Consider the following 113,096-nt stretch of genomic DNA (forward strand, 5'->3'; position numbering starts at 1 on the left):
CAACCATTTTCCTTAATGATTTCTAACAAGGATAAAAGGGCAGAAAGAATCGGGGACAGGCGCAGGGCACCTGCCCCTGTGGAAGCCCTGCTCCCCAGGGGGATGCTCACAAGTGTCTCCCTGCTCTGCACCATGGGCATGGCCAGCACCAGACTGCAGCTCCATGGCTCACATCAACTTATTTCCTGCAGCTTCCTGCCCTCCCCAGGCTCCCTCCCCATCACCCCACCTGAGGGCAAACCATGAGCCACTCCAACCATGGGGACATGCTGGCTGTATGGGGGGCCACAGGTGCCTCCAGAAGCAAAAAAAGCAGGAGAAAATGTACAATAACAACAGCTAAAAACATGTAAAGGATTAAACCAAGACAGGGCTCTTCCTGGGGCGAGGGGGGAGACCAGAGCAGGCCAGCCAGCAGTGAGGGATGGCAGGGAGGGGAGGTGCTGCCCCAAGTGCCCACACGGCAGGGACCGGCAGGGAGCAGCTGACACAGCGGGGCCAGCGTCGGCAAAAATAATTTATTCCACTAAGACAAGCATTGAGTGAGCAACAGCGCAGCGAGGGGGCGAGGAACGGTGGGGGCCCCATCCGTGTCTCAGAGGGGGACACACACATAATGTTGCTGAAACCCCATAATGGAGTCTGCCAGCCCCCACCCACCAGTGCCTACTTTTTGAGGGGCTAAACCCCCAGCCTCCTGGCCCCACTAGTGGTTTGACCCCAAAGGGCTGCTCCCCAGCATGGGACTGGGTTTCCCCGTTTGAAACCAGTCCAGGGAGCTCCAAGGGCAGCTGGTGCCGAGACATGAACCAGTGTCCCTGCTCCCGCACACCCGAAATGTGGCACTACAACCTGAGGGGGGATGCTCTGACACCTCCTTCCCCCTCAAAAAGAGCTCTCCCCCCTCCACCCCCACCTCGGGTGAACTGACTGCTGCAAGTGGGCAGCTCCTGGGCAGGATGCGCCAAACCATTTCCCACTGGGGACAAAATGCTGTCCCAGGGGTGCCTTGGATCAGCAGCCCACCCACCCCACCCTGGGGGCAGCCCCTGGCCCCCTGTAACTGCTCTCAGGCCACAGGGAAGCTAGGGCGGCCTTTCCGGGCACGGGTGCGGAGACGGAAGAAAGTGTACATGCCCAGGAGGCACATGGAGGAGAGGAAGTAGAGGGCCACGCACAGGCTGATGTCCAGACGGGAGAAGCCCAAGCCAAGCACACGCAGCCAGGGGCTCCTCCTCACGCCCTCCCCAGCCTCCTCCTGCTGGACCTGGACGCCAGGAGCCCACCGATGCTCGCGGCCCACCCTGGCATCCCGGAGGAGGGCGATGGTGTCCCGCTTGCTGAGCCGCCGGTGCCGGCTGGCTGCCGCTCGCAGCGCCTGGCTCTTGAAGTGCTGCTCGCTGAAGGAGTCCAGGTCCACAATATCCTCACCCACCTCCCGCAGCTTGGGGCTCAGCCGCACAATGCTGGGGCGCCTTGGTTCAGCGGAGCCTGGTCGCCCCGGAGCTCTCATGTCACCCCCCCGCTCCTTTTCTTCCTCTTCCTCCTTCTCCCTCACCTCTCGTGGGCCCTCAGTGCCCAGCCTGGCACCAGTCCCCTCTCCAGCCATGAGGATGGGGTCAACCTCAGCATAGTCCATGTAGATGTTGGTTGGGGAGAAGTGCGCCTTGAGGAAGGTGAACACAGCCAGCTCATCCCAGGCGTGCACACCGTGCTCTTCCTTGTGGCACTGGGGACACATGTCCGGCGGAGGCCACTGCAGCTTGGGGAACTTGGGGTCCTCTGTGTCACCTCCTGCAAGGACCGGTTAGAGGAGACATGTGACAGTCCTCCCCCTGTACTGGTATAAGCGCCCTGGAGCATCCAGCAGCTGGGGACAGTGATGGAGATGGGACATTTGGAGGAGCCATCAAAGGAGGGGGTCCTCCAAGGGTACCTGTCAGCTTTGTGAAGCTCCCTGCAGGGAGCATGTAAGACCCAACTGCATCTCTGGGGTGGTCTGATGCTGTGTGACCAGCTGCTGTCCCCTGTGGTGGGGGACGCCGACAACAAGACAGCACCCTAACGCACCCTAATGCAGCCATTCGCCAGCTCCATCCAGGAGGAGAGATGCTCCTCCACCTCACCTCCCTCTTCCCTTTGGAAGCTGCACTGGCTCCAGTCCCTGTGGCCCCCCTTACCCGCCAGGCGAGCGTTGACCTCGTTGTGGTGGGACCAGAGCCAGAGGACAGCCTCTTTCCGGCTCACCACCCGGTCCATGGACTCAGCCGCCATGGCCTCAAAGTGCTGGGCACACTCTTGGCAGCCAAAGAAGTACCGGACATAGCAACGCATGGTGCTCAGCACCTCCAGTGGTAGCTCTGTAAGGAGGCAGAGGATAGGAAGGCAAGTCCTGATGGTCCCACAGCTGAAGTGGCAACCCCACACCCTGACTCTGTGGCTCTTGTCCCCCCTGCAAATCTGCCCTGGGGCAAGATTAAGGGAAACAAGCCTTTGCCTGCATGCAACATCCCTGTCTGTGCCGCAGCCCACCGAGACACCTCCTCCCCAAACCCCCCTGGGACCTGGTACCTTTGTCAGGGCCGCTCTGGGCAGCCTGGACAGTCAGCAGGTGGAAGATGGTCCAGAGCCCACAGGGGTAGCCACGGAACTGGCGTTCACTGCCCTGGCAGCCCACCCAGGTCACATTGGTGGGGAGCATGGCAGGGTGGGATGCCTGGTGGGCAAACAGACATGGTGTGAGGGAGCTGTCAGGTAATGTGGGCTGGGGAAGGGGTGAGGGCTGGGGCAGGGACCAGGGTCCCCACGGGTATCTTACATCTCTGTTATTCTTCATGGCCTCCTTCAAGACGTTGCGGGGCAGTTCAGGCTCTGTCCAGTTCTTCAGCCATACATCCAGGGACTGCAGGTAGGTCTGCACACAGGGGCGCCCCGGGAAGTACTGCAGAGCAGGGAGAGGGGTGAGGAAACCCAGGCCTTGTCCTGGGAGCAGCAAGGCAACCTACCAGCACCCCCAGCTCACTGCGACAGGCACTGGGCAGCACCAGCATCCCCTCTGGCAGCATGTGCTGGAAGGCAGTGCTGTCCCAGCAAGGCTTTGGTGCCGAGGGGCTGGGGGTCACAGCATATCCCCCCCATGGTGGCAAGGCTGTACTCTCCTGTGTGCATGTTCAGGCTCCAAACCTCAGCCCGTCTGAGGGAGGCAAAAACCACTCTGACCATAAACCAGCACAAAGCTGATTAGCAGCAGTACTTTAAAACCGCAGGAGCTCTGGGGAGAGGGGGCAGACCACCAGTATGTACTACTGCTGGACAGAGAGACAGAGGAACCAACCTATGCGGAGGATGAGACCAGGAGCACACAGGAAAAGTGACGGGGAAGCAAAAGGATGGGGCATTTTGCTAACTCTGAGCTGTTCTCTCCAGATCTGTGGAGAATCATATTGAAAGTCCCAAATTCACAGGGGAATTAATCTGCAACCTGATTTCTGCTGCAAAACGCAGTCCCCCCTGCTCCTTCGACTGGAGGCTTTGCCACACAATTCCATGCTTTCCAGGCACCACTTCTTTCCACGTTAGGATTTTTCCTCCCTCCTTGCCTTAAATACTTCTTGGGAACGCAACAGTTAAGTCCGGGACCTGCTGGCTGAGATCCCCAGCCTAAGCCCTGCCCAGCTGGCAGCAACAGCTGCAATCCTGGGGATGCTGCTCCGTCCTGTGGATAAGCATGGAAACGGCAGCACCATCTCAGCATCCTCTGGAAGTACCAGCACCCACCACCCATGCCCCTGTGCCTCCTGCCCACAGTGGGGATGCCACCGTCTCCTTGCCAGAGCCCACGGCTCATCCTTGGCAACTGAGGGGAAGGTTTGCAGAAAGAATCAAAAGCAGATCAAATAAACCCGCTGCTGCTGCTCACCATGCTGGCAAGCTTGTGCCCTTGGCCAGGAAACTGGTGTGATGGGAGATTTATTTCCCTAGCCCTGTGGTTCTCATTCAAGAGAGAAACAGCAAGAGTGACAGATGGGCGCAAATAGAGTAAGAGCCACATGAATTGCTGAGCTGAGGACCTAAGACTCATTGCACTGGTGTCTCCCATTTGGAGCTCTTTGCTGGGGGAGAGCAGGCAAGGGTGGGAGCAGGGGCTATCTCACACATCAGCAAGGGCTACGCAAGCTGTAAACTGAGTGTGAAATCCTATGTAACAAAGGAGAGAGCAAAGGTGGCAGGCATGGCTGGGTGAAGGTATGCCAAGGAGCTTGAGCTGTGACAGGGATGAGGACAGGGCTCCTGCAACACCAGTAGTGGAAACCTCAGCCAAACAGCACTTCATCGCACCAGGGAATTAAAGCGCCCCACTTTTACTGGCTCAAAGCTCCTTCAATTCACATACTTCAATTTCACCAACAAAAGAAAAACCGAGACCTTACATGAGGCTCTTCCAGAGCTTGACTTGGAGCAGGAATCCCTTTCCTGGACTATCAAAGGAGTCTGCAGTGATCACCTCCCCAGACCAAGCACCCAAGTCAGACAACAAGAATTACAAACCCCTCTGACCATCTCTGACACCCAGTGGTCTCTTTTGAAAAGACCTGCTGCCTCAACACCTCCTGCAAGTGCCAATCCTGCTCTGCCCTCCAAAACTAGCACCTCACATCTCATCAGAAACTCTCTGGCACCTGTCTGTTGCAACCCAGGTCTGAGGCTGGAGATCCACAGGGACAGAGACAGCCCCACAGTGACACAGGGCTCACATCTGAGACCACCATGCTCTGCTACCTGTGAGCGCTGCAATGTGGTGGCCTGAAGCCTGCATTTGCATTTCACCCTATGAATAGCTGCATGGAGGCATTGGTCATTCCTCTCCCAGCACCAAAAGCTCCTCACCTTCACCAGCATGGATACGTAGCACTTGAAGGCGGCCAGCTGGGCTCCTGACAGTGCGGCGGCACGGGTGGCTTCCACCCGCAGTGAGTAGTGCAGCGTGGACTCCAAGTCAGCCATGTACACCTTGGAGCTGAGGAGGGCAGCACAACATGATGCTCCACCAGCCCATTAATCTGTACCCCAGGAACCCAGCCACGATTTCTTCTCTTTTTCCCCAGGTGAAAGGCGTAGTCCCACCCACCACCCTACTGCCCACCCATGACCATGACACCTCCTCTTTGCATGAGCCCTGGCCTCCCATTGCCCCAGAATGATGAAGGGAGCGGTCTGACCGGTCAGCATGCTTTGGCTGGGATATGTTGGTCTCGTTGGAAACTGTGCCGGTTGTGTTCAGCTTGTAGGAGCCACGAGTGATGCCTGAGAGTGTGCGCAGGTAGTAGGTGTAGAAGGAGCGTGCCTCCATGTGCCTGCAAGGAAGGAGAAGCTGTGAGCAAGACCCTCTTCCCTCCCCAACAGCCCCCAGCCCCAACAAGGAAGCAAAGGAGACCCAAGGCTTAGCCAGACTGGCAACTCTGACCGAGGGAATGAGTGCAGGGTGGTCTGCACTCTCCATGTGTTCCGGCAGTGGGTATCCTGACACACAGCCCAGGGCAGAGCCGAGCCCTCGGCAGCTGTGCTGAGCCACCCCAGGCAGATACAGCCATTTGCCCTTCTCCCAGCACCATGCAGGGCTGGCAGCCCTACTCAGTGCCCACCAGCAGCCCCCTGCTCCCCACCAGCCTGCCCGACCCAGCCACTGTCTCCGTTTTAATGAACTTTCCCACAAAGGAGACCCCCCCACCAGGGTCCACAAACCCACCCCGTGTCCTGCACTCACACAGGCAGGCGGGAGAAGGAGCCGTTGCGGAGGAGCAAGTAGGCAGAGGGGAAGGTGGTGACGCCAAACTTCTCCACGAGCTCCTCCTCGCTGCTCAGCACCCTCCTCACTGCCACATTCTCGTACTGCAGCATGTCCAGTGCCACCTGCAAGCAGCAACCCCCGCATCAGAATGGGGAGACAGCAGCATCCACCACCTCACCGGGGATGCAGCAGGGCTATTTAGAACCCTGTATAAGACACTGCACCAGCAAGACAGCATGCGAGGCAACTGGGGAGGCTGCCACATGACGACTTCCCTCTCAAAAGCACCCAGGCTTCAAGAGAAATGGGGAATAAATGCAGCTATACCCACCTCTCTGCCTACGAAGGAGTTGCTCTTCTCAAATATAAGTGCCAAGTACTGGTCTTTGTTCCTCTGGAAGAAGGTGTGCACTTCCTCCATGCTGCAAGAGAGAAGAGGATGGCAGCAGGTCCTCGGCATCAGCCAGATGTTCTGCCCTCCCACCCAAAAGGAGCTAGGCTTTGGCAGGGGATGCTGGTGGAGGTTCAGCCTCACCAGGCATGCAATTCTTTGCCACTAAAGTTCCAGCCCAGTTTTCTGCTCTGGTTCACAGACTTTGAGAAAATCCACTGGGGTCAGCCAAACAAAGCCCAGGCAGGGCAGGGCAGGGCAGGGCAGAAGGGATCTGCACAGTCACCCAGGGAAATAAAACAACAATGAACTTGGAAGCAGGACTGTTGTTTTTTTTTTAGCTAGCAGACAGAGGCACCAGAGACTTGAAGCATGTAAAAACCTTGACCGTCACTTTGGGAAAGCCAAATGCTCCCCCAGGGACAGTGGAGCGACTGCCTGCATTCAGTAAAGACTGCAGATCCCAACAAATTTGTACCGAACCAAGAATACCCTTTCTTGGGACAGTAAAAAGCTGCTAACAGCAGCAGTCAGCATTGGAATGTCCCTGGCCCAGGCACTGCTTGCTGTAATTAAGGCCCATCTCATCTGGGCCACATAAATGGCTCTAGCCTGGCCAGGTCATCTACATCTCCCTGGGATGTGGGTGATGCAGTGGCTGCTCTGTGCTCAGTTTTGCCTCAGGATTCTCCCCAAAACCTGCCCTCCATAGGACAGAGGCTGACACAGCCATTCCCCATCATGCCATCCCTACCTCGCTGGCTCCAGTGGAGGACAGGCAGGTGGCCAGGCATCCTGGCTCTGCTCAAGGTTGGTGATGATGGCATGGCGCAGGTCCTCAACGGTGGAACTGGGATCTGCAGGAGGACAGGATGCCAAGGTGTCAGTGGTGGGGAAGCCTGACCATGCGCTGGGCTAAGCTGAGGGAGCTGCTCTCAACTGCCCCCTGGGCTCCCTGAGGTCCCAATGCATGGGGGGTGTGGACAGCAGAGCCATTTGCACCCAGGGGAGAAATGAAACAAAACAAACCCCAAAAGCTTGGTTCTGAACACTCACTGGTAATCCTTATCCCGTCCTCTGCCTTCTTGCTAAAAGCTCTGAAGAACTGAATGAGAAAAAAAACACAAGCGGAAACTGCAGTGAGAGTGTAGAGTGGGACAAGGAGGCAGTGCTGCCCAGCAGGCAGAGGCTCCCCCCACACCACCTCTGCCTCAGTTTCCCTACAACATTACAGCATACCAACCAACATGAGCCACCACAGAGGTGGCACTTAGGCCGAGTCCCTGTCTTGCAGGGCATCCTCGAAGCAGAGGGATGCAGGCATGGGCTGGGAGCCATGTCCAGCCAAAGGCTGAGTGCTGGGAGGCAGCAAGGCAGGTGTCTCTAGGGGTCCCACAGAGGCAGCCTGGTTCTGCAATCCAGTAGCTCCCTGCTCTGGAGCTCTCATAAACCAGGAGAAGGTTCCCCCCCACACCACACTTCTGACCTGCCACAGTGGCTCCAGTGTTTGTGGTACATCCAGAGCAGTGAAACCAGGTTGCATCAGACCGGTGTTTGCTTTGCAGGCTGGGCTAGCAGAGCTGGCTGTTTGCAAAAGGTGTTTGGTGGGGACAGGGGATGCAAAGCAAGTGACTTCTTGGCACTGCCACATCAGCACACCTCCCTGCCCTGGGAGATGTTTTGGTCAATGTCCCACAGGCAGTGGGTGCTCAGGCAGCAGGTGCTTGTTGAGACCATAGGGCAGCGTTAGGCCACAAGCCAATCCACCTGGCAAACCACCAAACCTGACCCCACTTTGGGCTGAGCCTATAAGCTGGGACTGAGGGCATACCTGATGAAACCCATATTCCCCCTGTTCCATACCAAGATGATCCTGGATTTTGCTGCCTGCACCTGGAGCACTTCAGCTTTATCGCTTATGTTGGAACAAGGCTCTGTTTGCAGTGTGAAACACTGTGAAACGGCACCTTGACACAGCTAAGAGGTCAGGCACGGGCTGGCGAGGGATGGCACCTTGCCAGCCACTGCAGGAGGCTCCCAGCAGCCTCCTGCAGCATCCCTGCATCCTTCTTCAAAACCTGGGTCTGCAACTGCTCTCTGCCCCCCAGCAGCCTTTCCCAGGTGGTTCCAATTGAAGTTTCAGACACCACCCTATCCTAGGAGAGATACAGCCTCTACATTTCACCACAAAGCAGCATCTTGGTTTTCCCCCTCCTTGTTGATACATCACCCAGCAGTTGTGCTGCCTGCAGTCTGGCTGCAGCTCTGTTTTGGGGAAGTGTGAAGCAGCTCTGGACTGCAAAGCCCCAAATGGAATATTTTGGTGCAATAATGCTGTCAATCTGATTGAGCAAGACAGAGACAGAGCAAAAGGCAAAGCACAGTGAAACCAGGCAAGTGCCTGGTGCACACAGCCCTCACCTTCAGCGTGGGAAAGCCAGTTATCCCAAAATCAGCGCACACTTGCTGGTTGGCTTCGTCGGCACAGTCAATGGCTGCCAGCATCACTGCAGGCCTCCACTCTGCGGGGACAAAGGATGCGGTCAGCACAGAACAGCCTCTCTAGGTCCCCAAAACTGCCCTGCTCCCCACAGCTGTTGCAGAGACAGCAGGGATCTCCTGCTGCGCCAGCAACATGGCTCCTCTGTGCCCCGAAGTCACTGCTTGTCCCTCACAGGAAACTGATGGTTTCCAAGCCCCAAATACCCAATGCCATGTCCGAGCTAAAGCCTGGCGCCCTACTTTTCAGGCAGAGGAGTGCAGGGAAAGCTGTGCAAGGCGGGACCAGGCTTTGCGTGCCCTGCCCTCACCGAGTTGAGGCAGCTCTGCCCGCGGCTGCCTGCCCGTCTGGTTCTGCTTGCCCAGCCTCTGCCCCAGCGGGAAGAGGCCACTGGGAGAAGAAGGGGAGGGATGGCTAACCACTGCTGCGGGAGAGCAGGGAACACGGGCTTCAGCTCATCTCACCCCAAAGGTACGGTTGATAACCACAAGGGAACAACCCAAGAACAGTTGCCAAGTATCTGCTCCCCCTCTATGGCTCTCCACCACCACCTGCCTGGGGAGGACCAACAGATCACTGGAGTAAAACAGGAAGAAAAGAAGGCATAGAGGCATTTCAAGCAGCAAGCTCTAAAAGCCAGCAGCAAAATGGAGCTAAAAGCTCTGAAATGGCTTCTTTTTAGTGTAAAAGATACAAGCTAGAGAATGCCCAGCCTGTCCTTCGAGCAGGATGGGAAGGGACGTGGCACCAGCACACGGATGGAGCCCACGTCACCCGAGGCAGGAGCCTGCTGAAGGTGAAGACCCTCTGGGACTGTCCTTTATCACAGGTGACAGAGCATGTGAGCTGCTTCCTACTACAACACAGTAGGAGCACCAGCAGCACAGGAAAGCCAGTGCCAAACCGTGCTGCAGGGAGCCAGGCACACTCCTGGACTCATCTGCACATGGTGCCTGTGGGTCACCCTGGCCTCCGCCCTGGCCAGCCCACACCTGCGAAAATCCACCCATGGGAACAGCAGTAAGGATCGCAAGCGGCACAGGGATGGCTTCCCTGTCCTGCCTTCACGAGCACCCCATCTGCAGGAGCCCTGGGGGGACCCCATTTTGGAGAGAGGCCAGAAGAGCCAGCATTCCCCCAGGGGGCCTGGGCACACACCGCATTCCTCACATCCTGCCCCACTGGGAAGTGCTGATGGCATCCCCAAGGAGGGATGGCATCCCCTCGGAGGGACAGGACACCTGCCCTAGCAGGAGCACTGAGTCACCCGGCAGCAACTGCGCTGTATCAATTAGTGCAATAGCAGAGAGCAGCCATGCGTGCCCCAGGAGGCTGGGGGAGGCAGGACAAGCCCTGTCGGGGCCAAGAGCCCTGCATTGGGGTGTGTGGGCTCCCAAGTGGCGCTGGGCATAAGCTAGGCCAGGTATCAAGGTCAAAGCTGGGAACCGACCAGCTGGGATCAAGGCCCGGCCCCAGTGCCCTGCCAGCCTCTCCCTGCAGGCACCAGGGAGGAGCACGGCTGAGGGAGGGTCTGGGCAGGCAGCAGGACCCCCATGCCTGGGGCAGGCTCAGCCTAAGCTTCTCCCAACTAAAGGGGGCTCCAGGGATGCTGCTAAACCAGGACTAGCCATCGCAAGGGAGGCCTGGGCATCATGGGGGACCCTGGGCCTTCCCACTGGGCTGACGCTTCAAGGAGGCTGGGGAAGGGATGCAGTGGGATTTCGGGGTGCTGACAGAAGGGAAGGCAGCGGAGAGAAAGGGGTACTGACAGGGAGAATGCAGAAGGGATGAAGGAGTGCTGACAGGACCGAGTATGCAAACCCAGGGATACAGGCAGGAATGAAGAGTTCTGACGGAGAGCAGCACGATGGACAAGGACACACGAGGGATTTAGGAGTGCTGATGGGGGTGGGCAGAGGGACCGGGAGGATTTACAGATGCTGACAGGAGAACGGACAGGGATGCAGGGAGTACTTAAGAATGCCGATGAGGACACGGGGACAGAGGCATAGAGAATCAAACGGGGTGCTGATGAGAGAAGCCAGAGACAGGGATAAGGTGGGGGGAAACAAGGTCAAGGACACAGCGAGGGTCTGGGGGTGCTGACGGGGTAGGGGGGCAGCAGGCCAGCCGCGCCGGGGACTCACCGCGAAGGTCGTGGGCCAGGGCCTTCCATGTGGGTGCGAAGTGGACGCAGTGCCCGCACCAGGAGGCGAAGAACTCGACCGCCCAGGCGCTGGGGGAGCCGAGCAGCCGCCCCCCCGCCTCCGGCCCCAGCAGCTCCAGAGGGTCGGCGGCCGAGTACAGCTCGCGGGGCCGCGCCGCGGGCACCGACAGCGCCAGCACCAGAACGGCCGCCGGCCACCACCGCCCCCCCGCGCCGCCCCGCGCCCGCCGCCGCCGCCGCCACATCGCCCGCCAGGCCGCGCGCCGCCGCCCGCCGCCTTTAGGGCCGTCGCGCGCCCCGCCCGCTGGGGTGGGGCAGGGGCGGGGCCGAGCGGGCCCGCGGCGCCCCCTGTTGGGCACGCGGCGCTCCTCCGCCCCCAGCGGCACGGGGGGAGCCCCGGACGCGCCCCCGCACCGGGCAGCGCTACCCCCTGCGGGGGCACGGGGAGCGCCACGCTCTGGTACAGCGGGGGGAGGCGGAGGCGGCTGATTCAGGCCCCAAACCCGCCGTCAGAACGCTCCCCGAGGGGAGCCACCAGCCCCAGGGCAGCACCCCGATCCCGCACCCTGACATCAGCCAGCGTCACCGGGCAGCGCCTGCCGGGACACCCCAGAGGACGGGGGAACCCGGAGCCCCGGCTGCCCTCACGCCGACCCTGCGAGGGATGAGCAACAGGGGTACCCCACGAGGCCCCAAAGTCCAGCTCCAAAAAGCAGCCCTACGTGGCGGGCAGTCCCGTGCCTGCCAGCCCTGTGTGTGCCATGGCTCACGCACACACCGCGTCACCGTCTCCCTTACGTAAGGTGTCCGTTGCGCAGTGCCTCAGGGCAGAGCTGGGCGCTGAGGGGTGGACACGGCCCTGGCCTCCATCCCTCCGCTCCCTCCCCACCCTCTGAGGGCACGGGGTCCCGGCCCCACGGGTGCCCATCGCTGCCGAGGGCTGGTTACTGGCTCTGTCCCCAGAAAGGCCATTAGCCGTGCTGGGCCCCACCTAGGTACTTTAGGCGGACTTGCCATGCTAGAAAAACAAGCCTGCCGGAGCCAAGCCTTGCCGTGGCAGCGGGGCGCAGGGGCCTCCACACCGGGCACGGCTCTGGGGAGCTACAGGACTCCTCAAGATGGCCCGGCTATGAGGTCGGAGCCTGTTGGACACAAGCCTCATGGGATCGCTGCCACACATCTTCTGCAGGTCCATGCTGAGGGAAATGGGGCAGAAGATGGTTTGCTCCAGCCCTGCCAACTGTAATTAGATGCTTAAGGGATTATCGCACCTTGCTGTCCAAATGCAAGAGGAGAGGCACAGCCCGGCCCCTGCCGGGCTGCTCTGAAAGATGGTCCCTCACTATTGCCAGAGACCTTGCCACAACTTGTCCTTATCCAGCTGGTGATTAAAAGACAAAAAAATCCCTGTGCTCAGGGATGTCATCACCGTTATTTTACCCTGAGCTGAAGTCCTTATTGTAAGGGCTCATCAACTTGATTAGGTTATCAAGGTGGAGGTACGCAGCACCAGTGTAATTGCCAGCCATCCTCCCCATCCAGCTCACCCCTGTCTCCCAGGGAGCCCAAATTCCTTAAATCCTTTTGTTGATGCAAAAGCAGCATCTAACCTGAGGGCAGAAGGGCAAGAGCACACACCTGGGGGCTCCAGCTCTTTTTGAGGTGAGCAATACCATTGCTCATCTACCAAAGCCCCGGGGTGGGGATGCTCCTGCTTCCTGCTGCCCAGGGAACAGCTGGGGCTGCAGGTACTGCCGACAACCCTTGCTACCAGGCTGGTATGTCTGTCCCCATGACTCCCAGGGAACAGCCTCCTTCAGCAGCAGGGTGTGGGGCTTTCCAGGCAGGGACTTGCCCAGAAAGCCTTTCTTCCTTCTAATCCTGTTGCAAAGCAAGAAACAAGGCTTTCTTTTGGCCTCAAACTGGGAAGAGCAGAATGCCTTGAGAGAGGGGATGGGCATGTAAAACCCAAAGATAAAGATTTTAAAACAACCCAGTTTAAGGTAGATTTGAGAATAACTAAGATTAATTAAAAATAATAAAGTAACGCAGAGCCACAAAGATGATTAAGGGAGTGGAACATCTCCCTTATGAGGAGAGGCTGAGGGAGCTGGGTCTCTTTAGCTTGGAGAAGAGGAGACTGAGGGGTGACCTCATCAATGTTTACAAATATGTAAAGGGTAGGTGTCAGGATGATGGAGCTAGGCTTTTTTCAGTGATATCCAGTGATAGGACAAGGGGCAATGGGTGTAAACTGGAGCATAGGAAGTTCCACGTTAACATCAGGAAGAACTTCTTTACTGTAAGAGTGACAGAGCACTGGAACAGGTTGCCCAGGGGGGTTGTGGAGTCTCCTACACTGGAGATATTCAAGGCCCGCCTGGACAAGTTCCTGTGTGATGTACTGTAGGTTACCCTGCTCTTGCAGGGGGGTTGGACTAGATGATCTTTTTAGGTCCCTTCCAACCCTTGGGATTCTGTGATTCTGTGATTCTGTAAAGTAGCAGAAGTCTGGGGAGGTTTTAAACGCCATCCCAGTGCTGCCCGCCTTTTTGTCCTCTCATGCTCTGCACCTCCCCACTGCTGGCAGAGCCTGTGGGCAGCAGCGCACAGGGAGTAGGTGCTGCATGACCCTAGATGCCCAGCTCAAGAGCCAGCCCCAAACCCCAGATTTAGGCTCTCGTGGCCCCTTGAAAACAAAGCAGGTTCTAAACTGCACTGCACTGCAAAACCTTCAGCACTTGTCTCGGCATCCTTAACTTTGGCAAGAGACGTGCTTCCCCGCTATGTAGCAAGGCCATGGGCTAAAGCCCACTGTGAAAGTTCCTGTGCTGCACACGTCCCTGTGCAGCAGCCAAGCAATGGCTTTAGTTCATTAAGCTCATCAGCTCTCAAGTCTCCTTTCCCAGGCTAATACCCGGTAGGAATCTCATTGAAGTCAATGAGGTGTGGGCAACACAAAACAGGCTGACAGACTCAAAGGCTGCTAAGATCTCACCAAAATCATTTACGCCCTGCAGAACTTGTTTTGTGCACCCAAAATGGATCATTTTCACAGATGCAAAGAGCTACTTTGCTTCTGTGTTGAGTTAGAGAGGAGACAAGGGAAGAGCCGATGGGTTTTTGTGTAATCAGCCCTTAAAGTGCTGGAAATGACTTCAGAAAATGGAGAAAGGCTTTTACTGTCCCTTTTTAAAAGCATGAATCTTGCTACAACACACCCATAGCTCAACATGGCCAGGTAAGCCGACCCAGAATCTTCTCAGTTCCCTTTAGTTGTGAAGGTTCAGGGACAGGGAGATTCCAAAATGGACTTTCCTCCTTGAGAATTAAAGAACACGTTCCTACCTAATTGTGTGATTCCAGGAACTGACTCCAAGAAAAACACACAACCAATGCAAGACTCATGATACAATCACGGCAACCCCGTCACCCGGCCCTGGCATTTTGGAGGCCATTTAGAAAAGTTTGCATCTGACTCTCCTGTGAGCACCTCGGAAATACCAGTTGCAAAGGACGCTTGGCCGTTTTCCTCTCTCTCCGGCCTTCACAAGATGGGGCTGGTGAATTCAGTGAAGCTCTCTTCAATCTGGAGCACAGCACCACAGTGACACCATGCTGGTTAAACAAAGCAGCTTTAGTTTGCTTCTGTCTTAAGCAGTCAAGAGTTTTCTGGTTCAGCATAATGACATTTTATGTGGACATACTAATTACTTGGGGGGAAGTGTGGTCCTCTAAATAGAACAAGAAGCCTCGTTTCCCCAGTTAGCTTCGCCAAACAGCCTGAGAGAGCAACTGAAAATCGTGCCACTGCCACCTCCCAGCCAGGCAAAGTCAGCTGGGACGCAACATCCCAGGTGGCATTTTTCACACTGGTGGCACCAGTCACACCTCCACTGAGACATGACTTCAGACAAGACCTTTGGTAATGCCTGTGCAATAAAGCTGTCAGCTTCCATGGCTCTGCCAAGACAGGGAATAGCACAGAGTGGATGTGAACCCTGACTGCTTCCCATAACCTGCATTGGCTCTGCTGTGCTCACACCTGTGAAGACCAGGAAAGCCCCTAGTGGCAGCTGGCAATTGCCGACTATGTGAGACAGGCTGGGTTGGATACAGCAGATTTCTACCTTTCAAGCCTAACCAACCTATAATAACAACAGGTGTAAAAGAAAATCCGGCTACATTCTCAGGATGTGATGAATATGTTCACGTAGTTTGTGTCTGCAGAGAGACTTCAGCAGTACCAGCCCCTTTCTGCTATTCACCCTCTGCTGATTCATCGCTGCTCAAAAGGATGGTAGCAACATTGCGCTTGCTTTTTACACAGGGACCTGGGGGGACCGGGAGGAACTAGTGCTGTCTTTGGTATGTCTGGGTAGGAAATGTTTTACCTGCAAATTTAAGATCTATTTAAAGTCATAAATCATCACGATGACCCAGGATGCACGGAGCAGATGTCATCCTCTCTAGCTCATCTGCCCAGCTTCCAGGAGCAGATCGGAGGAGGCCACACCGCCCAGATTTGCCACATCATTATTTGGCAGCTAGCTTAATTGCAGCTCATGAAACTGAGAATACCACACAGATGACAATGGAGCACTCCTCTCTTGATGTGGCAGTAGTCCTGCAACGTAAGCAAGGTCTCACCTATCAAGAACTGGTGTACCCAATCAGAGTTTCACTGGGCAGCACTGGCTCCTCCATCGCCTCTGCAGAGCAAGGCGGCAGGACACAGACACTGGACTCCTTGTGTCCTTGCTGAGCATCTCAAGCCAAACACGAAGGGCAGGATCTCTTGCAGCCTCCTTTATTTTGCTGGAAGAAAGGAAGAATCTTTGAGGGACACCCCCGGAACTGGGGTTAATTCCACCTCCAACAAACTCATAGATGAAACCCTGCTTTGAGTCAGCATAGGGCAGTGACAGACAAGCCAGCCTGCAAAAGGAAGCCACCGGAAACCAACACTGTGGAGGGAGCACAGCCCAGGGGACATGGCAGATCTTGCACAGCTGCAGTAAAGGGCTGGAAAACTGGGGCCAAGAGAAACATTCAGAGCAGAAACAAACCAGACCTGCTCCAGGCCATCCTCACACAGCATACTCAGCAGGCAAAAGAAGGCATTTTCACCTCAAGTGTGCCTGCTATGCTCCTGCCCAAACCTCACCCTCCTGATTTGAGGTGCTGCCCCCTGACAGCTCTATTCCCTTTTTTTCCCCGAATTTCCTTAGGATCTTATTTAGGAGAAGGCAGGAAAGCACAGGGTTGGGGCTATAGGTTTTGTTTGCTCCAGTTTCCAGACCTCACAGGGTGTTTTTCCCTCCCCCACAGGACCCACATCCCAGAGTGTCCTAAGCTTTCAAACTCCATTACATCTCATCTGCATTCCTGCCTGCCAATGGCCCGTGCTCTGGGCTGGGTGCCAGCAGTGCAGCAGCCCCCCTCCTGTCCTTCCTGCATGATGAAGAGAGCTGCCGGCCTTCAGCAGCTCCCCACCAGCTCCTTTTCTTCTAAGGGCTGTGTTAATGAGAGCCCAGCCATTGCAAAAGCCCTTGTGCTAGGCAGGGCACAGCGACATCCAGAGCAGAGTCAACATTTCAAGTGCTCCAGCACTCTGCCAGGCGTTTTTAGGACGTGGGATGGCTGCAGCTGGCACCACCTCCCCGGGGAGGCACCTGGGAGGGGTGGCATCTGGAAAGGGAGGCACCAGAACAGTCCCACTCAATCCTGCGTGCCATCAGGACGCGGCTGCCTGCTATTGCCCAACCCAGGAGTTTCACCAGTCCATGGGTGAAATGGCTGTCAAAGGCAGCTGCACTTGAAGGGTTCAGGGAAAAGTTGCACAAACACCACTGTAGAAAGGCAGTGCCCAAGTAAAGCAATGTAGACTTGCAAATGAGGAAGTCAGAGCCTTCATCAAGCTGATTACTGGGCATCCTGAGCAAGGACAGCAGTAGCGGTGCCCTGGCAGCATTCCCACCACTTGAGCCATTTTAAAGGGAAGCCAGTTCTTTAGCCAGAGAGCACAGATCATTTTTTTTTTCTCCTCAATGTGAAATGCACTCTAAGCCACTTCCAGGGATGGATGCTGATGGCTGCAAATAGATCAGTGTCTGAAAATGAGAACTCATGGAGAAAAATCATTACAGGGTGGGAAAAGTAGGGACACGGATGCTCCCCTGCTGCTCAGTAATGAGCACAGAAGCTGCAGCACCACTTTGTTACAGTGCTTTGGCCATCAAACAACCCACCTGCTGGGCCTTGGCTGGTTCAACCCCAGAGCTCAGAGGGCTGTGACGTGTTTCTCTGTATGAAGGTTGTGGATGGTGTTCCCGGCATGCTCTGCTGAGGATTACTGCTACTGGCACTGCAGGACTGAAGCAAAGCTCCTTTCGTGATGGAAGTCTGAGTGCAGCAAGTCCTCCTCCAGGATGAGGTACCTCTCTTAAGGAAAAGGAAAGAGCAAACAACTGCTCAGCACAGAGTAATGCCTTTGCAGAGGCTTTGTTTTCCCCCCATTTAAATGCACACGTCTTGCCCAGGTAGAGAAGAGTGGTGAGGAGAAGACTGCTACACAGCTGGAAAGCAGCGTACTTTTTCTAGCAAAGTGGGAAAGATCAATGTTGGGTTTTGTAGATGTCTGTAGTGAACAGAAAGCAAAGCCTTTTCTGCTGGGCTGTACATTAATAAATGATACCAAAATGCACCTGAAGTACAGGAGCAGTAGCAGCTGTAGGCATGAGGAGACTTAAACACACTTAGTCCTGGCCTTACACATTTCACACCGCCCCTTGCTCACCACCTGCGTGCATGCCTCTGATTTGGCACTGGAAGTGTTAGGCAGTCTTGTTAGAGAGCTCTGTGACCTTTCACATGTTAAAGCATAGTTGTGTGTTTTCTTTTTTTTTTTTTGTTAGTTTGCTTTTTTGGAGAGAAAACAGCAAAGTTTTAGCAAAGTTCCACCAATACATGAAGTTTCCAAGGAGCAACATTTGCCCCCCCAGTGAAGAAGTGATCAGTGCTGGTAACAGCAGCTTTATACAGCTGTAGCAATTTAGGAGCCTGAGGGATCCAAAGTAAGATCGAGACTCTGAAGAATTTAATTCCAAGATGGTTGTTTTGCATAAAAATAGCTAACCCCCCCCCCCAGTGTTTTAAACCTTGAGTTTTAAAAACCTGTTTTAAATAAATATGTCCAAGGAGTAATTTTACTTACAGAGATTATGCAGCACACTCCTGCAATGATTACGCAATAGTATTTTCTGGTTTTACTTCTATCAACACTCAGCTTTAAAAATAAGGAAATATCTAATAATGCTACAAGTTTTAATTAAGGCAACTCTAATGGGATTCTGTGGACTGTGATTGGCATCCCAAGTATGGCATCAGACAGAAAAGGGAATGACAACAGATGATTTCCAGGACACTGTAAGAATTAGCAACCATTTAGGTAATTATAAAGCTCCATTTTATAAAGAACCAGGAAACAAGATTAATTTATAAATCAGTTTATTTACAGATTTTGTTCTCTTAAAGTACATTTCAGTTACCAAAGATATTTACACTGGTGTACACAGGGAGCACCCTGGTTATTTTACAGTTCTTAATTACAAAAAAAGCCCCAACAAACAAAACCCCTCCACATCCTTGGGTCTGTCTACTGTGCAAAGCTGCTCTGGATGTGAACATTAGCTGAAACTGGCCCAAAACCCAAGTTACCAGGTTATTTACACATACACAGTAAACAGGCTTCTTTTCAGCATCTCCACAACACAGTACACAGGGAGATGGAGCCTCCCAAAAGGCAGCTTTGCAAATGTGTATCAAAAGGCTCTGCAAAGTCAGGGGAAAAAAATAGTAAATGCAGGTTAATTACAGTATTCTTCTTTCATCTGTATATAATTTTGCATTTAACATTTAAATTACAAGAAAGTTCAACAGCTTGCTTTTCTCTGTTTTAGTTGATCTGTAAACACTTCAGATGCACTAAATACATTATAAGAGTCAACTGTTGTTCTGCTGAAAAGTACTTTATTTTCTAATATTCTCAAGGTAGCAAAGGGATATGAAAGTTGGAACTGCATGCAGCTCCTTCCAGAATAGTCATTTAAAAGGTCTCTATCACTGTGCTACTGAAGATCTTCTGTAGGTACACACTTATTCAAGTATTGCAAAAAGCTAAGGACACTTTTTCAAGAAAGGAAAGTGAACAAGACGGGATTTTTCAATCCCTCATTCCACCCTGTGAGCAACAAGCCTTTTCTGAAAGGCAGAAGTACTGATACTCCACAGCTGGGCTCAGGGAGCATCCTGCTGTGACAGATACCCACACTCCTTGTCCTCACAAGCCTGGGCTTTCCTACCTGGCACCAAGATCGTTCTGAAGAGGGAACTGCATCTCCCCAGTGACAACGGCCACTGCCCCAGACAGCTTAAGGGTCTCAGAAAAATGTCTCAGCCTTGAATCTTCTAATGTAGTTGCACCAAGATAACCAGGACCCAGAAATATCATCTTGTTCTTTATAATGGGAAGGTTAGGGATTAGAAAGAAACAGAGAATTCAGTCTGTCTGTGAGACTCCAGGCTTCCCCATACCTCCTTGCTACCAGCTGCGACAGAGATAGACCATTTCTTCATCGTGGTAATCATCAGTCTACAGGTACTCAACACACTTGAGTATATACTCAACTCAAAGCAACTCAACACACTTGAGGTATTGAGAAGGTAAATCATGTACGTTCAAGTCTTTTTAGGGTTGCTTCTAGCAAGGATTGCTACCAAAAATAAACAGAGATGTTTGCAAAGGAGTAACGCCATTAATTAGATAGATACAGCTTCCTTCTGCCCAAACAGCTGCAAAAATAGTTACTACTAGTGTTGAGGGTACTAAACTAGTGCTACCCAAGCCAGCAAGACCACAGGCACATGATCTCCAATGGTCTCTGGTACCACAGACCAACTGTACAGCCTTCTCCTTGCTGGTGGGCAGCCCAGAAAAGCTATGCCAGCCCTGCAGGACAGCCAAAATGTTTCAGGGGTGCAGGGCAACCTTCCTGACACCTGCAATGGTATCTACAGAACAGAAACCAGCTTTGTTTCTCTGATACTCCAGCTATAAATCTATGCCGCAGGTTTCTGCCTTCTTTCTGTAACTGCTACCTATAAAAATAGCAATCCCCACTATTGAAAGAGATACACCCAGGAAAGGGAATCTGAGGCGGTGACCCAGTCAGTGACACCATGCTGGTTAAACATAGCAGCTTCAGTTTGCTTCTGTCTTAAGCAGTCAAGAGTTTCTTGGTTCAGCACAATGACATTTTATGTGGACAAAGGAATTACTTGGGGGGGGGGGCAGGGGGAGGCAGGGGGGAAACCTGAACACTGCTCCACCAAGACCACTTATTTCCAGTTAGCCAGAAGGGCCACTACAGTGGAAGAGAGACACACATATGCTTCTCGGAGGTGTTCCTATACACCATTACCTCCTCATTGTTCTTCCACTCATTAAGCTCCCGTCAATATGGCTCTCCATTAACTCTCAAGTGAGGTGCTGGCAATACTACATCTGAGAATCTGCATGGACCTCTGACAAATCCAACATTTCCCAGTGCTGTCCCTGAAGAATTACCAGCTATGTGTCGTTGTGCAAAATGCAAATATTCCAATGATAGCTCCCCTCCCCCCCAAAAAAAAGTGGAAAAGAAAACAAAATCAAGCACCAGCAGAGGTATGCATAGAAGGAAGCCCAAGAACCAAACAGATGAACCAAGTAGTAGAGATTTCCCTGCCACACCTATTGTGGGCTGCAGCATCTTTGGGGCACCTCTGTGGACTTCAAAATGTCTTTCTGCACTTCTGTGTGTGTGGAAAATGTGACACTCCTCTGGGTCTTGTCCCACATTAGCAAACACAGACATGCACTATTAAGGCATCAACATTTGACCCCAGATTCACTGTGTTCCTCCAAGAAAAACACAAGAATGGGAGGAACAGGTTAGGAACAGCACTCAACAGAAGGATGCTGCAGTTGAACCCAGTACCAAATCAACCATGTAACCGCTGCCCATGGCCTAGACGGTCTGGGATAGGAAGGAAACAGAGCTTTTTCAAGCTCAGCCCACTCAACTCTCCACTGTCTCTGAACCAGGTGTGGTGAAGCTTCATTCCTAGTGCTTGCCTTTGCATCCCACCCCTGGTTATTGGGGTTTGGTTCTTCTCACCTTCCCCCTGTATTTGCCTCAAGAAGCTGGAGGTTTTGTGTGAATAGTACAGGGCTCTGGAATTTTCCAGAACAGATGCTTTCTCAAGTTTGGCTGTCTCAAAACTAAGACAGTGCAGCCAACCGCACAGGACACTCTCCTATAATCCACTTAATAAATTATCTGAAAATAAATAAAAACCCCACAAGCACAAAACATGCAGACAGTCAAAGCACCAGACACCACTTTCTTTGGTGAATACACTCTGCTCTCTAAATTGTTCAAGTAACAGCTTCTCCGAGTTATTAGGGTGACAGTAAGGGAGGAAGCTGAGGGATTGAAGGCCAAATTTTTGTGAGGAAAAGTCTCCCACTCCTGCATGTCTCATGCCTGAGAAAATCCTGAGTATCCATTATCTGGGAGCAGCTGATGCTCTAGGAAGAGAAGTGCTACACAGTAGGAGGAAAGCTGTCCATGGGCTCATCTTTAACACTTGACATTAGGCAGCCTTTATCTTGCTCCACCTTGGGACTGAAGCCTAAGTTATGCAGGAAAAGCAGCAAGAATTTTTTACTTGAATGCAGAAAGCAACATCATCACCCTGGACTGGCTGGCACCACACTTGGCACCATGTCACAGAAGAAAGGTGAAGACCAACTTCACAGAAAAGGGAAGTAAACTGGCTCTGGAGCAAAAGAAACTGATGCACATTGGTAAGGTTGGCTGCAGGAGAAGAGGTGTTAGGATTATAACACTGTTCAGTATGATAAGTCTCCATTTAAGACTAAAACATGACCAAACCGTTTCTTCTCCCAACTACTCACATTTCTAAAGACAAGGCGAATACTGATGGCTAACCGCCATTCCAGCAAAATAGCTAGGTATTCCAACTTACCCCAACCTTTTCAGAGAACAAGCTGAATATGTCAAAGCCCCAGTCCAGGGCTCCAGACAGCTGCTGACAGTTATGTGACATAACTGTACTGGCACACAAACAGTACTGAGCATTCCCTGGTGCAGCCTCGAGTGACGAATCAGCTTGTTCCAAATCCAGTGCGAGGTCTCTAGTGGCAGCGGATGCAAATTCAGATTCTTTCAATCACATCTGAACTGCCTTTAAACCCCACACATGGAAGGAAGTCCAGTGGCAGCGCTTGCAGTGTGGAGAGTATGTCAGGAGTCAGAAAGGCTGGCTTCTGATTCAGTGGTTAAGCAGCTGTAAGTTTATTTTCAGCACTGTTAGACAAGCAGCAGTCTCCGCTGTTTCTCATTTATCTGGTTGAGCACATCAACAGTGTCTCTGATTAAGGCCTCAAAGATCCCGTCTGCCAACTGCATCTTTACACACAGTTCGTCCTCGTCATAGTTCACCCATTGCGCTTCTTCCTCATGAAGTTCCTGTACCTTGGAGGGTAGAAAGGCAATACAAATATTACAGTTCTGTTGCTTTAGGACAGTAACCCCCGCAAAGCTCCAAAAAGAGTCCAAAACAGCACACATCTGCCAACAACATATCTGTCTTTGTAAGAGATTACAGGAAATGCTTTGAACAGCAAAATGAACACAGATCTGTTTGAACCAGGCTATTTCACTGTATGAATGCTTTCCACCTTTCACTGTAGTACCCATTTTAAAGGGGTTGTGCACAAGTTTTTCATTTGAAAGAACTCAGCTAATGAGATACTCTTGGCCAGCAGCAGAAGCTCCATTTAAAAAATCCCTAATTGTTTATTTGCAAGAAGCTGATTCCATACAGCTTAAACTGGTAAGAAATTGTGCAGGGGCCTTGAACAGGGTAAGGAGAAAAAGAAAAGACTTTACTGCAGTTCAGTTTATGTGAATAATAATTAGAAAAACTAAAGGAAATAATTTTTCCAGTTCTTCTGTATAGGAAAACAAAAAGCTGGCAGGTGTTGTATGACAGTATTACAACTCCCTTTGCACAGAATATGCCATACGTTGTTGGATTTGACAGCATTATTACAAGTGGAATTTTGTGCCATTACATTTAAAACAGTAACTCAAAAAATATTTCTTTCTTTCTATTCCTAAACTGTTGACAAACAAAATCCTGTTTTACTGGGCATTGGCAAATAGGTGTTTTAGTAACAGACAGAAATAAGCAATTTCATTCAGCAAATCAGTCTTATTAAGACTCTCTCCAAACTGGACATTTCCGATTAAACTTCCTAAAGATTTGTCTTAGTGACCATTTCAGTATTACAGACGCATCCTGACAAAGCTCAAACACTTGAGAAAAGAGTGGGTGCAAACATCACTCATTTAAAATGACAAAAAAAAACCCTGCTGAAAGCTCTTTCCCTGCTCAGCTTCAGCAGAAAGCTCCTCTGACTGTAATTGCTGCACGCTGAACTGAAAATACATTTACATGTCCACGTAAGTGAGCCAGACACCCAGACACTGACAAAACAAGGTTAAAACATACTGAAAACGTTATCGTCTAAAGAGAGTACTAGTGCTATACCCCCAAAACCCTTCCTTTTGCCTGAAGCTAAACCACCCACAAATTTGGCCATTTGGAAGGTGACAGCTGCTGTAGCCTAATGATGATTCAATAACACAAACGCAGTGTGAAGCCCAAGATCATGCTGCTATGGGAACCCCAGGGAACCGGCACTGCTTCAGGGTTTGTAGCCACTCATAAGGTCTTAGTTGTACATGTGGTTTCAGTCTGACAGCTTCTTTCTCCTGCTCTTAAGAGAGCTTGAGGAGAGGAGCTGAGATTTCATCCTACAAAGAGCTTTGTAAGAGTCATGCTATGTGCTCACAAATCTGTGTTACCACAGTGAGCACTCCTCTTTGGCACAGCCCTCATTTCCTATATAGCTGTCAAAGGTGAGGTATTAATGGTTTCATTACACTTCTTACTAACAAGAAAGAAGCAACAATATTGGCAATCAAAGTTTGAATGACTGCTGTAGGTGAAAAATAATTTAAAGTTAATACTAATAAGCAGCAGGCAATTGGGTCTAAGTTTGCATAGACATGGATGTCTGAAACAGACTTCTGAACTCTGCAGCAGAACTGTGCTCCCTGCAAATGCTATGTACTGGCTGTAAATTTTGACAAACACTAGGCTAAAGAATAGCAGCGTGTCCCAGGTCCTTCCATCAATAAAGAAGCATGAGATAAAAGCATTGATTTGGAGACTTATCATGTGCTGTGTGTCTGCATCATGGACTATTTAAATGAGGAAAAGCAAGATATTGGGGTCACAAAAAGAAGTGGTGGTACTAAAAAGAAAGGTTCCCAAAAAGCAGAAGTGGTCTGGGAAAGAAAACAGGGGTCCCAAAGGGTGAAGGGGAAGATCCTGGCTGTAGGGAAGATCCTGGAAATGGGGGAAGATCCTGGAGATGATGGATGTGGGTGGAAATAAGTGCTGGGGCATACCCAGGGACCTTGACCGATGGCACCCAACACTGGTAACTGGGAGCACTGGCACCACACCAGTGGTGAGATTTTCTGCTGGGCCCTACCAGGCCAGCAGTGACCTCACTGCTGGGAAGCAAAGTCAAGACCTTGTGAATATAATGCTGGGGGTGTGTGGAAACGAGTGAGTAAAATAATCAAGCAGGCTAAAAGCTTTGATCACACTGGCCCTTCAGCAAACCCCAATACCAAGATCCACACTAGGGTGCTGTTTATTCTGTTTCACCTGCAACAACATGATGGGACAATTCCTTTACTGTGCTCTAGGAGGAAAAATATAAACAGGAGAGAAGAAGGCAACACGATCCAGGCAGAGAAGGGCTGGCTGTTAAATAGCAGTAATAAGATGAAGAAAGAAAAACAGTATTGGTGATTAATTTTCTCTTGCCTCTGCCACTCCCCTCTCAGATACTCAATTTCCTTTGACATTATGACTTCCTCGATCGTAGTTCTGGAAAACTAAGAATATGCAATTTGTGTGTGTGTGTGTGTGTATATATGTATGTATGTTCTGAATATAGTGTATTCAGAGCTTGTATGGAAACTGATGTGCTGTTTTGCAGCCTTAGCTGCAGACATCTGAGCCAAAGCAGTTGCAATTCCTTGGCCAGGGAAAGGTTTGACCCATTTGCTGTATTACCACAAACAACTTTCTCCATTGCTTAGAAGTTTGCTTGTATTTGGTGACTATTACAGCTTTGATGGAAATGGACTTCGCACTATCTTTAGTAGACGCAGAGCATGTAAGCTCTTGCACATTGTTGTGACAAAAATAAAACTCCACACATTTGATACGGAGAAGTTCTCTATACCAAAGAGAAACTGCATTTGGGCAAAGTCAGGAGAACAAGTTTTAATGCAACTGAATTCCATCCTGCAGGAAAAGACAGTAACACAATGCAGAAGGCCGTTGTATGTCTGTTTTTTTCTAATGTGCACTTTTTTTTGGTACTCCTGTGTTTGGTTTTTTTTTTTTTTAACACAGAAGGAAAGCAAGGGGGCATGCACACAAAAGAAAAATCATGAGATAACAAAATAGTGTGACCCTGATGGCCACTACCTAAATGCTACAGTACCCAAAGACATCACTTAAAATAATATAATCTGGAGGACACTTTAAAGAGTAACTTACTAAGTTTTGATTTCTGGAGGTTCCCATTCAAAACATTAATATCTGAAAACTAAACTACATTTGACGACTGGATCACTTAGGAGAGTAAAATTGCAGATGTAAACTAGTGCCTTGGGAGAACATCAATAGCAGGAAGGCAAGCAGATGCACAGCTTTTTGCTCTCCGAGTGTCTGGCAATCTTAAAACCCTCGAGTGTGCATGCAAGCAGGCTTTGATTCTCATTAACTATTACATTCCCCTTGGGTTTAGACCTCAGGTGCCACAGAAGTGGGCCTTCTCATTAAGCCAGCTTTATAGGAACAGCTTTGCTTTGTTACAGAGTTTCTGCACAGAGAGAAACATCTTAAATGTTAAGTCAAAAGGTCAGAAGATCAAGCACTTTTCAGCACTCTATTGGCAGGCTTCTCAGGTGCAAAAGCTAAACACATAGGCTTGGCAGTATCATGTGAGCTTTGCTTTCTCAAGCTCAGGATAAAAGGGAAGGGAGGGTGGCAGGGAAAGCAATAGCAGAGTTTGTTCTAACCCCATGCAAACTGATCAGCACCAGGAGTTTTTGGCTGAAGACACAAATGGAAAAAATAAAGGAGTGGAAACAGTCTATTGTTAGCACCTGAACTTAAATGAGGAGATATCAGAGCTCTTGCTGTAGCTTAAACAGAGGTTTTGAAAGATGAAGGCAGCCCTGATGAACTGAAATGCAGCACCTCAGCCTATGTGTACATTTGTGATTTTCCCACAAAGCACAGACAGCATACACAGGATAAAGGCAGCAACATGAAGGGACAGAAGAAGAAGAAAGCAAATACCTAAACATTCCTTTAACCTTATTTTAAACAAAGTAGTTTCTCATAAATGAGAACTTCCCCTTACTTATTTACTGAAGATTGGCTCTAAATGTTAGTAACTGGAGCAACTATCCAGCAGATGAGAAAGATCTCTTAAGAAATCCTAATATAAATGCCTTCTAAAGACCAAAATGCCTGATCAAACTTAACAGTGCTGCAAAAAAAGGGTAAGAGGAAGACTTCTGTTGCTTTAAAAAAAAAAAAAAAAAAAAAGGCTAACTATATTGGTGTCAATGCTAGGGAAGCACAGACAAAAGTGCAAATGCAGTCAAGATGCATTCCCAGCATGTGTGATGGCTGACTGCAGTCACTCCCAGGACCCAGATCACAGAAAAGCACCAATGCAGCACAGGCTGCTTCTACTGCCCTGCCCCTTCCCCACAAGGCTGAATCCTTGGTGGAGATGAGAACCACTGGGAGCTGGGTGTAGTATAATAAACCCAGAAAGACACATCCAGGGATAATCGGTGAGAGAGTAAGCTGGGCAGAACAGCCTGGCACTTGCTTCTGTGCCTTCAGAATAAATTAAATCATGCCTAGTTCGTGGGTCAGACAGTACTGGACAGTCAGATGTGTTCAACCCTCTCACTGAAATAACTAATAATGCATAGTTGCCTCAGTAGAAAACTATAAAAGGATGTTTTCATTTGAAAGTCAGTTTTGCTTGGGGAAATGAAGAAACTGGGAAGGACTTGTGCTCAAATTTTACGTGCAAGTAACAGAAGCCTAAGAATGTTTACCTCTGCTTTAAAGAAATCATGTTTTAACAGTCTTTGTCTTTATAGGTGGCAAAAGAATGTGAAGAATCAATCGGCTCATATGTACACACGTGACATCTCCTGCACATTGCAAGAGGTGTATATTGGCTAGATCTTCACAAAAACATTTTTTATTATGATTTCTAAAGAAGCTTCCACAACACCTAAACTTAACAAAAAAAGCCTTGATTTCTCTTTCAGGAAACTGTTGTGTTGCACTACTTGAATATACTTTGAACAAGATTTGTAAAACTCCAAAAGTGACCTCTCTGTTTAGCGCTACGCCGTGAGTGTACCCACTACTAAGGGGTAGGTAGCAGATCTTGCACAGGCCTGTATATCTGCTCACGACCTAGGATTTGTGTTATCACAGAACTCATGACCTTAAGCACAAGTTGGAGGCTCACTAGGAGACAGAGAAAGCTATCCAGATACTTCATGTTTTATAGAATTGTTTTATAAAACAAGGTAAGATAAATTGAACACTCTCTCCTTACATTTTCAGTCAGAAGTTTCTCTTACAGCGTCGCACATTACAGTATGAATTTGCTAGCAATGCCACCAGGACAGCCTTATTCCTAAACCACTGCTGCAACCTTCACAGAGTTATTCCCAGACTTCAGCTAAAATTTTATTACCATATTCTTGTGAGAACAAAATAAAACACATTACTTATTAAGCCAAACTTGTCAGAGCTCCATTAATCCTTGATGTCTGAGTCTGCATCTAAGCTGCAGATCAGATCATCTGAACTTGTTCCACTTGAAGCACTTTGGATGCCTTTAGTTAGAACAATTTTTTCCAGTCAGGAACCTTTCTTTCTAGGTATGGTTCAAAGAAATTAGGAATTGGTAAATAAGTTGTACCATTAGTTTTCTCAGGGATCTAAACATAGGACTCTTTTTGTGCATGCTTTAATAGCCTTTATATCCCCAAGTCAAACGTACTATGATATGCAGGTTCTACACATAGATATTCTATTTACACACAATTAAAACCCTGGGAAAAAGCCTGTGTTGGAAACCTTCCACTGATGGGCAATTAAAAGACCACACGACCCATGACTCGAAGTTACTTATACGTGCACGTGTGTGGAATCCATTTCAGGTATAATTAAGTGAAGCACAGTGTTAATGATGACTCATATTCCCAAGCAGAACCTTCACTATCATTATAGCCAATAAAGATGTTAATCATTCTGCAATACAAGCCAACAAGTAACTTTCAAAAACTAGTACACAGCCAGACACGCTCTCTTATGCAGTTTTAACACTGAACTGTCTCTGCTGCAGTGGCAGCTGCATTCATTAGTTCATGTCAAGTACTAGAGGAAATGCTCAGCTGTGGGTACCATCTGTCAAGACTGGTTACCTTCTACTAGGGACTATCATGTCCCATACTATCTCTTTGAAGTCTTTGCAGTTCCAGCTCAATGACTCTGCAACACTTCAGCTGAATCTGGTTAGCAGTCTGGCCTATCAAATTCTCTGTGTTACTGTCTCCAATGAGTGATATTACTTCAATATTAAAATATTTTAAAATAAAGTAAGAAGAAAAACATGTTCCCTTCCCAAATAAAAGGTTTACTCTCAGTCAAATATTTCAGTGTTTCCTTCTGTGAATTCATGCTTTAACCTTTTGGCAGTAGGCAAATTTATAACCCAGCCAAACTAGCAGGCATGAACAGCTAATTCACTCAAAGTCACTTCACTTCACCTACTGGCACCAGACTTCTGTTTTTTGTCATTAGGGTGCTCTCTAAAATTAAACACCACCTATCACAACCTCATGGACACTTTGGATTCTTTAAGCAGCATGGCTGAATACTGAAAAATGCAACTGTATGTCACACTTCAGTCTGGTGGACAGTATCTGACATAACTGCTTATTTTCATCCACTGACCAGTATATGATCCACTCGGTCTCGTTTCTTCCGCCCAAATTTCATCATCTTCTGCCAGTCTGTTTTGTGATTAGGCTCCTTCCTGAGGCTGAACAACTTCAGTACTTCAGCTGCAATGAAGCTCTACAGAACAGTAAAGGTAAGATTTATCACATTTGACCTAAGAAATTAAATGTATGCACAAAGTACCTTTCTGTTTAGCTAAGAGACACAGGGTGTATGCATGAAGTTAGAGTGAAAGTTTTTGAGGCAGAACAGGTGGAACAATTATTAAATCCAGAAGTGTTTGTGTGTGGAGAATGACACCCACTTCTGTGACAATCTTGATAACAGAAACTTTCAGTTAAACACAACAGCAAACAGATGATGACAATTCATTCTATGGGAGAATACTAAAGAAAAGCAGGGTGGGAGTTTGGTGTCCTTGTCCTGTGCCCCAGCCCCTCTGCTCCATGCTAGAAAGTTTTCTGAACTGAGTGATCTAGACACTATTTCTGTCTTTTCCAGGCAGCATCTTCAGCATCTTAATCAAAATACAGTTACACCTTCCAAAGTGGGGGAGGGGGGGCAAGGAGAGTGGGGGGAGAAGGAAGTCTTCATAGTTTGAAATTTTTGTTTGTGTCTTGATGAGCTGTACAGAAGGTTCTTTGTTGTGCATTTTCAGAGACAGTTTTTTCCAAATGTCTAGCCCTGCAAGTTTAACCTAGGTCCAGTCATGCTCTAGCCTTCTGGAGTTTTGTCCTTTCTTGAGCACTACCACAGATAACAGGAGACCTCCTCCGGCGTACCAAATACATAATGCCCTCACTAGTCAATTTCTGGGTCCCTCCTACAAACTCCCACTGTCCTCAGAGAGGCTGGCACAGGTGTGTCTGAGCAAAAAAAATCCAGCTCATCCCATCTGGCCCAACCCTACTCTTGGACCCATGCCAAAATGCCCATACAGAGTTCCACTGAAATTTGCTACAGCAGCAGACTGTCAGCATACCAATTTTATAAAATCAAGGTCATCCTGGCAGTTCAGCACAGAGGACTAAGGTTTAAAAGCAACCAGTACCAGCCAAAAGGACAGGGAAGCAAGTATGTTGAATAAAAACCTGGACCATTCTGACTAACTCCCTATCAGGTTTGCAATCTCATTTGTTTTCTCAGCTCATATCTTGCTGGATACACCTGGTATGATCTTTTAACACTCAGGCAAGTGCCAGTACAATGATTTTTCATCTCACGTTCCCTGAAATGCAAAGATTTCTTCCTACCTTGATTTCATCCAGATCATTTGGATCTTTCACTCGGCGAAAGTAAGCAGATGCAATCCTACATGGTTTCATCCAAATAGGCTGATTTAGATTAGGATCCTCAGCAAACATTTCCCCAAAGATCTCTCTTGTTAAATCAAATACCACCTTAAGAAAAAAAGAAGTAAAAGCTAAGGCTTCTGTTGTTCATGATAAACTTTAAAAGGGCAGTAATAAACTGTCTGAAGACTGTACCTTCTTATAAACCTGTTTGTTTATAGTGTCTGTGTCCTGCTCTTTGAGAGTACTATCAAGATCTGTATGAAGGCTGAAACTTTGAAGATCATGACCCAGCTCCTTTAGTTTCCAGAGTTCCTCAGCTGCTGCATGCACCATAATTTCCACCTCCACTGCAGTATGCGGGACCGCCAAAGGCTCCTCACATGGCTTTGTTGGCACTTTCTGAGGTTCTACCTTGGGCAGCACTGCTGGTTCCTCAGCTTGCTTCTGCTGGACCTTACGGGAACTCAGGCCATAGTCCTCATCAAACCAGTCTTGATCATCTCCCAGCACACTCAGGAACTCCCGATTGAGCTCCAGCTCTGCCAGTCTCTTGGCAAGCTCTTCCTGACCACTGGCACCAAACACTGGACTCTCCTGTGAATTAGGAGACACGGATTAAATATAAAAGCAGTGTCACACTCCTGTCTAACTCAGCTTACATTTTTAAATACCCTACTTGTGTAACTGGCAATATATGCACAAATAGTTGGGAAAATAATAAATATCCCACTGTAAAATTAAAGATGTTTTGATTAAAATACTTGGGGTTTCTACCACTTTTAAGAAATGCTTTCAGAGTGTTCCTACGGAGCTTAAAAGACTCTGCATCCTGTCCCCTGTCTGTCCTAATGTTTAACACTTTATAAAAGGCTGAGTGGTTTAAAAACTGGCAATGTGACATACAACTTCTTACTTCTCTTACCAGCAGTCTCAGACCTAAATCAACAGCCTAAAAAGCTTTTAGCAGGCAATGGCTGTTTCAGTGACTGAGCAGTGCTCACACTGGTGAAATGGGCCAAAGCTTCCTGTGATGATAATATATTGAGACCAATGGCAAAGCAGACAGATTTACTGGGATCCTCAGCAGAAAGGCCAAGCCCTGTATCTGTATCATTAATGATTGTTCTGAGGAAGCCTGAACTTCCACTACCCATGGTATATTAGTTCAGAGGATAGAGCAGTCTGATATCTTAATGACCTTTAGAGCAACTAATTATGTTTAGAGATCATTATTTTGTATCAAGAATAACCAGAGATAAGTTAACAGTCTATTGCATTTTGCCATTTTTAGAGTAAAAACTGAAGGTAAGGATTAAATACAAACTGAATGTGTAAGCAGAATGCAAGCTAGTAAAGGTATTTTTCACCTTCATGTGCCAAAATGTGTCTTTTGGCCTGTAAGGCTACCAAAACAAGCCATGAACTGGGATACGTAAGAACAAACATGTGAGACAAGACACATACATACAATCTCCACATCATCCAACAGAACTTGGGAGAAAACAAACTGGTGCCACACAGCATTCCTCAGATTCAATCATCATCAGTCAAAGGAATGATTAACTTAAAAACAGTGCAAGACATATGCTACTCACTGGTCTGGGACACATGTCTGGAGAGGAAAGTTCTTCTCTTTCATCTTCAAATTCGGAACTCAGAAGAAAGTTATTCAGTCCATCAGGAACTTGCTTTTCTACCTGCTGGGATGGGGTACTGTATTCCTGTTTTACATCACAGAGCTCCTGGTTGCTGAGCTGGATTTTCTCATTCCTGACCTTCTTTATTTGCTGTAACTGATCAACTGTGTCTTTTACAAAATCTCTAAGTAGACTGTCTGTCAGCAAACTGACTCTTTCCAGTTGGTCTTTTGACTTGTCTTCTTCTCTAAGTGGCAGTCTAAGCTGTGCTTCCAACTGGTTCTTTTCTTTTGTCAGCAAATCCAGAAGTGGAGTTGCAGGCTTCTCCACAAGTCCAGGAAGGAGGTCATCTACCTTTTCAGCACATTCTTCACCCAGTGTCTTCTGCCTCTCCAGTTTTTCAGAAAGGAAATCTGAGATGTCATCCAACTGAACAGTGGAAATCTCATCTGCAACACTAGAAATAAGAGGAGCAAGGCTGCCCTCCTCTTTTACAACATGCTTCAGATAATCCACCACTGACTGTTCTTGGGTAAATGATTCAATAGCTACAGAAATGTTTTTGCTGTTTGCTTTAGAAGACAACTTCTCATCAAGCCTTTCCTCAGCTGAGGCTTCTGAAACAGCTGTGTCTGCAGGACCTTTATCCTGGGAATAGCTCTTTGTTGTATCTCTGCTCTGGCTTTCATCCTCTTTCCCAGGTTTGGAACTTCCTCTGTCTTTCTGGTAGGCTTTGTGTTGCTTCTCCAGCCTATCATCGAAGAATGAATCTTCATCATTGCTTGTGTCTAAATGGCTATTGGTACTTTCTGTAATGTGAGAGATTTTTTGAGGAGGAGCAAAAATACCATGCTTTTCTTTGCAATCGAAATATTTAATACCATCATAAGTTCCACTGTTGTTCCCTTCAGGCTTATCCAACTCCACACCAGCCCAAAAACCTTTGGCAAATTTAGTCAGACCCTTGAATCGCAATGTTCCAGGTTGGACTTTACTCACAAGTACTCTATCACCAATGTTGAAATCTGGCAAACTGTCTGTTTCTTCTATGATCGAAACAGAGGCCCACAGTGGTGATTCAATAGGGGCCTGTTCTTGCTCCACATCTCTACGTTCAGTATTTTTTATAAGTTCTGTTGGGGACTTCAGTTCTAATAACCTCTCTGAATGCACACTGCCAGAGAGAGAGAGAGACCTGTCACTGAGGTATTCACTGATTTCGCCATCACTGCCAAGGCTGGTGGATCTGCTTCTGCTGGTCTGTGTGTGCTGTGACCGCTCTCTCAGTGACTCCCCATTAGGGGAGAGAAGAGATGCTTCAAAGTCATCTTTGTAACGCTCCCCAGGAAGCAGTTCTTCAATTGAAGCTTGTTTTCTGGAGGTGGATCCTTCAAAGTCTTCAAGGTATGATGGCTCTTTTTCACTAAAGTGTTGCTCTGAAAGCAGATAACCTTTTTCCTCTGCAGATTTGCTGAGCTTGCAAGAAGACTCTTCTGTATTTTGGCCAGTTACAGCATGTTTATTTGCCAGCCTCTGTTCCAAGATTTTTTCCGTATTGTGAAGACTTTCCACAGCCAAACTAAACAGTTCCTTCTGAGAGTGTTCATTTTCAGAACAGAGGACTTGCTTTGCAAGGATGTCCTTTGAGCTCTCCTGTTCACTACTTAATGTCAACAAGACATCAGAACTCTCCAAAGGTTTAATATGAGAACCTTCAATCTCATGTTCCTCTGACTTCAAGTATTCCAAGTATTCCTGTATCTCAGATTTATAACTGAAGGCAGACTTATCACTGGATGCATTTACCACGTTGTTCACTGACTCATGGGATATTCTGCTAACGCCTTTCACATCTTTGAGAAAAGATGATAAGGGTACATTTTCTAAGGAATCACCAGATCCTGTTCTGGAATGCCCTGGTGACATTAAAACTGAGGAAGGTATTCCAGAAGGTTCTTCTCCATGAAGATCTGTCATAGCCACCTTCTTGCTGTGTACAGACATAGATCTCTCTGTTTTTGATGACCCAGTATCTTGAAGGAAAATAAAAAGTGAATTACAGTTGCACTGTCTAATGGAAAACTGCAACAACAGGCAACAAAATTAATAGCAAGGTTTCTGTGCTAAAGAAGTTACAAACTGGTGCCTTGGAAACATGTATTTCTAGCTGTCCCATAAACACCAGCAACATTCTTTTACTTCCAGGTTTCTAATACTTTTTCTCTGATCCTGTTCCTGTACCACTGTTTTACAATGCCATACAACACTGACCCTGAGGTAAGGGCTCAGTTATTTATTTGCAAGCTGCAAATACAACCAATATTAGAATGGTAGATTATTATTAGATAATGATCAACAGCAAAACATTGAAGAGTATCTACAAAAACCAAACCTTATTCCTAAATTCTTCATTATTTTTGGTTTCCTTACTCTCCTGAAGTGACAAATAAACAAGAAATTAAAGAAAGGGAAAAGGTTGTCACTTAATTATGGTTTCACATAAACCTCAGCAGAGTAAAACTAAATGCCAAATATACAGGAAACAGTGAAACCAGAAGCCTACTAAATAAATATATAGCTTGATCACTACTGTTTTATGAAGTCTGCATTCTCTTAAAACCTCTTCCTGAATCAACATGGAAAAGCTTAAAGAATTTTAAAAGACAGTCTTCCAAGATCTTCATCTGTAGTACAGATGATTCCAGTTACGTACCTGCATGTTCTGAAATGGATTCCAAAGATGCTTTGCATCGCTCTGATTCAGCCAGTGATTTCCAGTTCTTAGCTGTCTCAGGCCTAAATTTGAAAAATAAAATTGCATGAATCATGGGTACTACCAGAGTGTGTTGCTTTGTCTTTTTTCTTTTTTTGAATAGATAAAAGTGGAAATGCAAGCATTTATGATTATAAGGCCAAACCAATGATAACAAGCAGTTTGCTTTGTCACCATACTGTGACCCTAGAAAACAGGAATGGGGACACAGAGGAGAGCTCAACAAGTCCTGAAAATTAATTTTTTTTAAATATTTTGGGTTTTACTGGAATGCACTAGAATTGCACCATCTGCTGGACAAAATAAAACACTTAAAGATACAGTAGGAAGCACAGAAATCAGTTGAATTCTCTGCCTTTTAACACCCAAGAACGTGCTGGTCGATGAGAAAATGAACATGAGCCAGCAGTGTGCGCTCGCAGCCCAGAAAGCCAACCATATCCTGGGCTGCATCAAAAGGAGCATGACCAGCAGGTCGAAGGAGGTGATCCTGCCCCTCTACTCTGCTCTCGTGAGACCTCACCTGGAGTATTGTGTGCAGTTCTGGTGTCCTCAACATGAAAAGGACATGGAACTGCTGGAACAAGTCCAGAGGAGGGCCACGAGGATGATCAGGGGACTGGAGCACCTCCCGTATGAAGACAGGCTGAGGAAGTTGGGGCTGTTCAGCCTGGAGAAGAGAAGGCTGCGTGGAGACCTCATAGCAGCCTTCCTGTATCCGAAGGGGGCCTATAGGGATGCTGGGGAGGGACTCTTCGTCAGGGACTGTAGTGACAGGACAAGTGGTAACGGGTTAAAACTTAAACAGGGGAAGTTTAGATTGGATATAAGGAGGAAATTCTTTCCTGTTAGGGTGGTGAGACACTGGAATCAGTTGCCCAGGGAGGTTGTGAGTGCTCCATCCCTGGTGGTGTTCAAAGCCAAGTTGGATGAAGCCTTGTGTGGGATGGTTTAGTGTGAGGTGTCCCTGCCCATGGCACGGGGGTTGGAACTAGATGATCTTGAGGTCCTTTCCAACCCTAACTATTCTATGATTCTGTGATTCTAAGTTGCAAAGATGAATGGTTTGCCTCACACAGTGCTGCAAGCAATAATACTGGTCATAAGAAGTGACCAAAATGAGAAAAAAAAAATCTTCTGGTTTGTAATCCACTAAACCATTTGGCTCAATTCTTGCACAACTGAAAAATGTTCAGAAAGAACTTGAAAATAGGACCTGAAAGGCTGGGCAGGACAAAAGGGAAACGCATACAATTCCAAGGACAGTCCATCTTACCTGTTTTGGGTCCAGTAAGACCAGCAAATAGGTCAGCAGGATACTGTTCAGTTTCTAAACTAAAAGCTAAAACTCATGGTTTAAAGCTTCAGTTATCTGTTTGAGTTTAAAGTTTCTGCTGAACTGATGGTTTCTCCTAAAACAGTATTCACCACAGTTTCTCAAAAAGAAGAATAAATCCCAGTTACCTATGGAGTGGTGGTGCCTTGATCTTAGGTTTTTCAGCAGCAGCTGAGGATGGAGTTTTAATCTGAGGTTTGGCTGTTGGTGATGTCTCCAGATCTTGGCTCAGCTCTGCTTCAGTCTTCTTGATAAACTCATCATATGACTGCACACGGAAAAGTTATGGCTGTCAGTCTACAAAACCACAACTACAATTTGGTAATCAAAACCTATTAAGTTAATAAAGAAGACACTTGGTTTCTCTGAATACCATACTTAAAAGAAATAAATAAATTATTTACATGTGAATCACTCTTTAACCTAGGCTCAGATACTAATGCGTATAAACATACATAAGCCTCCTGAGCACTGCTAGTAACCTATTCAAGATAAAAATTTTAGAAGGGAATGGCATTTTTGCCTCAAGGCTGTGGTTCATTATTGAAAATGTTTAAATACTCATAACACAGGCACACTTCTATCACAATAACATGTCTTTCATAGCTGTTGATAGTATAGTCTGCCAACAACATCCATACTGTAATGGTTTATCTAAGGTTAACGATCTTTCATGTCACCCTTCTTCCTACTGTTGCTAACCTCCAGTTGTTTGATCAAACTGGCTTCCTGGGCCTTCAGTCTCTCCTTTTGTCTTTTTTTCTGTTCCTTTTTCAGCTGGTAAACTACAGACTTCCTTTTCCGCAGTTCATCCTTCAGGGCCCTGATCCGTCCTTCGATGTCACTTTGATCAGATGTGGTTTCTGAAAAAGTTTAGTTTTAGTCTTTGCAAACTTCCACCTCACAAAACAGTTTTAACAAAGCAAACAGTTTAGTAAATAGAACATATGGTCCAAGCAAAATCTCAAATAATTTAATGTCAACATGGTAACATAGTAAGTCTCTTAAAGTAGGATCCCAGATTCATAACACTAGTATACAACATATGAGAGTTGCATCTTATTTAAAAGAGAAAGGCTCTGATACAATACTTGTTCCCAAACTTGTTCACATCAACCACCCATGTTTATGCTGCTACCTCATTAACTGCTTATATCAGCTGTTGCCAAATTTTTTTTTTTTCTGACATATTAAAAAAATATGACAACTCAAAGATGCATATCAAAAATATATAAAAGTATTTGTTTACAATCACAGTACAGAGTTTCAAGATGCAGGGCACACTTCAGTGACTGCAAAACAGGTTTCTGGCCCGTTTAGATTTTTTGCCATGTAGACTAAATCCATCTATGAAATTGAGAGCCGACCAACTGCTGGAAGGAAAGTCAGTTTGAACAATGCAGAGATTTTTCACTGTTGTCAGGCTTCAGGATGACAATTTATTCAGGGTGAATGGGAGTAGCACTGAGCTTAGACATGTGATGGACTGCTCAATAATAGCTTATACAAAGCTACTTGGCTTATCTTTGCTCCAAGTTTAATTTTACAGATCCTCCTATGATGCCATTACTGACTGTAGCTGTTTTCCACCTGAAAACTATTTTTCTTTAATGATTATTCTTAGTAATTTTAATACGATCTCCATTCCTTTCCAACCCCAGAACTCCCTGCAACCTGGTTTTCCAGTCCTGGTTATGATAATGTTCTACCTCTTTTCCCTTAGGACACTGTCTCCAGATACTTAGATCCATTCTCTGCACGATAACCCCATTCTACCAGTAACTCTGCTACTTTTGATGTTTTTGCTGTAATAATCTCTCAGTCTCTCAGACTTTACAGAGAGACTGACTTAGTGTCTCTTTACTTATTCTTTTCTGCACACCCGATTATGTTCACTTGTTTCTTGTTTAAAATGTATACCAACAGAGTGCAAAATGAGATCTTTGTCCCAGATTGGTGCTACCACACTTAAGTATTAAAACCTCTCCAAAATACTGATCTGACATAGCCTTACTGAAGCTCCTCCCAGCAGCTGATGTCCCACTCCCACTTGTACAGCAGCAGCTACAGCTCCTCAGAAGGAACTTGTCTGGTTTGCTTTTATAATGCTCAATATTACCTACAATGTTTCTGGACCAAAAAGCTTGGATGTTCATAATCATTAATTGTTTTACTGAACATCCTAGAAATAAAGTCACCAGTATTATCTGGTCAGCAAGCAGGAACAGCTCGACATTTTGCTAATCAAATTTCCCATGACAACAAAGCACCATAATGAAGTATTTCATCACCAACAGCAGCCAGTAAATACAATCAAACTACTGTATTCTTTTTCCATTAACAACTGCTGTTAATAATTTAGAGAACTAAAAAACCCAACAACAACAAAGGAAACAGCACAAAAAGAATGGAATCTCACTAGCTAATCAGGAGTGCTTCATGATGTCCCTGTAATTAACAAACTCCTCCCAGACAGTAAGTGGCCACTATGTAATTATATCTTTTCTTGATCAACTCATAACGGAGAGATCTGCACATGTTTTCATCTTTAATGATCTTGTCTACGCATGGATCAGATTAACATAGCAATGACTTCATTACTACTCAGCAGCTTGGGAGATTTGTCTCTTTACAATGGAATGATTCACTGTGAAACCAGCACCATTCTGATCAGCTTTTCACCTCTTATATCCTTCTTCAGCATTTGAAATGAAAGACTGCAAACACTTTATTTTACAAAAGTTTGTTTTCATGACCCCTGTTTACATGCTTTAATTTTCAAATAGCTTTCTTATGTGGTTGCTCAGTCAGAACTTGAAAATAATCAAGTTGTCGAATGCTCCACAATGTTGCAAACTGCTCTCCACACAGAATCCCAATACAAGTCACTCAGTACACATACACAGGTGTTACGTATTCATTTCTCTATCCATCAGGAGAACAGCTGCCTCCAATTTCTGTGTTTCTATTGCACTCACGTATACAATATTAACAAAAAAACCCACCCAAAATAAAAGATTATTAAGCTTGCTGAATCAAGCACCACAATGACTGGATACATACACATACCAGTAAGCCATCCATCTACACACAAAGAACAGCCAGCACATACAATAGAGCCACTTGTTTTTTTTCCCAGTAAAGACTTAAGAAAGAATTCAGGAAATAAAAAAAAAAAAAAAAAAGCAGGAAGATGCTGTCCCATTTGCTAGAAGTATTTCATGATACTCAATTACTCAATCAATGGCACTGAGGAATACAAGCCATTTGAGAACTAAAAGTATAGAAAGGTTCAAAACAGACTTTAGTTTAACAGAGCTCACAACAGTGACCACTGAACCATGGCTCAGGAAGTCCTGCAATCCACGTGACTAACAGACTGTGAGGACACGCCAGGGAAATAACTGCTCCATACCGGTTCACTTCTAATATTTTCTCCCTTAGCATTTACTGGTAGCCAGCTTTGATGCTGGATAAAAGAGTATAATGAGTCCATATAGTAGATCTTGCAATTTACAGCTCAAAATGCAACCTTAGCCCCTATTTTACTGCACACAGTTCAAACCCTCCTCTAAAAATAAAAACATGTTTCCTGAAGCACCCACTTATTCTGTGCATGCCAGTGCAGGTGCAACGGGCTCACTCATACTGCCATGATAACAAAGCCATACTGCTTCCGAAGCCAGGCTGTGTTCAGAAGGAGAACAATTATGTTTGTACGCTGCTGAACCATATTCTGCTTTCTTACAACATGACAGTTGGAGATGTGTCACCTGCTAAAGCACAGATAAGCTTGGTATTTTTAAATTCTAGGACCACCCCGACTATAGACTCTTATTTCCTTCATACCTGTTTGCAGGAACCTGTGTTGTTTTCTAAAAGAAGAGATAATACATAGACCTTCTTAAGCAGAAGTGATCAAATTACATCATGGGAAAATATTCCCACAAAACCACAAAGCCTGGCTATTTCCAGGCCTCCCCACATCTGTGTCTGCCTTTCAAGTTTATTTGCTAAAAGCAAAAGCTATGAAAAAGCAATTTAAACCCAAACGGATATTACACTTACCTGACTGTGTCATAGATAAAGATTCGTCAGACCAGTTGTGAGATACCTGATGAGACTTTACAGGTGAACGTAGCTGTCCTCCAGTTCTATGGCTGCCTTTACTGGAATCTTGCCTTGATACAGATGCACTGCTTCTGGGAGGAGACTGGCAAAAGAGAATGACAAAGAAGTCATTGCTTGTAAAGACCAGTTTGAAAAGTAGGAGATCACTGTCATCAGGAGCTAGTTACAAGGAAGGAAGAGCACGACTAGAGAATATCTCACAAGCAGTGGTTACCTATCCAACTATGTTAAGAAGAGTATCAGTTTGCTAGACAACAAAACAAGAATACCAAGAGCAGAAATAGCTGACTGCTTACTTTGAGCCTAGATTTCAGTAAACCTGCTTAGACTACTCTATTTCCACCTACGTGAACTGATATGGTTCTGACTCACAGGCATTCGATGCAGTTTATGTAATCTTATTTGGTAATAACCACAGCAATAGCAACTCCTAGTAAATATATCGGTTGAAATCAAAAGGACCATTTCATGTAAGGGGTGCAATATGACATTCTAAATTAGTAAAACAGAGCATTTCTCTGAGGCCACACAATTCTAAGAGCAAACATTCTCTCACAATGCTGCTTACTGCTTTGACATTATATCACAAAACTTTCACACACCTTGGATGTAACCTCTGGCATGTATTAGACATTTTAGCTCACTGTCTTCTCGGCAAACTTTCCAAGGAAGTATTTGTAATAACTCTAGAAAATATTTCTAGAACTATATAGATACTTGTATTGCATAAATATAGAAACTCTAGATGAGGAGTTCTTTTACACCACAGACACCACATTTTCTGTCTCACTAAGCACAGAGCAAAGTTATCAGGATGAAACTGACAAAAATTATCAACCAAGTAGAAATAACAGTTATGGAACAGCTGGAACAGAACAATAAGGTAGAATTAGCTACTGAGCAGACATAATCTGAAACCCAAACGGCTGTGCATAACATTACAGCTCTGCTTCTTCATCCTACAGTTATACTTTGGGGTACATTACTTGCAAGTAAAGCAAAGCGGAAAACCAGAGCATAGTTTCCATGGCCTCAAAGAATTTATACAATGGTAACAAGCTAGCCTACAGCTAATTTATACTGGTAAACTGGGTCAGTGTTCCACCACTTAATACTGCATACCTACGTGACATACGCAAAACATTTTGCAAGACTACCTACAAGTTTAAAAATATCTAAACTCCGTGATGAAGCAATTTCTCCTCGAGACTTCAGCACGCACCTGATCACAATGTGTATGCACAATAATGTAAAATGGTATTGCCAACAGAAAATAGTTTAATCTCTGCTTTGGCAATTGGCATGGCTATGCTTACTCCTTCTCTCATAGCCTTTTTCAAGTGTTAAAATACATATAGCATAAAAACTCACGAGTTTGCCAGGTGAGGCAGACTTGAACTCTTCAGAATAAACCATTTCTTCATTAGCTGTACTCTGATCTGGGCTTTCTGGCTGTCCATGGCCCATAGTCTCTGATGGGATAGACTCAGCAGCTAGACTGCCCAGATCTTCTGGCACAGAGCTTTCACTGTTCAGATGAGAGCAAGAAGGCGCTGGAGACTCTTCTTCACTAGCCATTTCTGAGATTCAACAAAAGACAAAACAAAGTGCTTAAGAACCTGCCCTGATTTACAGGCCTTCAAAGATGCTGCTGCCTGTATACAAAATAGTAACTACTACCAATACATGTCAAATTGGTGTTATTTCCCCCACCTGGACACTGAAGGTGGAGCACTTGGCAAGAGCAAGCATGTTTACTAGAAAGCTATGATTTGAGATTGTCAAAACTTCTAAGTGATTGCTGAACATCTAAAATAAAGAGGGTTTCAGGATATTCTAACATTTTCCAGACAACACACTCAAAAAAGATCATTCGCGAAACCTGTCCTTCTGGCTGACCATACACCACAGCAAGAGCCACTATTAGTTTGAAGAAGTCATGGAGGAGCATATAATCTGCAAGTCAGATACTGAATTTAGAATTGACTGCTTCCTTTACAGTAGTTGCAGAAAACATTTTAATGTTATGATTTCATCATGAGTGTCTCAACTGGCAGCAACTAAAATAATAAGTTGGGTTTTCAAAATTCCTGTTTATTAAATTCCGCAGGAGTCACAGCATTACTGAGGCAGTCATGGAGAATTATTCGGTATTTGAGCAAAGGCTGGGGAGCAGAACTTCTGAACACGGACTGTGCTCCAGTGCTTACTGGTAGATACAATTAATAGGAAGCAAGTATATTTTCTCATTCTGAATTTTTGTTAATCTGAACTTACTGACTTATACACATATCTTCAAAATGTCTTACAATGCCCAAAATCCACATGACTCTTCAGTAACAACCCTAATAGGGCATAATTCTGAATTTCCTTTGCACAGTCAAAGGACATGCTGCCTGCCTTCAGCAAAGTGGGAGAGAAAAAAAGAAAATTGATTGTTTCTAGAACAATCCCAAAGTTCCATTATTTTCTCTACTTCTCTGTGCTTCGTGCTGAAAGTACTGTCCACTTAAGACAGAACAGTAAAGCTGTGGCTCCCAACATCTGTGAACTTTTTTTTTTCTTATCAATAGCATCATTCATGCTAATTACATCCTTACACACTTAAGCACAGTTGCACATTTCAAATGGTTACCCTGCATCAACAACAAAGGGTAGAAAAAAAATGCTAAAACACAGCCTCAGTGAGAAGGCTAACAGGACAGACACTTAGAGCACTACAGAGGTTTTAATAGAGTAAGTTCAGAGGATGATCAGCAGAAGATCATGAAGTATTTTTGTTCTGAATTGTATGTAGAAATGTCTGATGGGCCTCTGGTGCACTGTTCACTTGAGAAGATACACAGCAAAGGAGGAATACACTTTTAACTGAAGTGTAAAACGGGGCTAAAAGAACAAGGCAACAGAAGGCGCTAAAAACTGTAGAAACTGATATTCTAAGGACGTCCAGAGAAGAACCACCACCACCAAAACATCAAAAAAGGAAGAAAGTGCAAACTTCAGCAATCCTGTCAAATTATGCTTTACTTGTTATTTGTATCACTTCTCCTCACTTCCTTTTACCTTTGGGTTCAGTTCTCTGATCCCCCAGCTCTTTCTTGGCTGTTTTGCTTTTGAGGAGCTCTTTGTCCCAGGCAGCTAGAGCCTGCTTTTCTATCCGCCGTATTTCTGCTTCTTCTGCATCCAGGCGGCGTTTCCACTCCAACAATTCTTCAGCATGTTGTCGACGCTGCATCAGCTTCTGTTCTCGCTTTGTTAGAAACCTAACAGACAGAGCAGAAGACAATGAGAAAATAGCCAATCACACTCAAAGGTCCCAATACCCAGATGCTCTATTGCCACAATTTCTAGAATTACAGCTGTTCAGATTTTTTTCAAGGATAATATCCACACTAACAACTATGTTCTAGACCTCCCACGTGCTGCTGAACCCCCCCCCCCGCAACTAAAAAAGATTTTTTTTCTTTGCAATAAGTCTACAACATCCTGTAGTGGTAGGCTACAGCAGACTACAACATATGCTGCTTACATTTTAAAGATCTTCAAAACCATTAAAAGTGCTACTAACTATGCACTAAAATGAACAGGCTAAGTTCCCAATTTCAGTACACGAAAAGTACCAGTGGTATTAAACTGGAACCCTCAAGAAAGCAGTGACTGTTTGAAAAATGAACTTTTCATTACACTAATCCCAATGACAGAAAAATTGTAACTCCAAGTTGCCCCACATATTTTCCAAATACATACTTCTAAGAGAAGGTGATGCTGTATTAATAGATCTCCTGAATTACTGGAGTTTCTATCCTTCTTCCCTTAAGCATCGTCTCTGTGGATAACCACATCTGAAACGTTAATTGTGCACTGACAGCATCAAGAGAATATGGAATGCAGGACTTTTTTTCCCAGCTACTAACATATCTGGTTCCTGGTTTAACAACAGATTAAAAAGCACAGCTCATGATGAAAATTATGAGATATTTTCTTTCTGACAAAGATTTCTTAGGTGATCCACAAAACCTGAAAAATGAGGAAATCCTTATAGGATTCTGTAGGTATGAATAAGTTTTGTGTGAATATACTAGTTCTCTTTGACAGCTCTTGAACAACAGTATCTCTGGTCTTATTTCTAAACATTGAAGTAACCAAGACCATAGCATTTAAGGTTTAACATAGTAAATGAAATCAAGTTCAGCATCAACTGCATGCACTTCCCCTGACATGCTAAGTCTAGAGAAGAGTGTGTATCAAGTCCTTAATCTCCTACACTTAAATTATGACATAAAATCATTCTGCAGAAAACATACGGTTTGCTAGCTAAAGTTCACCCTCTACAGGGGGTGGGGTGCCTAAAAAGGCAGTCTTCAGAGATCTGCGCTATTTGCTTTGCAAATGCCTTTATAATTTCTAAGTTTCAAGCCATACCAATCACTTGGCATCCAAATTTTTAAGCTGCAAAGCAGATGATAATTTCATTTCTGCTTTTTAATCTCTCATGTTTCAAAAAAAGCCCTTTTATTTGCAGAGACTGGAATAGCCAACTAGCTAATCTGCATGTCTTGCCTACTAAGGGACACTTCTTGTTTGTTCACTTCATGTTCATTCTGCTTCCTGGAAAAGTGAGCTGGAAGCTGACCGGAAAGGTTAAGATTCAGGTAAATCCTCTAAGATCGATTCATGTAAGGTAGACAAGTTATGATTTGAAGATAAAAGTTTCAGAAGCCAGTAAGACATGCCCACAATCTTCTTTCCTATGATTAAAACAAGAGCAGGCTCAAACCAGAAGCATCTCAGAGTCTCTGGGAACACCTTCAAGCTGACAGATTCAATGATTTTGTGCATTACTTTATTACTTTCTATAGACAAACATCAAACATTGTCTACTTTTAGACAAACCCAACAGACTAATATCATTAAGAAACTAGACTATCAACAGTAATTGCATTACAAATATGACATGGGCAGCCATGTTGTGCCTTTCAACAGCACTATCAGATTTATCAACTCTTACTTTCAGATACAAAACGGTTCCAGTTAATCTAGCAGATCATGTATTTGGAACTCGTTATAGAGTCATTATTACAATGATCTCACTGCAAAAGGCAACTTTTTCTTCTTCCTGGTTTGATTTCATCAGAATGTCTGGATCTTCACAGCTTACTGGATCTTTAGGAAGGCAAGTCCAGTTGAAATAAATGGATGCAAAAGAATAGGACTCCCTAAAAGCATTAATCCCTAAGACTAGGGGAGACAGAAAGGAGAAGAATTAACTAAATGACGATGAAACTAACCACCACACAAAGATTACTTGCTAGTAAGAAAGGTAAGTCAAAAGAAGTGATGGGAGAGAAAGAAGTTTCCAATATTCCACCTATAGGAAGCGGAGGATTAAAGCGGCATGCCTAAAGATGCAGACCCTTTTATAACCCTGGGGTTTAAAAGGTCAGAGCCACAAGGTAGTATACATACTGCCTTGACATTTACTACAGTCTAGAGGGTTCCAGTTGTAACACCAAAGGTATGCATTTATCCTCAAAAGCAGCAGCACCTTCATGGGAAACAAAGAAAAGGCAAAACCACACCTGGCATCTATGAAGCTGGAAATCTGGGGGAGAAAAAGAGCAGTAGTGCTTGGATTGCATCAGCATGATTTCAAAAATCTATTTCTCTGGTGCTAACATCACATATTTTATCCATGCATCTCAAATATTAACCTGGAAGCATAACTTGCTGCTCTGACCTGTGCTTGTACATTTATATCCAAAGTATATTGACTTCAAATCCAAATTAGACAGTTTCAGCAGCTCTTCTGAAGTGCTAACCAAACAGTGGGAACAATGCGAACTATCTCCCATTCAGAACACAGTAGGAATGAGATGAGAATCATAGGATGGTTTAGATTTGAAGTGACCTTGAAGATCATCCAGTCCAACTTCCCTACCATGGCCTGGGACATCTTTTACTAGATCAAGCTGTTCAAAGTCCCATCCATCCTGGCCTTGAACACTGCCAGGGACGAGGCATCTACAACTTCTCTGGACAACCTGTGCCAGTTTCACCACCTTCATCATAAAAAAAACCCAAAATCTTCCTTATATTTAATCTAGACCTACTGTTGGTCTAAAACTATTACCCCTTGTCCTATCACTACGCGCCCCAGCAGAAGGTCTTTCTGTTTTTTATTTATAAGCCCACTTTACATATTGAAAGGCACAAATAAGGTCTCTCTAGAGCCTTCTCTTCTCCAGGCTGAAAAACCACACTTCTCAGCCTTTCTTCATAGGAAAGGTGCTCCAGCCCACTGATCATTTCTGTGGCGCTCTGCTGGACCTCCTCCAACAGATCCGTATCTTTTTCATCCCGGGGACCTCAGAACTGGATGAAGTAGTCGAGATGGGGGTCTCATGAGAGCAGAGGGAAAGCATCAGTTTATATCCAGTGTTTTTTTTTGTCCACCAGCATCCCCAAGTCCTTCTCTGCAGAGCAGCTCTCAATTTATTCATCCCTCAAGTCTACATTGATTCTGGGGATTGCCCTGACCCAGATACAGGACCCTGTTATCTCCATGAGGTCCAGAGTTGCCCACTCCTCAAGCCTGTCAAGGTCTCTCTGGATGGCACCCCATCCCTCCAGTGAATCAACCACACCACTCGGCTTGGTGTCACCTGCAGACTTTTTAAAGACATACCCAATCCCACTCACTGTCTATGCCACTAAGAAAAATCTGGAAACAATGAGGAAAGCTTCAAGAAGTTCACTGATGGAAGAACCTCTTGATTTCCCAGGACTGAACAGAGAGCATGCTCTATCAAAGAGTCTATCACTTGAAAAAGATGCAGTTACCTGACCAATTGGTTGTAGATATACAGCTGGAATTTGGGGTGAAGGTTGGGAAAACAGACACTGAGAGAGGCCCAGTGGTGAGACGTAAAGACAGAGAAGAAGTAGTGAACAGGAGAGCAGTGTCTACAAAATAAGGAGGAAGAGTTTAAAACTAAGATAGCAAAAAAGGCAGAAAGAATGAGAAAAGGATAGCATCTAGCAAAGAACTTTAAAATTAATTGCATTTAACATTGTATAGTTATTACCCAACATCTGAAGTAGAAAAACTATACACTGTTATGCAGAAGGTAACAGAAAACACACACACACCACTTCATTTTCTGTTAACTAATGGCAAGCTACTTTCACACTGCTACATTTTTCTTCAAATATTGGAAAGAGTTTTATTTTGATGCAGACTTCCACATGCACTGGTTAACATATTTCAACCTGATCTTTTTGCAACTCCTGTTATTGTAATTGTCAATACAGTATACGATGAGCATTAAATAGCATGCTAGTTTTGCTATATGAACAACTTTGCTTGTCTGAAACTTTGAACACATTTTCATTCACCTGGTGAAACCTCAGTAAAAGTAATTCTCCAAAGGCAAGCACCAGTGAAAGGGGGCAAAAAATTAAATTACATATTTTAAAACATGAGCAAATCCAGGAAAAGTCTGAGAAATACCTGTAATTTGACCTCTAGCTGCTATTTTAGTTTTTGGCAATGAAGTACACACTTGGTCTCAGAATACTTGTACATTGCCTCTTTCATTTGAAGTACTAACTGCAGAAAGATAACGCCTATTTGTTTAAAAAAAGAATAATCTACCTACCTAAATTTACAGCTGTGCTTAAAATGGTATTTCCTAAACAATTACCATTTTAAGTTAATTCCTAATGAATTATCATATTTACAGAAAAATGCCATGCTCCACATAGCTCTATCAACAACAATGCAAGCTAAGCTAAGCAGCATATTAAGGAAAGGCAAAAGAAAATGAGCATTTAATCAGTTCTTCTATAGCACAGATTATCATTAAAGTTGCGTATGCAAGGAAAGCAAGGGGAAGTGGTTAATTCTCTTTGACAGAGCATGCTCCTGTTCACATGCAGGCTGTTAAAAAATAACCATTCTTTCATTACCCTTTTTGCAGAAGAGAAATATTAAAAGCTGCCTCTTAAGGAAGCCACAGGATTTCCACCTTGCTATGGACTACACCAAATCCAGCATAGTAGGCTCTCCTAATTCCTTATTCTAGTTCCTCTACTACTTCACTCAACATTCAGCCTCTTTCCTTTTGCCGTATCTCACTCACACCCTGATTAAGCTGCCCTTCAGACAGCAGCTTCCTATCATTACACCCCAAACCAAATGTCTTACTCTATTAATATTATTCTTATGCATTTTACAAATAAGGACATTTAAAAGACTCCAAGTCAGCACTGATTTTCAATCAATAAGCACTGCTATTGCAATCAAAATGCCTGCAAAAGGTGTGCAAAATCTATATAATTGGGAAGAACAAGTACTAAAGAACCATTTATGTTTACACAAAATACTACTTCCTTTGAATATGTCAGTATCAAAGACAAAACCATAAAACCAAAAATACATGACCACATATATCGCACAACTTCCACTTGTTCTGCCTAAAAGCAGTTATTTCAGCTCAAATCCTGCTATCCACCTTTTGAAAATTATTCTTCACGTAAGCAGTATTTTGGACTGATGATTCAAACATCTCTAAGGGCAGATCACAATTTGTATCTACTACTATCCCTTGCAATAGTAAGAACTATTATTTATTAATATGTAATTCTTTCTGCAATCATACTTGTTGCTTAGAAATGAAAGTACTTTGACACTGTAAAATTTCAAAAACAATACTGACAAAACCACTACCTGATAAAAAGTAGCAAAGGAAGCTTTAAATACAAAAGTGTCATCTCCTATAGTGTTTATTAACACTATAGCTAAAAAATGGTTAAGATGTAACTTGGTTTTGTTACACCATCTGAAATTTTGTATGTTGAATCTCAAGTGGTAAAAAAAATAAAGACTCTCTTTAAAAAAACCCAAACCCACAGGATCAGAAGAAACCCCTTGTTTTCTTGAAACTCTGTAAGGCAACATGGCCTACAGAGCACATCCTTCTCAAGTCCTCATCTTCAGCCATTTACCAACTTCAAAACACATTTTGAGAAAAAGAGTTTGCTGTTATAGCAATGGGGTTGGTTTCCACACGATTTGGAATGCCAAGGGTTTAGTTTTGGAAATACGACAATTCAGAATCCTGAAATCATTTGTCATTTTGGCTGTTAAGTTTACCAGAAGAGTTTGAATAAAATAGCAATGAATTCAGGCTAAAACACAAAGACTATGTATACCTAGAACACCACTTTTGATTTTTCCTACTTACACCAAATCCTCAATCAGTACTACTGGTTTTTATCTTCCTCATATACAAATACATGCAAGTGTGGGAAATGTGCTTCTAAAATGATTACAAGCAAATAAGGTGCTAAGGAGTCACAAACAGCTTGCAAACGGCAGTGCTTGCTTTTTGATGTTTTACCAGTTGTGTTAGGAGTCAGGAGAGAAAAAAAAAAAAAAAAAAGAACCATTACATGAGATCTCCCTTACGGACTAAAATACAGTGACAAACCTTGGTTATAAGTTAAGAGAAAATAAGTAAATGTTTAAGCAAGGACTATTTCTTGCAGAAATTGGCAGAGATCAAATTTTTAATGCATTAGTCTCAAAAATAAATTTAAGGCTTCAAACTAATGAGCACATGCTGGAAAAGCATTTGGGATGTTTAGTGCAGACCAAGTAATCCCTACACTGAAAAGATGCGGAAAAATAATTTCATTCAAAACAATTTAACAAGTGAAACCTTCAGCCCTAGTTTTCAGACACAAGAACTGCACATATACTTCATTGTTTCCTCTGGAGACTAACAACCAACTTCAATTTCTTTCCAGCCCATGGACCAAACAGGATGAAAAGAAAGGTCTTATTAATTGCCCATCTTCTCAGTCACACACATACAACCTCCATTAATTACGAAAATACTATAAATGCATCCTAGCTCACTTTAATGCAATTAGAATTGAAATTCTGCAGCTGGATAATAAGGTAGAAATCACATGCCTCACAAGCTCAATGACTTTCTGTGAGTTACTAGTTTTTGCATAAGACTATTCCTATTTTTAACTTATGCTTCAATTCAAGATAAAATTGGTACTGTAATTGCACAGTCTCACTTCCTATATTTCTGCCCTTTAAAATAAAAGGGGAGATACAAAACACAGGCACTATTTTGATCATTTGACTTCAGAGGTCTCATTGCTAGAGGAACTCTTACATCATCAAGCTGGAGACTGTCCAAGTTCCTTGAGCATATGAGTATCAAAATCTCCTAAATTGCTGTGCTTTTACAGACTGAAAAAAGAAGTACAAAAAATATTAAAACCAATCTTGTATAATAAAAACTTGACACACTGTCTGCCAGCTAACAATGTCCAAATCTTAGTATTCATGCAGCAATTGTAGCCTTTGTATATTATATTCAGAAATTAACACAGTTCTATTAATGCTTCCCAATCAGCTATTTTTCAGGCAACTCAGATAAAAGCTGATGTGATATTAATAGTGCAGATACTGGCCAAACCAACTCGTTCTATTAAAACAGTAAAGTCTTGCATAAGAAGAGGAAAAAAAAAAAAAAATTAATTACTTCTCATCCATTCTGCTGCGCATTTTTTTAAGTTTCTGCATAATGCTACTAGTCTCACTGCTGGAGATTGAGACTGGGGAAGGGCTGCGTGTTTCTGCATCAGTTGGAAGTGGGCTAGAACCATTGCTTTGTTTGATGTCGTCCTCACTGTGAAGCTCCTGCAATTAAGCGTAAAAAACCCAAAAAGGCAACATTGAAAGTAGGAAAAAAGTTATTCCACAATCCTTTTTAGACATTATGCTAAGTTAGCTTACTTCTCTCCAGACTACATCAAATACTATTTCAGGTAAGTCTGTCTGCCTGCAGATTTAACTTGACTATACAACTTCATTTTTATTTGACACAAAGTTTCTCAGTACATGCTTTTCCACCATAATTTAAGTTCTCCCTAGCTGTATCTAGAAAAAACCACAACAACACCCCAACATCAGCATTGAGTTACCCAATCAGGAAACCAATCCTTTCTATACTATTATTCAACTTGTGTCTCTCAAAATTTTGTAAGGAAGCAGTCACCAAAATCCTGCCTTACTGTCTTATAAAGCAGATGCAATAAACTCAGTGTAATGACACTAACACACAAAGCAGCAAGTTTTGGCTTTAACACATTTAGTACTTTGGAGTCTGAAAAATAATCAAACAAAATCAGAGCCCAAGAGATCTAAGCAACAAAAAGCTGATATTCCCAAAGTTATTGGTTAAGCTTGGGAGTTAAAACACCATTTACTGCACAGTTAAAACATTTAATAATTTCCTTAAAAAATGCTTTTAAGAAATTAAACATTGCTGAGATAAAGAGGATGAGACCATTTGAGGCAGACAAAACTTTCAAGTGATAGGTCCAATCCAGTAGCTTTCCATTCCTATAAACACCAAAATCAAACACTAGATGCATGGACAAAGAGGGAATACTCCAGCTTCTGTATGAACACTTACCAGTTTGTTTTCTCCTGCAGACTTTAGCTTCTCTTGCAGTTTCATTGTAGTCTGACGGATTCGTTCTATTTCCGCCTGCTGTTTAAGGATCAGCTGTCTTTCCTTCCGAGCAGCTTTGTTAGCCTCTTGAAGACGTTTAATTTCTGCCTTTTACGTATAAAAGATTAAGCATAAGAACTGTGACAGACAACTCTCAAGAAGACACTCTAAAGCTGCCACAGTGTCCTTGCTAGAGATTTAAAATTACTGCAGTTACTGATGAAGCAACGAGTCTGAACTTCAGCAGCTAAGAACAGTTAATACTTCCAAGTCTCAACAAGTGAGATTACTGATATAGGAAGACCCTTTAAATCAATGTGTTAAATACCATCAAAATTCAAGTAAGGCTTGCTGGTAAGAAATACTGCTAGCTTCCTATCCAAAAGCATGGTATGGAAGTTTCTCAATTCTTAGCTTTTACAGCGTTTGAAACATTTAATGGCTACAGAGAGGCTTCAACTGGGTTTTCCTACAGAGCATCGGTTACCTTTTCCTGCTGTAACCTCAGCAGCAGACCACGCTGCCTCTTTCGAATAGGAGGCATCTTATCATCCTCTCCCTTGTCTCGCAAATGCCTGCAAAGAGATTGGAAGAAAAGATTAAATAAGAAAAGAATATATAATAACGAACCACAAGCCTTTTACACTTTAAACTAAAACAACAAGATTTACTTTTCCTAATCTGCAGAAGAGTATATGCCTGTAATTAATCACTTGCATGCTCTATAGTGAAATATGTTGTACTGTTTAGTCAGACACACACAGTTGAACGGCCAGTGCAGGTAATATGAGATCTCACATGAATGCGCAGAAGCTCTCAAGAGGTAGTATTCTCACCATGTGAGAAAGACAGTAGGAAGGACACTTTGGTCACTACCTCACAATCCTTCGTCAAACCTACATTAACAAGAAATTGGAAGAAAATGCCTGTTGAACAATGGTACTCTCATGCAGGGAGTGACCACAGAAAAGTATTATTGATTAAATCTGGCCACTACCACACTTCAAGTGGCATTCCCAGCCAAAGCATCTGTTAGGTTGAAACAAATTATTAAGTACTACTCGTACCCAGATTCACAGAATTTGGCTTGAGTCAACTAAAATGACCTCAGATAGACATCAAGCAAATAAAGGTCTGTTTGACAGTTTCCTATCTTCTTGAATTAAGACTTGTCAAGTAACAGTTGGGAACTACCTCCTCTGACTGACAACAAACATCTGATGTTCTACTGTTTCAATGACATTCTCTTTGATCAAACCATGCTCAATGTGGCGCATCAAAGTACACTTACAAACTGGGTTCTGTTCTTTTCAAGTGACAATAACATTTGTATAGATTACTGATGTCAGAAGATCAGTTCAACCACTGATACTTAAAAAGGGAGGGGTGGAAAATGTTCAGTCACCAACAGTGTATATTCAGGGCTCCCTTACTTCTTCTGGTGCTCCAGCCAAGCTAATTCAGCCTTGGTCTTCTCCTTCAGAGCCTTCTCTCGGAGCCGAAGCAGTGAGGACTGATGAGCTGCTCGCATTTCCTCTTCTTTCATGTACTGTCTTACCATCTCCATGGTAAATTTAGAGAAACTATCTTGTCCCCCTGAGAATGGCATGCTTAGCTCCTGGAAGGCAAGAAAAAATTGGCATGATTTAGAGAAATTCCAAGGCTTTTTTCAATTATGAAGTGTGTGTGTCTATACAGACATACAAAAAAAAAAAAAAAACAGATTTAAGAAAGGGAAGCTGCTTTTATTCTGAGCTTTGTGCAGACCAGATTTTTCTGCCCTTGGCTGTGTGAAAGTTTTGGGGTGTCCCCTCTTGGGCCAGAGAGTCAAAGCATACTCTTATACTTCCTACCTGTGTGTAGACATAGTAGAAAGATTTAACCCACTGAGCTTTTATAACCTGCCTCAAAATGTTACTCATCCAAAGCCACAAGAGAATAGATAGATGCCTGTTTTGTAAGTCATCATGCTTGTACAACAGTGACATACTGCATGATTCATGCAACCCTAAGTTTTGAGATGCTCAAAGAACCACAGGGAGGAAAGAAAAACCTAAAGTTTGCAAACAGAGCTAAGAACAGCTCACCTGAAGCTCATTAGCTTAACCATTCCAGTTCAGTTAATTTATCTTCATTGTGGCTGCTTGACCTACCTTGATAGATGACAGAGCTGTTTTTTCTGGGGAAACTTCCTCATCAGAATCATCACGATTACCCCGTTTTTTCTCCAAGTTATTTCTGCGATGACTCTCAGAGGGCAGCAAAGACCGAAAAGACTTTTCCTCAATCTCATCCTCTGTCATGGACTCATCAAATTTCAGGGAATATTCTGTTGCAATAGAAGCAGAATCTGAGAGAGAAATCAGGGAAGTGGCTGTATATTCAGGTATGTAACATGAATGTGGTTTTACTCTGTCTAATCTCAATGAAGTCAGAAGGGCAGGAAAGACAGGGAGAGAACTAATGCAGAATAAAATGGGTGTTCAGAAAATCATGGAATACCAGGTTGGAAAGGACCTCAAGGATCATCTGATCCAGTCTTTCTTGGCAAAGCATGACCCAGACTAGATGACCCAGCACCCTGTCCAGCTAAATCTTAAGTGTCCAATGTTGGGGAGTCCACCACTTCTCTTGGGAGATTATTCCAATGGCTGATTGTTCTCATTGTGAAAAATGTGAGTGACCTGACCTTCAGTTATAGGACATCATGAAATACCATTATTCAGCTTGACAAACCTAACAGACTTCCGTAAACAGGTATAAATGCATTTCTGGGATGCTGAAATATTTGGTGTTCAGCTTGCATATTCAGCAAGTGAACTTCCAGCTATAGCTAGCACAGCAGAAAGCAGAATGGCCCACACACTCCACCACTCTGATGTGCAGAATTTCAAAGGTTCCAATCTCACTATGCCACCCTCTCTTACTTCTTAAGAGACTACCAATTCACCTGGGGCTTAGCTTTCTTCACATATATTCCTTCATTTATTTCAGAAACTAATTCTGAAACAGCATCTCCCCTCCCTTCCCCCTTACCATCCTCAGATTCATCACGTACAAACAACACAGCTTACCTTTTTCATCTGGCAGTGATAAAATACTATCACTTCGCAAGGAATCATCCACACCAGTATGTGCCTGGTCTTCAATACTGCTAGTTATCTTTTCACGACGGGAAAGCTTTTTCTCGTTTTCCTTAGAAGATGGAACTGAAGGACTCTCTTGGCGGCTGCTGGTACTACTGTGTTACCAAAGAGATAAGGGTCTTTTTTAATGACTTTGCACATTTCAAAGTATTTGTATTGCATTACTACTGCACATACCCTGAATAACATGCCAGCAACAATCCACATGCAGAGGGCTTGGGATTTTTTTTAAATACAGCTTGGCTACTTCAAAATTCCAAGCCTCAACAAGCTGCAGATTGACAGCAGTACTTGCATTTTTATTCTACCTTCGAATCCAATTGCTTTTTAGGTATGCACACCCTCTACTTAGCAATGAGCGTGGATGATAAGCCACTGCGAACATCTCTCCTTAAAGTTTTTAAAAGGACGAGTGAAATGGCAATACTGTTTTAAGTCAGAAGAACTACAGGGGACATAATCATTCATCTGGACAAGATGGGGTTTCATCTGGACAGAAGGGCTGTGAGAAACTTCATGGGACCTAACTAGATCAGGTAAGTGAACAGGAAACAAAAAGCTAAAATTCCATTGTTAAACACAGGCGAGATACTGAAAAGTAACACCAGAAATGAGTCAAACCTAAACCTCAGGCAAATAATACTCCATGCACTTCATGTAAACTCTCAAGCCAGTGCATAGCAGCAGTGATAAAAAGCTCAAAAACTAGAACCTAACAAAATGTCCAGATACACAGAGAACAGAAAAGAAAGTAATGCACATTACAGCAGACAGTTCTACAGGTCCTTGCACTGTGCTTTTAGAACATATGCTCCAGTCTGTGTTCTATTCCATTCCAAAATCACACAGAGCAAAATGAGAAGGGCACAAAATACAAATATTTAGAATAGGGAAAAAGACTCATATAAACAGAGACTTGAAGGGACTTCTGAGTTACGAAGGTGACACAATAAAAGTACGGAAGTAGGCCACAGCACAGAAATTGGAATAATCTCAGCTCAAAAATTTCTGAACATATTTCATCAAGCCAAAGTCAAGGCCATGTCCAAGTTCTGAACACCTGTAAGAACTGAGGATCCTGCAACTCCCTACACTCCCAAGTCTAGTGTCTGACCACTTTCACAGTGCGTGTTTTCTTCCTCAGTGACTTTCCCCTTTCTGTAATGTCACCACTGCCTTTTGTCATCTCACTGTGCATCTATAAAGAGTCTAACCTTATGTTACCTAACAACCCATGTTTTAAGATCCTGCAACTAGATTCCTGCCCCCTTAGCCTTCTCTTTTCTAGGTTAAGTTAGCTCAGTTCCTTTATCCTGTCTTTTACATCATGCACTCCAGCCTCCCCTTGGTGGTTCACCACTAGACTTGTGTCTGTATGCAAATACCTTCTCTTTACCGAGAAGCCCAAAACAGGACACTATATTCCAGATACAGTCTCACAAGAGTCAAACAGAGTGGAATAACCATTTCCCTTCACCTGCTTGCTAGACTTCTGCTAAAACAGATTAATGAGAAAGTGAAACTGAATTATTCTTAAGTTACAAAAGAGAAAAGCATCCAATTAGAACAAATACAGCAAATTCAAAACTGAAGACATTAACACACTGTGGGCTAAAGTGTGTTAGGATTTTTTTAATTAAAGACAAAACAAATTCTGGTAGTCATATAAACCTTCAAGCTCCAGAATATGAGACAGGCTTACCTGTTGAAGGTTTAATGATGACCACCTCTCTTTTTATAAAAAAATATTGAAGGAAATATCTATATATTCCTTTGTACTTTAGTTCTTATTTATAGCAGAAACACCCCTGTGTAATCCCAAGCCCTTCTTACCTCTGATCATGAACCTTTGATCTTGAGGACTCTGAATAACTATCAAACATTGGCGAGTATGTCTGTTTCGAATCACCTGTCCCCTCTTTACCTTGTGATATGGCACCAGACTCACATTTCCTAAGAAAGCAAAGTGTTTGGCATAAATCTGTGTTATCTTAAAACAAAGAGGAATATAGTTTACTAGAAGTAGTAACAGCTAAAATTTCTGAAGAGATCACTTAAAGCTTAGACTAGTTAAATCATCCCACAAAACATTTAGGACATCTTTTTCTACACTTTTATATATAAAGGTTCACAGAACTAGTTAATGTTACCGTTGTCACACACTATTAAAGGGCATAAAGATGGAATTTGAATTCTTCTTCAATACTCACTCACTATGACATCTTAAAATTCTCTTCAAGAACAGGTGAAGTAGAACCTAACAAATTTTACTTCCCCCTTCCCAAGATGTGAAACATTAGGCAAAACCTGTTTGTATCCGCTCGGGCTCTCAGTTGTTTCATGAACTCTGAATGATGCTGCCGCTGGTGGTCAAACAAGGTGGTGACTGGAGCCGCTGGAGTGCTGACAGTATCCGTTCGTGCTAACTCAGTCATCTGAGCACAATTAAAAAGAAATAAAATCCAAGGAATACAATAAGCTTATCAGCACCAAAATATTTTTGAGTGAGAAAAGTCATCCTCACAACCTTACTTATTTATAGAACAAATCTGTAAGATGTGGGTTTAAGATGGCTTGTAAATATACACGTGTCAATTTTGGATACAGAAGGTACATACTGCTCTGTAAATACATATTCTTTAATTTATGCAGAGTGGAATTATTAATATGAAGCTACAGATATGCAAGAAACTACTTACCATATCATTCTAATCATCTTAACCAAACTCTGATCAGTCTAATGATCCCCACATAATAAAACATTCCAGACTTATAATTGAAACAAAAAACAAAGCAAAAACCCCCCACCAAACAGCCTCCAACCACCACCCCCACAAACACCAGAAACAATGTTTTCATTTGAAAGTGCATTTTGCTCAATAAGCAAAAATATTCTTTTCACTCCAAAGGAAGCAACAGGTTTAAATTCCAATACCATGCACACTGACAGTCTAAAATTAGCAGCATTAAATGAACAAATTGCCATAAATTATCCTTCTTAACGTATGGCAGTCACTGTTTACTGGACTAGAAATAAGAGTTTCTTTAGAAACCACAGTAGATAACACTAGTTTTCAGAAACTTTAAGTATTTTTCCGACTGCTCAAAGGTCTGCCTCTTGCAGAGCAGGGAAGTCTGGTTCATTTTGAAGGTAGGTATAAGCTGTATTCCAACGATTTTTAATAAAGATACTGAGTTTCTTCCTTAATTCTTCAATTAATGTATATAAATTTTATAGAAACAGTGAATGTTTTTAACTGGATTGTCTGTATACATCACCCACTGTCTTAGCCTTCATTAATATGACAATCAACTCTAAGCAAACAGAACTGTATAGCAACATGCTATATTCTTTTGCATAATATAAACTTCTAATTGAAAGCAATGCAGAAAATTAACTCTATTCCCTTATACATAAGAAATTACAGCATATGTTCCACTGCTGCATTCCAGTTAAAATAAATGGTTGTTCAACTGAGTATCTGGAGTCACTTGTAAACATGGATGGAAAAGCTACTCTGCTAGCCCATCATCACTGACCAGGTCATCCTCATCAACCTCTCCACTAGCACCTTTTACTCTCAGAGTTTGAATTTAAAGCAAAACAAGAGACTAAAAACCTACACCAAATAAAAGCTCTGTTCCTTCTGCCTTGTTTCTGAACTGGTTTCTACTCACTTCAGCTCTATAAACTACAAACATTTCTTTGTCTTCCCAAGACTTCACTACCTTCTATCAACAACCACTGCATGTATCCAAGATGCCTGAGCTTTTCTGTTCCTTTAATCTAACCCATTCTTGTTTATAAAAATGTCACATATTTGGCCAAGGCCAGAACAAGAACATCACTGTTATTCTACAGTCCCATTACGCATCATAAAAACAGCCTTCCTGAGCACTAACATGTGCATAAGCTGTAAAGAAACGTTATGTTCATATTCATCAGCCTTCTGCCTTCCATCCCATGACCCTAATTTGCAGACACTGCCACTGCTGAACTATGAAGCAGCAGAAGCATTTTTTTGTTACTGTATTTTTTACCTACATGTGAAGCAGCTGCTACAATTTTGGAGCAAGTATTATAAAAACTGATAAAATTATACAAAAAACCTGAAAGCTAATAAATATTCCAGATGCCACAAGAGAACAGAGACCCAAAAAAAGAAAACTTCAAACTACCAAATTAAGAGTGAAGATCCCTTTTTTTTTCCCCTCACTTCTACCTTCAAAAGTAAGCAAACTGTATTTTCCCTACTTTTCTGATCTAATTTGCATATGAAACAGATACATGATCAATCCCTGATGGAGTGCAACTCTTACAAATTAAAGATGTGTTCATTATCCTCAATCTATCCTGGAAGAACAAACTTCTTAAGAGTTTGCTAACTGGAAGATCTTAAGAATGGTGAACAGGGATTTAAGGCTGCTGACTGACTCTTTAGTAATGACACCAGAAAAGCACCGCTGAAGTCCTATCATTTGGTACATTACGAAGGTGAAGAATGACACTGAACAGAAAATATCCTAGGGGCAAAAAAGTATGCAAAATAATACTGAGATCAGAACAGTTTTTTCCTTTCACTCAGGACCTCACCTCACGGGTCTGGTGAGCTGCATCTGTAGTGAGAAGCACAGTTTCTGCCTGCTTGGCTGGAGCCTTGCATGGGGTCTCCTGTATAGCCTCCTGACGTGCCTGGACAAGATGCTGTAGCGACTCTGCATGGACCTATGCAGAAAACACAGCCAGTTCAGCTCTTCGAAGTTTTCTGGCTATAACAACTATACTTTCATTTCTTACAATCTGGTGGAAAAAAGTTTGAAATCGGCTCCTAAGAGTTTTCCGGCTATATTAAACCCCTTCAGCACCTTCATATGTTCACAGCTTCAAGTTAAGATTACTCGCAGGCATGGATTTACTTACAGCATTTTGCCTCTTACATACTCCACATTTTTTGAACGGCAGCATTACCTGAGCTGCCTTCTGCCTTGCCTCGTCCAGTTGTCTCTGACTTTCTAAAGCTTCTTGTTCAGCCTTGATTTTTAAAAGAGCTAGGTCCCGTTCATGGCGCTGCTGCTGTGCCTACAAATCAGGAAAACAAGTTTTTTATCATGCAAGTTAAATGTAAACGCATTTTTGCCTCAGCCTCTGGCTGGAATGACCTCTGAAAGACCTAGATCTTCTCTACTGGTGGTGTCTCTTCTGCTAAAGTAAATTTTCCAGGCTACCAACTGTCCTTCTCCCTTTTCAAGCAAGCAGTAGACAATGCACATTCCCTGTACTTTTCCACCACAGTGTAGAAAGAAAGAGGATTTAGGAGACCAATTAATTGAACAAACAAGAACAAGCAATCCTGTCAACACAAGGAAATTTCAACTAAAAGTATCCTTTTCATGGGCTAAGACAAATGATCCAGCCTGAACACCTACACTGCACGGCATTGGGACCTGATATCAAACGCTATAAACAATCAAGTTTTTATTTTACTGAAGTACACAACTAAAGCAGTGATTCCAGCTAATGGTATATTAATGACACATGTTCGAGTCATCAGTTCCTTGGTGTCAACTTATAATAAGAACAGACATTAATCCTAAATAATGGACACTGGCAGAGACACTCTATCATGAGTATTACGATTTCTCTGCATTGCCAACAAAAGCATAACTCACCCTGATTTAATTAATTTTCTTGCAAAACAAAGAAGAAAAGAAGGTTAAGACAAGGAAGTATTTTTCCATTACCTTTAGAATCTGAGCCAAGGAAACACTCTCCTGCTGGGCAAGTGATATGCCTCGTACTCGTTCTACATCTGACAGCTGTCGCACAGACTCCTCAATAGCACTAAGGTAGTTCAATTCTACTGATAAACGATGCTGAAGACCAGCAGGGGAAAAGCGCATACATCCTGCAGGATAAGACTTACTGGTCAACTTCCTTAGACTTTAGTGCCCCACATCAAAAATACAGAAAAAATATAACTGCTTTGGGATTACTGTGGTTTTAACAAAACAACTCACCGCTTGCTGAGGCTGCTCCTGCTACAGACCTACCAGCTCCCAGACTCAAGTCGGGGGAGGCTGAATTATGCTTCAGCCCTGACGCTGTACTTCCAGTAAAGCCAGCAGGTGACTTGACTCTTTCTGCTGTATTGCCTATAGAATCAAACTGCAACATTTTTTGGGAACCTGGAGACGGGGAAGAAGTTGGTGTCTTCTGGGATCTTCCCTTGTCTGAGAAACTGACAGTGAAACGAGAAAAACAAAGGCATCAATATTCTCCCAAATCCTGCCATTTGATACAATAAGGAAACAACCTAGTTCTTCCACTTACACACACCAAAAAGATCCACATAAAAGGCAGTCTTTTATAGTTTGCACTACAAAGGCATAGTGTGCCTTTAGAGGAAATGGCCTCATGAGATGGGTTTTGTACCTACATCCCAGATTAAGGTTAAGTTTCTAGAGCACGCTACTTTTCCTCCAAGTATTAAACCTAGTTAGCACACACCAAAGCAGGAAAAAACCCAATCAAAACCAAAAACCAAAGCATAGTATCTACTATGTTCTACACGGCCAGACAAGCAGTTTCAATGCCTGCTTGTTAGGAACCTGCCATGACAAAGTCTGGATGCACCCACGTGCATGTGCATTTATATATCTCTTTTGAGAGTTTGAGTGAAGAATTTTGGTTTACTTACAGAAAATTAGGGCCATATTTTGATAGCAGAATACAACGAACAGAATTTTTAGAAAGTGAACAGATTACTATTGGCACACGGATGCAACTGAATGTGGTTAAGTCACTGCCCTGGAGCCAAGTCTCTCAACAAAATACAATGAAACACTTGAAGGCCAAAACTTGACAAACAATTAGTAAACTACTACACTTAAACACAAAGACATCAAGTTTTTTAAACATAAAGAAAATCATCCAGACACTTCTTAAATTTACTATTCCAATTTCCTTTCATACCCAATACTGGATATCAGTGACAGTCACCAGTATAAGTCCGTATCTCTGAACCGCCCTGTACCCACGAAGAGTGAGAGACCACTCGTATTATTTGTTGTTTTTTAGAAAAAACTGCAATGGAAACTAAATCAAGTAGTCCATAACCATTTTCATGGCACAATTAGCAGAAAAACTGCATTCATAGCTAGACATACGGAGGATGCAACAGAAAGTAAGTATTTTTTTCCTTTTTTCTATACTCTTTTCCAAGGATCAGTTCATCTGTCAGAAAGCATCAACTCACATAGCTGGATAGGCTTATGAGTATTAGCTGAATACAGGTCTAGCCAAAAATGTCTGTGGATTCTACTGAAAAGAGCAAGATGACTGCACATGCTATTTCCCCCCACCCCACACTTCCTACAGAACATTTATAGAAGTGAAAAATAAATAAATATTGTATTTCAATGCTTAAGGTACTGAACATGACAGGACAACTATATTGGCCAGTTATCCACACAAAAATAGAGGAACTATCTGGGGAGGACTCACTGTTTTGTATTTTCTCTTACTACAGCCATCTACTTTAGGTTTTGACATTTAAAATACAGAGGGCAGGGAGCAGGGTGGGAAAACAAACTACAAAATATTTTCTGCATTCCCATTTTACTAACATTTGATCATTTCTGTTACTTTCCCTTTAAACATCCAAAGACACTGCCATTTCTGATAACATGCCATAACAACGTAAGTTCAGTTATATTTGCATACAGTCTTACAAAGTTCATGTTACCTCATCAGGGAATGTTCAGACAAGTTTTCCAGCGTACTGTCTGTATCTGGGTTCTGTTCATGATCTTTACTAGAAATTCTGCTACTTGATAAGGATTTCTTTGTCGACTGGGATGCTCTCTCTAATTCAGATAGCACTTTATCTTTTTCCACAGGTAAGTGGTGAGAACTTCCACTGAAAGAGTCCAACCCTAAGAAGAAACATCATTGCCAAAAGTTTATGTTTGGAATTCTAAGTATGAATCTCTCACCATCAAGAGCCCCAAAACAGGTAACTGAGAACTTTTTTCCACAATTAAAGGAACCTCTGAGTTAGAAGTTTATAATTCCAACAAGCAAGAAATGTAAATTTGGCAGCTTCCTACAAGAGATTAAGTACTCTTCTGTGTATTGTGTCCACTACCAAGAAAACTGTCACTCAGCTTTCAGTTCTGCACACTATTGGTTTAAATAAAGAAAATATGCATTTGTCTCTTTGATGTTGATAATCTGAATAAAGCCTAGCTTTCTTTGGGTAAGCTACAGTCAATTATTGCACTTACGTTCCTTTTTCCCTCTCTTTTTAGAGGAAGCAGATGAGCGAGAAGATGCTGCAGACCGTGGTCCAGATGAATGCTGAGAAGCAAGCTCTGCAGACTGAGGTTCATGGGGAGACTTCCTACTCGCAACTTCTTCCTGAATGCTTGAATTACTGCTGCCAGCAACACTAAAAAGGGGCACATTGACAGTGATTAACTACGGATTTCCAGCTCCCACTTTGCACGGTGCACAAGAAATCCACTACACTTTAATTTGAGACAGATGGCTAAAACTAGATTAATTAGTCCAACTTGAAAAGCATTGATTTTAAGATTAAAAACTATGACAGCTGAGACACTAGTAAAGTCTGATGTGATACTGAACATATTGAAACATGCTTCCAATAATATGAAACCATAAAAGATGGGTAACAACCATCCTCTCCAATGCTACAAACTCTTCACAACTATTTGACTACATATCTGAACTTAAGAACGACTCCAAATAAGACTGCATTTTAAATAATCTCTGGGCATACAAGTATCATCAACTGACAGAAATAGCAGTGATTTTTGATAAAGGATTAGAAAGGATTTGCAAAAAAAGACTGCAACGCATTATATAACAAATAATACCAAGAGAAGACCTATTAAGAAGTTTAATCAGAAACCTTTTTTTGCATTCGTTTTCAGGGCGCAAAATGCCTTTTACCTTCCTTTCTTCTGAGGTAAAATATTACTAGTATAAAAACTTGTGGCCTTCTCTGAGGTGCCCAGAAGATGTAAATATATCTCAATCCAAAAAAGAAAAAAAAAAAAGGAAAGAAAAAGGGTGGTCTTAAGAAATTCAGGACCATGACATGAAGTCAGTAGTAACATGGAGAGCCTAGGGTTTGCAGTCTTCAAATTTTAGCCTGAAAGAAAGGTTTTAAAAGTTCTTACAGACAATTTACCTACCCATTACTAAGCATTACCAAACCCTTACTGAAAGCAATTATAGGCTTTTAAAAAGTACTGAAGGTATTTTATCATTTTCAAATGATTTTTCTTTTTTATTTTTCCAAATTACTAAGACTAACCAATTGAGCTTGATAGGTGCCACACAATATGGAGAACTAATTTTCACCAGACTACAAAGGGTAAAATCCTTGCCTAAAGCTACCTGGCCAGACTAACGAACAACAAAAATTAGACAGAGAACAGGAATATTTGACTCTAATTTTTATGTCTTAACCATGCTGGTTGTTATATTAACTGCAAAGGTCCTAAAGTTGTACCTCATCACTTTGACTAGTATTACCGTACAGCATAACAGAAATGATATCCAGCATATTGTGAAATAAATATTGCATTAACTACTTTCTGTTGAAATCTGCATTTTGATTTTAACAAGAAGTCTAACGTGCAGCTACCTGAGGTCACGTGCAATCTTTTTGTCTGTTAAAGTGCCACTTCCCTGTGATGAGACAAAGTCATCTTCATAAGAAACCACGCTCTCTGGAGGGCTCATAGCAGGGAGTAAAGGATGCAGAAGGGCAGACCCTCCATTCAACCTTTCATCAAACACTAAAGTGTGGACAAAGAAAGGAAAAAACAAAAAGGACACAAAATGACAATGTGCATCAAGCAGGTATTAAAGCTACAGGAATTATAACAGGAGAAAAACGGTGCAGCTGTCCCATGGCAGTTTTAATGCAACGTAACAAGCACAGTCCTCTTTTTGTAAATTATGAATTGAATACTACATTAACACACTCCAGCTAAAACATTCTTGAAGAGCACAGTGCTTGAGTAGAGCCACATGCAGAAAATTTAAACGCAATCATATTTAAGGGAAATAAAATGAAGCAAAAAAGAGTCAAGGAAAAAAACCCAGCCGAAGATAAAAAGCAACTTCTTAGAAAACACTCCTCAAACTTAGGAACTCAAGGCAAGAGAAACTATTCGTAAAATGAAGAATGAATTTGTACAAAAAATTAAAATCAAATTAAGTGCTCTGCATGGGACACTTGTAAAGCATGCCCTAAGACATTAACACTTAAAAGGGCTCATTTAAACAAGAGACTGTCCTTATTTTCTCAAGATCCAGTATTGTTAGCGAAGTTTTAATTGTTGCACTACTTTGAGGCACTATCAAATAACTCATATGAGGAAAGACCACATCATTCACCCACTAAAGCTAGTATAGTAAAGATATATTCTTGCATAGTAAAGTTTACGGCAACAACAGCATAGTAAAGCTATATTCTTGCATAGCAAGTTTACGGCACTTATGTTTACGCCATAAAGTGCTGCATAAAGCATGCATTTCATCTTTCTGCTTTAACTGAAACAGGTATGGCATCTTATTACAGATGATCTAGACTGCATACATAATAGGAGGATGCACATTCCAAACCAGAGGGTCTGTTTGCATAGTGAGGAGACCATTTCCAAATGCATTCTGGGCGATTTAGATTTAGCATGCAATTCTGGATACAATTAACTTTATGTTCACAATTCCGTAACTATGGGCATCCTTAATAAATGTAACCCAGTATATATGAATTAGCTACTGATCTAGAACCACACAGGAATCTAATATAAAAATAATATTCTTCCAGCCCAAAAGCACGGGTTTTTTTTTTTTCTTTTTCTCTTTTTTTCCATAGACGAGGCAGCAAAAGAAGGCAAGGGGAAGTAATTTATCATTCAAAAGTGAAGGGAGAAAGCCTTACACAGATTCATGTTTGAGACATCTAAAAAGCACATGCCTTACCTGTGAAGTACAAAGTGTGTGAAATAGTAAAACTGGGAAAACAGGAATTCACAAGAGCTTTGAGAATTTTTTTCATTTTTACCTTTTCCATGAAGTTGATAACTTTTTGCAAAGATGTTGATGACACTGTGAGGACTTCCCTTCGCCAGCTCCTCCCATGGCCCCTTGCTGTGTGCATCACTTGTCTGAGTGAAAAGTGGCAAATACTTCTCGGCTGCTTTCTGAAACTCCTTTATGGGCTCAAATGCATTTCTCTCCCGAATGCAGAAATCCTTCTCCTTTAATGTCGCCAGCATTTTTAGTGGCGACTGTTTGTGCTGCCCTACTTCCTCTTCAGAGAGGCTTTCGTCACTTGGGAGAGGCCCTTCGCTGATGGACTCGATGCTGGACTCATGAGGAATTACAGCTTTGGTCAGAGTGTAAGCTTGGTTTTCATGCCCCAGGGAGTCTGTCTGTCTCTTACATAAATGCCCTGGTATCCCTTCATGCCTGTTAGCAGCAGGGGACCTCATTCCAAGGCTGAGTACATCAGCATGAGGCCTGATAGAGTCAGGGAGCTTTTTAAATTCACTAAGGTTGCCTGCACCAGGAAGGCTGTCATCAAAGGCTGTATGAGACATACAGGTACCCAACATTTTTTGAATTCTGGCTGAAATAGCATCTTCATTTTCCTCTCTCACAGGAGGACTCACAGCCTTTGCCCACCGCCCATCATCCTGTTTTTCTTGCATGAACTCATGGTCTGAGTTCCACATGGTACCATAATTGATGCCAGCCCCAGCCAACTTTTTGGCTTCACTTTCAATCCTGCTAGAAAGCGAAGCAGCTGTAGCTTTCAAAGCTTCAATCCGATCTAATTTGCTCTTATATTGGTTAGCAGTAGGTTTCACTAAGAGGTTTTGCTGCGCTGCAGGTGGATTCAGGTACAGCTGAGGCATCAAAGTCAGTGATCCCATGGGTGCAGCATGGCTCCTCCTGCCTGCCAACACTGCATCACACTCCTTTGACAAAATATCCATCTGCTCCAGACTCCAGTGCTGGGAGCAAGGGCCTCCACTTGAGCCCATGAGCATTGATGGGTGAGAGAGCTGGACTCTTGGGCTCAGCCTGTCTGGCTGTATCCATGGAGGCTCCATCAAATCGGTCCTGAAATGAAAAGCCAACATTTAAGTACCGTAGTACTTAAAAAGAGAGAAAGAGAAAAGGCCCATAGCGGCTCACCTCAGCAGCGTTTGCTGTGGTTCCGAAAGCGACATGTCACTACTTGAAGACGCACTTGGAGGACGCTCTTGAGCCTTGTTTTCTTTGTCAGATTCCCCAGATGGCTGATAACCAGGTCTGGGCTAGAAATGAAGACAACCAGAAAAACGAATTTTCAAAATCTGTAAGAGTTTAGAAGCTCATCTCATTAAAATTGCAAAGGCTTACAGTTCTCAGTGTAGTATCCCATCTTTCCTACCACACAAAGACTTAAAAACACAAGACGTTTATGTTTTTGTCTCAACAGAATGTACTGGGAAAAAAGCAAAAAGCTTTGCTTACATACTTAACTAGTTCAGCCAAACACATCAAACTGATATTAGTCTTTTACCATATATTAATCTTTCATGTTCAGTTTCTGATTAGCAAATTTAACTCACTGTTGAAGTCTGTGCACTGACTGAAAGCAACCTCAAAGCTCTCTAATTCAGGGTTGGACTTCAGTTTTCTTAACAGACAACGTTTATAGCTGCTTTTAGTTACTATCCAGAATTCTGCTTCTATTTGTAACAGAAAGGTGATTTCCAATCACCTTTCTTATAGGCCTTGCTGTGACAAAAAGCAGCCACTAGTAAGGAGGGTCCAGATCAAAACCACTATATTTAAAGAAAATCTATACTTTTCCTCCTATCTTTTTTCTTAGCTGATAACCGGACCAAGTCATGACCTTCCTAAACATACGACCTCCTATTCCTGCAAACAACTGCAACACAAGTTAGTGAATCAGCTATTACCTGTGTTTCCTGCACTGTAGGCAGCTGAGGTGGCTCTTCTAAAATCGTACGTTCCAGCAATAACTTAGAATAGGTTTCCTGTAACCGTTTGGCTGCTGAAGGCTCAGGAGGAGGCACATTCTTCACCTTAGTAAAAGCCTCCTTCTGCTTTCTGTAAAGCTCTTGGAGCCTTTTGTTCTTCTGTTCCGTTGCCTCCTTCTGTGCTTTCTTCTCTTCATTCTGCTTTTTTTTCCTCTCCTCTTGTTGCCTGATGATGTACTGACGAACCTCATCTGTATCATAGTGACGTTTCTTAGAGATCACCTGAGGCTCCTCACTGGCAGCTATCTTGTCCGGTTTCCTTTTGGTTGGACTGTGACTCCTGGCATTTTGAGTGGGCAAAAGAGATTTCTGATTCTGCTTTTCGCCATCCTTCTCCTGCTTTGTACTCATGGAATCCAGCTGCAAGTCATCAAGAATTCCACGTATCTCTATGGGCAGGAAGTCCTTATTTACAGAGGCATGATCTTCTTGCTTATCATCTGGAAGAGCAGCTTCCAGTTTCTTCAGATTATTCTCGGAACGTACTTTACTTCTTGACCTTTCAAAACTTCTTGAAGAGGTTTTACAGGTAACATCCAATCTAGAATCTGAACCTGTCCTTCCAATACAGCCTGCTAAAGAATAAGACTAGTCACATATTTCAGGTAAAAATAAAATTTAGGAAATTACATGAGAACATTGCAACAGCTGCAAACGTGGGGATGAGGGAGGAGCACAAGTCTCACTGTAAATGTGCTTTTGCTTCATTCAGTGTCATAATCTGAATACAGTAGCCTTTGCTTCAACTGAGCTCACACCCTTTATAGTCTTAGCCAGCCTCACCACCTCACGGGCAGTAAGAAGCACAGCAGCTACCACCATTCCTTACTTGCGCTGTCTGAGATTCTGCATGAATTCTAAAAAGGGTTGGTGGAGGAGTAAGTGAAGATTTATGATGCACATAGATGATGGGATAGTATCCGGAAGAACCCCAATTCCTGTAAAACAGGGATGCCCAACTCTAGCTTACATATTATATACAGCATATCTGGAAAGTTCATCGGGCCTGTGGACCACTGCTAGCCATTCCTTTCCTCACTAGCTTCAAGAGGTAAAGACTGACTGCAGGTGATCTATTTTTTTGTTGCAAACCTACCCCCATCTTTTCCTGAGTGCCTTTGCAGCATGTAATTTACCTGAAGTCATATTCACAGGGTAAGCTTCCCATGACACCAAGCAAAGCTCATAATCCATCCAGAAAGAGAGGTTATGCATCACAACTGTGGACATGAGCAAAATCCCTCCCCCAAATCCCAGGTTAAAAATAGGAGTTATTAAAATAAGCACATGATTTCATTCTATCTCAGAAGTCTGCTTTATTCTGCAGACACACAGTGTTATGTAATAAAGTAGTAAAAAAAAAATAAAAATTAAAAAGTCCAGCGATAAAAGTACAACTTACCAGTCTTGGCAGCTCTCTCTCGTCCTGTTCTGTCACTAGATACAGCTCTTCTGTCCTGTTCTATTCTGGGAGCCGGACCCAGTATCTTTTTTACTAGCTTTTGTCCCTCCCGCCAGGAGGATGCATTTATTACATAGTTTCCACCTGCACGGTAAGTAATAAATAAAAGTCAAGCATCAGATGGATTTTCCAACATATCAAACAATATTTATTGCAACCACAGATTATTTCTATGCCATTTAGTTCCGCATAAGTGGTAGGACTGCAGTTATGTCATTAACATTAATGTACCACAAAGACACTCAACAGCTCACACAACTACCAGTGCTTCATGCCTATGCATAACACAAGCTAAAAATCCAAACCCCACTGTAGCACATTAATGCCCTACAAAAATTGATTTAAAAAAGAAAAAAAAAAGGGGGGGGGGGAGTTACATAGGTCTAAACCATATAAGCAAATGTTACTGGGGTGAGGGGAAATATCTGTAGAGGTCTGAGAAGAAGCTGTTCATCTTCACTCAAATAAGGAAAATAAGAACAATAAACAAAAGGAACAGAAAAAGAACAACAATAAAGGTGGGAGATAAAGAACAATTCACCTTCATACAAAAAGAAGGTTGGTTGTTATTCTAAGGGGAAAAAACAACCTTCAGAAATTTTTAGGTAACTGTTGCAATATGTGTCTTGGGAGAGGTTAGAAAAAACAGAGAGCAGCAGTTGTTCTAAGCCAATGCTAACATTCATTCTGTCCTCTATCTGGGATTTCCATACCATGACTGAAAGTATTTAAAATAAACGCTATTAGTTGATACTTAATTCAAGAGCAGACTACCTTGTAAGTGACAGAAGCCAAATCAAAAGGTTATTATTATACCAACCCACATATAATTAGATGATAAAAAACTGGGTATCATGGCTTCTTTACCTAATATTGGTTTGATCAAATGCTGTTATTCAGCTCACCTTTCATCCCACCAACTTCCAATATTGTTATTTTTTTTTTTACTATTATTTGTTTAATAATGACCTTAAAGTGCTCTGGAGAAAAGCATCATATAAAAAAATAAAACCATTAATAACCTACTTCAGACAATTTAGCAGTATCTTATTGCTAGAAAAGTACCTAACTTTTAATACACAATCTGCAGGTGCTTTCTAACCATTCAGTTTCAGGTTCCACCTCTGACAGGACTGACTAAACAAACCCAGACACTGCAGCGTGAAAACAACACAGCCAGAGTAAGAGAGACTGTTGTCTGGGCCCAACAGGACTTGAATATAAAATCCAAAGCAACTTCAAATGAAATCCAGGACAGCAGAACAACGGTGTTTCAATAATCCCAGTCCTTAATTTCCACCCTCCAACCCCCTTTTCGTTTTGTTATTTTAAACCAGGACGAAACTTGCTCAGTCAGAAGCCTATAGCCCACTATTCTTCCATTTACTAACAGTATTCTTTGCTTGCATTGTAAATTACTGAAGTATTTTATAAATCTGTCACTTGAAATATGTCACTACAAGCCTCTTTGAAACAGAGGTATCAGTCAAAGAGGTTCTCTTGTGGAACTCACTGTTCTCCATTACTTCTGTGTGCATTTAAAAAGGCAGTGTAAACTCTCATCTTCCATTTCAAGTCAGCTGTTTGAACTAAAACACGCTAACAGAGCGGAACATGAGCTCTGGCTATTTATAGCCTTGGCTATGTAAAGCATTTTCTTATTGCTATGACTGGAGGAGGACAGACCATCACAGATATACCACTTAGTTATGCTTGTTGTCTTCTAGGGATTTCAGGACATCATTCTCCTCATATTTAATCCATTATGGAGAATAGTCATTGTCACTAAAACTTGAAGCAACCTTTGTGCTCCCCCATCACCTGGAACTGTCGCAAATATGTAAGTTCAGATAGTTTCATTCCTTATGTATGAACTGATCAGCACAGGAAGGAGCAAATCCGTATTATCACTTTAAGTGACAGGCTGAGAAAGATGGGGCTGTTCAGGCTGGAGAAGAGAAGGCTGCGTGGAGACCTCATAGCAGCCTTCCAGTATCTGAAGGTGGCTTATAAGGATGCTGGGGAGCGACTCTTCATTAGGGACTGTAGTGATAGGACAAGGGATAATGGGTTAAAACTTAAACAGGAGAAGTTTAGATTGGATATAAGGAAGAAGTTCTTTACTGTGAGGGTGGTGAGGCACTGGAATGGGCTGCCCAGGAAAGCTGTGATTGCTCCATCCCTGGTGATGTTCAAAGCCAGGTTAGACAGAGCCTTGGGTGACATGGTTTAGTGTGAGGTGTTCCTGCCCATGGCAGGGGGGTTGGAACTAGATGATCTTAAGGTCCTTTCCAACCCTAACTATTCTATGGTTCTATGATTCATTACCACAAAATAGTCACGTGCAGCTTCATGATTTACAGCTTGCAGCACAATGATTTTTTTAAAGCTTTTTTTTTTTTTTTTTTAAACAAAGTATTTACCAATTATGGGTCACTGTATGTAAGGAGAAATCAAATCTTTAGAGCTGCAAGAGATACCCAATACTTCATGTATTCAAAGAAAAAAATGTTGCTCTGTAATGGGATTGCAGTCATAACCCCTTACTTTGTATGAAAAATAAAACCAAATGCAAAGCAGATATGGAAGTCTTCCTAATTCTTTCGCTACACACAATCAAAGATTAACATTACTGGAAAACTAAGAAGTGCTGACAGAATTCCACATATAGTTAACTTAATTTTCTACTGTAGAGGAGTGCCTTATAGTAATCTCACATCATCTTCTCCTAATACTTTAATTTTACTTCATAGACAGTGAAAATATCAGACAACAGTGGAAAAAAATCTTAATTGGTTAAAGAAATAAACATTCCTTTATAAATATCAAAATCTGTAAGTCTTGTCAAGGAACAGGTTTTTATAAGTTTCACTAACTTAAAAAGCCAGGAATGGGTCAAGCCAGAAATGAGGGTGCAGGACAGCAACAACTTGACAAAGGACACAGAAGGGCAACAGCCAAAGAAAAGCCAGAAGGACATCTGTTTTTTGCTTCTCCGCTGAGCAATCATGCAAGTGAACAGCTTTTACTGCAGCCCCTCTTTGCAGAGGAGGCCAACCTGGCAAATCCCACTGGCACTGATTTCAATATAATCGCCATTCCTCTTCTCAACATTAGTTGAGAAGGCACTAATCAGCTTTGACACAAGCAAAATAGAAGAAGGATCCAAACAGAGCTATTGCTACATTTGTCTGTGTTATCCTGACTGATATCTAAGGATACAAACCCCCACACCCCAAGAAACACACACTCTTTAGCAGTTTCCATAGAGTGCGCACAGCAAGTGGAAAGGCAGAAAATTAAAACAAACAAAAAGTAGCCCATACAGCCAACCAACCAGTAACAAAAACACACACATCCCCAATGCAGCATATTAGTCTACAAACACACTACAATAGCACTGTCACATATCTGAGAAGACTTGGAAAGTAACATGCTTTAATTTCTCTTTATTTCTTGAGACAACTCATCTCTGAAGGACAAGCGACAGCCTTCGCTCTACAGTAGAGCTAGTCACCTTGTCTGGACTCTGGACTTGACAACCGTGTCAGTTTTTGTACTTTCCGCACTGGTCTGGTTGCTTTTTTCTCTTTGTTTTTCTCACTAGGTTTTCCTTTCACTGTTGAATGCTCTAAAAAGAAACAAAAGCTGTTAAGTGATATCCCACAGAAAACAACATAGAATAACAAGCTTGCTTCAACATTTACCTAAAAAAAAGGGAACTCGGAAAAAACACAGTAAAATTCACTGACTGTCCCACATTATATGTTGAGACCAACTACTCCCAGTCCAGCATTTTAAAATCCTGGTAGCATGAAAACTTTAAATCGTGTTGTTTACCTACCCACTGGAATGAAGCAAACACACAGCAATGCCATAACAGATCTTTACAAAGTTCATGTTAAATTTTAAAAGAAATGCTAACAGTTTGGCAGGAACAACTGTTGGTTCGCTTCTACTGCAGATATTACCTTTGTCAGTATTAATGTTCCACAAGAACACGTAGTACCTTCAACTTCTGAAACGCACAGGCTGCTGCTTCCACTTTAACACATGACAGCACATTCACTCGCTGCTGCCATGCTGCAGCATGAAAGATGGGATACCCGTGTACTCTACTTTCTGCTAACTTGTCACAGAATTCACCCAGCAATGCAGAATTATTCAGTATCACTTAAGCCCTCATCTACAACACAGTTAGGTTTTAGGCTTTGGAGATGCCAGGAACACTTACCAAAGATAAAGTCATATTTTACCATGTTCTCATGTTGGGGCAAAAAAAGGAAACCAGAAATGTGGCTCAACCACCACCCCACTGAGTGGGTTTCCCAGCTCCCCAGGGTACAAAGCAGAGACTAGCATTGCTCAAGAAGGAGAGGCAAGCTATATATTCAGTCTCAGCAGTCTACACTGGACATGTTCAAAGATTTCTTAAAGCACTTCAGTCTGCATGCCTTGAAGATGCTCTCAATCCTGATATGATCTGTAGATAAGGCACTCCATGGCCATTACAATCACTTGTTTTCCTGTTCCCCTTTAGAAAGAGTGTGATTGACAAACTAAAATAACCTATCCATGGATACACCTGAAGCTTTATTTAGATGCCAATACTAACTTTTACAATCCCTAATTTCAGCTGAATCTGCTCTCTAATGGATGTCCATAGGAACTATAACAGACAGAACAACAGGTCTTACTAAAGGATGTAGGAAAGGAATTTTAAGAGTCTTTCTCCCTTTTAACAACCTTTCCTTACAAATTTTCCAGTCGTCTTTGAGGCTTACAAGTGCAGGGAAGACAGAATAAATGCATCAAGTACCAGTGGCCTCAGTGACTGCATTTACAGAAGTCTAGCTTGCCTCCTCACCTCTTCCAGTGAAAAACAGTTCCTTCCTGATACCAGGAAACTGCAGGCTGCCTCCCACTCACTCTATTCATATTATAGCAGTTTTGTTTTAGTACTGCAAGTCCTGAACATCTTTCAGACAGAATTACTGGAAGCTTGGGTTCCATACAACGTCCTTCAGCCTAACTGCTAAACAAAGAAAAAGACGTTCTGTATTGTCTACACTTACATGTAAAAATCTTGTTACAGTAAAGAACAATGCTTCTGAAGATATAAGAGATATTATAGCTTATTTTAGCACCACAGAACACGGAACACTTTTGATACAACTGACTGTACGCACCCAAAACTCTAGGCTGTAACTTTAATACAGAATTAACACATAGATAATATAAAAACCTAAAAACACATTTAGAGAATATATTATGTACAGCATCAGCATTTGATTGCTTGGAATCAGCTATTCAATATTATCTTTTCAGGTCAGAAAGAAGACATGTTCCATAACAGCTGTTCTTTGCACGGCATCAAGACAAGAGTATGGGTGAACACACGCACAGCTCCTTCCTTTTGTAGGCAGAAGTCCACTGAACACATTATTCAAATGCCTTTTTAATAAGGCCTCTTCAATGAAACTTCTAAAAAAATCTGATTTTTTACAAAAAGCACATTGATTATTTATATTTTGCTTGTCAAAACTACAAAAACCCAAAAAATTAAATGCTAGTGCAGATTAAAAATCTTTGGAAATTTTCATAGGCTTCACTACTTTCATAGGCTGATGCTGAATAGAGTATTTGAAAAACAACTTTACTGAAAAGAAGTGGCTCTTCTTTCTGAAGAAGAGCTTTTTTATGAGTGATTCCAGAAAAATTCCTCAGCATCTTGTCAAGCTGTACTGAAATCTGATAATTTCTATACCAGCCACTATACTATCAGCATACAAAGACACCTACAAGTTTACAAACTCATCACACACTCCTCTGGTCTTGAATGTATTGACCAATAAGAAAGGTTATTTTTAATACACAAATTCTTAAGCTGCAAAACTATAGGCTTTTAAGGGATTTTATTTTCCATTCCCTGATCTCCTCCCCCTCTCCCAAGTCAGTCAAAAGCAATTCAACCTTACAGCACGCCACTGTAACCAGCCTAGCAAATCAAAATGCACACTTGAGCATCCTAGAAATGATCACCCAGAGAAATGAGCTGCCAATCGTACTACAGTTTTCCAAACTGAAAAACTATTAAAGACTGTGTCTTGGAGCAGTACATTTGAGGACATAAAGCACGTATCACTGTTTTGATTTTTTTAGCAGTATTAGTTAAGTAAATACAGGTTTTTTATTATTTTTGCTTACAGCTTCAAGTATCACAATACTTTGTTGCTAAATGAACTCGTCACCTAGAAAGAGATCTTTTCTCCTGTGATGCCATTTTGCAACAATGATATTTAATGTTTTTCAAAAGACCACTAGGCAAAGAGGATTGAGTAACAGTTTTCCAAGCTTTTAGCATTCAAGATGCCTTCTTACATCTTCATGTGGAATAAATCCCAAAGTTAACACATTCTGTTATTTTCTCAGTGCAAAGTCACTCAGTCTCCCACCCCATCTCCTATCCATGCCTTATAATACTGAAGGTAAAAGTTGTAGAGGAAATAAAATATAGAATATTTACAAGATTTAAGAAATCTTCTCTGATGTACCTGTCCTCCCCCTCCTCGAGGAATTCAGGTAAGAGATCTCTAAAAAAAGTGCATGTGGGCAAATCTCTAGGATACAAATTTCTCCAACAACTTCAAAACTTGTTATAATACAGTTCTACAAGTTCAGAGATATTAAATCAACTTAATGCCATATAATCCCACCACCACCCTTACTGTAGGCTACCTACTCCATTTTAAATAAGGATTCCCGGGGACTTTCTACAGCAAACTCCCACCTCCCCTTTACCTACCTATATGTTCCAACTAAACCACTAACAATTCCTACAGCAGCTTCAGGTCCAACAATGTGTTAATAACATACTGAAGTATGCAGAATGCAGGCTCCAACATAACACTGTATCACATTAATGGTGTTAAAAATGCCAAAAATAACCCCCAATTGTTCCCATGGGATAATACACGTTTCATCAAAACCAAAAGTAGATTGCCTTGTGCTTTTAACAGGAAATTGCATTCATTCATGCAGACACATATAAAGAAGCTACAAACTTAAATGACAATTGTTCTAACAAAGAGTTGTTTGTGGTTTGTTTTTTTTTGTCTATTTCAAAGAAAAGCCATCATTTGATTCTTTTCAGTATTGGTTTCCTATTAAAAGTATTTTAATGAGAGAATGGGGAGATGGATTTTTTTATTCATTTTAGTGTTCAATGAGTTACTCCTCCCGTGTAAAGAATACAATATATTTAACACTCATTGCTCCAATTTGTTGTTTCCAGGACTTTGCAGACTTGTTCAAAATATACTTCTCTGCCTCTTAAGAACAGGTTGTGTGGTTTAATCAATTCAGTTTGTGTCTCACCTGTTAACTGTAGTGCTATATCTCTATACAACTCCCGACTAATGTGAAATTTTTCCTCCTGCCAGATCTTCCCATCTGGAGTGCGAATTCTTGTTTCAGCAGGATTGAAACCTGAAAATAAACAATTTAAGAGTTTAAAATAACTGCAACAAGATGTAAATAAAGCTTTCTCAGGGTGGAAGGGGTGGGAAATTGCCAAGTGAGAAAGTTTGGCAGTTGCGCACAGTTGAAAAACAGTAGACTGCGTGAAGAAAAGATTATTAAAAATGTGAAAGGCTTTCTCAATCAATACGCTCTGGGACCATAAAAGAACCATACTAAAATAAAATTAAATGCTAATACAGTGTGCTTTTTTTTTATATAGTAATGCGGAATGAGACAGGAAAAATTTCAAAAGAATCCACACTTCTGTAAATAGGCAGTAATTTCCTTTTTTTCTTGTCCATATCTTCGATCAAACCATGCTATTTCATTTCCGTACTGCCAAACACAGTTATGAGTCACATCCATGCTTTGACATGTTGCTCAATGAATTGAACTCCACTCCTTCACCATGTATAACCAACAGAGAGGGATTCTGCACCTCCGTACCTCTGTATGATGGAGCAGCAGGTGCAGTTGCCACTTTCCTGACTTTGGGAGTTACTGTATTCTCCATGTTTGTGATCACAACAGGCTGCTCAACATAGCCTGAGCGCTGCCCTCTGCCACCCAACTCTTCAGAATGCTCCCACTGCTTCCGAATCCGCTCCTTCAGCTTCTCCAACTTAGCATCATGCTGTTGCCGCTTCAAAATCTCCAGCCTATGAGCACTAGAAGTACTGGTGGCAGAAGAGGAAGATGCTTTCAGTTCACTGTCCTGGGATGTGTTACTCTGAGGAGTTTTAGTGCTACTCTCATCTCCTCCAGAGCCACTATTTTTTTCCTCATCCAGTCTTGGAGGTGTTGCAACCTTAAGAAATGCCTCATTATTCTGCAAGGCATCAATTGCTGGTCGGTCATTCAAATACCTAACAACAGTCTCGCCTGCAGCAGAAGAACATGGGCTTTCAAAATCTCTGCTGTGTAGATGCTGCTCATCTCGGTCATGTATCATACGGCCTATTATTTCCATCTTCCCTTGTGCTTCGCTGAAGTCCAAACTAGAGAGCAATTGATCGGCCTCAAGTTGGCTGGAACCATGATAAGACAGAGAACTGTATGTATCCCTGATGTAACAGAAGGAAAAAAAGAAGTCACCATCAGAAATACAACTGTATGACCTTCCAACCCAGCAATCAACATATTCATTAACTGTAAGAATGACTTCCTATACCTCATCTCCACTTTAAAGGTAAGCTCTTTTAAAGTTTGATCACCACACATTTAATAGTGCAAGCGTGATGAAACTGAAAGAGGGTTCCTGTTAAAGATTTCATTTTCTGCACTCTATATATAGTCATGTTCAGACAGAAAGTTGAAAAGCTGAACTTAGGTTATGTAGAAAATCAGCAAACAGTAATGTTGTCCCTCAGTTTAAAAACACCTTTACATTAAAAAAAAAAGTGTAAAACTTGAGAAGTATAATTAATATCCATTTTCTAAAACAAAGCAATGCCCCGCTTCTTGACAGCACAGTCATTAGCTGAGAAAACAAAATGCACAAGAAAACCCTGTCCTGTATGTGAGCATTAAAAAGGCAAACCCCTGACAAGCGCTTCAGACTGAACTGGATGTATTGCAACAAGTGTAAAGCCTACTGAGAGCTTAAAAATTCAAACTAAGGATCTCTTAGCATTTTGTATATAATGTATTTAATGTTTTCGCCAATGAAGGGCTGAAGATATTAAAATCTGGCACTTAAGCTACCTGGTTTGCTTCTTCAGCAAGTATGTTTAAAGAACTGACCTGAAGCCAAGTCATAACGCTGTACTTGTGAAATTGTCTATCGCTCTTTCTCTAATAGCACACTGCTGTTACATAGTGCACTAATCATTACCAACCAACATAACAGTTGCATGGTTTAAATGCACAAAATTTCACCAAAAGTATAGATAAATATACAGACAAGCAGATTGTTCTACCCATTATTCTGGCTTTCTGGATTTTGTTTACTTATGCACACTGTAAGCATTGACTACAGGCTGCTCTCAGAGCAGGAGTAGTATGTTAACCTAGCAGCTCTGATGTTACTTCCCAAATTAACGCCCCCAGTGCCACACAGTTCTTTTTACTGTAAAAAAGCCATTCTTTCCACCTGGATGTAACAGCATGAGTCTAGCTGCTCTCATTTTCTTGCTTTCCCTGAATTCCATTAAATTTACTATGTAGTTTTGAAACAAATAACTGAAGTTATTGCAGATAGGGAAGACAATAAAACTGACCAAAGATTACACATCAGCCTCCCATGCAACAAACAAGGAGAAAAGCCTCACAGCTGGCAAGAAGTGGAAAGGGGGACCAAACCTCAGGTCTTAGGATAATGATTATTAATAGAGAGCTAGTAGAATTTTTAAAAATACCACTGTGTCCTGGGTTTACCAGGAGCCGTTTTTCTCCTTCTCAGTAACTGGTGCAAGCTCTGTGTTTTGACTTCCAGCCTGGGCAGAGAGCTGATAACATCGATTGGTTTTAGTTGTTGTTAAGTAATGTTTATTTTGGCCAAGGACTTTGTGAGTCTCATGCTCTGCTGGGGACAAGGGGAGGCCGGGAGGAAGCAGAGACAGGAGACCTGACCCAAACTAGCCAAAGAGGTATTCCATACCACAGCACGTCATGGCCAGGGAGGTTCCTGGGAGATACCCAGAAGGGCACACTCTCTCTTTGGCGGGGGGGTTGAATTCGTTCGGTGGTGGTATCATATTCTCTTGTTATTTTCTCTTATCAATATTATCATTGGTGGTAGCAGTAGTGATTTGTGTTATACCTTAGTTACTGGGCTGTTCTTACCTCAGCCCATAGGAGTTACATTCTCTTGATTCTCCTCCCCACCCCTGCGGGAGCGGGGAGGGTTGGGGGGGGGTGTGAGTGGACTACCTGTGTGGATTGGTTTAAACCACGACACACTGTTCCAACTCCACTCTAATCAGTCATCAGCAACCCCCAAATCATTGTGAGAACATTTAGAAAAATATTCAAACTATGTGTTAGAATCCAATAAAAAGACTATTAAGAACCTAACACAGCTAATCATCAGGGATGCCTGTGCAAAGAACACACACTGCCTAAAAATCATGATGAATTAAAGAAGTTATGGTAGAAGTCTTTTAGCCTCTGATATTACAGCAAGTTATAGGGAGTTTACTTTGACTGCATACTCTCTAAGTTTTTAAGGCATCTTATGCTCATTACAGCACTTAACATACACTAAGAAAAACAGGCTTTCCATATTTTCCTTCATTCCTCATACCCCACCATGCCCTATGTTCTCAAATATTCCACGCCACTTTTTCTCCTTGATACAGCTATTCTTATTTGGGTTTCTCACACACAAGAACTGAATGCAAATTTAGTACTAGATGTTCTTGCTATACACCGTCTTATGATAACACATTAGGGAATATGTGATGCAGAACTAATAAAACAAAGTTGGATAAATAGGAGGAAATACTCTTTTTGGTCCTTATAACTGAACCAAAATACCTATCAAACTTACCAGGCCACTGAGGCCATGGCCACATCAAGTTCATGATCTGGCTCTATTTTAAGACATCTGGCTTTAAACTCACATTCACTGAATGATAAATAAATATGTATTTTATTTATTTTTTTTTAAAGGAAGACACTTTTGTCCAACACCACATGCTAGTCATGTGGGTGGGTGAGGAGAGGAAGGAAATAATTTTTTGAGGAGCTTTCAAAAACATCACTATTAACTTAATTTTGATCTCAGCATATTTTTCTTTAACAGTCAACTGTCTCAGCACTAACCTGTATGAAGCCAGTGGCTCACGAAATTCCACATGATTGCTTTTTTTCACATTGCTTTCAAGAGTGGTTGCTCGAAGAGGGCTGCGTGAGGACTTCTCCTTGCTTGATTTATTTTGGCTGGAGGACTGGGAAGCTGAAGCAGAAACCAAAGAATTCTCTATGTACCTATCTCTCCACAATGAGAAAACTCTTGGGGAAACAATTAAGAATACAGTTTTTCTTAGGTTTAAGCAGCACTCCAAAATAGCATCTAAAGTACTTTTTCAACAAGCTGATTTCAACAGCTAGGAGGCAAGGTGGCAAGTACTTGAAACAACCATCATATTTAAAGATAGATAATAATGTTTAAACATCAATTATAAGTAATTAAATTTGTGAAAGCTGTGTTGCCACTAGAGGTCGACCTGTCTGTTCTTCTCCAGCGGCACACTACCAGAATGCTCTAAACAGTATTTAAAATGAGGGCTTATTTCTTATAAGCAAATGCTTCCCCTAAATGAAATAAAGGGAGCATCAGGGTGTAACAGTTGACAAACAATAAAAAATAGAAACAGCTAGTCCAGCATAAACAACTGTTACCCACCCGCCCCCCCCAAGAACTCATGGTATCAGAATGGGATAAATACGGCTCACTCACAATGTGGAAAAGTCTTGTCCCTCCCTGTAACCCAGTGACTGTGATAGTACACTTTCCTCCCTAAGCTAAGGGAAGAAAAGTTTAGTTTCTCATGGGCAATTAGCTTCATGAATAAAGATCATTAGGAGGAGACAACTTGAGGGCAGGGAGGAAAAATCAAGTTTTCCCAAATCACAGTGGCTTTACCCTGCCTTACACACTATACCCTCAATAACACATACCTTTTCTGCTTATTTTCCTGCTAGCACTAGCAGAGGGCTTCTTGGCATCCATGACAGAATCAAATACAGCTGTGCTGGTGGGAGCTATTTCCAATTTGTTCTCTATATGACGTAACTAGAATTTGAAGATAATGCAAATTAGAATAGTGTTTTCAGTTCTTACGCTGCAGGGTTTTATTCCTCTAATGTGACCAACTTTTCCTCATTTCATAAAGAATAAAGACACAGGCAAAAGTAACTTCACATGGCTGATACCGTAAAACTGCACAGCCTTATGGCCAGAAACTACATCAGATTATTAAGTTTTGTTTAAGAGGATTATCTAAATTAGGTTTTGTTACATAGTTCTGTTGCATAGTTTTGTTTCCATAAGCAGACTATTGTGAAAAAAATAAAATTAAAAAATTAATAATAACATGCCATGCAGAATCTTAATGCTTGGCCTGAATGAAATACTAATCTCATTTGGAATAAATTCTGTAATACTCTTTTCAAAATCGAGCATGATACAAGATCCCACATGTAAAACCCCACACTGATGCCAAGCTGTTAAAAAAGAGAGATGGACAAGGCTATGTGAAAGAGCTGAATTCCATGAAAAACCAAGATGTTTGGCTTACCTGAAGCCAGGTTTTAGAAACTAGTTAAATTCTCACACAAAAACAGCAATTCCAATGCTCAAAGATGAAATACACTGGTGTTGTCCCAGTTTCTGACCAGTAAGCAGGGGAGAGCTATTTTTTCAAGTTTCCAGAAGTCACCACTTTCTTACATAAAAACTCAAGACTCAGCATATGTTACTACACTCAAGACTGAGCTTGCTGTGGCAAACATTTCTTCTACTGCACGTGGAAAACTGCTTCCAAGATAGAACAATGGCCAACATGCATATACTCCAACTGCTTGCCTTATTTCAAACTGTTTAACAATCACTAAACAATACTTTAGTTAAAAGTTGTGTAGCCATTAACTGATTTGAAAAGGAGTAAGACCAAAAATAAAAAAATAAAAAAATAAAAGCACAAAAGAAAACAAAATAATCAGTACTTACAGCAGCCTTAGTCTGAGAAAAAGTAGCCCATGCTGCAGTTAGATCTATGGAGCAGAAAAAAACAAATACGTTTCTCATTAGTACATGTAAAACAATGAAATAAAATGCTGCTTCAAAACAATTTTCATGGGCTCACTAATAAAATTCTTTTAATGACTCAATTCCAGCCTGTCAATCTCCTCTAGGAGAGGCTGCTATCAGTCAAGACTCATTTTACCAGAGCAATAAAGTACATAATGTAAAATGAGTATGCAATCTTAATGAGTTCACTACATTAGGTCAAGTATATTATTACACTTGAAATCAAATCTGCCACATTATAGAAGTTGTTTAGAAGACAAAATAAAAGATGGTTATCTACCCCAACGCAAACATCTTGCATTTTTCCATTACACTATAGTTTAACTACTTTTTTTCCCTTCCATTTTCTTCTTCAGTAAATTAAGCACGGATACATGATCACTGAAAGACTCTACTCAACAACAAGCTTTGAGCATCCAAAACTTTAATGTGTGTCAGAACCACGGAGAATAGTAGGGTCAGAGTGGTTTTTTAAATAAGTATTTTCCTTACAGTTGAAAAGCTACCAATTTAATTTCTCCCTTTGTGTTACTGTAAGGAAGTAGCACACCAACAACTTCACTTCGATTTCGAGAGATGGTGCTTCATGTCTACAGAACACCTCAGTTTCACAAAGTACATAATTTTAAAAGAAAATGAACATACTGCAGAAGACAATAAGCAATAATGTCCTCCTACAGAAAAAATAATAATCTGTCTCTACTTTCAAAATAGCTTCTGGAGTCCAGTTTTGTCATAGTGGAGATCATAAGACTAATCTTGAACCACAGACTTAACATGCAGCTCAGCTCTACAGACTACAGCTTTCTTCCTCCCAAGGATGTACTGTAATTACATGACAGTAGAAAGCAAACAGGATTTCTCCAGTTCAGGGAGACAGAAGTTCTGCAAGTCTTCCTAGTTGAGATGTACTGCTGATACTCAAGTGTCCTTGGCTCTTCACCGCTTTGGAACTGAGAAAGAATCAGAAGCTACTGCCTCTCGGGCTCTTCTTCACTTCTTTCAAGAGCCTACGGTTCAGTTTCTGTTCCCTCATTGCTCACCCTCCACAGTACTGAAAAAAAATTAATCCGTCTCTGTGCCATCTTGGCAACCATATGATAGCCTGGCAATTCCTAATGCAGATCAGCAAATAACTGCAGATCAGAATATGAAACTGCTATCTCTGCAAAAATGAAGCCATGTAACACCTGGTCTTCACTTCCAAATTGAGGCAAGAAAATACTTTCTATAACTCCTCAAAGTTTCAAACAACATGTTTTTCATGATAAAACATCTTCCAAAACAAGGCAATAAACCAGAAAATTCCTACCTCTGGCAGAGTCCTTGGTTTGGTTATGCCTCAGATTTTGCAGAGGCACCTCTTTCGACTTGTTGCTCCACATCATGTCAATTTATCTATTAAAAGAAAAATTAAAAATAAAAAGTTATGTAAGAATCAAAGAGGTATAAAGTAAGAACAAATGTATCTTATGCTAATCTTGATCACTATGACGAATTTTCACCTCACGTGATTTCAAACTCAGATCGTGAACATCAGCATGAAATCACAAATGTGTTTACAGCTTGTACTGTTTCAGAAACCATGTAACTCTCTGCCTAAAGAGGGGTTTGCTTTTATTCTTGTATGTTACAAAGAAGAGTGAACTTGAAAAAAGGAAACCCAGAGGTCACGCAATTTAGATCACAGTCGTAAGTATTCCAGCAAATCTGAAGATGACCATACTGAAATACTGCACATGGAGGAGTAACAGAGACAGCACTATATGGATTACAGTAACAGAGACTATATGAGATATATGTATCAGAGTAACAGAGATATATGGATTAAAGTAACAGAGACAGCACAATATGGATTGAACCTACAAAATACCCAATTCTGCCAATAGCAGATGAATGTGTCACCTCTATCTGTTAAAGGATCGGGCAGAACAGAATTGCGCAGCAGGACACTACAGCCAGGAAAAAAGACCGGAGCTGCCATGGTTTTCCTGTGTACTTCAGCAGCAATCTAAAAGAGTGTCACCAAAGGAATTTTTTTATAAAGGAGAAAATAAAAAAGCTATGCAATCAGGAAAGATAATTTTAAGAAAAGGCAGGTAATTTATGCAACTCTTTATTTCTCATTAGTTTCACTGGAAAGGATGAGCTGTCCTATGCAAAGTTGTAACAGACTTGAAAGAACTGCTATATAAGAAAAACAGTAAGTATAAGAAATCTAAGAGGAGTTCATGAAGCCAACAAGAACTCTGATTACCAAGTACTGCCACTACCCTCTCACCAAGGACCTCCTGTCTTGGAGGTGTCATGTGGAGGCCACCGCATGTGCTTACTGATCTGCCTTCACAACAGACTGGGGAGGTTTCTGCTATGGAAAAGAAAAAATTAGGTAACCACGATTTCATACAGGAAGTTCTAGACTTCTGAAAGAGTCATAAAGCACATTGTCCTCTCTCTCAGTCTCTAAAGTTTTCTTTTGCTTTCACTTCCCTACAGAGTGTGCCACATAAAAAGGGCAAATACACACGTCATCCTTCTGATTAAAAGTGACTGAACATTCCACAAAATTAACACTGTGTACTACTTACTGAAACAAATCATTACCTGTGTATTTTGTGACAAGGATTTTTATCATATATGAGTTCAAGGATACTCACAGTGACCAGCAGTGAAGCTTGGTCCTCACATTCAGTTATACAGCTTATCTCTAAGGCAGTAACTTACTCCACCAAAACTGTTCTTATGCCCCAAGACTATCAATAACAACAACACAGGTCTTCAAAAGACCTTTACTTGTGACTTTCTTTACAGAATACAAATACATGCTCAAAAGAGCGTGGAAAAGTGAGCTTATATATGTAGGTACAGAAAAACACGCATATACACAGAGTGACATCCACAATAACACAGAAGTAGAAAGAAGTAGGTGGTGTTTTGTTTTTTAAGCATCAAGTTACAGGCAGCAAGCCAAGTGAAGTTAGAAGATTTCTGCTTCTAGGACAGGTGCTGCAGAGCTCATTCATGCAACCACAGCTTTGTGCCTCACATCATTCATGCTGTAAATCATAACACTGCCCTGCCCTGGAAATCATCTAATTGATTTTCTCCATCACTGAAGCAAAGAGCAGTTATGTCAGAAATGTAGAAAAACAAATATTAATAAAAAATGGGGAATTTTTTTATACAGAACCAATTTTTAGAGCCACTGAAAATGTCATAACATACCATGATGTGTCTTTTCCAAACAAAAACATAAGACAACCTACTCAAAATGTAAATTTAGCGCAAGAGAGCTTCTGAGAAAGCAACCATTTCTGAAGGGATTAAGTATTACTCTTCATTGATTGAAATTTATTTTTATCATCAGAATTACTGGTATAGACAGGAAAACTTAGGTACTAGACACAGGACGTAACACCACTCTCACCTACAAATACTATTCCTATGGAAAGACATGGAAGAGAACTGACAGATCAGAAAGACACTAAAGAGGAAGAAATGGAAACAAAGAGAAAACCACTGTCAAATAAAAAAGTAAGATGAGAAACTAGTACTACATTTACGAATAAGCATACCAAAGATGGTATTGAATGTACAACAGATAAAATAACTAGTCAACTTAGTTAACAGGACAGCATTTTAAAAGTAAGAGGAGATATGAAAGCAGAATATGCTTAGCAAAGGTACACAAAAATGTGGATATGAAAAACAGGGCTGCTAAGAAGAGCAAGAAAAGTGGTGAGAGAAGCAGGATATAAAAAGAGGAGAGAATGGAGAAAGACAGGAAGGAGAGAAATGGAATGAACTTTTGAAGAACTGGCATAGAGATCAGCAAAAATGAAGAAACTGGTATACTGATCCAATTGTAAAGTTTTCCCAAATACACTCAGTATGATTTTTTTTTCTTAGTAGTACAGCCTCTGTAAGAAAAGGAAAGAGAAAACTCAGAAGTCATGGCATGGCACTGAAGCAAGGACACAGGAGAGGAAGATGAATCATACAGATGCAAAAAAGGTAGAGAATGTGAGCAAGAGATCACCCACTGTTTTCATTGACATTTAGTTGTTATGAAAAAAACACAACCCACTATGCATAGGGAACAGTATTCCTCAAGAATTAATTTCTTATAAAACCAGAAGGGATACAAAAGAAAACATGAAGCTTTGCAAAAAGTAGGGAAAGCAACAAATTATTTATTTATGTGATATTCTTAAATGTTAAATCCCCAAGAAGTGGGTTTTGCTACAAACTGGGTACACAGTGCAGGGGCCAACAATTCACACAGTTTGAGCTACACTAAGGCAGCAGTGCTAATAAAATAAGCCATCTTTTCCCTTCTTTATGCCTTGGTCTCTCTTGCCTTATTCAGACAGAAAGTCAATGGGATTATGCAGTAAAGCAAAGCAGACTGGTAATCTGGTAAAGATGACATGCAGCTTTTTCGGGTTTTCTGCTTTACTAGTTTTATCTATGTCATACCATAAGCTACAATCTCCCTGCAAGCAGAATGAGAAGGATGGAAACATTGGGGAACAGCCAGATCAGTCCCAGTCCTATAATAGCTACTGTGGCATATCATAATCTACAGTGTTCCCCAAAAGCAAATGCTTGAGGCTGCTACTGCCTTCACCTTGAGGAGAGTGGAAGACACCAAGGAAAACAAAAACTATTCCCATCACCTTCTTCTTACCAGTGGAGACGCCACTGGAGCTCAAAGACACCAGGGGAGCCATACTCTATACACCTTGCTCTAGTGTGTCCCACTGCACCCATGCCTTGCACTGCGCAACTTGTCCATGAGGAAATAGACACAGAGACATATAAAATGTTTTAGGGATGTTTTCTTCCCGTTTATAAAAATATTTTAAGTTTACATGTACAAATAATTGAAAGTTGACTTCTGAATCCTTAAAATCCTTCTGGAGCATGCACCTGTTCTGCTACAGTTCTGTGTTACTGGCAGTAACAGACATACACAGGTGAACAGACAAAATCAGACCGGGTCAAGCAAACTATTTTTCTGAGCCAGCCCACTGAAAGTGATGGAATTTCTATTTAAAGATGCCAGAACCACTTTCCATGTGTCCTCAAATACCACAGAATACAGTTTATAATGATATGCTTGACTGTGGAATACAAATACTTTTACCTACTCATTTTTCTGGAACCAAAGTTTTTAACAGATTGCATTATCCCATTTAAATGAGAGCTAAAAATACACTGTTCTAAGACATATACGTGTATATAGATATACATACATATATACACGTTTATGGGCTTTTAAAATTTTTTTTTTTTTTTTTTTTTGATACAAGAGTAATATATCTTTATTTTTTTTGCCTCAAGGTATTTTGAGAAAGCTTTGCCTCTCAAAGCAAGATGCAGGTGATTTACTGACCTTCCTCAGGACTGAAGACAAGTTCCAGTGCAACAAACAAATCATGACACATTTATCAAAACAAGTGCCACATCTCCAGCATCTATAGCCAACCCTGCAGAATCAGCAGGTCTTCCCCCCACCTTCTTTCAATACTCATTTATATAAGCCTTCAAATTAAATGCCTTTCTGGGGCAAAAGTTCTGAAAGGAAGTTAATGTTCACAATCCAAGTACAACTCCAACTGCACAACACTTCATGGACCCAAGCTTCTCCACCATATTATTTTGAGTCTGTAATCTCCACTTTGTAACTCCAAAATTATTTCTGCTACAAAGTTGGGGATTTTTCTTCTTATGATTTTTAAGGGGTGCAGAGCTAAAGAGCATGATCAAACTATCCAGAGTGCCTTTATGGGTAGTTTTGCTGGTATTTAATCTGACTGGCTGCAAGAATATTGCCTTAGAAATATTCTACTGGTTCAGATTGCACTGCACCCCAAGAGCAAGGCCGCATGTAATTACAATGGACACAATTATGTAAAGCTGATGCAAGAAAAAGCTAGAAGTAACAAATACCAACAATGCCCAAGGAGCTTGTGAATGTCAGCTGCTCTGAATGAGAAGTTTTAGATAATATTCAGTATTTTGTCTTGTAATGCTAACAGTAAATATACCAGAACTCCTCACATTTTAATCATTATGACTTTGGAAAACAATAATTACACCAAAAAAGCCTTGAAAGTAGAATAAATGTACTGATAAACTTTGATATGTCTTAAGCTAGAAAAAAATAAAAAAGTTTTTAGGGATATTAAGGTAGGAAAAAAGAAGAAAAAATAAAGCGCAATCATGATACAACACACACGTGCAGACAGAAAAGCAGGAAAGAATTTCAAAGCACATGTCACTACATCTAACTGTTAACCAGAAAGATAAATGACATCCACAGTCATACGTCCATCAAATGTCAGAAAATATAGTTGAAAAATATGAACATGTTTCATAAGCTCTAAGATGAAATCCCTGGCATCAGTCAGCTACTAAATTTGGATCCACAGTATAGAGAAGTTTGTTCTATAAATGAAACAGATTTCTGAATCTGATTCTCTCTAACTGTATGCTCAGAATGGACATTTATAACACCTTTCTGCTATGACAAGTCATGGCAACTTGCGAAAGTGTCTTCGCTTCATCACAAGTGATGGAAAAATGATGAAAAAAATACACTAAAAAGTTTATTAGTGGTTTTACTGAAAGTAAAAGGCAATCTTGCTCTGCTGCATCACATGCTAGAAGGTACTTTTGAGGAAATCTATTGAAATGAATGTTGTGACAGCTAGTGTAACTTGATTCATTGCTCATGAAGAGAGTACAAAGGCACAGAAAATGTACCCATTTATTAAGCAGACGCACACAAGGATTTGTCTACCCATTCAGAAGTTCTGTATTTTCTTTGACTTCAAAGATCTTGGTATTTATGACAGAAAATAGGCAACTACCTTAGCTTCAGGAACAAACAAAATACTCCCGCATTCATTTCCTTGGCCTTCAAAACAAAAATTCACTCGTTCCATCTCCAATTACTTAAAATCACACATCAGAAAATTTCAGTTCTTGCAGCCCATAATAAATCCATTCAGCAGAATATGCTCAAATTCTAATCTTGCAAGGTACACTCCACTGTGAGCAAGTCTTATTTTATGATTCTATGATCCTTAGAAGTTACAGGCAAACCTCCCAGTCAAGTAGAAGAACCAGACCTGCCAATTTTGAGAGTCTAAGACAACAGCTTTCAAATGCTCAACAATGCCAAGGACCTATGACCACAGCAGCAACTTCATTTGCAGCTGTCAACTGCAGACTGGCCAGTATTTTCTTTCAAAACAGAAAAAAGTGCATGAAAACTTCAGTGAACGTGTTTCAAATGCCACTTTCTCAAGTTTGATGCCTTTGCTTTGAAACTGCACTCAGAAGCAGTGTCTGAAAAATGCCTCAGTAACAACATGAGACATCAAAAAGAAAACCAAACCAAACCCCATGACAAGCTGAACAGTGACCACCAGCTCTGTCTCTGACCTGGCATTATAAAGACCCATATCAGGATTCTGCTGAGAAGACTTTTTCTTGAACTAGCTTAAAATAGCAGTAACATATTTTCCCAGTTCTAAATAACTCCATCCCATTAAAAGCATCCCACAAGAAAGTACCTAAACCCTAAATCCAAACTTTCCTGTTTCAGACAATTCCACATGATGTATTTTGCTATTAGCAACTATGACATATCATGTTAACATGACTGGAAAATACTGGAGAAAAATGTAATTGTTCTTTAAACTTTTACGCTCTTTTGCCACGGATCAGACTTAGTGTGAAATTCTGCAATCAGTAAGGAGTGTTCTTATGAAGCTAAAACATAGAGAGAATTTCTGTTAGTTCTCAGGAAGTTTCAATTGACCCAGTATAATTGATTTGTTAATTTATTTGCTCTCTTCTTTCTCCAGTATATTGGCAAAGGTTTCAGACTTACGTGTACAAGTAATTTTATTCTCAATTGAGTAGTCCATTAAAGGCTATTACATCATTAGCACAATGATACACATGTATCTTCCAAGCACTTACACCTATGGATAAATTTTACACTCAGACATTCTGATGCAGCCACATGCCTAATATATTAACTGTAGTGGGAAAGTTTCCTCTCTGCACTCAGCTACCAACCCCCTTGTGTTATTATTATTATGCCACTATACCTGTCTCATATTAACACAACTTACATTGGTTTGACTAGGATGAATTATACTAGTTTAAGTACATCAGCAACACAGTTCAAACAGTGCTGCTGTACTGACAAAAAGTCACACTCCTGATGTTCATTTCTAAAGCACAGTTGAGCAGATAAAGCACACTGACACTGATGAGAAATGGATATATTCCTCCCTGCCTTCCCTAGCAATCATGCCATTCTTTTGTGACAGATGCAGTGCTCATCTGACTATACTACAAGCCAGTTCAACTCAGTAACCCAGAAGAAAAGTAGTCACCATTTCCTTCTTTGTTGGCTCAGTTTTCTATCAGTTTATCACACTGAATCAACTTGCTGCATGAGCAATGGCCGTACACTACCAAAGTGGGGGAAGAGAAACAACAGTAGAACATCATGCTTGCTCACCTTATGCTGTGTAGCTTCACCTAACTGCCACAGATACAATAATATAAAATATATCTAGTGCTATGTGCACTAACACTCAAACTTCAAACACATGCTTCACTTTAAAGACATTAGTAGGACTACAGCCTCATCTGGACACTCTGAAGTAAATGAGACTGATCACATTAGTGAGTTTATCCACGGGTATGTCTGATACAACGTAACTTTCTTAGCACAAATCAGCAGTATGGCTGGTAAAGGGGTGCAAGGAGATGCAGAAAGCTCATTGTACCCAAGTCAACAAAACCTTTAGGGTAGATGTAGCCATTCTAAGATTTAGATTCTTTTACATTCAAGTGATGCTTTTACAATGGTGGCACAAACTGCTGATAAAGTTATTTCAAGACATGAAGGACACCATCCACACTGGGACTGTTACGTCTGCAAAGCCTTTCCAGTGTTACTGTGTCAAACTTAAGCTATGCACCAAGGCTTGGTGAGCTTAGTAAAATAAATCCATGCAAACATTTTATAGCTTTAAAATTGCGGTCTTTCAGTTACCACCACACCTAGCCTATGCAGTCTACAAGAATATCTACACCAGTCAGCAATATAATTTTCCACAATACCCTGGCCCCTTGTAGAAATGTGTCATTACTACATAGATTAAGTTGCTCTATTCAGTGGATGCAGCATACCTTTGTTTCAGGTAGCGTCACTCATAGAAACTGAAGCCTTCAACAGTTTACTAGTGTTCGCATGGCCACACCCTCAGATACATTTAATTATCTAAAGCATTACCTAATGAAACTGTTGTAGCAATCAGAACTGTACGAAAGAGAATGCAGTTCACATGACTTCACCTATCCATGCAGACAGCCTGACAGAACATTTTGAGCCCATGTGCAAAATAACAAACAAGCGCCCGACTACAGCTCCACAAGCGTTTGTCCCGCAAGTCCCACTTTCAGTCACTGCAGGCTCCTGAATGAGTTTTAAAGGCTGTAGACTCTGTAGCCCCATGAAGCAGCTTAAAAACGACAAAAATGCAGAACTGACCAATGAAGTAATAAATTTTCAATTACAAGACACTAGATCATTCACTTACACTGTGAAGCTACTTGATATAAACCTCTACGTACAGGTTATAACACCATGAGCCAAGAAATGCTTGGTTGCTGAGATACAGCTTATATCCAAAGACAGAAAAGGATTCCAGAAAAACTACATCAACAGTAGGCACTGTATCATGGAAAACACCGCGCCCACAGAAGAAAAGCTGCAGTCACACTAGTATAAAAACCTCTATGCCAACAACAGCCAAAATGAATGGCACCAATGAAGTCGAAAGACACGTGGGGCAGATGTTACCCAGGGATGTAAGAAGCACTTTCAGCTGTCAGATACCAGGCGATGCCGGTCCTCTTCCCCAGCCCGGCAAGCTCCAGAGCCAGGGCCGGAAGCCCACGTACAGCGCAGGCCCTAGCAGAGCGTGCATTTAAACTTTAAAAGCACCGTCACAAGCCTGACCTAGCTCGGCGGGCCGGTTTCCGAGGGCAGCGGCGCAGGCCGGGCTCGGGAGCCTCTCGGCAGGCAGAGAGCGAACCTGAGCCAGCACAGCTTCGCAGAAACACCCCGTTTCGACGGCTTCCCCATACAAGGCGAAAACACAACAGCGAAACTAGAGCTCCCCTACCCTTTCCCTTCCTCCACTACCCCGATATAACAAGCAGCAGGAAACAAATTAAAACTAAGCGAAGGAAGAGAGAGACTTAACGGGTAGGATGAGCACTGCAGAGGCCGTCGGGACCCGGCGGCAGCACCAGCGAAGACCAACCAAAATGACAGCCGGCACGCCGGCACCCCGGGCCCGCCGAGCCCCGCGAGCAGCCGAACCCGGCCCCCGCCACCAGCCTCGCCCCGGCTCCACCTCGCTCGGTGTCCCGGCCCATGGCGTGACGGCAGCAGCCAGCGGCAGCGGGCCGAGCGCGGCCTGGGGCGGAGGCACGGGCCGCTCCCGGCGCCTCCTTACCTGGTCGCGGCGGCAGCTATCGACGCTTGCTGTCCCGGGAGCAGGTCCCTGCACATCCCGCAAAAGAAGAAGAGAGAAGGGCAGCGGGAGACTTGCGGTGCCCCGAGATCGGCTCCGCTGCCCGGAGGCGCGCAGCCCCGTCAGCGGCGCCAGCCCGCCGCCATTACCGGCCAACGACTGACACGGAGCGGCAGCGGCGGCGAGAGCGGCGGCGCGGGGCACGGCGGGAGCGACCGGCCAAGTCTCGCGAGAACCAGCCCGCCACGGACCTTCCCAACATGGCAGTCTCCCGCCTCACCGCCGCCGGTGGCCATGTTGGGTGCGGTGCATGTCTCTACCCTGCCCCACCGCCTCAGCGGGCTGCGGCCGGGCAGCGGGGCTGCCTTACGGCCCGCGTACCTTGCTGAAGCTGAGCCCCGGCGAGGAGCGGAGCGCCGTGCCGCGAGTGCACCCGGAGCGGCGGGAAGGGCTGAGGGCGGTGCCGGCAGGGCGCACCTTTCATGGAGGCCGGGAGCTCCGGGCAAGGCGGTGCCGGCGGCCCCCGACCTTGGGGCGGCCGGGCGTCCCGCCGGCCTCCTGTCGGCCCGCAGGCCCGGGGAGGCCGGAGCTCTCACGCTTCTGCGGGCGCCAGCCGTCCCTCAGCCTCAGAAAAACGTCGGTCACCAGTATTTTCCTCAAAGCTGTTTTGTTTCTTCCCCCGCGGCTGTGCAGGCTTGGCTTGCCCGCTCAGTCCACATGCAAATCGTGTAAAAATAAAAGGTGGCAAAGCTCTCGGTTTTGATGAAAGAACAGGACTGCGCAATGTTTATTAAACCACCACTGCAGCACGGTGCCAACGCTGATGCTGGCATTCCTGAAGCAGCTCCAGCCGAAACTAGGGCACCGCTTTTCAGTCATTTGTATTCATAGCTAAGTCATCTTTATAAAAATAATTCTTTTTTGGTTGCAAAATGAAAGCAGCTCTGATTACAGTCTCCCAGTTGCCAAGCTTAAATAAACAACATTTGCAAAACTTCACAGAGATGACTGAGTGCCACTGGCTTAATTTCACTTTTAACAAGCCCTTATAAACCCGGAAGCGTTTGGTAGTATACTATCTTATATTGCATAGCTACCACCCCAAAGATGCATTAAAACCACCCACGTTTCAAAAATAGGTCCAAGATGTTATCTAGCTAAAACAAAATTGTTTCCACTGAAGAAGGAAAGTTATTAGAATAGTCAAAAAGAAATTCTTCCTTCAGCTATTTTGGGAATGTCTCCTCTGGGACTTGACTACAACTTCACCAGAGTCTGGTTTTCAGTCATTAAGATGATTGTTTGACTACAGATGACAAACTTCTTGGGGAAGCACGGGGGTGGAGAGTTATCTACCCCAACCACTGAAGGACCACTAAAACTGCTGGAGCTTTCCCCCACCCCCCTTTTTTTTCTTAACCAAAGACAATCAAGCTGGTTTTACATAACCTATCATCTTGTGAATGGTCAACATTTTGCATGTCAGTTATTCAAATAGGAGAATACCATATGAAACCACCCTGAACACTGGGAGACCATTATAGCTATGAAGCTTAGGCAATGTAGAACTTACATCACAATTACAGAATAAACGTTTAACCTTAATTTGGCTCTTTTGCATACACTAATTACAGAGTATATTTTCCAGCATAAGCAAACCTTCGAAACAAGAGGTAAGCTTGAGATGTCAGTGGTTAAACCTTTGAAAATGATTTTGTTTTGCCAGGTGAGGGGAAAAAAAAAAAACAGCAAATGTGAACACCGAAAGATAAGCACAGCTCCAACGGGAAAAAGTGGTAAGTAGTGCCTAATTCCCACCCCAATCCTCAAAGAACAAACCTGCTCCCTCCAAATGCAGAAGCCTGTAATAAATAATTTGTCAGTCAATAATTTCAGTCAATGAAAATATTACCAGTGATTGGAAGCCCTGATCACAGACTAGGGCAAATTAAATTACTACATTACCCATCATCACCTGGTGTTTACTTAAATTTACTGCTTAATATTACTGGATTGGCAGCCTGTTTACTCAGCACTTTTGTAATACACTGCCTCTTTAATTATGCTTTTAAACATAGCTTTTCTGCTAGGAAGCACTAATCTAGTTTCATGCTCCTCCTTTTCATCTTCAGGCAAATAAGGCATCACATTAGGATTTTCTCAAACATGAAAACTGGTTTTGGTCAGTCAAAATTAAAAAGCATTGTTTGCCTTCCTGTTTTGCTTTTATTTATTATCTGTATCTGCCAGTGGAACTTAATCGTAAAACTTTACTTTTTCAAAGATTCCCCACCAATGAACAGAAAGCTCTGACAGGCAAACATCACACAGAAAGAGAAGAGAAACACATTCTTAAGGAAAATGTAATCATCTTGTGAAATTCTCTAAGATTAGAAGTAAAGAAACTGTTTACCTGCAAACAGCCAGAGCTGAGAGAAGAGGAAGAATTGAACACACTCCAGTTTGATTAACTGCTCACTAAACTGTGCAGCAGAGATAAATGCAGCAAGCACTGCCCAAGCACTGAAAGCAGTGGATAGAGACATACAGTAGGTTAAAAGCAGAGACTCAATTTCATCTTATGCTAACTTGGATATTGCAGCTTTAAGAGAGAGGCTTGGAAAGTTTTCCACTCCATACTATTCTTGCACATCCCTTCTAAAATTAGCAGGGCAGCTGGCTATTGCAGCTGAAAAGATCGGCTGGAGCCCCCCAGACTCCCTCCTCTCTTTCCTTGACTGACATGGCTCCCAAGAGCCACGCTGGAATCTGGGGAAGGGTGCTTCCACCTGTTGGAGATGGAATGAGTTTGTCCAGGAATTCAATTATAAATCCAGCTGTCAGGAGCTGACAGTAAAGCAGGACACAGGACAGCTGTGAGGACTGTTGGGACAACTCTCCCAGACCACTTCTCCATACTCCTTCAGTTTTGCAGTTTGTCCTGCAGCAGAAACAATGCATGAAAAATCATTCTCTGCGTGAACTGGACTTTAAAATAAAGGGATCACTTCAGATTTATTATAATAGTTTTCCAGCTGTGCTACAGGGTCTTCACACAGAATCTGTCATTACACACCTCCAAAATCAGATTCTTTTTCCCAAATACAGGATACTGGTGACTGCACTAGAGATGGTGCATATGCATACTGCATTCTGTACAGCAAATACATTTATGCTTACCTTAGCATGGAGCTCATCTTGCCTTTTGCACTCATTCAGTTTGAGCTGAATCAATTATTAATTCAAAACAAATGAATTTTTCAGGGAAAAAAGATATTAAAACCATGATTTTTAATTTGTGAAAAATTAAAAAATGCTTTTGTTGGTGTGGAAAAAAAAATGGGGGGAAATTTAGTTCTTTTAACCAACCTGCTTAGCAAGCTCAAAACTCCACTGCTCAGCACAACATGACTCAGAGCAGGGTGTGAGAGGGAAGGTAAGAACAGATGGGGCAGTGCATTGTTGTAGGTCCCTTAAGCAACATCCACTGTTGAAGGCAATGTGGGCATTGCCACCCTCCAGGTGTTCCAAGGCAAGAGCAGGAGCAGAAGAGGGGCCACACTCCACCTTCTGCCTGGCTGGCTATCTGCAATGGGACTCTCTCCATCCATAGGTGTCTGTTTGCTTGCAACCCAAGGATTGGTTTTCATATTCCAGTTTACTTTGCATGGCAGTGGAAATTTTGTCTGCAAATTGGTGTGCAGCTGGTTCAGCTTCCTGAAGATCGAGTTCTGCCCATAGAGGAAAGTTAGCTGTAAGCCCACAGAACAAGAAACATGCGCTTCATTCCCCAGGCCAGACCTGATGTCTGCTGTACGTATGTACATTTTTCTCATCACAGACAATTTAATTTGCTTACCTGCTGACAGTTAGGGACAGTTCAACTTCAGAATTGAGATTTCTATAGCAGAAGCCAAAGTTTATAATTTTACAGTTTGGAAAACATCAAATGGCTATGTCTGCTGCAGGCAATGAAACAACTGCACAAGGAGGGTAGTGATCAGCTGCCTATGAGCAACAGACAGACATTACTTCTCATCTCTGGCTGAGGAGGACTTAATGAGATCTGCATTAAATACCTGTAGATAGTTGATGTGAGCCTTTTAAGGACAAAGCCACTAACAGGTATAAAACTGACCTACCACTACAACAGCAGTAACAATCTAATCCTGAGCCTTTCCCCTCCTTCAGAAGGGGCCACTGGATATACCATTCCTGCTTTTATTCTTCCAAACTTAGGAGCACACCATATATTTGGATATACACCTCAGAAAAAGTGATTCTCCTTTGTCTGGCACAATATTAAGTAGAACATAAGTCTTCCTATTTTGTCTTGAAACTGAGGAGCATAGTTCTTTAATACCTCATAATTAGGGGGTAGGAGCAGTTTTAGAAACAGAAAATAACCCAGATTAGTTTTATCTGTATGAGAACATGGAATCTCCTGCCTTCGTATCACAACTTAAGTCTTTCTTTGTGGTTGCCAATTCTGCTCATTTTATACTTTTTTCTAAGCCAGTTTTTAGCAAGGCTGTCTCTCCAGTCAGTTCACAGGGCACCAGCTTGCAACAGCAGAGGTACAGAACATGCAGCTAGGAGTGGAACAAGAATGATGTCATCCCTTTTGTCAGCAGCTGACTCTTGTATCGACTAATGAAACAAGTGAACCGTATCTTATCGTTAGTTCCAGCTGAAATCAGAACTGAGGAATTAGTACAACACCACCAAGTAAAAGGCAATTCAGATCTATTACAATTTCCTTAAATGATCCTTGTTAGAGAAAAGCCGATACTGATTAAATACATACATCTGCATCCTACGACTGCACAAGTTTCTTAGAAGTTCTTAATTTTGCGAAAGGTTGCAAAGATATTTTAGGCACCTGTATTTGATCCAAGGTAAAAGAAACAATCTTAAATATGCAAAAGATGTAAAAAACCACACGTAAAACACAGTCTGACCACTTACAATTGAATGGACAAATCTGAAAACAACTTATGAAACAAACAAGTATATTTATTTTCAAGGATTGCTAAACTAGTTTACATAATATACAAATACGCTATCAGGACACACTTGAAAATAAGTCACAGTTGTTTTATTTAAAAACAAAACCCAACAAAACGTTTGTCCAGTGAAATGTCCAAAATGTAAATGCCATCTTTTCCTTCCTGAGCTATTCTTAAACATCCAGAACAGCAGCACTTCCACATCTTTTTACCATTTGTATTTCTTCCCATTAAAATAAGAAGCATTACCCATTGTTGGCTCTCAGTGGCTACAATAAATCCACCTCTGGTTTAAGAGACTGCCTCTGTCTCTCTCAGTGTTCTTTTATGTTTACGGTGATTTTGGTTCATTCCACTTCACTCCCCAAACCTTTCCTTGCACAAAGAACCCAGAAGCTCCAGCACCCTCAAGAGGTTTTCTTGTTTAAGAAGGACTTTTTGCAACAGGACAACTCAAGGGGCTTGTGAATAAAGGATGTGTCCAGGAGCCACTAATTTCCCAGCTGTTACAGGAAAATATCCTATTAATTTGAGAGCAGTCTTCACACATTTCTTTCATATGCAATAAAAACAAAGAGCATACAGTAACAGCAATGAAATGGAAGTGCTGCAATTCTCTCCTCCCCCCCCCCCCAATACTTAAAATATAAACAAGTACACGTTTTAAGTCTGGTGAGAGAAATTCTTGGCACGTGGCATGCTAATGTATTTTAAAAACATGCACTGCAAATCTGTTCTTCACTAGAAGCTTATAGAGCAACCAGGAGGTTATACACAGACACATGAAGAAAGGTTATTTTTTTAGGGTACCAGGTATCACAAATAAATAAGTCTCTTGATGAAAAAATAATTATTTCATTAAAATGAGAAATAATCTATGTCCTCCTAAACTTTTGTTTGAAAGGAGATATTAAACACACATGGATGACATTTTATCATTTCCCCCCAAATTTTAAAACTTGCAGAACTTTGACAAAGAGCAGAGAATTCCTGGAAGCAGCGAGGCAGAGAGGCGCTGAGGGATTATTTAATTGACATCAGTACTACTAAGGTTAAGCAATCCTCGTACTTCAGCTTTTCTCACTCTCCAGAACTGTTTGGGGGAGGCTTATTTAAGGAAGAAATGCTTGCTGAAAGGTTCTCTGTAAGTCACAAATGTTTCAAGAAATTTTACCATTTCAGGAAGTTGCCAGAGACAGCTGACAGTACATTGCGATCAGATGGATAAAGAAAAAGCTGGTGTTTAGACTCACAACACTATCATAACTTTCAGTTTCTGGTTTTTTTCTTGTGTTAGAAGTAAGCAGTTATGGCAGTTGAAGTTGATGTTTTTGCATCCTCTTACCTTTGTCAAATGCAATATCAGCTTTATGCACTGCCAGAAAAGAAACCTCATAGCAAAGCCAGTAGTGCACCAAGAGAGCTTCAGAAGATGGGTGGCTCTGCACTTGCTGTTCAAGGACACCAAGCCTGAGTAAGTCACTGACCAAAAATCAACAAGTTCTTTGCTTACATTCTGCAGCTGATTTAGAGAAGTCCCAGCTACTTTAGAAGAAACAGCCTGCCAGTTGGTAGAATTTCTCACACAGAAAAGACTGTACGCAGCCCAAGCTCAACAGCCACAGCATGTTCTTCCCTGTTCAGCCACTGCAACATACATTTTGTGTGTTCATCCTTTTCCGAGTCCTCTCCAACAACTTCTATGTGCACCCCTCCACAGGAAGGCCTTTTTCAGGCCAAATAGGCAACACAAGATGAGATATACGGCTCCACAGTCCACTCAGCTTATCTGTGTCCATGCTATTGTAAGAACTAGGAATATCCGAACTGGTAAACTTTGCCCAGAGGAAATCCCGGACTTTCTCCTCAACTTCTTGCAAGGTGAGGCTCTTTCCCAGTGACTGTTCATCCAGGAGAACTGTCAGCAGAAGAGCCACATCCTTAAATGCTGCATTTTCATGGTCACAGTACTTGTAAAAGATTAAAGTGGAACCTGCAGGCAGTAACTCAAAACGATGCACCACTGCTACTTTCTTGCCTTCACTGAAGCCAGAGCTGAGCTCTTCATCTACCTCCAGTTTGACAATGTCACTATCCAATACAGCTTTGTCTGCCCCATTAATTTTGATTGTAGTAGCATTCTGGGAGAAGGCAAAAGCATTGGCAATCTCATTACTTAGGCATCTCAGTGCTTTCTCAGCTTCTTGGCCAGCTGTGAACAGTAAGATGGCTGGCTCCAAATGCAGATGGGAAGCATTAAGATGTTTCTCAAGGAACACATGGGTCCTTTTCCACAGTCTGGGGTCCTGACTTTGGTAAGTATTTTCTAGTTTATTCATCTGGGCTCGAAATGCTTGCAGAATTTCAATATCTCTACGTGACAAAGCTGTATCTAGAAGACCTGGCATTCTAATCCACAGGACATAAAGCAATGGGACACAAATTAACAGAACCAGTAACAAAGTCCAGCTCTTGTGAAATCCACTCTGAGATTCACCATCACCTACAGAAAGGAGGAGCAAACAGGAAGAAAATGTTTTCAAAGTAAAACAAAAGTCAACAAGTGAGATGAAAGTAAGAGGGAATAGTAGAATTCAGTGAACTCATCACTCCATTCTCAAGCCACTGGTACAGCAGTTGAAGAGCGTAAAGATATTCTGCTTAAAAAAAGAATTAAAAAAAAAGAACTTTTTTAGCACCTTAGTGAAGTGACAGCATTAAAAAGGGACATTTTTATTAGCACATTTCCAGATTGACTGAGAAATCAGACATTCTTCTGAAAAAGGAGCTCTTCTGAAAGTTTATCAATACTTCATTCTAGTTAATCAAACCCAAACTAAGCGCTTGAAACAGTTCTGAAAAAGGCCAATATTTTTCCTACATTTAGGCTCTGCAGAAAAAACCCTATACAAAACCTGGCAACACCAGAATTGTTTCTGTGTTGTTATTTCTCCTCTCCTTCACCTGATGAAGAAGTATACCAACCTCTTTGGAAACAAAAAAGAAGTGTGTACTTTATGCTACCTTTTTATATCCTAACTTCTATCAGGACAACAACACAACTCTTAAATAAGAACACCACTAGGCCTACCTCAGTTTTAATCTTGCAACAAATCTTGTAAACACTACAGATGGAAGATCTTAAATTCAGATGGAAGTGTTACCTATTACAGAACGCCTTTCCTTCATGCTGAAAACACATGCCCTAGCAAGCAAGTCATCTGCTCTGGCAAAGACCCTCAGTTTAACATCAGCTACCAGGAATTAAAGCACTTGGACAGGCATGAAAATGGTTAAATGTAACATAACCATGAAAGAGAAGTGAAACAAAAGTCTTACTTTTGGTTGAAGGCAGTGAATGCTTCCCTATATTGGGCTGATCTCGAAATCTGCTTCTGCCTGTTAAGAGATTAAGAAAGGAACATGAGAAAAATACTAAGACAACAACCATAACCAAAATTCCAGTGCAAAATTCAGCATGGAGTTGAAATCACTAAACTGCATTATTTTCAACAAAAAGCTGTTCTTATTTACGCTTTACATACAAAATCCCATGAGGCTTACAGCAGGGTTAACAAGGCACCCTTACACAGCACTTTGTTGAAGCAAACACAGTCCTAGTAAGTAGGAGAAAAGGCAAGGCTGTGACCTCATCCCAGGTAGGGCTGTATCATGTATGGGGCTTTTTGTTCTTTTCTGCATCATTCACCTTCCTGTACTTAAGCAAGGCTAGTCTTGTACAAGGAAAATGACATGTTCACCACTATTATTAGCCTGAGAAGACCCATTCAACTGGCAGACCAACTCTCCATCTATGCAATTTGCCAAATGTCAGTTCTTAAGCCATCTTGACAAACTTACATAAAAAGCACAAGTACCCAACCTATCACAAGTCACCCCCAAGGATTTTTAGCTCTTGAAAAGTTATGCAAATAAAGACATGGGCATTTCAAGTACAAGAGACAAAACGGCAGAGGTTTAGTAACCTGCCACTTTCTGCATAAGGATCTCATGTCCCAGGTTTCCTGATTTCGCTCAAGAATTAGAGGAATGGAAAAATGGAAGCTCAATTAATACATACGTGGAAAAACAACAAAATGCACGATATAAGTAGCAAAAGCAAAGCAATGTGTTATACGCATAGTCTCATATACCCTCCCCTCCAGCCTGGGTCAGAGGCCTGCTTTATCAGCAGTCAGTGTCTTAGGATGAATTATGGTTTTAAAGCAAAATGCAATCTTTCAACTTCAAAATATACTCTTGGCTATTCATTTAAATGGGCTCAGACAGCAAAGTACATGAGATATTATCCATAAAAGAGTGTTACGAACAACTTTCCCAAGAGACCAGTATGAATATATGCAGTTACTGGTCAGCATGTTGCCTTCATTTACTCAGTTAATTAAAAAGTCACAAGAATTTCTGTCTTATGAACTACAGCAACTGGTTCAAAGCTGAAGGCTCTTTAATAATATATAACCAAATAAGGATACTGTCATTACTATTGAGAATAAATTGAACACACCCACCCACACCCTACAGTAGTAGTTGCTTCAAGAATATTAAAATAAATTCTATAACCTTGTTTCTGTATAAATGTAATTGCAGAAAGTGGTAAAAGCAGCTCTGGTTTAAGCTTGAGCTTAACTGGCTTAATGAGCTACGCTACTCTCTAATTTAAACCCCATACCCTGACAGGACACAGACATGGAGCTTATAACTGGCTAAACACAGAAGTCTTCTAATAGTTAACAGATCAAAATCACCTCAATTCTGTAATATTTTACAATGCAATGTTTGTAGGGACTATGTTTCATATTTAGGAGACAGCTGTGATTCAAAAAAAAAAATAAAAAAAAAAAAGAAAATATATTTCAATAAACAGTCTAAAACCAGATCCTAGCCTACCAAAGGATCTTCCCTTATTTACAACCCAATTTGCATGAGGGCCAAGCAAATTATTTGACTTGCCTAACATCTGCAGATACGTTAGAGCTTTCAGAGTTTCACCCAACACACAACTGGTCACTCCCGCAGCACCTATTACCTCTGGCACAGGAAAGAAAAAGTACCAGACAAGCAAGAACTCCCTGCAACAATCCGTATTTCAAAGACACTTCACACATATGCAGCTACCACAAGATGAGCGTCTCTTCTGGAAGGCACTGTGGTTTTCAAAAAAGAAAGCCCTAACAGCCCCCCCCAGGGTCTCCACATTGAATTCTAATTTACAAGACTTTGTTTATCTGTATTTGCTCAGGATAGAACCAAGCACCGAGACAAAAAAGAAAGAAAAAAAAAAGTGGGTCATTTTCTGTGGTCAGCATGTTGAATAATCTCACAGGAGGGCTTTGGCTCTGGAATGTGCTGCCTTCTCCAGCTTCCATTTGGATCTGCCTCATGGGTCCCTCTACCTTCCCAGTGTCCCTCAGGGCATGGGAAAACCCGTAAGTAGAGGGAAAGAATGCTGTATGTTTCACTTAATTACAGGGAAAAACTTCAACTTACTCGCTGATAGTGTTGAGCAGTGCTCTTGTTTCTTCTCAAGGAAGTCAGCCTTTCTTTCTGAAAACAAAGTACAAATGAAAGAACTTGATTGTCACATTGCAGGTCAGAGTAAGACAGACAATCCATACATGCTTTTAGCTCTTTCTATGAAATCTTCAAAAGTTATTAGAGAAGAAGTATACACTATGCTGCCAAAACAAGCCTGTACGATGATAACTCTTGCAACCCTCTGTAGATGGAGAAAACTACTATTGTCTACGAGAAAAGGCTTAATTTGGCCCTTCATCCTGTTTTTCCCTGTATGACACAAAATTATCCTTGTTTTTTCTTCAAAAAAGTAATGACACTGTAATAATAAAATGCAAAGGTTGGGAAGTTAGCAGCTTTAATGATTGCTAATGGATGGCACTGGATTTGTCAACTCTGAAACCAAAACTATCCAGCAGGAGAGAAAACCAAAACTAAACTGTAAAGCTACCACCTTAACAACACTGCTTTCAGACCTGGGGTAATTCCAACACACAAAGGCATGTTCTTAGCTGCCCGAGTGTGCCACTGGGAAACAGCAGGCTGACGCAGATGTCTTCTTGTGCTCATCTCAGCTACCTGGGTTCATGTCTGAGTTTTGTCAGTCTGCACTCACAATTGCTTTCAGTGCTCTGCCATAAACACTGTGATTAGGACTGTTACTGACCAAATGAATACAAACCATTACCTCACTCTATGACCAGTTACCAGCTCTCCTATATAACCTTTACACAGCATATGTATACAGGTGGTATTCAAACCACCTGTAGTAACACAACCACTTTCTGCTGGGCTAAAAAGTATCCCTTATTTTCTTCTTCACTGTATTTACCTATTGATTCTGTGAAACAAAGAGAAAAGTCTCTTGAGCAGTGAACAGAAAAAGTACTCTCTCACTTTGAAATCACTTGGTATACCCTGTTCCTCCCTGCTAAAGTTAGAAGTAACTGATCTTTTTAAAAAAAGAACAGATTTACTTTGCTTTGCCCAAGGCAATTAAAGATCCACTCTCGTAACAGTTTTTGAAGGAGGTATGATATTACCCATCTTTTTATTTTGGTTTTGAGAAAACAGACACCTATGTATTTATCCAAGTTTAAAACTGTGCTTTCTTGAACTTTGATTTTTACACCCAAGCAGATGACTGTCACAATACAATCAGTTTTAATTTGACTCATGGGCAGGAGTACACCCTGACTTTGTTTTTTTTGGCTGGGTTTTTTTGTTTTATTCTTTCTTTTTTGTTGTTTTAAACACCTTCATCCATTCAGATTTAAACTCAACAACTCACCCTTTCAGTAAGAGAACTGAAGGTATGTCATTTTAGCGCATTTAAGCAATCACTTGTTACATCATGGAAAACATACTGATGAAACTATCAGTTTTGATAAAGTTGTTACCTTTTAACAGCGTAGAAAGGTTTGGTTGATGCTCTGCTGGTATCTCGGGTTCATTACTGTTATAAGCCTTTGCTTTTTCCTTTGTTGGATTCTCTGCAGGGAAGTAAACTGAAGGACTGCCTATCAAGAGGCAAAAAAAGAAAATATGAAAAGAAAATTGGTATAGGTGCACTATCATTTGTGCTTGCAACATCACAAAACTTCAAGACCAAGACACAGTTACATGATCTAAATCAAGTGATTTTCAACTTGTGATCTCCCAAGAGTTACTTACTTGAAAAGCTTATTCATTATATTGAATTGAATGAACACAATTAATTGAATTCACTACATCACCACAGGGTTGGTTTGGGGTTTTTTTTATCCTCTTTTTATTTATTTTTTGAATTTTTATTTTTTAGGAGCCCTTGGCTTAAAAATAGTTGAAAGCAAGCCAGACATGAAGACACCAAATGCTGAGAACCACCAAATGTCTCACTCTAAAGGGCATCAGTGCAAACTGCTAAATATACGAGCATGGGTGTAAACAGAATTTTGCCCATAGCTTTGGGCAAACAACTTACGAACAATTAATTGTACTGTCTTCCACAGCATTGGGCAGAGGGGCAAAGAGAGAAAAGCAAATAGAGAACATAAGTCCCCTTTTTATGTAGTCAAAGCCATCCTTTAGTTAGGTCTCCTTCTCTCTCTCTCCCTCTCACTAACCATAATGGCAGTCTAGGGGACCTATAATTTAATTCCCTCATATAGCTGGGAAGAATCTAAACCAACACCTCTAGATTGCTTGCCAAATTACACAGCCATTCAGATGCTGAAACTAACTTAGTTAATGTTAACTCAGTTAATGTAGTTAATTAACTACAACGAATAAAGGCATGGAAGATGGCAGGAGTCACAGAGCAAAGGTCAGGGCTAGAAAGCAAGTCAAAAGCCGAACACCAGGAGAAGATATTTGAAAGGATAAAGTGCAACCACATCGTTGCCCAGATTCCAGGTGGGGGAAAATAGTTCAGGATATGGAATGAAAGCTGTAATACAGCTGTGGAACAGAGACCACAACACAGTGATCACACTGAAGGACGTAAGCAGAGGAAACAGCAAAGGGAATAAAACAATTAGTAAAACTTTTTCTGTGTGACATTCACACTGGGCCTTTTTTCTTTTAACAGTACTGGGTTCTCCCAGGGTTTAATGTATTTCTGTAGCTCTTTTACTGTATGTGTGAGGGCAACACACAGCTTGCCACCTAGTGTTTATTAATTTTACTTCAAGAAACGAAACCATAGCTAATTTTACTTCAAGAAATGAAACCATAGCCTTTTTCTAATATGTTCTGGCAGCTTTAGCATGTCAGTGTATACGACACATAAAAAGGTGGAAAAAAAACACTAACCAAACCAAATCACAAATATAAACAAGTGAGAAAATTGTAAGTTTTAAGCAAAGATATTAAGTCAAAGGTACAAACAGTAAAGTATCTGCACATAGTGAGTGAGATACTGTATTTTCACAACCATCATAAAAAGTTAAGTGACTGATTTCCCACCAAGCTAAGAATGAAGATACTCAAATGACTTGATCTTCAGGAATGCCCAACAACATACCCATATTTCACTCTGTACTGAGGTTTTGCAAGGAAAATCTCACTAGTAGCAGTAGCTAGTAACCACAAGACCAGGAAGACCTGTGAATCTAAAAAAGATCTAAAAAAGGCTACTCATGCAGTCCATACATTCTAATTCCTCTCCCCTTCTTTGCATCAATCAGTACTCTATGTCTCTTGAAGTGTTCTTAAAAGTTGCTGTAAAAGGAGATTTAAATACGTACAACTTCATTTCTCACATGAAGACAGCTTGTGAATCAGCAACTTCTGTAACAATGGCTGTCACCAACAGGAAGATTATGTCTGTGCAAGCAGACAGCACACATGGCATCCCCTACAGAGAAAAGTAAACTCTCCCTTTATGAAGCTTAACTTTCCTAGAAATAGATATAAATTCCAGTCCAGACATGCCTGTTCTTTCCTTACATGGCATTAAGCCTCCCACCCAAAGGATCATTCCTGCCTCCCAGCAGTTGAGAATTTCCCAATCCACCTTAAATCTGCTAGCCAGGCACTTAATGCACAGTCACCTGCCAAGAAAGAGGGATCTTCTTACTATACCCATTTTTAATCAGAGGGATTAGAAATCTGCGAGTTCATAAACTACAGGTTTATAAACCAAAATATAAAGCCACTATTTCAACATAATGGAACTTGTTCTTTTAAGTCTAGTATATATCTATCAGTATGGGTTCAATCTTTTTCAATACAGATAAGCCCACAACACACTTGCTGGAATGTATCCACAGCAATGACAGACACTACAAACTTGAGTGCCAAAACCACCCAATGCCTACCTTTAACTCATACAGTTGTATGCCCTACTTGCATATTTTAAGACAAATTAAACGGAGACTGCGAGAATATGTATCTTCAGCTTGCTGATCTAGAAGATGCCTGGTTCAGGGTCTTTTAGCTCTAGAAGCAAATTTCCAAATCTATATTTAAAACCTCCAAGCAGATGCCAGAAACCAGTTTCTCTAGTTGTGGTTTTGCTTCCATTCTGCTCAGGGAAGCATGACAATTACGCCCTTATAAAAATCTATTCTGCCTGTCCTGCTGCCTCACACATTCTTCATTCCCCTAAACTCCGCAGGAAAAAAAAACAGTACTGTATAGCTACAGGACCGTGAGGGGGAAAATTACATCTTCATTCCTATATGAAGCATTAGGGTCATACTTTTATGCCTGCTGTGACTACAATGAAATATCACTGTTAAGAGTTTGGGGAGGTGGGGGGAGGACATTTCTCCCCCAGTTTCATTTTTAGAGATGCTTACTTAAAAAAACCCCACACCTCTGTAATTCCCAAAGCAGCCCAGACACATATAAAATACCACGCATGATAGTACTGTTAGGTATCATTTGGGAGTAACAGCTTCCCACAGCTTTTTTCCAGATAAACCTTTGTACTTTCCCAAAGAAACACTCATAACCCCCCTATTCATCCCTCAAGATGCTTCCACACCTCCTTCGAATTCTGTTTCTGAAGCATAATATTGGCAACATTTAAGGACAGTGCCACATAACTAAGGCCATGCCCTACAGCTGCAAGAAGAGCTTGGTGAGAGCCCTTATCCATTTGAAAACTGCCACATACTAATAATGTACACGGTCCAACCCAAAACAGACCAACAGACTAAAAGGGAAGTACAATGTACTTGCAGTTTTCTGATGGAATGACAGGCTAAAGACATGTGACTGTATTACATAAAGTTAACATCTCTCTGAGTTAGGATACAGTTTTCATCAGCTAAAGAAACAAGGTACCAAACAGAGCTAACCCAACGGCTTGTCTAGTCCAGTGCCCAAGAGCAAGTACTGATATGTGCTTGGTACTTCAGATAAAGCCCAGGAAAGCCCAAATTACTCACTTCCTCATAAGCAACATTGCTCGGTGTAGCAAGCAGAATCTCGCACTGATCTGTTCTCGCAGCTCAAGATACTTAATTTCAATTCAGCCCTTACAAACCAAGTAGTGTTAGTAAAATAAGTTAGTCTCTATTTTAATGCTGGGGCAAAATACTACTCCAGGTGATGCACTGGATAAAACAGCCACCTAAGGGCTTCAGTATGCTCTACATGCACGGATCCTCGTGGAAGACCGATAAGCACTCCTCATCTCTTATGTCTGTAATACGAACCACAGCGGGATTTATTCACTTGTATGCCAGAATCACGGTAAAATCCACAAAAGAGCTAAAACCCAATAAACTCCATTTCCTCCAGTCCTGGGCATTTCAGCACTTTGCAAGCAGCATACACAGTAACCCCTCCAGGTGAACGCCTACCTGGCGATCTACACGCTTTAATAGGGGGCCGGGTCAAGGAGTCCGGAATCCCAAAGTGATGCTCGTCTCCTGAAACGAGAAGTGGGTGAGGGGAGCGGCAAGCCCGGGCAGCTCAGCTCAAGCCCACCGCACTCCAGCCGCACCAAACACCCATCTCAGACTCACTGAGGCGCCCCAGTGCTTCCAGCGGGGCTATCCGGGAGGACACCCCCGACTCAACAAACCCCCGGGCGCCGCTGCGCCCTCCAGCAAGGCGGCCGCGGGGAAGCAGAAGGCGAGCCCGCCCGCCCCACTTCTTGCCGCCCCAACCGCGGGATCCACCGCAGCACGCTGCGCTCACCCTCCGGCGCCCCTCCGGGGCCGGACTCGGCCACGGCTTCCGCCTCGGCCTCCTCCGCCCGCGCCGCCGCCAAACGGGGGCTCTTCCGCCTGTGCTTCAGCTCGGTGCCGCCGGGCGGAGCCTGCCCACCGCCGTCCCCCACCATCCTGCCCGCCGCAGCCGCGCGGCGCCGCCGCCCGCGCCGGCCCCGCCCGCCAGCCGCCGCTCCTCCGCGCCCCGCAGCACCGAAGCTGCCGCCCTCCCGCCGCGGGGGCGGCTCCGCGAACCTCACTTCCCGGCGGGCCCGCCCACCGCGGCTTCCGCCGCCCCACTGCCGGCTGCCGCCTGCGCGCGGAGAGGCCGCCGCGGCGTCACGTGGTACAGCGGCAGGCCCGCCATGGCTTGCCCGCTGCCCCGCGCCAGCGCCGCTGCGTGCCGCGCACGCCCCGTCCTCCCCCCGCAGCCCGCCTGCCCGCGGAACGGGAGCGCCGCCGGGGCCGGCGCCCGCAGCCACGGCAGGCCCCCGAGGGCGGCCGACAGGCGGGAGCGGCCGTCCCGTGGCCCGGCGGCGGCGCGGCTGCCCTCCAGTGAAAAAAATGAGGCAGCGCCCGGCGCGCCGAGCCGGCCCCTCGGCCGCGGCCTCCCCTCGGCCGGCGGGGCCCCGCGGGGGCGGCCCGTGAGGGGAGGCCGGGCCCGACCGGAGCCTTTCAGGCGGCGAAGGCCGGCTGCCAGCCGCCCCGGGCACGGCGAGGCGGGGAGCCGCGGCGGGCGGTTTCGCTGTCCCCACCTGAGGGGCCGGCGCGTGCAGGGCCGCGAGCAGCCGGCGGGGCCCCCCCCGGCTGGGGTGACCTTCCGCCGGGTCCCGGGAGCGGCCTCCCGTGCGGCAGCGCGGGAGGGTGGGCCGGGCCTTGGCAGCGGGGCCTGCGGCGGGGGCCCCCGGAGGGACGGCGGCGGCCGGGAGGCTCGCAAGGGGAAAGGTGCCGCGGGTTACGGTCGCTGCTCACTGTAACAGGGCACGCACGGGGGTTGCGTTTGACACCGTTGCACACCCGCGTGTGTCTGGTGAAACCCAGCGGCTCTCCCGTCTTTCGGCGGGGGACCGGCGTTTTCTGTGACCGTTGCACGGATGGTTACCGGGGCAGCGAACGGCTCGGGACCAGTCCGGTACCAAGCTGCTAAGAAATGGAGGTCTTTTTACAAATCCCAAAGGGTTTTACATGCTAAAAAACCCCAAACGAACCAAACCCCAAGATCAAAGAAGATGATACTGTTATCTGTAGCGGCAGTATCTTCATCTCCCATGCTCTAAAATACCTATGTTCATGTTTGATGTTAATTGTTTTGCAGGGTTGTAAATGGTTAGGTGTTCTGTGTGCTCAAATGAGAAGGCTGAGTGAGGGAAGTGCCATTCAGTCTTCTGCTACTGTCTTCACTGTACATGTATTAAAAAACCCACGATTTTAATGCTATACTATTGCACCATAAATATTCCAGGTTCATTTAGAAGCAAGTATTTGTGAGAGACATTACACATACCTCCTGTACTAGCAAGAGAGTACATGGTATTTTTTTAAGATGTAAAAGCAGAACACAGATATTGAGCAATGTTTTCTAATGGAGAAGTGAAAAGAGGATGTAACAAATACCACATCAGGAGGTTTCAAAGTACAGCTGAACCGTCATGCAGTTCAAATCAAGTAGAAGATGACCTGCTGGTGACTGGCTCATGATTCCTGACCAAGCGTGGAACTACAGCTTCTGCTATCAATTTATTCACAAGTTTCCAAATAAAGTTTCTAAACAACTACCTTATGTAAATACTTACATAGCATGACCTTCATAGTTCACCTGGTCACTGCTGATTCTCCTGCAGATTGAGAGAAAATGTTTTTCCTATTTAAATAAAATCCTCTCTCAAACTTGAGTTAAAAAAAGACTGGATTTGTTAAGTTACAATGCTATATCCCAGCTCCTATCCCATGACTCTTCGTCAGGGACTGTAGTGACAGGACAAGGGGTAATGGGTTAAAACTTAAACAGGGAAAGTTTAGATTGGACATAAGGAGGAAATTCTTTCCTGTTAGGGTGGTGAGACATTGGAATCGGTTGCCCAGGGAGGTTGTGAGTGCTCCATCCCTGGCAGTGTTCAAGGCCAGGTTGGATGAAGCCTTGGGTGGGATGGTTTAGTGTGAGGTGTCCCTGCCCATGGCAGGGGGGTTGGAACTATCTTGAGGTCCTTTCCAACCCTAACTATTCTATGATTCTATGACTTTGTGGCTGCTAAAGGAAGAAAAGCAGCGTAAGATAATGTCAACATGCCTTTTTGTAAGAGTTTTGTGATGGTAGATGACTTCATGTCATACACCTACCAGTTAATTCTCCTGCCAGACTGCTTTTTGGGTTCTCAATCCTGCACAGGATGAAGCTACCCCTTGACTTTGTCACACACTTAACCTCTTTCCTCGCGACTTGCTATGCTGGCATTCCACCACTGGTTTCATGACCCTTATGTTTCCACGACGAGGGCCCTCCCTCTGCCTGCTCCCAGTTGCCTCCTGCAGTGAAGGGACTGGCTGGTTGTAAGGACAGAGGGATGTAAAATACTTTGATTTTCATGACACCTTTGACACCTTCAGCTCCCATCTGCTTTGGCCATGTTGGCTATCTTATGGCTAGAAGCAGACCAAGTCAAATGTGCCATTGGCCGGGATACGAGATGGACAGCAACCAAGAACAGGGTGCTTGGGAGATCTTGGTCTCCATACATGAGCCTCTCAGGCTTTTTCTTCCCTGCTTTGTCATTCTGTTGGTTTTACAGCCTCTACTGAACCCAGCAGGAGGTTGGCCATTATAAAGGATCTGAATCTACCAGGGAGGGAGGGGATGGCCACCAGCATGAGAGTGATTGTGTGAGTCTCAGAGGAAGCTACTGCCTTTCTGTGCTCCTGGAGAGAAGGTGCAATCCTGCAGTTGCTACATGTACTGTGCCCATACATGCCTCACCTTTCTGATATGACCGGCATCGGTACTGATACCCATGCATGTGCTCACCCCTTGTGTAGTGTGACACGTGTTTCATAATTGCTCAGTTACAATACAGTCAGATGGTGGACACAAAGGTGGCCATAGGGCAGGAGGCAGCTTGTGAGGGCCTGGGAAGAGCAGGGCACACTCTGGCTGGTTCTGTTCCAGGGCCACAAGCAGCCCCTGTTTGGTTTGGCATCCCCAGTGGAAGTTGCCACCTCTGTGCCACTGCTCCATGTGCCTTTCTCCTGGCATGCCCTGCACCATGCTGCTGCTTCCTATGAAAAGTGTCGTGGGCAGGGGGTGAGCAGGGAAGAGGTTGGAACATACTTGTCCCCTGTGTGGGCACAGCAAGTCAGATCAGCACTTTTTGGAAAACCATTGCCCAAATGAGGTCAGAAGCAGCTACACACACTCTCTCTGACCTTTCCTCATTGCAGTCTCTGGACTCCACTGGACAGGGAGCACTGGGGTCTCCCCACCCCTTACCCTCCAGGCTGGTGCTAA

The 113,096-nt window shown here is 42.9% G+C and overlaps 3 protein-coding genes across 6 annotated transcripts; all 3 read right to left on the reverse strand.

The window, feature by feature from the left end:
• Positions 1 to 504: 504 nt before the first annotated feature.
• On the reverse strand, positions 505 to 11,091 carry QSOX1 (quiescin sulfhydryl oxidase 1). Its single transcript, XM_065674049.1, has 12 exons — positions 10,827 to 11,091; positions 8,601 to 8,701; positions 7,236 to 7,284; positions 6,934 to 7,036; positions 6,120 to 6,210; positions 5,765 to 5,910; positions 5,220 to 5,354; positions 4,888 to 5,017; positions 2,819 to 2,941; positions 2,572 to 2,716; positions 2,181 to 2,360; positions 505 to 1,794 (listed from the first exon to the last, which is right to left on the reverse strand). The coding sequence occupies exons 1-12, from the start codon at positions 11,089 to 11,091 to the stop codon at positions 1,070 to 1,072; spliced, it is 2,193 nt and encodes a 730-aa protein (XP_065530121.1). The 3' UTR covers positions 505 to 1,069.
• Positions 11,092 to 18,338: 7,247 nt separating this feature from the next.
• On the reverse strand, positions 18,339 to 93,647 carry CEP350 (centrosomal protein 350). 4 transcript variants are annotated; one of them, XM_065674051.1, is made up of 39 exons: positions 93,391 to 93,647; positions 84,144 to 84,229; positions 82,751 to 82,794; positions 81,700 to 81,814; positions 80,842 to 80,974; positions 77,524 to 78,140; positions 76,933 to 77,043; positions 73,073 to 73,186; positions 69,496 to 69,639; positions 68,013 to 68,665; positions 67,240 to 67,361; positions 66,101 to 67,164; positions 64,673 to 64,826; positions 63,285 to 63,448; positions 62,744 to 62,933; positions 61,017 to 61,237; positions 60,741 to 60,904; positions 59,968 to 60,078; positions 59,593 to 59,724; positions 57,306 to 57,433; positions 56,832 to 56,951; positions 54,927 to 55,093; positions 54,006 to 54,202; positions 53,286 to 53,470; positions 52,340 to 52,427; positions 51,814 to 51,960; positions 50,878 to 51,035; positions 47,153 to 47,275; positions 43,376 to 43,575; positions 41,684 to 41,892; positions 40,250 to 40,394; positions 36,884 to 37,044; positions 36,310 to 36,449; positions 34,786 to 34,868; positions 32,031 to 34,105; positions 30,628 to 31,029; positions 30,394 to 30,540; positions 29,135 to 29,257; positions 18,339 to 22,449 (listed from the first exon to the last, which is right to left on the reverse strand). In XM_065674051.1, the coding sequence occupies exons 2-39, from the start codon at positions 84,217 to 84,219 to the stop codon at positions 22,285 to 22,287; spliced, it is 9,492 nt and encodes a 3,163-aa protein (XP_065530123.1). In that variant the 5' UTR covers positions 84,220 to 84,229; positions 93,391 to 93,647; the 3' UTR covers positions 18,339 to 22,284. The 4 variants fall into 4 exon arrangements, with proteins under 4 accessions (XP_065530123.1, XP_065530124.1, XP_065530122.1 ...); XM_065674052.1 differs by having other exon boundaries at positions 54,006 to 54,181; positions 68,013 to 68,668; XM_065674050.1 differs by having other exon boundaries at positions 68,013 to 68,668.
• Positions 93,648 to 98,403: 4,756 nt separating this feature from the next.
• Positions 98,404 to 109,979, reverse strand: LOC136011761 (torsin-1A-interacting protein 1-like). The gene is given in 7 exon segments (XM_065674055.1): positions 98,404 to 100,920; positions 101,757 to 101,816; positions 103,926 to 103,982; positions 105,353 to 105,472; positions 109,247 to 109,315; positions 109,587 to 109,895; positions 109,898 to 109,979. Coding segments are annotated over 7 exon segments (1,485 nt in total). The 5' UTR covers positions 109,965 to 109,979; the 3' UTR covers positions 98,404 to 100,117.
• Between the last annotated feature and the right edge of the window lie 3,117 nt (positions 109,980 to 113,096).

The sequence above is a fragment of the Lathamus discolor genome, chromosome 3 (genome assembly GCF_037157495.1).
Source record: "Lathamus discolor isolate bLatDis1 chromosome 3, bLatDis1.hap1, whole genome shotgun sequence".
Taxonomy (NCBI): Eukaryota; Metazoa; Chordata; class Aves; order Psittaciformes; family Psittacidae; genus Lathamus; species Lathamus discolor.

Bases quoted from the DNA above. Each gene is read 5' to 3' on its own strand.
- QSOX1 (XM_065674049.1), bottom strand. From the start codon at position 11,091: ATGTGGCGGCGGCGGCGGCGGGCGCGGGGCGGCGCGGGGGGGCGGTGG. The intron at 5,911-6,119 runs GTGGGTATAGCT...TGCTGCTTGCAG, and splicing joins ACTCCTTCGTAGGCAGAGAG to GTGGCACTGGACATGCTGCA. The intron at 2,361-2,571 runs GTACCAGGTCCC...GCCTCCTTACAG, and splicing joins CCAGAGCGGCCCTGACAAAG to AGCTACCACTGGAGGTGCTG.
- CEP350 (XM_065674050.1), bottom strand. From the start codon at position 84,219: ATGATGTGGAGCAACAAGTCGAAAGAGGTGCCTCTGCAAAATCTGAGG. The intron at 64,827-66,100 runs GTAAAAATGAAA...TCCACACTTTAG, and splicing joins TTATCAACTTCATGGAAAAG to TGTTTGATGAAAGGTTGAAT. The intron at 51,036-51,813 runs GTAAGTGTTCAT...GCTTAATTGCAG, and splicing joins CTGCAGGAGAAAACAAACTG to GAGCTTCACAGTGAGGACGA.